Source organism: Xenopus laevis, chromosome 1L (genome assembly GCF_017654675.1).
Source record: "Xenopus laevis strain J_2021 chromosome 1L, Xenopus_laevis_v10.1, whole genome shotgun sequence".
Lineage (NCBI taxonomy): Eukaryota > Metazoa > Chordata > Amphibia > Anura > Pipidae > Xenopus > Xenopus laevis.
In genome coordinates, this window is record NC_054371.1 from 124991159 (window position 1) to 125108004 (window position 116846).

Here is a 116846-nt window from a genome sequence, read left to right on the forward strand (position 1 = left end):
GCAACTTCGGGCGATTTCGGAAAACGAATCGCCGTGTGTGATTAGCGCCGGCGACTTTTCATTTTATCCAGGCGCAGAGTGAGGGGAGGCATTCGGGGAGAAAAGTCGCTGCGATTAGTCGCCAGGCGACTAAATCTCCCCAAATCGCCCAGTGTGTCCCTACCCTTAGGGTTGCCCAGTTAGATAGCTGAAAAATCTGACCCAGTGAATGACTAACTTACATTTACACTTGTTTTCATAAGTCTTGGAACATTTCATGCCCCATATTTTTCAAGATGGATTTTCCATGTGGAAGTGCTCAGTTTATGACATAGTTATCACAGAGAATAAGGAGGTGTTTGCAAATGGCTGTTTTTAGTGCTTGTCACAGACATGTTAACAGTTCACTTTTATCAGTCTGTATCTTAGCTTTGAAGTTTCAGAATCTCAAAGACCACTAAAGCTTAAATGCAGTTGGAGGCAGGACATAAGCATTTGACTAAGTGCAAATGAGTGTTATGTGTATTTGGTCACAATGGTTTACTAGATGGAGGCAAAAAAACTTACATTAATTTTATATGATGTGCAAAGCAGGTTTGCCTATAATAGCAGCACTATTCTGAATTTCTCATGTTCTAGGATTTGTTAGAATGTAGATATTGATGTACATTCCATGTTTTTACATGAACGCGACTTGTGTGTTTGTGTACACGTGTGTTAGGTTAAGTTGTTTAGCCAGTCCCATTTACAGCAGTGTAGGCAACAGTTATTCCATCCAGCTTTAAATAACTCTTCTATTTGCAGGCACAGCTTTAACACAATTTATTGTATTTTTAATGAGTCCCTTTTGTTACTTGAGTTGTCCAATTATCGGTGACTGCAGTATTCTTATATAAACTTATAAACTTTTCTGCAAAATATATTTTTCAGTAATGCTATGATGGCAAGCAACACTCTGACATTATAGCAGCCCCACTATACACTCTAGGCCTCATGATGATATACTGGTATATAAAAAAGCCAAATAGTTGGTCAATATAAACACAAGAAAATCTCTTGTGGTAGCTTGTCTCGAAAATATCTTTGAATATGAAATAGACAGCAAGATTCTAAGGCAATTTGCAACTGATCTTCAATTTTATTTGCTGTTTTTTCCCCCCAAATACTTTTTACTTGGCATTCCAACTGCTATCTGATTTCTTAGGCTTAAACATCGTAGCAGCTAGGCATCAGTTTGTAAATCAGAATAGCAGATAATTAGATGAGGGCCTGAAATAAAAGGTAAGCAATTAAAAAAAAAATACATTGAACACAAACCATCTATGCGCTTTAGGTTGTTATTTTTTGCAACTTTTTCAGTTGGAGGCAGGACATAAGCAAGCATTTGACTAAGTGCAAATGAGTGTTATGTGTTGCTCCAAAATAACAGATATAACTCACCAGTTTACTAAACTGTAATCACTTTTCTATTTTTGATTTTCTGGCATATTATCATCTCCAAGTAATTTCAAGATTTACTGAAGTCTGGGGATATACCAACATCCAGTACAGACTTGCAGTCATTATTTTATAACAAATTTTAACAAATCATAACAAATTTCTGGTTTTATTGCTTTTTCAAATGTGTGAATATGCAAATTAGGTTGGATTTGGATTAAGTTCAATATTCGGCAAAATCTTTTGTGAAAGATTCAGAATTTTGCCAAAAAAACCCATGAATTCAGTGCATTGCCAGTTAGGCACCAAATTATCACCTTGCAATGCTAAATAAATCCAAAAATTGCTTAGCGGGTGGGAAGTAATATCGGTTTTAATATATATATTTGAGAAAGGCCCGGGATAGGGCTGAAACGTCAGGCTGAAGTTCTGGAATAAACAGCGCCGGATTTCAATGACGGGTGCCCCTAGGCAGCGCGGTCCGACCAGGCGGCCGCGGGGTCCTAGCGCCCACCTCCCCTTCCCAGCGCGCGGGCGAAAAAACGCCGGCGCAGCTGCTGTAATTGAATGGGGACACACACGTCCCCATAATGCGGCTGGGCGGCATGCCGCCCCTATTTTTTTGCCGCCCTAGGCCCAGGCCTATGTGGCCTTGCCGCAAATCCGGGCCTGGGAATAAAGATTAATTTTGTATTTCGTAAGCCCTGTGAGTGCAGATTCCAGAAACTTTATGGAGAGTGCTGGCAACCCTTGGACTTGTATATATATATATATATATATATGTATATATGTATATATGTATATATATATATATATATATATATATATATATATATATATAGGTGATGCAAGGATCAGCACACTCATTTGGACACAATGCTGTGTTGAAATAAAATACACTTTGCTTTTCTACAAATGAGTGTGCTGATCCTTGCATCACCTGTATCATTAATTTGATCCTGCACCTCAAACTCATACAAGTATCGAGTGCTGATACCCACAGGACGCATATATATATATATATATATATATATATATATATATTAGCCTAAAGAGAAAGCCAGGTCTCAGGTTCACAATTGCCCCTAAGTTTTCTATAGAATGTTGATAAAAATCTAATTATAGATGCAAGAAAATTGACCAATGAGAATTCTTCTGACCAAAGGCTTCACCACAGACCTTTGCATTTTAAATAGGCAATCTGGGAATCCTAATTGGCTCAATTTATTTGGATTTTCTACTATAAGCAGTAATTCTAATGGGCAGAAACACCATTGCTGCCATTGCTGTATACGTTATAACCTGAGTGCTTTGAATAATAGTATTCAGGCACAGCACACCAAAGAAACTACTGAATATGCTTTCCTCTATTTTGTGATTAGAGCACTGCCGCCTGCTTTCTCCTTCAGTCGCTCCTCTGTTTGTGCTGATAATTCTTTGTTCTCCAACATCTGCTTAAAGAGTGCCTGTGCCAGCGTGCTGCATATTCATGTGGCTAATGATATGATTGCTTAGGCTATCAGGGAGGCTTGATTGTGCTTTCCCTGTACTTACGCATTTAATTTGCATTCTAAATCAAAGCATGGAAAATAATAGTCAAAAACATGTTTTGCCCTACAGAAAATCCTTATAGGACAAAACAGAACCGTTTCCATTCTCTAACTAATTGTATAATTTGTATTTTGTTGTGTCCTTTTCATGTCTGTATGATGAAATATTTATTGTATATGTTTTACAAAATATATACCTGACATATACATTTTTCATGCAATGAAGACTTACAGTAATCAAAATTCTTAGTACTGGTACTTTTAAAGAAAACATCCAAATATAGTTTCAAAAGAAAAGAAAATTGAGGAAAAAAGTAAATAAAATTTTTTTTTTTATAAGTTGTCAGATTTGAAAGGTATACATATATTTGTGTGTGAAGGACCGAAGCTCCACTACTGTGTTGGAAATTCCACACAGAGTGTAAATGCCCTGTGGGAGAATGTGTTCCCACGGGTGTTACTGGCATTCCCTAGTCTATAAAATGGAAGTTACACTATCTGTCTTCCATCGTTCTTCCTCTTTGAACTGCACCTAGTAGAGAAGTTGAATGTTGCTGGGCCTCTTGTTGCAGGAGGCCTCAGTAGGAGACCAGAGACCTGAACCTTAAGGTATGGAGGACACCTTAGTGGAGGTTGGGAAAAGGGACCACATAAATTAAATGTTTGTACTAAGTGATAGTAACTACCATGGGATGTCCAAAAAGCATTAAATAGACAGGGTAAATTATTAAGAGCAGCCAGCTACGAAAATCAGTATGCGGTAGTTCCGAAGACAAAACACACCCGACTGTTAGTATGGGGTCCTCAACATTATTTTACCTGTGAGCAACACTGGAATGTAAAAACTGTTGAGGAGTAATAGTCTAATTTGTAGCCCCATGTGGACTGCTAGCCTGCATAAAACTTTGTTTGGAGTAACCGTATTTATTTATGCTGTCAAAACTTGACTTCAAACCAGGAATTTAAAGATGAGCACTTACTTTAGTGTCATAGTGAACAACATCAATGGGGGTGACGAGCAACACTGGTTGGGGATCACTGCTATAGTAGATAGGGCCCAGGGAAACCGGTAAATACTTTTGAGGCAGACTGAGATATTCCTGGTAAGCTAGGGACAGATACTTGCTGATCATGTAAAACTGCTGTAATATGATACTGAGGAATCTGCTATGAATGGTCAATGTACTAAGATAGGTACCATTGCTTATTTATGTTCTTCAAAAAGGTATTGTTCTTGTTTAAGAACCACTGGCACCACAATTTCTTCATAACATATATGTGTCAGTTATAGTTTAGCTTTGAGACTCATTAGGTTCAACATTTTTGGTGGCTTATAATAACCCTTTACTTTTATGATACAGGGTGTATCATGATATGTATGCTCTCTTAATTGGAGATGCATATCAGATTTTGTTTTTTGTCATTGGGGTGGTGAATTTAAAAAAGGGGGAGAGAAATGGTCCATGAAAACACTTCTATTTCTGGGTCACCGACCACAAGAGCATGTGTGATTTACTAAAATAAACACAAATATTGCCTCAATTCATTACAGGTAATTGTGTCTGAACACACTCCTTGCACTTCTGCATAGTTGTGCTAAGTACCTTTATGTCGGTCCAGTCTGCACTGATGAATCGTGCACCTATTCACCCTGTAAAACCCTGGAGCCAGTGGTATAACTATAGAGGAAGTAAACCCCGCAGTTGAAGGGGTAGCCAGACTGTGGGGTCTGCATCCTCAATTAAGATGTGAGTGGACAGGAAGGAAAGGGGGTGGGAGTAGGTAGAGGTTCCTGTGTGTGTGTGGGCCCCTCCAGAGGGGTTCCCGGCACTACTACTGGAGCTATGTGACTCTGATTGTGGCTGCAATTTCAGGATTCACATAGTGGGTTGCCTCAACAGACACAATAGAATTTTGCCATATATATATATATCATGCACAAATGGTGTTTTTTTTACTACAACTTATTCACAATGGTGTTTTGATGCATCAGGCACAGTTGTAACAAGTGGTTTGTCTGAGCTGGAATGGCTGTTTAGCTTGTACTCAACTCTCTAGTGGCTACTCCTTAGCCAAAATCTTGAGTAATACAATCAATGAACAGAGGAGCACTCCAATGCAGTATGTACAACTCTTTTTGAGCCTATGAGAAAAACACAACCATCTTAGAACTTTCCTGATAATTGACTGATTAAATATCAAAATAAAGTTTTACATTATCATAGAGCAGAAATATTGCTGCAACATCATCAAACCATTCAAATCATTATGAGTTTTTCTTGTTGCAGTCTGCCTTTTGATTAGCTTATGTCTATGGTTTTGCTTTGGGACAAAGTGGCTTTCATCTATTAATTATAGCATTTTAATAACTATACTTCTTGCAACAAGGTCTCCCAAGCATTTGTTCAGCACAAAGCTGAATCACTTTGGGTTTGTGTATACATTAGATTCTGATGGACTTCCCATGAATTATGGTGCACTGGCTGAAAGTGTAATGATATCTAATCAGCTTTTTATTGAAACATATATTGATTTCTAATACTTTATTTAAGAACATCTAAAATGCACTTATGAATACAATATATTTATTCCGAGCTATGCAATTTGCCACAATACATTCTCCCAAAGGCACCCTTGCTTGTTGCTACAGCCAGGTTTTAACTTATATTACTTCTGCATAGTGCTTAAAGGGATGCTATACCTTTATTTTTCTATTTCTTCCTTAACAGTTTTCTATCGGAAATTATTAAGAGCTGTTGCTTTGTAACTAATAGAACCAAACTAATTGTCAACTTGCTTATATAACACGGATCTGATCCAGGTCCTCTTCAATTCAGGGCTCCATGTAGAATTTATTCTATTATGAACAATGGATCTAGGGAAATTTTGTTAATTTTTCTGTGCCCTCAAGAAAATTGATGCTGCAATGTATGCTACGTTATGGTAACTCAACAGATAAATAAACAGATCCTTTGTGGTGTTTATACAAATGGCCTGTAGATGTCACTGTGCTCAGACTTATACTGTGCATACTTCCTGGTAGCTTAAAAGTGAAAGTTACTGTTGTATAATGGCTGCATGATTCTCTGCTAATAAAGCACTGTTATACTCTACTCATCCTCGGCTACCCAAAACATAACAGACTGACAACGAGATGGCTCTTGTACCTCTGCAGCAGCCTGCACCTTTTCTTCCAAACCCTGGTGAGCCTACCATACCTTTCAACTCCTTGATCCGTATGTTTGAAAATTACATTATTGCTGCTGACCAAGGGGAGATTTCTGCTGCTAGAAAGCGTGCTTTACTTATTTATAACAGATATAAAACCAGTACAATTTCCTGATACAGCATGGGAAAAACTTGATTGATATTGTCGGTCGTTTTACGATGCTCCTATGGACTGCAGATTTGCTATAACCTTGATAGACTATTACAGTAAATGGCCTGTCTTCAGCAGAGAAGGTAATCCTAAGGAGATAATATCAGACAACGGACCACAGTTTGTCCCATATGAGTTTGAATCCTTTCTGAGAGAGAGGAATATGGTGCATAGGAAATCTTCAGTGTATTACCCACAAGCAAATGGAGAAATTGAGCAATTCAACATAAGTCTGAAAGAAGCACTACAGACAGCAAATCTTACTGGGAAATCTTGGAAAGTATTTACAACAGAGTTCCTACATAACTACAGAGCAACGCGCCATGCAACAACCCAATCATCTCCAGCTGAATTATTACATGGCAGACAGATGCGCACTAAGTTACATGTTGCAGACATCAAACTTTCACAAAATACTGTGCCTACAAAATCATCTACTGCTGACATTGTGAAATGTACACATACACATATGAACTGTCTGATGGACGCATATGGAATGCAAGTCGTCTTGCTCCTGTTAGATATGACTTTGGAGAAGCTCCATTTGATGAAGGACATTTTCCTACTCCTGATGTCAACTGCAATAGGCCTGAAGAAAGTGAACCTATAAGGCGTACTGAAAGAATCAGAAAACTACCTGCATGGACCCAGGATTATGTGATGTGAATAATGTATAATATAATATATAATATAATATCCCCCCTACTATAGGGGGAATATGTGGTGTTTATACAAATGGCCTGTAGATGTCACTGTGTTCAGACTTATACTGTGCATACTTCCTGGTAGTTTAATAGTGAAAGTTACTGTTTTGTAATGGCTGCATGATTCTCTGCTGATAAAGTACTGTTATGCTCTACTCATCCTCGGCTACCCAAAACATAACATCCATGTATCTCTAATTTAATTAATGGCATTGAAACATCTATAAATATTTATGTACAGTATAGTATAGCTTACAAGGAAGGTGGGAAACAACACCTATGTAACCCCTGGTAAACAGATGGCATCTACAGTCTTTGCTGTAACTAGAATGTATCAGGATCCAATGCAAAATCTTTCAAATTGCACTTAAGGAGATGACTTGCCATTCTATTAGGGATATGTAAGGGGAAAACACAATAGCACATTGGGTCATGGAATCTTAATTTATTGTTTCCCTTTTGACATTGTCTAATGGAAATATTAAGAGTTAAATACATTGTTATTTGCTAATTCTTCTGTTCTTCTAATTCTTCTGTTCTTCTACAAATTTTTGTGTAAGCCTCCATTTTTCACTGGCTGTCTGGCCAGGAACACAGTGGTCAGTGAAACATGATCTGACATAACTGGGGCAGAATGGACAAAAATTAAAATGCAGGATAAACTCCAGGTTTGCTCTGTATTAGAGATTCTATAAAACTATGTAGTATTAAATAAGGTTCTTTAAATGTACAGTGACAATAAGAGGAGAGTCAAAAGGTTCATTACATGAAAATAGAAAGGATAGCACTACAATAAAAATAATATAAGAATCATAACATTTATTGCTGTGATGTTTCTTAGGAAAACTTGTGGAAATAAACACAGTCACTGCAAGTCTTCAATTTTCTCTATGTGAAAAGACTGAATAACAGTTCAGACAAGGATTTCCCCTAGAAGAAGGCTTTTGGGAAACAATGTGGACGGTTTGCTGTAACTCTTTATTTCTGATACAGAAATAAATGATGAAGTTAAAATTCCTTGCATGTGGTAGCCTTAACAAAGTTCTCATGTTAGTAATAAATACGTGGTAAATTAAAGGCATGGCTTTGCAGGATAAACCCCAACAAACACAGTTTAGAACAGCCACTGTCTAAAAGAAAAAGACAAAACAATTGGATATCTTTTCATGTTTACATTTTTTGTTTAAATAATGAGCACTCATTATGCATCTTTATGAGAATTTATATGATGCAGCTGTTTTTCTTCTCTTTTATTTTTTTCTAAGTGGAATTAATTAATCATATCATTAAATGCAATCTCTTTTTATATGCTAATTGGAAGTGAGAAAAATGCTGGGTTTATGATCAGAATCAGACATGCTTTCTAGTTTGTTTGTTCTAAATATAGTATAAAGGTACCCGGTGGTCTATCGGTCCCTGTTGGTCTGGTGGGGACACCAGCCACTTCATATGGGGACTCCCACAGGACCCAGGTGCATGTGTTAGTCTCACTCGCTTTGTTTTGTCACGCACACAGGCGCAGTGATGTTGCGGTGTGATGAAATTGTTGTGCGCGCACAAAACTCAAACATACGCTGGGCAGTAGAGACAGGCTGGAATAATAAAGTGAAGAGTGGGGCTTTTTGATGCTGTCCATGACAGTCTAATTAATTATCCTGCTCCAACCTCTTTAGATTCTTTTATGCATCTCACTATTCAAATTGATAGGAGACACAGAGAGAGGCGTCAGGAGAGAGTCACTCCTGCTATGTCCCATAGTCTTCCCTGGGTTTTGATTCCATATCTAAAACAATGGTTCCTAATCATGCTTAGGATGCAGTTAGACTAAACTCAGTTATCCCCTGAGGAAAAAGCACGTAGGCACACCAATGGCCTGTGTTTATATTGTGGGGCTAAGGCACCCCCAAGTGATTGTAGTTACTTACCTGAAACTTCTGACCGGTGCTCCTATCAGTAGAAAACTGCACCGGCCCTGGGTTATACCAGTGAGCACAGTCTTACTCTTCCCTTCACGCGGCTCCGCATGCGCAGTAGAACGAAAAGCTGAACTTTAACTATAAAGTCGGCTATTTTGTTCAATTGCGCATGTGTTTGCACAGGGAAATTTGAAGAAAATAGATGCCAGAAGAGGATCACTCCGTGCTTACTGGAATAACCCCGGGACAGTGCAGTTTTCTGCACCAGCCTGGGGTTTCAGGTAAGTCAATAAATCACTTGGGGGTGCCTGACAAAATGTCACTTTTCGATACAAAAAAAGTAGTTCCTTGTTTTTCTAGAAAGGATAATGACCATCACTCTAACTCCAAAATAAATATGCTAAAATTAAATAAAAGCTGCAAAGTATAATACCCTATTTCAACCAATTAGAAGTGTTTACTTGTTAACTGTTTAATTACATTATCCATTTTGATTGTTAATCAACCCTTGCAGACAGACCGTAGTGATTAGTGAATTGTTTTGCCAGGTTTTGCCCAAAAACACTCCCATTAACTTTAATGTGTTTTACAAATTTTTGCTGTTTTGTAAATTTTTGGCAACAAAAAAATGACACAGGTTTGCTCCTCACTAAGACAATAACAAAAAGATGTTCCTATTTCTGTGGTGGCACAGTGCAAGGCTAAATGTAAGAAGTGCCCAAGGCAGGCCCCCTTAACCTCAATGGACCTCCCTTATTGCTTCAATGAAATAATGAGAAGGGTGTGTTTGTGTGGCTCCAAAGCTAAACTAAGCTAAACTAGTGGGGAAGCAGAAGGGGTCCGAGCCTGCTGCCCCCTCATTGTTCCATAGGCACATGCCTCTTCTGTCTACCCCCAGTTCCGGTCCTCTGTCCACATAAGAATAAAAAAGTGAGTACAGGTCCCCCAGATTCCCCTCAAACATGAGCGATTTGGGCATCAAATACGAAGAATTCGTACAATTTGAGTTTTCGATTAATTTCATGGAGTCTTTTCCCGACCCGACTTTTTTGAGTTGTTTTATTGATAAATAAGATAAAATCATGGATGGGAGTTTGGTAGAGCTTGGTTTCATAAAAAGATACATTTGAGTTTTGATAAATAACCTCCTAGGTATTGAGAATCTGTACCCAAGTTGACCACAGTCCTATAGCAAAGAATATATGTGAATCCAAAGATGCTCCCAATAGCTCCCAATCTTCTTTTCTTTGCATTCCCATCACATGCCCTGTGCTACTGTCAATTACCAAAACCTAGTGCATATAGAATATAACTGTCACAATACAAGCCTGATTAGTAATTATTTCAGGTGCTTATTTCATGGAACCCCAGGATTTACATTAGCTTATATGATTATTTGAACTCCTATGCACAAACTTGAGGACCTGAATTATTCTTTATCACTGTTATAGAGATTCTTACATTTCAGGCTGGTTTCAGGCTGGTGCAGTAAATATATAAAATATGGCATTTCTACCCATATTAGTTTTTAGGGGTCAAAAAGTGTGCATAAACGAAGCAAGACGTTTCCTGAATATGACTAAAGAGTTAAAAAGTCTTTGATTGTTTATTGAAAGTTTTTAATAAAAGAATTAGTATCACTGATCCATTAAAGCTGATGCAAGCAATTAATAATGGATGAAATTTGAATAGGCAGAGAGCTTAGATTCTGGAATATTAAAAACGAGAATTTAAAGAAATTGTATTTTAAGCTTGGAATGCTTCCTTACAATCTGTAATTTAAAATTTAAAGAATTTTGGACCACCTTGAAGGCTACATTCAGTTATTAGTGTTGGGTGTGATGATAGTAGGGATGCACCGAATCCACTATTTTGGAATCGGCCGAAGCCCTGAATCCTTTGCGAAAGATTCGGCTGATTACCGAACCGAATCCGAACCCTTATTTGCAAATTAGGGGTGGGAAGGGGGAAACATTCTTTATTTAATTATTTTGTGACCAAAAAGTCACGCGATTTCCCTCCCGCCCCTAATTTGCATATGCAAATTAGGATTCGGATTCGGTTCGGCCAGGCAGAAGGATTTGGCCAAACCTGGATTTGGTGCATCCCTAGATGATAGGACAAGTTATACTAGTTATAAAAACAAATCTACTATAACCCAGTGAGTGGTTGGTTGATTCAAACAGTACTTCCAATAATTTTTTACTCATGCTTTAAATATGTAAAAATCCAAGTAATTAAAGGAGAACTAAAGCCTAAAAATAAATATGCCTAAAAATAATGTATTTTATATTCTGAACTTACTGTTCCACCCTGTAGTTTCAGCAGTCATATATGCAGTAATGAGCCAGGCCTTGTAAGTTGGCAGTACGAATTTGCCATCTTTGAACAGGCTAGGGCATCTTTTAAGTGTAAGTGAAACTGCACATGCTCAGTGTGCTCTGGACTGCTGCAGAAAAGTTACCCTTAAAGATTTTCCAGATAAGGGATCTTTTTGTACTGGATCACCATACCTTAAGTCTTCTAAAATCATTTACACAATAAATAAACCCAATAGAAAGAAATCATATTTAAAAATGTAAATTATTTGATCATAATGGACTTTATGTGAGATGGCTTTCTTGTAATTTGGAGCTTTGTGGATAACAAGTTTCTGGATATCAGATTCTATACCTATATCCTATATCTGTAATATTTCATTAGTTTCCCCAGATCAAACGCATCTAAGTCTGTGCAGTTTTTATTATAAAAAAATCATGGCACAGACTCTAAAATAGGGGAATATGTTAAACACAGACTTTAGCTACACAAGTACAAGTAAATGATAAAAAAAATTTAAAGAGTAAATATTTTGAATGTAATTGGTTAGCAAGGGCTCCTAAAGTCTCCTCAGGCTAGCTATGGATAGAGCATGGGTTACACACAGTTACTACTTGCCACCAGTAGTTCTTAAAATTAAGTTATTGACTTATTATAACTAAGTTGCATAGTTTGCAAAGTTTTTAAAAAAAAAAAAGAAATCCCAAATACATACAGTTTAAATAGATTGTGCCATACTTCTTTGAAATCAAGGATTCACCTCTGCTCCTAAAATTCAACCAACTTTTGCCACCTAGGCTAATACTCATTCACAAAATCTCTTACCCTCATTTGATACTGGAAATGAAAACTGTCTACCCTAGCTCTGATCTACACTTCTAAGAGAAATATCTACATGAATCCCCTTTCTTGTACAGTATATTTTTTAGGGAGGTCATATAGTGGTGTGACATATACCAAGTCAGTATATCCTAAGCCTTACTGCTACATCTACATTTAATTGTTGGTCTTCTAGGGGGTCAATTCTGGTAGGAGAGACTAAATTCCTGCAGTGGGCTGTGTACCCACTGCAAAAAAAATGCAGATAGATATGTCCAGACAAGGGTTGAATGACATCATGTCTGGCTTCTGATTAAGTAAGATCAGGTTTTGTGATGGGCAGTCAGTCAGGTAAGGAACAAGTAGTGCTTTATGACTATAAATATACATACATGCATACAACCCTTACCAGCAGGCCATCTGCCAGATCAGAATCAAACTAGTGAAACTGGCAATATTAATCAAGACTGTTACTAATAATGCTATTTTTGGGTGGAAGGTTTGGCAGATTTATTTTTAAATACTTTGGCACACAGGTATGGGATCTATCCAGGATTCATGGGATCTGCATTTTCTGCAAAGTGAAGCATTTGCCATCAACACAGATTGTTTTCTTAGTTATCATCAAGCACTAGGTATTGTCTCATTAGCAAATTGGTCAAAATGAGGAATATTTTGAAGATTTATGGATAATGTGTCTATGCATAATAGATCCCTTACCTCTATACAAATGGTATCTGTATCTGTTCATTAAAGGGTTGCACCTTTAAGTTATCTTTTGGGGGCAGATTTATAAAGGGTTGAATTTCGAGGGTTAAAAAACCCTTGAATTCGACCCTCGAAGTAAAATCCTTCCAATTCGAATATTGAATTCGAAGGATTTTAGCGCAAAAGGTTCGAACGATTCGAACGATTTTAAGCGATCGATCAAATGATTTTTATTCGATCATAAAAAGTGCCAAAAACCTATCTACAATGTCCCCATAGACTAACATTCAACTCGGTAGCTTTTATTTGGCGAAGTATTGAGTCGAAGGATTTTTTAACGAGATAGTACTTAGATTATCGAATGGTCGAACGATTTTTAGTTCGAATCGTTCAAATCATTCGATTCAATCGAATTCGAAAGAATTTGACCAATACGATGGTCGAAGTACCCCAAAAAATACTTTGAAATTCGAATATTTTTGCATTCGAACTATTCACTCGAGCTTAGTAAATCTGCCCCTTAGTATGTTGTATATTTGCCAATTCTAACCAACTTTTCAATTGGCCTTCATTTTTTCTTTTTTATAGTTTAGGAATTATTTGCCTTCTTCTTCTGACTCTTTCCAACTTTAAAATTGCAAATGGTCTCAGAATATCACTTGATACATCATACTAAAAGTTAACTCAAAGGTGGACAACCAATTTAAATGCCATCTAAATCATGGAATATTTGTCATGCTTTTCTTCAGTAATTGTACATTACATTAGTTAATCAAATGACCATACTCCAAACCTAGGCACGGGCCCTCCACTTCCTAGTGTCTATTGTAAATTCTGCCTTGTCTAGCTGCACACATTACATTTATATTAAGTGAACCAGATTTTCTATATCTTCACCCACCTAACTATAGTGCCCAAATGCACAGTTTAGTGTTAGAAAAAATATGATTTGATGGGGAAAAATGATATACGGTATGTGACAAATCTTTGGGCCTCATTGGTTTATATGGGGAAATGTTTTTAATTAACTGACAACTAAATTTCATTATTCATTCTTAATGTTCAGTGCCTTTTTTATATTCAGGCTAAAATTAATATTTCATTTTAAAAGTCAGCATGCGTAAAAAGAACCAGTTGGTGCTAAATGTTGTTTGTTCCTAAACAGGTGTTTTATGCTGTAAATTATTACTAGGCAGTCTAATTCCACAAAAGGAAGAGTTATAAGAAAACATCTGTTGTTCTATAGGCTTTTTCATGCTTCACAAATCATCATGCTGTAACTATCTACCATACTCGCACATTAACTTGAAAGCGAATACGAAGCTTCAGCTTTTTCCATATTAGACCACTGTGGTGCTGTGTACTAATTAAAGGCTTATTATGCACTTTCTAGAGAGACAGAAGCTACACACTAATGAATTTTACTTCCCTGAAACAGCAAATCAAACCGTAAATCTGAATAATTTAAAATACATCAGGTAAAACTATCCAAAAGATATTTATAAATCTGAATGAAGGATGGTTTCCATACAGCCATGGGCCCATTTTTTTAGTGTAGCACACCCATAGGTGGGACAGAAAAAGTTGTTTGAGTGGTGTATGAATAGGGCTATGCTGTTCACTGATGCTGATGTGTTGTGCCACTGACCCACTTGTACCTGAGCAACTCCCAATACGTTGAATGATCCTCTTTGCAATTAATGGATCCAACTCACAATGTGATTTTTATATAAATAAATGTCTTATTAACAAGGATACTTCAGTAATAACAGTATCAATCACTTCATGGCAGTTCAAATACAGTTAGGATCAAATCCCCCCCAGAGGTAATATAAGCAGAAATCTGGATGACTACATTCCTGAGAGTAGTGTTCCCTGGGATCCACTATTTGGGGTTTTGTATCTTGGCACCCTACCTGGTCCTCAACTTACCCACTGAAAATCCCTGCACTGGTGGCTGACACACCACAGGGTGCTAAACCCACTATTCCTCCTCATTGGAATGCTCACTACCTTGCTTAAGCCTCCCTCTCGCGCCTAGAGCGACTACACATTAATCTGACTAACACTAGCTAAGTCTTATCTAAATTAAACACAAACTAGAGCCCTAGTTCTGTAACAACCTCCCAGAAAGGCTATTTCCCAGGAAAGACCCTGAGCACATGGTGCTATATCCTTTTAAATCCGAGCCCACTGCTCTCTACTGGGCAACCCATGAACTCAACTGAATTACAATAGACCCAGGAAAAGGGACCATACTGCCTGGGTAACTGAAAGAACCACTTAGGTGTCCAAATTACAAAGGGGAGCCTGCACTTGGCGATGCCTATTCCTCAGGGTCTCTACATTAGACAGGGGACTATTATAGAGATATTATATAGATACAAATCCCATCATGTAATTTAGATACAAGAAAGACTAGAGAAAATAAAAAGTAGATATGGGAGCAAATGTTTAATTTTATTAATCACATAAAAATGCATCCTGTTTCCATGTCAAATTCGTGTCAAAAGACTTCATCAGATGAAGTGTCAAGTCTTTTGACACCAAAAGCGTTATATGTAAATCCCCTCCTGTATATTAATCATACCGGACTCCAGAATGTTCTGACTATAGCTCTGTAGTGGTAAAAGTGATTGATGTTCCTACTGATACTCTCCACTAGCCTGGACACAAACCCATTGCACAGCCGCATCACACATTTCTCATAGATTTACCATATGTCTGTAATCCCACGATTTGAGCTAACTGATCGGTCCAATTTAATTACTTTACAGTTACACCAATCTGTAGTTTAAATATGGCTTCAAAAGTGCCAGAAATTCTTTTAAAATTTTGTGCTCTTTCACTTAAAGGAGAAGGAATACCATTTTACACCTAGGGGCACCAAAAGTTAGGCACCCCAAGTGATTATTGAGCACCACGGAACGATCCTCTTCCTGTTGAATGAAATAGCCGGCTTTTTCGTTAAAGTTAGGCTTTTCGCTCTAATATTTTTTAGTGATGGGCGAATTTATTCAGGAGGCACAAATTTGCAGTGAATTCCCGCGATTTGCGAAAGCGGCGCAAAAATTTGCCGCCAAAAGAAAACAAAAACGAGACGCTGGCACCGTTTCGCTAATTTTTCGCAGTTATTCGGCAAAGCGAAATGCCACAGATTCACCCATCACTACTATTTTTCACTATTTTTTAATGGAGATTAACTCCCAGCAGTAAAATCCTTAATTTTCAAAGCCCTACAGCAGCAGCATATGACCTACTTCATATTCCAAAGCCCAAAAATTCCAGGAACAGTAGGTTTCCCCCAGGAAACCATACATTTTTGAAATTAACTTATGAAAATTCTGAAAAATCACCTCAATTTATATCTCCCACACATCATTAGGTACCAAGAAAAAACATCCTAAATATGAATACCAGGGGTCCACTGAACAGTTTGATGGCCATTGTGTATAGGATTACCAAAGTATCAGGCACTCGGAGAAGTTATAACTTGTCCCATAAATCACTTCAGCTACTAAAAAATCAAAACATTTACACAAAAAATATGTTTACCCCCAAAACCATATATTTTTGGAAAGCAGGGCCAGAACTAGGGGTAGGCAGAGTAGGTACGTGCCTCCTCTGTTGCCTACCCTATGTCCCTATGTTGCGCTTGGAAAGTACACACTCAGTTGAATCCAAAATGAGTAACCATATCTTTCTACTCCAAGCTACTGAGTTGTAGATTCTATGATCTGTGGCAATTAGAGTTTTAAACTGGAAGTTGCAAACTTTTAGATACATATTTTGTAAATGCTACTTGCTGATTGATTCGTATAGGTTACTGTACCTGGGAAAACTTAATGGGGCTGATTTACAAACATTGCACACATTTGTACCTGGGCAGTAGCTCATAGCAAACATAGGCTCATAGGCATGGATTAATGCCCTGGTGCATATGTGTCCAGTGTTGATAAAAGACCCCCTTTGTTTTATTCAGAAACCTAACAGAGTACAATATATATAGTTTTTCAGGTGACACACCTGAGTGAGTTTTAGCTATCGTTATCGTTGGGTGTTGGTATTATCCTAAGGTTTTAAAATGCTGGGGTACTCATACTGAAAAAGCTGCTCAGACGAGTGGTGAAACGTTTTCAAGAATACTCTGAGACTCTAGTAACTTTAGACACTACTAGACACTGAAGATCAAAATAAAAATATAATTAAATTGCAAAAGTTTAAGTGATTGAAATAGGTTGAGGGTTGTAATGCTACAATATTTGTATAGAAGGAGATTCTATGTTGACAAACCAATGGGATCTTTGGCATGGGTCCCCCACAGTTTAAACCATTCCTGCACCTTGCTTATGTGACCTCTTAGCGACATCAAATATCCTTATGATGATTAGTGTTTTATTCCTATATTCTATAGATGGTGATCTATTTAAAGCAAGTGAAGTGCAAACATTACTCGTTACTACTTTGCCGCTAAAAGTCAAGAGCGCTCGTCCCAAGAGCTCCCGTCCCAGACAAGTATAAAGTTATCAGTACTATAGTTGCCAGGGACGGGCAGGGTAATAAGGTCACATATTTCACAATATGATTAATCTCTGTGTAAGTCTGCTGGAAATTATGCTTTCTCTATTTAGGGTGATAGTTGATCTTTCATTTGTACTGAAGGTAGCTGATATGAAAAGGAAGAAGTTGCATCACTACAGGCATTTCTAAATGAAAAATTATGCTGAATCTGAACATTTCTAGCTTCCCCTCAAATCACCTTTCAAAGAAAGTACAGCTAACTCACTGATTTGTTATGCTGAAAAATCACATCACAGTGGTATTTGTCATCTGCCTAGTATTTCTTTTCCTTGGAAGAAAAAAAAACCCTTATCCTAAGTACCAGTTTTTGTATGCCTTTACTGGGACTAGCACAATGGGGATGTACCAAAGAGTTTTTGCTTGCGCTGCTTAAATAGTTCTTCAGCTTAAAGTAATTGTCTGAAGTTTGAACCCATCACAGAGGCATCAGACATCAAACCTATTAAGCAAAAGAAATATCAAAAGTCTTATAAGAAAATACAGTATATATACATTTGTTAACTCACTCTCATCTTTTCAAAATACTTTATCCAGCATACTATTGAAAATTACAGCTTCCATTTGCTTGCAGCTATGTGGAGGGGAGCTGAGACTAGCCTGAAAAATGCAAAAGCGGGCATTTTCAAGTAGATCTCCGATCAGTGTAGTGGCACACAGGAAGAACCTGTACTTTTCACTTCAGATACAGGAAGATTTGAGCTGATCTGCTTCTTGCCACCAAATTCAATTCTGCAGGGGAAAGAAACGTTCCATACACTTTATGTGCCTTTGGCCGTGGATTCATCCCAAACAGAAGGCATTACATTATTATTATTTTCTAGCTTAGAACACCTAAAAAGCAGGTTATTAACCCTTCTGATGTTTGATGACACTGAAATCTTAACAAGCAAATATTCACACGGACATCCTAGGCAACCTAGCCAGCCCCTTGTGTGAACAAGCACACACACACACACACACACTGATAGCATGGTGGAAGGAATGTCTGTGTTGTCAAACCAGTGGGATCTTTGGCCAGGGTCCATCACAGCCTAAACCATTCCTTCACCTAGGTTATGGAACCTCTTAGCGACATCAAATATCCTTATAATAATCAGTACATTATTCCTCTATTCTGTAGATGGTGATCTATTTAAAGCAGGAGGTTCTTTTGAATACAAGGATTCTCCATGTGTGCTGCTAGTCACCCCCCCCACAGCAGCTGCAGCGGGGGTTGATGACTAGTGAGCAGTGGGAGAAGAAGGGCCCAGACCAGGGCTAGGTGACACAAGAGGTTAACTCTTATTGCCATCCCACCCCCCACTCTTGCATTCTAGACATGTTCTTTTTGTGCCCACCCCTAGTTCAGGGCCTGCTCATTAATTTTAATATGTTATGCAAAAAAAGATAATTTACAAACACATATTTAGTGTGCAAGGTTCAATTGCTACCCCAAGTCATAAGCATCCAAGCTGTGTACTCAGTCCTGTGTTTCTATGGCCACCAACAATGACAAACTTATATGCGCATGTGAAACTCCACTCACTCACATGGGACCATGATCATTTAATATTTAATTATAAAAATAGGGAGGGGTTAAAAGCACCTGCTCGATTGCAATTCCATGAATACTGTATTGAGAGAGTTGTTTTTCTCTGGGTTAATTTGAGATCTGCTCCAAAGGGAATATTGCTATTCAGCTGCTGTTTGTTGTTCATTTAATACTGCTGGAACTTTAACAGCCCTTTATTGCTCAGATTGCTGTATACAATTGTTGAGTTTCTTCCAAGGGGAACAATACTGAAGGCAAAATAGCATTTCAGAACAAAATAGAGGCAGCCTGTGTTACATATTTGCATAGAATGCTTTGCCATATCACTACACAGGAGTGCTTATTGCCAATGACGAAAAATTACTGTTCTGTGAAATAATATAGGTTACAAACAGAAGCCCGCACTCTAGGCAACCCACCCGGCCAGCTCGCCCCATTTCCCCCGTCGCACATGCATTTGCGGTGATAATGCACAAGTTGAGTACCAGGTGAGTCTGGTCTAGGGGTAGGCAGAAGAGATAGCTGCCCAGCTCCCCCCCCCCAATCATTGCACCCTAGACAACTGCCTCTTCTGCCTATCCCTATTTCTGGCCCTGGTTACTCTGCTATCACTGTGCCTCTGGTAACTTGTGCTCACCATGTAAGTAGTGACACATTGTAAGGGAACATTTGTATAGAATAAATGTATTTTTATTGGCAGACAGTGATTTATGTGCACAATTCTTGAAATGCTCTAAAAGTCATGCTCAATTCAATAGCATTCATTTGCTTCTAATTGCCTGCAGGTAAAACACAATATGCTTACATATTTTGTAGCCTAGCTCTGGCAAAAGATTAAACTTGTCTTTTTGTGCCCGGCTGGAAGACGTCACAGCACCCCTGCCATCAGATATAGCCCGCATTCACTCTCAGCTCGCTGAAACGGCGTCCAAGACTGACGACTTAGAGAATCGTTTGCGACGCAACAATGTGAGGTTAGTTGGGCTGCCGGAGGGGGTGGAAGGGAGATCCCCAGAAGCCTTCATGGAGGGCTGGCTTAAAACCACCTTTGGCCTGGACCCCTTCTCCCCACTACTAACCATTGAAAGAGCCCACCGAGTGCCCACTCGACCGCTACCCCCAGGGGCCCCACCCAGACCGCTAATAATGCGCTTCCTTAACTATAAAGATCGTGACGCAGCACTGCTTGCTGCGCGGAAAAAGGGGCAAATCACACACGACGGTGCCAATGTATCGCTCTATCCTGACTATTCCATTGCGGTACAAAAACAACGGGCATCATTCCTGGGGGTAAAGAGACGTCTCCGTTCGGCAGGACTGGTGTACTCCATGCTGTTCCCTGCGAAGTTGCGCATAGTGGCGGGCAACGCCACCCATTTCTTTGCCACCTCTGCTGACGCGGATAAGTGGCTGGATGGCAGGGGCAGACGGGGCGCCCCCCCCAACGATCCGGGCGAAGGGAATGCTCAGTAACCCACACCTGGGCGGTGGCCGTGATCCCCCCCCAAGCCCAGCGATTTGTCTGTAGGCGTATTGCAGTTGTTCCACTCTCAGGCGGACGGGCCTCACTGCTTAATCGATGCAGTTCTAGTTATGTTGCCCCAGCTGGAATTACAATTGTTTTGCTGTTTGGAAGTGCGGTTTCTCCTATAACTGCTTTCCTTCTCTGAAACTTCAGTACTTTCTCCTGAGATTCCAATGGCCGATTGGCTCTATCGAGGAAGCCGTTGGGAACTCGGCTGACCTACTCTCCCGTTTGTTTATATCTGGATGCCTTCACACAGCAGCGGGGAGCCCTCTCTTTTGGGCGGCTCAGGACTTACACCACTTCGCTGAACTTCTTACTCCTCCTGCTAAAAGTTTAACGGTTTGCTTTCTATGTTTAGGGTACAGGTCTACCCAAGTTTGGGGGGTAGACAGGGTGTGCAGACACTGGCTCCTCAGCTGGTGACTGCTTGTTATTCTGTTCTAATTACAGGTCTGTTGTTACACATAACTATGCAATGCACTGCAGTCACATTTATGTTGCCTAATTTCTGTATGCAGCCTTTACTGTGGCTCCTTTTTACTGCTCCTGCTCCTGATGCTTATATAGACACACCTCCGACATGAGTTCCCCTACAATTATTTCTTGGAACACTAGGGGCCTAAATTCTAAATTTAAGCGTGCAGCACTGTTCGACTATATCAAGCGCTTTAACCCCTCAATTCTACTTCTCCAGGAGACACACTTAATGGGACAGAAAATCCTAGCTCTCAAAAAACGATGGGTGGCCCACGCCTACCACGCCACATACTCATGCTACTCCAGAGGTGTGTCTATATTGGTACGGAAGAACATACCGTTTGAGCTATTGTCCATTCGGACAGATCATTATGGTAGATACGTTGTTTTGCACTGTAATTTTTTCTATCAAGAATTGATATTGGTAAACCTATATGTACCACCCCCATTCTTTCTAACTCTGTTGGAGCATGTATTTACTGTATTGGCCAATTTTCCCTCTGTCCCTACATGCCTGCTAGGTGATTTCAATGCTACCCTGGATGCCCATAAAGACAGACTAGGACTCTCCTCTGCCCACTCTCCTTTACTGAATGACTGGGTAAACGACATGGGGCTCCTTGAGTTATGGAGATGGAAACACCCCAACACTTTACAATACTCGTGCCACTCAGCCACCCACAAAACACTTTCCAGAATAGATATGGCGGTGTGCACCCCAGATTTCCCTCAATTTGTCCAACAGGTGGAGTATTTACAAAGAGCCTTTTCAGACCACTCCCCCCTTGCGCTCACCCTACGTGAGGGCATGGGGAAAACACATAGATGTTGGCGCCTTAGTCCGCTTTGGCTCTCGAACCCAGAAGTGTTGGAACAAAGTCAGATAGAATATGCCAATTACTGGGATAGTAACAATGGTTCGGCCTCCACAGATACTCTCTGGGATGCCTCTAAGGCGGTGGCCCGAGGTACCCTGATTAATGCCATTTCATCAGCTAGGAACAGGGCTAAGCAAGAGGTTGCGGAGGCATCTACCAAATTTTCCCAAGCGGAAGCAGCGTATGCCTCTGACCCAACTGATGTCAACTATGTTGGGCTCACGCAGAGCCAGCAATCCCTGGAATTAGTCCAAACTAAGCTAACTCAGAAGAAACTCCTGTATTCTAACCAGAGAGTATTTGAACAAGCCGATAGAGCCGGCAAGCTCCTGGCGTATCTCTCCCATCCCCACCGCTCACCCACGGTAATCCCTAGACTAAAGGGCCCCAGGGGCGACCCCATAACCGATCCCTCTGATATTGCCAATGCCATGGGTGATTTCTACTCTGAACTCTATACCTCCCGCAACAATGCCACCCCCCAGCAGATACATCGTTATCTAGCGTCCCTGGAGTTCCCCACCCTATCGCCCCTAGAGGCCGCCTACTTAGATAGTCCAGTCACTAGACAAGAGGTGCAGGAAGCTATAGCGGGCCTCCCCTCCGGGAAGACCCCAGGTCCGGATGGACTCCCCCCTGCTTGGTACAAGGCACAAGGTGACACACTACTCAACAATCTCTGCAGTACACTTGCTGATGCAATGGAGACGGGCACACTACCTCAATCCTTTTACTCAGCCCTAATAACGCTTATACTTAAAGAAGGGAAGGACCCCGGAAAATGGGACTCCTATCGCCCTATTTCCCTCATTAATACGGACATGAAGGTGATAGCAAAGATTCTGGCCAAGCGATTAGCTAAGGTGATCACCTCGATAATACACCCAGACCAATCCGGCTTTATGCCCCAAAAATCCACTGCGATAAACCTAAGGCGGCTACATACACACCTTCAAATTGATCATGACAACAAAGGGTCGAGGGTGGTGGTATCAATCGATTCGGCCAAAGCATTTGACTCAGTGGAGTGGCAATATTTGTGGGCTACGATGTCTAAATTTGGCTTTGGCCCCAACTTCATCAAATGGGTTCGAATGCTGTATAAAACCCCCTCGGCCCAGGTTAGAGTCAACAACCTTAACTCGAGACCCTTTCCCTTATCTAGAGGTACACGACAAGGGTGTCCTCTGTCGCCCCTCCTCTTTGCTCTGGCTATAGAACCCCTAGCTATGAGAATTCGCCAATCTCCCAACATTCGGGGCTTCCGCTTAGGTCTCCGAGAGGAGAAGCTGGCTCTCTATGCCGATGACCTGTTGCTGTTTCTGGGCGATAGTGACGAGTCGCTAGAGTCAGCCCTTCACATTTTAGAAGAATTTCGGGGGTACTCCGGATTGGCTATAAATAGGGAGAAATCCGTGCTACTACCTCTTGACCCTATACCAGTTCATTCCGACACCATAAAGGGATTGAGGTGTGTGACCCGCTTCAAATACCTGGGCATTCATGTTACTAGGAACGTTGCAGACTTTGCTGGGAATAATCTTGACCCCATACTTAACCGTTTCAAGCAATCTCTCACCACATGGGCCAAACTGCCTGTCACTATGTGGGGATTAATGTGTATAAAATGATATACTTACCTAAATTTTTATATGCCCTATTGAACTCTCCGGTGTATGTCCCACTGTCGTTCTTTAAAAGGGTTAGGTCGGCATTGCTTCCGTTCTTATGGGCTAACAAGACACCCAGAATCTCATGGGAAGCTCTGACAGCCCCCACTACTAAGGGTGGCCTTGGTCTCCCCCACTTACAACTGTACTACTTAGCGGGGCAGTTATATCATATCCATGCATGGTTCCACCCCTCTGAAGACAACCCGAGCAGCTCACTACTGGGAACCCTAGTTGGCTCGCTGGAGGCACTTCGTAGTGCCCCCTATAGAAGGGTGAGCGATTACGATTCACTCCCTACTACCATCTCTACCCCCTGTAAAGTGTGGGGGATGGCGTGCAAACTTTTCAAGATGCAGACCCCCCTACGATCTCCCCACTTACCTCTATGGAGGAACTCAAATTTGCCACACTTGCGAGGTCTACAGGACTTCTCTTTCTGGCCCCAGAACCATATTCGATCCATGGGTGACCTACTGATAGACCTCACATTCCCCACCATGGACCAACTTATGGACCAGTTAACTGCTCAGCCAGCGTTACACTGGTTTCGATACTTGCAATTCAGGGAGGCCTTCAGAGCTCAATTCCTTACACTCCAAATTTCTTATGATGGCCCGAAATTTGAAGGGATATTATGGGACCCCCAAGCTGGGAAACTGATGTCTAGACTCTATCAGTCCCTACTTGCTAGTCTACCGCCCCCTTTCCTTAAAGCTCAGCAGAAATGGCACACTGTGATTCCTTCTCTGGACCCAGACATGTGGGATGAGGCCACAGACAATCTCTATGGCTTTTTAATATCTGTTAAAGATCGCCTTATTCAATTTAAACTCATACACCAGCTCTATCTCACCCCTGTTAAGCTTCAGAAGTTTGGGAGGGCCAATGAAGCACGCTGCCCCAAATGCAAATCCCCCAACGCCTCCTTTGCCCATCTTATATGGGAATGCCCGCACATCTCTAAGTACTGGGCGGATGTAATGAACCACCTGACTGGGTATTTAGACTTTCCCGGTACCTGTACGCCTGAAATTTGCCTACTAGGGGTCATTGAAGACCTTCTCCCCCTCATCAGGACCAGAATGCTTATCAAAACTGCACTATTTTATGCTAAAAAGGCCCTAGTACTGAAATGGATGGCCCCCCAATCTCCCACTGTACAGCAATGGCTCTCGCTGGTAGGAAAGTCATTGGTAAACATTAAATTGACGGATGAGGCGAGAGGATGTCCTTCCAAATTTGATAAGATATGGTCCCCCTGGCTAGACTCACACCCAGAACATGATCCTTAAAACGGACAGGCAGCTGTGTCGGGATGCCCCTTCAAGGCTATTGTTTGTTACCTGCAGTATTTTTCCGGTATGATACATGATGCTGATTTGTGCAACAGACTGTAATGTATATGTTTTCTGTGTTGTAATTGATCGTCCCTCCCCTTCCCTTTCTTTTGTCCCCCTTCCCCCCCTTCCTTTTTTTCTTTTTGGAAATCAATAAAATATATGCTTTAAAAAAAAAAAACTTGTCTTTTTGTGAATTGCTACTTAAAATCCTAAATTCTGTGAGTACTATCCAGAGGTCTCACCCCCCCCCCCCAATGTGTATCCTGGAAGGATAAGAGGAAAAATACTGCATGCATTTGAAATGCAGAAATGCCTGTTGTTACAATAAAGGGTGGCCCAGGCAATGTTAAAGGAACAGTAACACCAAAAAATGTAAGTGTTTTAAAGTAATGAAAATATCATGTACTGTTGCCCTGCACTGGTAAAACTGACCTGTTTGCTTCAGATACACTAATATAGTTCATATAAACAAGCTGCTGTGAAGCAATGGCAGAAATTGAAAAAAGGCTATACGGCACAGGTTAACTAATGGATAGCAGATAACACCATTAGACAGACAGAGCTTATTTGCTATCTGCTGTGTAACTTGAGCTTTTTCTCCTTTGAATGGCTACCCCCATTGCTACACAGCAGCTTATTTATATAATCTATAGTAGTGTTTCTTAAGCAAACACAGAAGTTTTACCAGTGCAGGGCAACACTGCATTATATTTTCATTACCTTAAAACACTTTTATTTTTTGACGTTACTGTTCCTTTAAAGACTCAGTCCCCCATCTGCAGGGGATTTTATAAATCAGGCATGAGCAACCTGCAGCTACAGCTTTCTAACCTATCCTAAAACAGAAGAAACAGAGTAATAATACTAGTCCTCATTTCTGTTCTGTGAAGTCAGTGGTTACTCAGAGATAAATAAAAGGGGTCAAATAAAATGGGGGGCGGGCCCAAATATGGTTCTTTTGCTTCACGTCTTTTCAAGTCCAGCCCTCTCAAAAATCATATTTGACTATATTGATCTGATGAGACCTAGCTCAGGCTGTATCTATTAAACTTACTCTTCTGGATGCTTTTTTGGCAACAGGTACATGTAGGAGTGATTTGTATATCTCCCATAATTCCTATCATTGTTTTGTTTAAAGGCAGTTATATGTTTAGCATGTGCCATGTGAATACTTTCTTTTTTAATAGGGCTCTTTGTATGGAACTCAAGTCAGGCACCTAGGAACAGAGTTGTCAATGAAGGCAATAAGTATTTATTATTTAAGTTAAGGAGTAACATTATGTGATACAACATAAAATTAAAATGTGTAATTACAAGGATAGCTGTAAGTCTATCTTGAAATAAACCATGTTCTCAGGGTGAAAAAATATTTAAGATACAGATGCTGGTGAAATAATATACTACGTCGGTGAAGGGAAATATGACACTTTCTGATGCATTTTTCTTTTGAGAGTTGCAAGTGGTGACTCGATACCAAGAGGAATGCTGGGAAGCACTCAGAGCTCAGGGACCTGGAATGAGGTCCCTGTCTGGAGCAGAGGGGTTGGGTTAAAGGAATAGGCCTGGCAGACTTCAATGGCAAACTGACTTGTGGCATGTAGGGGAAAAGTTCATCCCTAAGTCAGCAAATGGTAGTAACAAGAGGGTGCACATTATATACTCTTATGAAAATATCTTCCTAAAACAGAAATGGAGCCAAAACCATCAGGATAGCTCATTGAGTGCAGAAGCTTCTTGATAAACCATTGTTTGACAAGCAGAATTCATCCTCCTGCTGATATAATAAGTCACAGAGGAGTTCTATGAATAAATAAAGGCATAAGGCTGAAGGTAGATTGCTTTAATACAGGTCATGGGACTCCAAGGTGACTTTTAATATTCTCATATTTTGCACTGATGGGTACATTATACACAGTGAGTCATGTCACAAATTACATCATTAAGTACTGATTATGACTTCACTAAGCACTGTTTATAAGGAAATGATTTACAGGATATTCATGGCTCTTGTGTATTATAGTATGATTAAATATCTTTTCATAAGACTCATAAGTGAACTTTCGGCTATTCTATACCCCTTGTTTTGTTTATTATTAGATTCTATACAATATTGCTGTGGTCATTTTGTTCACCACATGGGTGAAGAAGATATCCCTGACCTGACAGCTTTGCATAATCTTGCATTAACTAGCAACTCTATCACTAGCAACATTCTAAAACATCATTTACCAGTTATATTCTCCCCCCTCCAGCTCTTTTATGCTGTCCTTCCTATGAACCCGACAGTATCAGACATATTTATCCATACAGTATAATTCCTGCTGAAAATGATTTCTGTTCTGTTGATTGGGGACTTAAATCTTTAACACATGTATACAAAATTCTGAGATTTATGTAAAACAAAACAAAACAAAACAAATAAAAAAAAAAAAAAAAAATATATATATATATAGATTTTGTAAGGCTCTTTTCATGACATTGTTTGCACATGGTCTATACTTATCATCACAACTTATGAATATACCATTATTGTAGCTAACATTTCTCAGATACTGTATGTAATTACCTTATTGTTATTGAATCTATAGTTATCAGGAATTATGATGACACAATAGTGCGATACTCATTTTTAAGCACCTTCTATTTCTCTGTCATTGCAGGTGTCATTGACAGCTTGGAAAAAAAATCCCTTGCCTTGAAATGTTATTGTTTATCTATAAATTTAGATATCTCTCCTTAGTTAGTGAAACAAATGAATGCTTCATATCAGTGAAACCTACTGCTGTGAGGACTGTGTCAGACTCATTGCCAAGTCTGCAGGGGCATGAATGCTGTTGACAGCTAAAGCTGAAAAACTTAAACACAGCATTTTGTTATTATACTCCATGGTCCAGGGTAGAATATATGAACTGTAGCATAGCACAACAAAAAGATGTTGGATCTAATGTGTAGGGGGAACAATAATTTGTTTCCCTTTCATCTTAGCATAAGAGATAGGGACACTTGAAATGGTGTGCTGCTGTTTAGATAAAACAGAATTACTGGGACCATCTTCAGGTTTGACCCATATCACTAATTTTTTATCTCTGCAAGAATCAGTCCCTTCAATATATTCAATTATATTTCCTTTTTATAATTAATATTAATGACAAATATATTCTTACATGTGAAAATATCCCTTTAATAAAAGGGGTTTATACAACCAGCTCAAAACTGCAACGAGACCCATTGATTACAAAAACCTAAATTAGTGAATCTTAAAAATAGTAATCCATTTGTTTATATATACTCTCTGTATACTCTCTGTGCTCTATATAGACTCAAGAGCTCCTATGCTCCCACCATTCTTTTAGTTTTCAGGGTGATCACAAATGAAAACAAGTATGTGTCAAAAAAAAAGTCTGGGTTTGGAGCAGTTCTAGTACCCTAGATGTGATTCCCCACCACAAATCCAGCATGGCTTATATCAGACACTTTTTATTCCTTAATTTGTGTACAGTAGCTTCCTATATGAAATAAGGATTCTAACTTGTGGTTAGTTACTTGTGTAGCCTCAGCAATCCTCTTTTTCCCCATTCATCATCCAATACAGATTGCCTAAATAGGTATTGGAAATTTGCTTGACGTAAAAGACAAAAAGTTTATTTGATACAAGCTTCAAGGATTCTGAACTCACAAAGAGTCAGAACCTCGAACAAAGAGATCACAGGGTTATTATAAACTTGTAAATAAAAGGAGATACTGGTGGGAGAGCATAGAAACTATTGCTCCACAACCCAGAAAAACAAAGAACTGCTTTTACAGCCAAACAGGTGGCTCTGCCCTCAAGGCCAGGGCAGTAGTGACCAAGGCTAGCCTGAGAACACAATCCACCCAAGTCAGGGGAGCCCATGGGAGACTCTGCATACACAGAATTTCTTTCTCTTTCAGTAGGATATTAAATGCCAGTAATTTGTGCTTTTCAATCTAACTATACTTTTTTTTAAATACATTCTCATTTAATTTACTTTGGTGATTAAATCCTTTACCAAAGCATCCATCTCAAGTAGACTTCCAGTGCTGAGATTGTCAACAAGAACCAAAGTCTAAAATATGGCTAGTAATTTATTTTATATTCTTAGTTTATTGTACCAGCCCAGATGTTCAGTGGCAGCAGTACAGTAATGAGCCATACCTTCAAAGTAATGAGCCATGCCTTTAAAGTTGTCCATCATGAATCTTTTAATTGATTATCTACTGTATATTGTGAGCTTAAGCTTACCAGCCTTAAGCTCAGATAACTGGCAGCAACCCAGAGCATGTGCTGTGAATCAGCAGAAATAAAGAAAAGGAGCTACTGGCGGCACATTCAGAGGCACATATCTTCTCTGCTAAAGGTCCAGGTGGCCTTGTTCTGGTACAGAAGCCCACACTATAAGAGGTAGCACTTCTAGTAGGCTATTATTTGTTGTGCCGTAGATCTCTTTTAAGTCTAAATAAAAGGTATGGTATTTATTATTGTAATCAGATGCTGAAACCAAACATTTTGGAACAAAAACTAGTCAAATTCTGTCTGATTAAGCTGGAATGAAAAAAAAAAGGTTTTGTTAACATGCTTCGATAAATTCAATGTGTTTAAATAAACCAAGCTGGAGGGATTTAAGGTGAATTAGATTTAATTAGATTGAAGCACAAACACTATATTTATGGATAGACATTTCTTATTAGGCACAGAAAAAAATAATATTCATATTAATATTAGTATTATTAGGATATATTTCTGTAGCGTGTACTTGAACATTTTCAGTATTCAAGATGTCTTTCCCACTCCTGCTTTGGATTTTCAAATTAGCTATCCTACATAATAGGAAAGAAAGTGGATAGACTACTTGTCACCGAATATTACAAGAATTCCAGTATGTGTATATATCCATAAATCCTTCATCAAGAAAGTTTCAAATTAACGGAAGGCTCCAATGGATTGCATTTTAAGCAAATAATTAAATTTTTTTTAAATGATTTCCTTTCTCTCTGTAATAATAAAACCGTAGCTTATGCTTGATGGTAACTAAGCTGCATGAATCAATATTGGTGGCAAAATAGTCCTATAGGATTTAAAACATTTTTAAGAGACTTGATAAAGGTCTCTTAAAGGAGATACAAATTACAGAGAGATCCTTTATCCAGAAAACCCCAGGTTCCAAGCATTATGTTGCAGCAAATCTGGAGAGTAAGGGGCAAAGTGCAACTCCCATTGATCTGGGCCCAGTAGAGTTGGCACCATGCATGCTGTCTCTGTTTCTAAGAGTGATTAGAAGCAAAGACAACATGCGTGACGTTTATAAAAATACACATTTCCATGGTGCAATGGTGATCAGTTTATAAGTATGTATGTATTCATACCAATAGGCTCATATCACATGTACAGTACCATCACCAACGTATGCACATTCCTCAAGCCATAGGTTCATCTTTATAATATAATATAGCCTTTCTGCAAAAAAAAGAGAACAAATGTAAAACAGAGGGGTTCACAAGATTAATGAAGACAGTAGAAGTCTCTATTATTATATATATCTATTATTAATTATTTCCCATTATAGCATGCGCTGCAGCTCTGGTAAATGCATTTGTACCTGTGCTAGCCTTATTTGGCCCCTGCACTAACGCTCACTGTTTTTTTTTCTCTGTTTCTTCCTTTAACTGTGTGCTAATACTGGGATCAGAAAATGCTGTTGAATATCTTTGAAAGTTGGAGATACATAAGAAGTTCACATCTTCAAAATAACAGTGTTGGCACTTTTTATGTAAATGATCCCATTCAGCAGAAGTGACGTCAGTGCACTGTACACGTGACGTCACTTTGGTGTTCTTCATCAGCCCCCTACACCTCAACCCCTCAGCTCCGTCACCGGATTTCCTATGGAAATCCATGGTGGAGGGTGGGGAGGGTTTAAAAACAAAAAACAAAATGAAAAAAATATGCAACCCGAAAACCGCCCCCAAAACCGTGCCGCCCAGTGGCGTAACTACCGGGGGAGCAGGGGTTGCAATTGGGCCAGGGCCCGCACCCCCGCAGGGCCCCCTGGCAGTCACGCGCCCACTGCAGCGGCTGCAGCGTCGCAAGGAAGAGGGTGGGGTCCGGCTGCACGACCCGCACCAGGGCCCGCCCCACCCTAGTTCCGTCTCTGGTGCCGCCCTAGGCACAGGCCCTCGGGGGCCTATATATAAATAAGGCCCTGTATGTATGTACTGTAAGTGGACATTTTGGTGGTCTGTAACCTATTAAATCTTAACATAATAGCCCTTTATATTTTACAAAGAACATAATTATTTGGATATGTAGCTAGAGATTCACCAATTCCAGAATACATATCTAGATTCATCAGAATATCTGTTTTTGCATGATTCAGAATCGACTACATCAGCCCAATCAAATTGAAACCAAGTCATGTGCTATAAAGCTTTTGTGTTATGAGTCTTTTATTTTTTTGTTGTATGTATAATCTTAGTCCATAAAGATTTGAATGCAGTATCATGCATTGGGTTCGGTACTGGGCTCTGATCAATACTTGTGCAGTTATCCTATGCAGTGCCGGTATCTGACGCCATAGGTGACTGACTCACAGTGGTAATTGAACACCCTGGTGAGTCTAAAGCAGTTAAAAATAGATTCTAATGATTCTTCTACTACTACAAAAAAATCAACAAACACTTAAAAATGCCCTAGTACTGTACTTTATCTGTTCTATATCATTTGTTTTGTGCCGGCTGACAACACCTTTATGTTACAAGACAGGGAAATTCCAAGAATGTAATTTTCCAAGGTTATCCCTTTCAAAAAAGCCCTCCAATCATTCTTCATTACTAATCCCTCTTGGATTGTCACGAATCTACCAATGCTCACTAGCTTTATCATCTGCCAATTATTTACCTACTTCTGCTGACTCAGAATTTTTTTCAACCTTTCACCTATTTTTCTGTAATCGGATTAAAACATCTGCTTGTACTGTTTCTTGCTGGTTATGAATCAAGTGAATCCTCTTGGTATGACTTTTAAATAAACAATATTTATTATATACTACATAATATTTAGGAATATAATTCCTACAAGTGTTATTTTACTAAGAGTACCTGTAAAGCAGGCGGTTACATACACATGGAATTTTTACTTCATTTTTTTATGATGTCTGTGTATCATGGGAACCACAATTCACTCTAAGGGAAAATCAAATAGACATCTAATAAAATACTGATTTCTTATCATCACAAAGCATTAAAAAGCTGTTGATGTGAATGTAATATTGATTCTGGATTCACAGTATGGTTCAATGGATAATTTATGTCATTAACTAAATGTAAATGGTAACTTAAACCATTTAAAAACAATATTATTAAATGAAGGAGCCATTGCATCTTGCTCCTGTTTAGTCTCATTGCACATTAACTCCACTTTTTCCATCCCATTTACCAGTTTAGTTGCACTTCTCTGCCTCTCTCTAGCTCATTAATACCCTTCTTAAAGGACATGTCAACCCCAAATATATGTTTTGCCTACACTGCATACTCAAGATGAGGTCTTACCAGGGACCTATAAAAAGGGAAAATTAATCCCTTCAGTTAATGCCTTTTTTACGCGAGACAGTACTTTATTTGCTTTAGTAGCCACAGAATGACAATCCTGGAATTAGACTTATCTAAAAAAATCCCCATATATTTTGCTCTAAAATACTACTGTTTAGTGTGTATAATTTGTATTTATATTATTTCTGCCAAAGTGCATAACTTTGCATTTATCAACATTGAACCTCATTGCTGACCAGTTTTCCAATTTAGTCAAATCACTCTGCAAAGTGGCAGCATCCTGCATGGAACATATAGTTCTGCACAATTTAGTATCATCTGCAAAAATAGAAACAGTACTTTCAATGCCCACCTCCAGGTCATTAATAAACAAGTTAAAAAACAAAGGAACAAGTACAGAGCCCTGCGGTACTCCTCTAATAACACTGGTCTAATTAGAAAATGTTCAATTTACAACCACTCTTTGTAATCTACTCTTCAGCCAGTTCTTTATCCAAATACAAGTACAATGTTCCAGGCCAACATTCCTTAATTTAACCATTAACCTTCTGTGTGGTAGGCTTTAGCAAAGTTTAAGTAGATAACATCCACTGCCATCAAGGTTCCTGCTCACCTCCTCATAAAAGGCAATTACATTAGTTTAGCAAGATCTGTTACTCATAAACCAATTAGTATTATGATTTGCAATGTAGTCAAGTATCTTATCCTTTAATACCTCTTCCAAAAGCTTTCCTACCACTGATGTCAAACTAACAGGCCTATATTTCAGGCTGTGAACGGGATTCCCTTTTGTATTAGCAATTCACCTGTCTCTTGGCACCATTCCAGACCTCAATAAATCCTGAAAAAGAGGTTTGGCAATTACAGAGCTAAGCTCGTTTAGAAGCCTGAGGTGAGTACCTTCCAGCCCCAGACATTTGTTTACCTTTACATGTTCTAGTCTTTTATGACTTTTCTCCCGCATGACCCATCCATCAATAGTTATATTATCGGAACTGTGTCTATTAATAGGAAAGTTGTCATTAGCTGGTTCCTCGGTTGTGTACACAGATAAAAAATAACAGTTCGGAATGTCCCTGCTCTCATCAACCAACTGACCTTTCTCTGATAATGTGTCAGCTTCTTGTATCATTTTTTAAACTATTTACTATTTACATATTTAAAAAATAATTTTGGATTCATTTTACTCTTTGCTACTATATTCCATCTCTACTTTAGCTATTCCCTTTCTATTTTAGCGTCTGATTTTTTGAATGGGCTATGAATATTTTGAAAAAAACTTCACCAGCAGGTAATGTATATACTAGTATGTGATCTATTAAAAAAATCTTATCAAATTGACTTATACATATTAATAAATATTTCCATTTTACATATTTAATAGGGAATTGTATGAATTTCGTGAACACCAACTAGATAAGTACCATAGGTAACTTGGAAGGACAATACTTCGGCACAGGGGATACAGTCTGTGGGCAATAGGGCATTACAACTCACATATAACAGGCATGTGTCAGCGTTTTGCCCTTTATAAAGGGATATATACACACCACAGTGTGTAAATATCAAAACATGATCTTTAGAAACCTCAAGGCATATATTATCTTCAGTCTTTGTAGCAAGTTACCACATACTATATCTAATAAGTAACAAGCAGCCCCCAATAAAGACATCACACCTTTTGGAAATTTCTAGATGCTACCCAGTGGCATAACTAGATATTACTGGGCCCCACAGAAAATTATTTTTCAGGCCCCCAAAATGTTTAGAGGTTGACTTGTTTTACCAATATTTAGTGAAACTGTACATGACAAGCGTTCACTGGTTACAATTTGCCCTTTAGTGAATCTGCCCCTAAGTGTCTGTAAAATGATGGCTGTTAACATCTATGCTGTCCACAAAATTTTTTGTAACTCCGCATGCCAGCAAAAAAATTGCAACACTAACAGCTGTATTAAGGCACGCCAATCACTTTGAACAAATTTGCTGCCAAACCTTTCCCACTTACAGATTATCTCAGCCCCCACAAGTCCTTGTTCTCCCTATTTCTTATCATGCACTATGCTGATATGTCTTTTTTTTGTTATTGTCATGTCAATCAAGAAATCTACACTACAACAGAAATAAGAACATCTGTGCATCATACAAGAGCCATTTTCCACCAGTAATGTGAAAGTTTACTGAACTGTGTTTTCCAGAATTTGTCTTCTTAGGAAAAAAAATCCAGTAAGACTTTTCCCATACCATGACAATATATCAAATATTGAAGGATTCCTTCGGGTCTCTCCCAAAGCACCGGCTGTTTTTTCTCTCTCTCTCTTCATTCATCATTCATTCTTTCTTTCTTTTTTTTCTTGCATCTGTCCTAATTGATCGAAAAAAACAATAAAGAAAACCTTTCAAACAGTGGTGTACCTAGATATTACTGGTCCCCACAGTAAATTATTTTTCAGGCCCCCAAAATGTTTAGAGGTTGACCTGTTTTACCAATATGAATTGAAACTGTATATGAATTAGAGCCTCATGGGGCCCCTATACCTTCGGGTCACCTGCAGCAGTAGGGTCTGCTTCCTCTATAGCAGGGATCCCCAACTTTTTTTTTACCCCTGAGCCACATTCAGATGTAAAAAGAGTTTGGGAGCAACACAAGCATGAAAAATGTTCCTGGGGTGTCGATTAAGGGCTGTGATTGGCTATTTGGTAGACCCTATGTTGACTGTCAATCTACAGGAGGCTCATTATGGTAGTGTACCTGGTTTTCATGCAACTAAACTTGCCTCCAAGCAAGTAATTAAAAAACAAGCACTTTGAGGGCATTGGGTGCAACATCCAAGGGGTCGGGGAGCAGCATTTTGCTCACGAGTCACTGGTTTGGGATCACTGCTCTATAGTAACGCTCCTGCTTTCAAAAAATATTGAAGCATTGGTTGTGGCACAAATTACCACCAGTAGACGTAAGGGCTTTGGGGGATGGGGTGGCCTTGACATTCATATATGAGGGAAGCTTCTTATAGAGAAAGCAAAAAGGTTTCTGACCAATTCTGCCAATTATGTCAACCTGCTTTTAGCTAAAGTGCTCTCTCTATGCCTATATAAAATATATCTACCAAAGGATCATTTACGGCTGATTTGAGCCTACTTGTGCCCTGGAAAATCGAAAAAGTACTCAGAGGAGAACTCAAAAAAGTTTGCTTCAATTCAGTTTTTGGATTTACATCCAACTTTTTGGTTCAGTGCAGAGGATCTCTGGTACCATCGCTATTTGCATCCCTCATTTCCCCAAATTTAATTGGTCACTTGGTTCAGCCCTAGAAAGTCTCTATGTGTTACTTTGTGGGCATATGTGGACTGCTCTTGCACATTTCAATTCAAGGAAGAGTCAAGCAACCAGTAAAGATGGAGACTTTGTAATAGCCAGAATATGAGAATGCTCATTTACCCTTATACACAGAACACCAATATGTTTAAACGTCAGAACAAAGTCTTGTGTGTTGTATCTCATCCTAGAGTTTAACTAGCTGTCTGAACTATCATTTTTGTGTGCCCTGCACTAATTCTATATTTGGTTTTTGTTACATGATAAATAATATTTTGTAAGTAGAACTGCAGGCAGTATTTTCATGTTGACTTTGTAAAATCCTTTCTGCGTTTCTATGTCATATAGACTCTTTCTGTAATCTCTTCTGAATACCTCTTGGCAATATAATAATGAGTCATCAGTCATTTGTACTTCAGACTCAGCATTAAAATAGCAGAGGAATTCCTGTGTGCCTTAAAATACTTCACAGGAAACCCTCTGTCAACCTGCTTTTAGCTAAAGTGCTCTCTCTATGCCTATATAAAATATATCTACCAAAGGATCATTTACGGCTGATTTGAGCCTACTTGTGCCCTGGAAAATCGAAAAAGTACTCAGAGGAGAACTCAAAAAAGTTTGCTTAAATTCAGTTTTTGGATTTACATCCAACTTTTTGGTTCAGTGCAGAGGATCTCTGGTACCATCGCTATTTGTATCCCTCATTTCCCCAAATTTAATTGGTCACTTGGTTCAGCCCTAGAAAGTCTCTATGTGTTACTTTGTGGGCATATGTGGACACCAATATGTTTAAACGTCAGAACAAAGTCTTGTGTGTTGTATCTCATCCTAGAGTTTAACTAGCTGGCTGAACTATCATTTTTGTGTGCCCTGCACTAATTCTATATTTGGTTTTTGTTACATGATAAATAATATTTTGTAAGTAGAACTGCAGGCAGTATTTTCATGTTGACTTTGTAAAATCCTTTCTGCGTTTCTATGTCATATAGACTCTTTCTGTAATCTCTTCTGAATACCTCTTGGCAATATAATAATGAGTCATCAGTCATTTGTACTTCAGACTCAGCATTAAAATAGCAGAGGAATTCCTGTGTGCCTTAAAATACTTCACAGGAAACCCTCTGTTAAGCAATCTTGCATGCTCACTAGTTTGGGTTTTAACAGCATGGAATGATATAAAAATATATTATAATTGTATAGGTTTAGTGATTATAGGGCAGATCTGTTCTTTGCACCTCTATTTTTTTTTTTAAAAAAAACATAGTCATTTGTTTGTGAATGACATCAAATTATTTTCTTGTGCACATATATATATCTTTTTGCATCCACGCCATGTAAGGCCACAGAATTGTCACTAATTTCCATGGCCATCCAGAGTGGTGTTTTGTTAAAAACAAAAAAACTTCAGAAACTGTATAGAAGGAGTGAAAGTCCACTGGGTAAGAATGATACTTAATATTATTAGTAAAATCTTTTGTAATAACTGAAATAATGTAAATAGAATTAATTACTGATATCACTTCACTGGCTATAATTAGATTTGCATTTAGTACATTGATACATTTTATATATACTATTTATTATTGTGGCCATATGCTGTGGCACAAAAAAATTTATTTATCTATTTATAGTAAATTATGCAGCTGGGTTAAATGAGCACCAAAAAACTTTCAATTCTCAAGAAATAACACTTCAACGGTTGTATAAATAACACAGTTATTGTATGACACTTTAGTAAACATGGGAGCAATGTGCGATGGGTATAGACATTTATTATTTTAGGTATTAAATTATATCGTTTAATGTAATTTAGGGCAGTATTGATGTACAGTATTAAGGAACATATTTACTATATGCTTTATGTGTGAAATACAAAGAAATACTGTCTTCCACATACAGGTGCAAGGCAAAAATGGGCCATCGATCTCCCTGTGGGATTTGCTTTCAACTGATAAATGTTCCAGCTGCTTTCTGGCTCAATTTTAGGCACCTGCTGAACTGTACTAAGGATGAAACCAGAAGCTAAGAACAAAGCATGTTTTGTGCAGGAAATCCAGCATTCCTGGCAGAGGTGTGAAAGGAGTCCGGATGGAATCATATCTGGAGGATCAACAAATTTATAACATTTTAAGTCTAACCTGGCACATTCCCAAAATAACGGATATGATACAAAAGAGAGAACAATAACAAAATTGATGGTGTGTTTACTAATAATCATACAGTATTCCCTAAGATCATAGAATATACATACCATAAAGTTTATTTATTATTGGTATCTATAAAAAAAATGCTAGATGGTGCAAAGTACACCCATAATAACACCAAGAAAATATTTGCGCCATGCTACATGTGTTTGGTATCAGTCTCTAAGCCAAAGACACTTCTGGGGGTGTTTAATAAAACTCAAATTTATCTCATTTTTTATTAAAACAAAGTCGACCTAACTCCCATGCACGAATTTATCAAGAAATCAGCTCGAAAAAGTCGGTGCGGGAAAAAGTTGCAGCAATTCTTTGTTGCCCGAAAACTCTGACTTTATTGGATTATCCAGAGTAGATTAAAAGGTCAATAAACAACTTCAGGGACATCTGCCATTGACTTCTACATGACCTTGGAGTATTTTCGGATTCAGATTTTTAGCAGCTTTTTTTGTTCCCCCTCCAGTTTTCCCCCTAAAAAACTCAACCACAAAAAATAGAGGCTTCATAAAAAGGCCCCTTAAAATATTGTAATTTCACTTTGTTCATGAGTAGAATATGGATGGCAAAGCCTTTAAACCTACACTCTTTGTTTATTACCACTAATGAGTGTATCATTATACACTAAGTACTGGATCATTATATATGTATATAATGTATATTTTTTCTCAACCAGAAAAAATCGAGGCTTTATAAATATGCCCCATATTGTAATGGAGCAACAAGTAAGTCTGGGTGCAGGGGAGCCCTGTACTCTGTTCCTGCCTGCAAATTACTTTGCAGCTACTGAATGGCACATGGAAAATACCCCCTCCCACGCACAACATTTATTGAGTGGTAGTTTTTCCACTATTTCCACACACCCAGTATAACAAATATTTGTGTCCAGATTATTTTTTTATGGTAATTTTGAGGGGTTGGAGAAACAAAGCATTAGAAAAACATGGACAATTTTTGCACTCTCTCCGTTACAATATAAGTAAATGTGGCCCAATTGTAACATTTCACGATGAGATCTATTAGTACCAAAATAACAAACGTGTTGGAGTTATGTTTTGGTTCCAATCAAATTAAAACTAAATGATAATAATGATAAAGCTAAAAATGATAGCATAGGGGTTGAAATTATTTCTTATCGTGACAGGTCCTCTTTACGGCTACTAAAAACCTTTACAACATTAAAAACGTACAGTTGGATTGTATTAAAATATAATTAAAATTAAAAATAGAACTCTATGGGAAAATGATATCCCCGAATTTCAGAGCTTTTTGGATACAGGTATGGGATCCATTATCCAGAAACCCGTCGTCCAGAAAGATCCAAATTACTGGAAGGCCATCTGCCATAAATTACATTTTAATCAAATAATTCAGATTTTTTTTAAAAAAATCATTTTTTTCTGTAATAATAAAACAGTACCTTGTACTTGATCCTAAGTGAGATATAATTAATCCTTATTGGATGCAAAACAATTCTACTGGGTTTAATTCAGCAGATTTCAGAAACTACATTTTAAATCTATACACAACACATATTTTCCCCTGAGATCTTACATAAGCAATGTAGCACATATCTGCATAACTGTAACAAATGAGCAGAAGCATACCTGTATGTGTATTTCTTCTTTCTGAAGTTTTGATACATTGCATCATTTTACAATAAAACACAGTTGCTGCATACAATAAAAAACACACACAAACTCCCAGTACTCTGATAAATTCCTGCTGTAAAAGCTCTTACACATGTAAGGGCTCATTTAGGTAGAATGAGGGTTGAAACTGTGCCTATTTTGACAGTTGCACCCAATTTTGTGCATATGGTGCAGCATTAGGGATGCACCAAATCCACTATTTTAGAATCCGTCCGAATCCTGAATCCTTTGCGAAAGATTCATCCGAATACTAAACCAAATCCAAACCCTAATGTTAATAAGAGAAAAAGAGGGAAAAAGAACTGTTCACACAGTGAGAGGTTACATTTTTTTGACTTTCTTTTTTGTATGAAGAAAACTCAAGTGATATTTTGTCTTTGGATTTGGTTCGGCCAGGAACAAATCCTGAACCGAATCCTGGATTGGGTGCATCTCTAATGACTAAGAGTTATGTACATTTAGGCATTGTGCATTTTTCTTGGCGAACTGTAACAAAGGGTAAAAGTAAATGTATGCCCCTTATAGGAGAAATATCTCTAATGCTAATTAAATCATTTATGCAGTAATGGAAGCAATGAAACAAGGAAAGACCAGAATTGGAAATATGGATAAGAAGGCAGGAAACTACTTGGTCAAAAATACACTGAAATACTGCCGACATCTGCATTTTAACATAGTTACAAAACACTTTCCAGACAGCTAGAATAGTTTTAATACATACACATTTATCAAAATGGAGAGATTTGTCAATTTGTTTTTGGGCTGTCAATTACAATTCAGTTCTATGAGGTGTTAGAGCTCACCAGCAGCACTGAGCTCTAACAGGCTTTTCAATTGTTAACCACTATTACAAATTGCAAGCAGGGGTTAAGGATTTTTAAAAAATCCTCCACAGTGGTACAAAAATTCCAGGATGGAAAAATTATTACATTGGAAACATTACATATTTTTTAGGGATCTGCAACCATCGTTTCTGCATCAAACATTGATATATGCCCCTAGGTTTTTCTAGAGGTGTTACAGGGATCTGCAACCATCGTTTCTGCATCAAACATTGATATATGCCCCTAGGTTTTTCTAGAGGTGTTACAGTGAAGTCTTTGTTAGGAAAATTGTACTACATACTGATGCAGTCACAGGTGTAACCTCTCATGATTATTGTACGTGGGGGATGCAGATTAGCTTTCATCATCAACCAACCATCAACCATAGCTTTTTATTCAGCAGCTCTCCAATTTGTAAAAAGCAATCTGCTTTCTAGGGTTCAAATTACCCTAGCAACCATGTGCTGATCTAACTAAGAGACTGGAATAGGAATATGAGAGGCCTGACTAGAAAGGTGACTAATAAAAGCAATAACAATACATGTATAGCATTAAAGAGTATTTGTTTTTTAGATGGGGTCAGGATTGGGGGTGGTACGATGGCACTTGGAGTTCCAGCTGGAGGGAGCAGTCCTGGATCGACAGGGGCTGTAGGACCCACTTGGTATATTACCAGTAACCATAACATAAAAAATACAAAACACTGTATTGCAAACAATAATTTCTTCCTGTATTTTTATTTTTGTTCCCATGGCACAACATGTAAATGTGTATTATATGTTAAACAAAAGCTAATTATACAAAAGAGAATGTCATATGGAAGCCAATGATATACAAGAGCATTTAAAAGTTAAGTGGCAGTTGGGAATGAAGTCTATTTTGTTTAAATGAGTTGAATAGACTCCTAAAACAACTTTGGGACCAGACATTCCCATTTCTGACTCTAGAGTATTTTCCTTCACAGTCCATGTACTGTATAAATGTCTTCCAGTCTTCTTCCTTACTTCTGCATGGAAACCCCACGATATGGTAACAGTTGGTTAAAGTTGGGAGACTTCCAAGATCTTTTTTTCATTTATCGTATTGTTAAAAATAATTTTCTGCTGCGTTTGTCTATTGCCAGCAGCTGAAATAGATAGAGAAATAAGTGGAGGAATTAGGTTTGCTCTCCTTGGAGGATAGCACAATATGAGGAAGCATCATGCTTTAATGAGATATAAAATGACTTCAGCAAACGGAGGTCTGCCGCTACACTTGTCAAAGATGCAGATGTTAAGATGGTTTAAATCCTCCACGGACAAGATTTATAAGGGAAACTATTTCTGATGTAGAGGTTCTTTCCATCCGAAGAATCCTTACACCAAAGAAGCTTTAAATTGAAAATGTAATTAGTTTGAAACAGTCTGCTGGTGAGTCAGAATTGTGTCTCTCTATATAAATGATAGTGGATTTGCTAAGAATGGAATTATACACCCTTTCCTTTTACACCAGACTTAGTTGCGCTATGGCGAAGGGATGTAACTACGCTAATTCACTAACTTGCAGATTTTACTGAACGTTACCTCTTGCGCCAGACTTGCCTTCGCCACCTCAGACCAGGCCAAGTGCAATAGAGTAGATAGGGCTTGCTTCAAAAAACGCTGGCGTCTTTTACTTTTTTAAGGGTGATAGGCTGAAAAAGATCGTAAATTTTTTTGGGGGTACCCTCCTTCCCCCCTACATTTCCTAACATATGGCACCTAAACTATACAGTGGGCACATGTATAGGGCAAAATAAAACTCTATTTTATTCTATGAAGCTTTCCCAGGCTTGTGTAGTGTAATGTATTTGCTGCTACATATACGTCCATTGTACTTTAACTTGGCGCCGTATGCAAATTAGTCATCGCTAGCGCAACTTCGATTTGCTTGACGAATTAACGGTAGCACAACTTCGCTATGTTTCGAGTGCAACTACGGATTTTAGTGAATTAGCTGCGCCATGGCGAAGTGCGGCAAAGTCAACGCTGGCGCAACTTCAGATGAAGTAAATTTGCCCCTATGCCTTCTTAAATAAGTTACTTTGCTTTTGGATAAGTCTATAAGCATTCTTCTATGTGGGTAATGATGCTGGGGTATATACACTGCAAGGTTGAACTTGATGGACTGTTTTCAACCCAAAGCAACTATGTAATTATGTGAATTGAAACTTACGTTTTCTAAAAAAATATATATAAAAAATACATGCACCATCCACTATGGAAAGCAGAGGGACTTCAAGTCACAGTGGAACAAGGTGGGGATGGGGTTGTATTACACTGTGAGCCTAAAGGGGGTGGAGAACTGGTTCGAGGAAACAGTGATATAATAATTCTGCCCCTAGGTGCAAAGTATTATAAAGCAATAATAGAAAAACACTCTGCTATAATCCTTAGAGAATAACATTTCTGCAAACAATTCTCAATTCAACATCATTGAACCATCCCAGTATTCAGGATACTCTGCTATAGTTAAACTACAATATATTGCAGCAGATTTCCCCCATAGACTTCATGCAGGATGATATTGACGGATATGGTCCTCTCCTGATGGGCCTGTCTAGGTCCTTGCTATGATCTAATCTGTGGCTCAGCTGATCAGCTGATCAGATAAGCATCCTATTAGAGACAAACTACTGCTAATTTGGCCTCACCAAAACTAGCTGATTACTGTTACGATATCATTAGAAAAAAAGTCATCCATATTACAATTTTTTTTAATGAAGACAACTATAGCATACCTCCTTCCAATCATAGGATTCTAGCTGTCTGTTTAGCATTAGTTTCTTTAAAGCCTGGGGATTTATTCAAATTCATTCACAAACCTATGAACAAGCACAAGCCAAAATAAACCATTTTTTTCCTGCTGACTGTCCCTTTAGGGTCTGGGTCAGACTTGAAGGACTATATGGGGTATATTTATCAAAGAGTGAAGTTAGAGATCACCACAGTCCACTAGTGTGAAATTCCGCCTCTCTCCGTTAATTTCTATGGGATTTTCTAAAGAGTATTTATCAATGGGTAAAAGTGAAAGTTCATCCTTTGATAAATATGCCTTTCAAAATCCCATAGAAATGAATGGAGAGTGGCAGAATTTCACACTAGAGGACTGTGGTGATCACTAACTTCACTTTTTGATAAATATGCCCCTATGGCTGAAGAATGCAGAATAGGTGTGGTGTTTTCTAGGCAACGCTCCCATCAAACAAGAAAAATACGTTCGTATAATCAGTATAAGGTTTTTTAAGAATGTATTCATTCAACATTCTGGGTCGATTCTTAATCACTTTTCCAGGGGGTCCAGTGGGATCCACAAGCTAGTGCAGAGAATGCAATTGCGGTGTCTACTTCCTCTATAGTTACGCCTGTGTTGTATTATATGAACATACAGTTAAAAAGGACTAATTCATGCCCCTGAGTGCTCATTTGCTGAGCATTTGCATCTAGCTTGCTGCATCTCACAGAAGTGCTGTTGGGTGAAAGGCAGCCCTGTACTTAGCACCTGTCATAGGCTTACCTAATGCTGCATAGGTGAATTTATTTAGGTAGATTTTACACAGTGAGAGGAACAACAGATTAAGAGATCCACGGCTCCCATTGTTGGTATATAAAGTAAACTTTGTTGCAATCTGAAACTGGTAAGTATCACTTAACCCATTCCAATTACCCCAAATGTGGAGGTGTCTCTTGAAGTACATACAGTAAAGTACAAAGTCTATTATGTATATGGATGCGAGGTCCACACTATTTATTCTTTAACCATGCATTGAACCAATATTGCAAACTGCATAACCCTCATCTTCCTTTAGAAGAGGTTTCTTTCAGGTGTAGATACTTGTCCTTTTATAGCTTAAAATGAAACTGTTAGCTTTGTATGATGAGGGGTGCATCCGAATTCCCACTGGCTCTGTATGAAGTGGATAAGCAATGGTTTTCTCTTTCTGCTATCTTCAGGTCTGTGAAATTCTTTTCAAGCCTTGCCAGAGATATAACCTTAATTTCAGCGGCTTCTTTGTTTCCTCTTTGTCAGTCCTTCAGCATAAATGCCAGCCATCCCCTCCCTTTTCTTCTTCACTGTGTGCATATTATGCTTGCTCATTTGCCACTAAGAGGCCCCAGATGCACTTTCTTTTAAAATTGTTTTGTAAAGCTTCAGAGTTCTTGCTAACCATGTTCATTCTGCAATTAAGCAGAACTCCTGGGTTGCCTGTTTTAGAAATAACTGAATTGTTTTAACTAGTTAGAAGGATAATGTGGCCTTATCTTGTAGTGCATGGAAATGGCTTTCTTCAGACTTGGATGTTAAGCTGAACAAGTCTTCCATAAGAAACCAGTATTAAAGTTTTAGTCAGTTTATTGTGTTCTAGGACGAGGAACATAGGAAGCTCAAGCTTATCTTTTGTCCAAATAATTGATTTTATTAGTCCCTTGTATATTACTAAATACAAGTTCTCAGCTTTTTCTAATGTTAGCCATGTTGGTTTCCAATAAAATGTATGATTGCATATTTGTTAGATTGTGGAGACTGTTGAATCTTATCATGAAAACTGTGCCCTGTTTACTGTATTTTATTTTATGAATGTATACGTTGTGTGCACAATCTACATGGAGATTATGTCCCTTCTTTAAGGTCCATGGAAAATTCTTCTACTTTAGGCCCTTGTCTATAAATGCATTGTTTGCAGCAGGTTTAGCAAAAACTCTATGGGGTAAATTTACTAAACAGCGAAAATTCGCCAGCGACGGCTTTGCAGCCAGCACAACACTTCGCCAGGTGTAAATTCGCTAGGACAACGGTAATTGACTAAAATGCAAAGTTGCGTCCAGGGCGCCGAACGCAGGCGAATTGAAGATGCACTAGCGTTGAATTCTGTCTAGCGCAACTACGTTAAAGATTTTGTTTGCATATTTGTTAGATTGTGGAGACTGTTGAATCTTATCATGAAAACTGTGCCCCTGTTTACTGTATTTTATTTTATGAAAGTATACGTTGTGTGCACAGTTAGGAGATAAACTGGTCAGGACAGGTTTCTGGTGTCATAGAGCAGATCTAGAACATTGCTTACAGGGATGATGCATTGAGAAAGACAACGCACTGAGAAATTCTTTACGGGCTGGGCCTTATAGATACATGAACTTAAAGCCCCATTACATGCAAATTTTAATTAACCTTGTGCTACATGTGATAACATAATGTTAACCCTAGAGACAAATATACGTATGAGACATGGATACATCTTTTGGTAGCCATTATGTAAACAGGCTTATAGCACAATATCTATAACACAATATGTTATAAAGAGATGGCACTGTAGCACTTTGATAATGTTACTAAAAGTGACGCCTAGTGATGGGCGAATTTGCGCCATTTCGCTTTGCGGGAAAATTAGTGAATTTCACGCGAAATTCGCGAAACGGCAAAATGGCACCAGCGTCTCGTTTTTGACGCCGGCGCCCGTTTTTGACGCCGGCGCCCGTTTTTGACGCCGGCACCCGTTTTTTGACGCCGGGCGAATTTTCGCGGGTTTATTCGTTGGCGGTGAATCAAGCAAATTCGCAGCGAATTCGTGCCTGGCAAATAAATTCGCCCATCACTAGTGACGCCCTACGTCAGCGAGTTTTGCTGTGACTGTATCTTTAAACATTGAGCAAAAGTCAACAAAGTATGCACAATGCTAGATAAATATATGTTGATATGTGTTTATCATATAGTATGAAGCACCTACTTCAAATATAAAGATATTAGAATGTATTACTTTCTACAAACACAGACACGCAAATACATTATATATATACTGCATACTTGTGCACCTGCATACTTATATGTTTTTATAAATGTAAAAGAACATGAGTACCCATATTTATATATATATGTTTTGTTACTGCAACATGCCCTCTAACATAAGAAATATATTTAAAGCATTTCTGCCACTGTAAAATAATTTTATGTGGCATAAAATGTGCAGTGTTAGATAACATAAAGAAATTTGAGGGGACATGTTTGATGATGCGGCAGTTTGACTCTCAAACAAAAGCAATAATGTTTCATCTGCATCAGTCAGTGCCTGGAGCATATTAGATGAATGAAGCTTGTTAATTCCGATTCTAATGCAGAACTCTGAACTACCTGAATGCAACCGAGATCTCCATCATACATAAAGGAATAGAGTTAAAAGAGCAGGGGCACTAAACTGGAAAATGTATGCTGAAATATTCATGGCTATTTAAGTAAAAGTCATCATCTTGATAGAGTCAAGTTGTATGCTTATGTGCAGTCCTCTTTTCAGCAAGCTATGCAAAGAAATTTCCCTGGTCTGCTGTTCTTCATCTTAGCAGTTTTATAACTTTCTGACAAGGAATGAGCATGCAAGCCCCTATCTTGCTAAAAAATGAAGGGGCAGGGTTGGGCTTGACCCGCAGGACACCGGGAGAAAACCCGGTGGGCCCCGCCAGCCCAGACCTGCTCCCTGTCACTGCTGCCCCCAACCTCCCCTTCATGACGGTTACGAGCATGCGCGGATTGTGTGTGTGTGGAGGGGGCCCCTGAGACAGCAGCCCCAGTAGACCCCAGGCCCCCCCCAGTCCGACCCTGGGCAGGGGGGACTTGCGAGTGTGTGGGGGCCCTGAGATGGCAGCCTCCAGTGTCCTGGACCCCCCAGTATGACGCTTTATATAGTAGAAAAATATTTTTAGGAGTTTGTTCTGAGTGGCAATAGGAATAAGTGGAGAATTGTCTTCTCTAAAGATGGCTATAGATGTGCAGATTATAGTCTATGGGGTATATTTATCATAGAGTGAAGTTAGAGATCGCCACAGCCCTCTAGATTGAAATTCAGCCACTCTTCATTCATTTCTATGGGATTTTGAAAGGCATATTTATCAAAGGATCCATTGATAAATACTCTTTAAAAAATCCCATAGAAATAAATGGAGAGTGGAGGAATTTCTCTCTAGAGGACTGTGGTGACCTTGAACTTCACTCTTTGATAAATATACCCTTATGTCTGAAGAACAATCAGCCATGCTAATCTTCCAACCTGCAACTAACCATTCAGATTAAATAAAGTAGTAAAGAGAACAAATCACATGATGCTTGGGCCATTAAGTGACAGAAAGCAATCGTATCAAAGTTATGTCCGACAAATAGTAATAGACAATCTCCCATTGATATTGTCAGATAGGCAATACATGCAAAGATCTTATATTTAGCCGATATAAATCTTTTAACCTGTCCGATCGACCGAACGACCAATCGGCATGGTATGAAAAATGTTGGGACACTCCACACACTGTCCGAAAATCTTATAAACAATGGTATCTTTGCTTCTATGGCCAGCTTAAGGCCTCAGGTTTAAATTACAGTACATCAGGGATAAGAAATCTGTTGCCTGTCACTATTGCTGAACTGCAAATGCCATTATACTTTGCTTGACAAGCTCAGCTGAATAACTGATTTACTTACATCTGAAACATGTAAATCAGGTAGAAAATGAAGGCCTCTAAACAAAATTGGCATGAACTGTATGTTATAAATGTTACTGTATACTGATGAATATATAGTTGCATAAGAGCACTATTTGTTATGCATGAAAACATACATACATAAAGGGCTCCCCTCCTTCCCCCCTACATTTCCTGACTCATGGCAACTTACCTAGAAAGTGGGCACATTTGTAGGGCAAAATAAAATTTTTATTTGATGATTTGAAGGTTTTCTAGGTATTTGTAGTGCTGATACGTATTCCTCCATTGAAATTTGAATTTCGCGCCGTATGCAAATTAGCCTTCGCTAGCGTAACTTCGCTTTACATAGCAAATCAACGCTAGCGCAACTTCGCAACCTTACGCTACCCCTGAGCGCAACTTCGGATTTTAGTGAATTTGCGGAGCGCTGGCGAAACTACGCCTGGCGAAGTGTGGCGAAGTGCGGCGAAGTTGCGCCTGGCGCAACTTCGCATCTTAGTGAATTTGCCCCATGAACTCTAAGTTTTAGTCAACAACTACATATGCATACCATTGTCCTTTTTTTGATCTACACAACTACTGAATAAGCAAAGGCTACTGATTGAATTCTATGAGGCCTACTTATCAACAGTCTCATTTTAGTGGTTTAAGAGGTTTTTGAAACCATAAATAAACTCACTTTCTCTATAACCACAAATGCCATGGAATTTATGAAAAGATCCGAATAAATAAAGTATGAACGAAAAAAAAAAATGCTGAACGATGTGCTAAAAGATTCAAATACCTCTAAAACTTCTAAACATTTGAGTTTTTCTAACACTTTCTATCAAAAAAAGAAAAAAAAAATGTGGATACCTCGAAAAGTCTGAATGGTTAAAAAAATGGTCTAGTGCAGTGATCCCCAACCAGTAGCTCGTGAGCAACATGTTGCTCTCCAACCCCTTGGATGTTGCTCCCAGTGGCCTCAAAGCAGATGCTTTTTTTGAATTACTGGCTTGGAGGCAAGTTTTAGTTGTATAAAAAACAGATTTACTGCCAACCAGAGCCTCAATGTAGGTTGACAATCCACATAGGGGCTACCAAATGGCCAATCACCGTCCTTATTTGGCACCCCAAAAACATTTTTCATGCTAGCGTTGCTCCCCAACTCCTTTCACTTCTGAATGTTGCTCATGGGTTCAAAATGTTGGGGATCCCTGGTCTAGTGGGATCAGTGCAGCTTCAACTTCTTATAGGACCTTGACTACTTGTACTTGGTGAAGTTTTGTTTTAATAAAATATAGAAAAAACATGTTTTTCGAGATTTGTGGAAAAAAATAGAAATTTGATTGTTGGTATATTGGCCATGTAACCATATTACATAAGCTTGTATGTCAGGCATCCAACTTCCAAGAAAGAAGGAGCCCTGACTTATAATGTTCCCCTTCCCTCCCTTTCCTTCCCCCTCTTCTGTTATGCACTCCCCAATAACAAGAGAGGGGCTACAATATTAGATGGAATTTCTCTGCGGTTTATTAATGCCATTTTGTAGAACATCTTGCAAAACATTACCTATGCTTTGTATTTTTTATGTTTTATATGAAAATTCCAAGATTTGCTTAGAATCTGTGTGGCTCAGTTGTCAACAATACCACTAATTATTATAGCCACTAGTTTGTATTATGTAAACACACACTTGTCAGCCAGTGTGACTACTGAACACACGGAAATGTGCACATGGGCAGTAGACCACAGCAACCGCTCAGTAATTGCCTTATATCAGGGGTGCCGAAAAGGTAGATCGGGATCTACCAGTAGACCTTTAGCTGGTGATCAGTAGATCTCAAGACACTGTCCACAAACAACTTGTCTAAATCACCCTCCTATTTTATGCTTTTTACTCAGATATTTATTATGTTAAGGTTACATAAGAAATAGTTAAATATAGCAACATGCTACAGAAACAGAATGCTAACAATATTTTATGGATGTAGATCACAATGGGACAACATCACTAAAAGTAGACCCCACATTAGTAAAGTATGGGCACTCCTGGCTTATATCAATCAGTGGCTGGTTGAAAAATGAAAGCAAAATTATGATTGGTTTATATGGGTTACTACCCTTGTGCAATCAGCCCAGTGTTTATAAATGAGCCCCATTTGTCATTATATGACATTTGTGTGCATGCAATGGCCACTGAGCTAGGCAACCAGTCACAAGGCTCAGCATTATGGCTCCCACAAAGGGGCCCATTTTCAAGTAATCTGCTTCAATGTATTGCCACATTGCATTCAAGCACTTGTTTGGCCATGGGCCAATTAAATGGTGTTATCTCAAGGGAAGCCGAAGTAGAAAATGACCCTGCCATTTCCAGGTCAACTGATGACCTCCCTCAAGTGCTAATGAGCAGAGGAAACTGACAGAATGTCTGTGATCAGAGGGGGCCCATTAGGTGATACGGAATAAGTTATGGAAGCATTACTTTAAAAAAGCAGGTTTAGAGACAGAGTTCTGCCTACTGCTGCCATAGAATGCCTGTTACGTGATTGTTAGTTATTCTCAGAACAGATAGCCCTTTTCTAGAATGCATGCACCAATAATATTGAGTATAATACAGTAATACCAATACTCCTCTCACACCTTATTGTTTATACACCAGTAAATAATTGAGGCTTTAATGAATGAAGTAGCAAAATCGCAGGTGAAGTAGTTTAAGATCACAGAACTTTAAGACATAAAGGCAGATTTACTAAAGGGCGAAGTGGCTAACGCTAGTGACTTTTCACCAGAAATCACATCCGCAGGGACATCACTAACAGGCGCAGATGACAATTCGCTAGCGAAAGAGACCGTCACCAGCATTCGTTAGCACTCTATCACCAGGCGGCTTTTCACTCAGGCGAATGGTCGTTACTTTGCAAATTCATTAAAGTGCGGATTTTACTGAACATTCTCCAGAGTTGACTTTGCCACCTCAGACCAGGCGAACTGCTAAAATTAAGCTAAATCTTCCTCAATATTCTGTCACTTACATCATATCCTATCTGCCGAAAATGCACTAAAGTTAAAAAAAGCTGGCGACTTTTCTTTTTTTAAAGCGGAATTGCCTGCAAGTCCTAACTTAAACTTTTTTCGGTTAACATTATTCCCCAGACATTTGAGGGCCATGGAACATTCATTTTACAGTGGGCTCATGTCTAGGGCATTATATGATCTCTTTTGTCTTTATTAAGGTTCCTTGGACATCTGTAATAAAAAGTGGCCACTTCAAGCATTTGCACCAACATCTCTAATAAAGACGTCCATGCAACTCTAATGTACCCGTCCTATTCAAATTGACTTAAATTTAAGATCACTAGAGAATTTTCGCTAGGCATAAACTAACACTAGTGAATCTTTGCTATGAAATGCTCGCACTGAAGAAGTATCACTATCGCAAAGGTACCAGCGTTCAACTCCCAGGACGCAACTTCGAATTTTAGCGAATTAGCGTAGTGGTAAGGAATTGGCGCCTGACGAAGTATGCGAATCGGTCGTTGCCTACTATTCGCCCTTTAGTAAAACTGACCTATAATCTCATCTAAACCTTACCTTTATAATATTTAAAGCTAGGTAAGAGAATTAAAACAGAACGTTATGTAATTCATAGGTTAACACTGGGCACTATAGCTTAAATACTGCAATATGTGTTGTAAAATGCTGAAAGCTTGTGGGGAGTAGCTGTCATCACTGCTGCTACCACTGGAGCTAAGAAGGAGCCAGCTGACTTTTGACAATCTGCCTCCAGATAATTGGAAAGCAAAACAGAGTGAACAAACAAAATTTGCCAAGCCATGGCTAAATGTGACTGTGCCAGCATATGGATTCAGGATAAAATGTATCCTCTAAAAATTTGCAGGCATGTTCATTTTTCCAAATTTTTTTTCCAACCCAATGTGAGCACAATCTTTTGCTAAGCTTGCCACTAAAAAGGACAATAAACCCTTTTACTTCTACCAGGCTGTGGACGTGATCTGGTTGTGGCCAGGAATGTGAGGGAATTGCCAAAACACATCCAAAAACAATGAGGTGTGTTGACATTTCTGGAGCTATTGTGTGTCTGGTCCAAAAGGTAGATATTTATATTAATCTCAACTTTTTTCAGAGATTACAACCTTCCTAATTGTTGTTTTTTATCTGTTGCTTACCGGAAATGCTGCCAGACACCCAAGGGGTTCCATCTAGCAATGCTGGATTTGCCACAGGGCACAGAAAGGGTAATTTTGACAGATGATTTAATGGGAATGTAAGAAAAGCTATTCACAAAAAAAAACCCATGCACAATCTGAACCATTTTTACTCTTTATCTACATTTGATATAAAATTTGTGAATTCTTTAAAAGTATTGGCGACTCGTCGCCAAATATTAAAAAAAAAAAGATGTGTGTATTTTATAGTTTGTGCCAGTGAACAGTGTATGCAATAAAGCTTCTTACGCCAGAATTCATGGGGGCTTATTCACTAAAGAGCAAAGTAGCCTTCCCTAGCGAAAATCCAGGGACATCGGCAATTAACTAACAGTCATAGAGGACAATTCGCTAGCGAAAGAGTACATTGCTAATAAAGCATCGTACCCTTTCGCCAGGCAAAGTTTTGGTCAGGGAACGATCATTACTCCGCAAATTCACAAGGGCAAATAACGTTTCCCCTTTCTCCAGAGTTTCCTTCACCAGGTTATACATGGCGAACTGATAAAATTAAGCTACATCTTCCTCAATCATATGTTAGTGACATCATATCCTGTATGCATACTTTAAAGTGGGATTGTATTTCAAAGTTGTAACTATGAAAATGTTTTGTTTTAACATTTTTTTAACTATTTGAGGGGCATGCCATATTTGTTTTAGGGTGGGTTCATGTCTAGGGCATTAGAGGATCTCTTTTGTCTTTAGACAAAAGCTCTTTGGTCATTAGAGGATCTAATTTTGCTTCCTTGAACATGTGTAATAATAAGTGGCCACTTTAAGCATTTGCACCAACATCTCTAATAAAGACGTCCATACGACTTTTATGTACCTGTCGAAGTTTCGATAGGCAGAAATGAACTCTAGCGAAAGTTCACTATAAAATGCTCGCACTGACAAATTTACTCTAGTGAAACTTCGCCAGCGTTTGGCTGGCGAGACGCAACTTCACATTATAGTGAATTAGCGTAGTGGTAGCGAATTTGCTTCTGATGAAGTGGAATGAAGTGTGGCGAAGCCTTTGCAGGTGAAAATTTGCCCTTTCGTGAATTTTTTTTTGTTGAGACCTAGATGTACAGTATAACAATGATCTCTGGTATATTTCCCCAAATGTCTTTCTAAATATGACTTTAGTTATTAATTTACTGGTAAAAAATGTCATAATAATCAAAAACTATGACAGTGTCTGGGACATTTGGCATTATTTGTATGCCAGTATTACAGCAATACAGCTTTTTTTGTTTTAGAAGGAAATAGATCTGTATCCAGCATCATGTTCTTCTATTCCTTTTATTCCAGAAATACCGTAGCTGATATTGCTGTTCAATATTTTCAAATAGAAAAGGAGGTTCCTTATTGCTTCTTATTTTTAGTGTTTTAGTCCACTCCCCTGCTCTCTCTGTACACCCCTCCCTTTCCTCACATATTCTTGCATTAGGAGATGAGTGTCTCACTTTCCATTCATGCACAGTTTTAACACATACAGTAGCTGACTGTTCTGGCATCCGAAAGAGCAGCATCCTTCTCCCTGTGGATTTCACTATAGGAATCACACCTGCTTCAGGGCTAATGTGTTCACAGATGATTAATCCTTCTTATGCCGGAGTTATTGTGATCTTTTTAAGAATTCCCTAGGAAGGAATAAGTGAGAGAGATAAGGAACCACCGGCTGCAGTCATCAGGGAACTGGTGAAAGCTTTCGCTGCTTAGGAATCTGTGCTCTACTTTTTTGTAACCTCTTTGCAAAGTTGTTCCGTGATTCTATTTGGGAAACAGGAACAAGAGCTGTCTATGTCCCGGTGGATAAAGTACAATTTGATGGTTTAAAGAGATGAGACCAGATGATATCAACCCTCGTACTGGACTGGTGGTGGCCTTGGTGAGCATCTTCCTGGTCTTTGGGTTTATGTTTACAGTGTCTGGTTTTAAAGGGGAAAGTCTGGGGCCGATTCCTCTTATTGCTATCGGACCTGCAATTTTTCTCCCAGGAGTGGCTGCCATTTCACTTGCCAGGAGAACGGATGGCTGTACAAAGTGGCCCTATAAAAAGTGGATCTGCTGTAAGAAAACAAAAGACAAAGAAGATATAGAGCTTTTGAAGACTCCCTCAGGCATGGAATCTGGCAAGGGGAGCTCTAATGAGCTGGATAAAAAGGGAGAGAAAAAAGAAAAAGATGAAGAAACGGAGTCCAACAAAGTTATCACCATAGAGGATGCAAGGACTCTTATCAAGGGAGTGGACCAACAGGAGGTGCTAAAATACCTGGATCAGTGCTATTCTTCTAATGCCTTGCCAGGTGGGGTAGACAGTACTTGTTCGGTATTTGATAAGACACGCTCAGCCGACAGGATTATTTACACTGCCACAGATGAGAAGGTCACTCTGGACCCCCGAGATAAAGAGGCTGCTGCCTTCACACACAAGCAGGACAGGTACTGCTGTTATGTACAAGCTACAGAGGTGAACTGGGACCAAGAGACAATTGTTTAACTTACTATAGATACATACCTATACTCACTATGGAAATGTTTGCACTGCATGAGAGATATGGTATCTAAAACAGATGTGATACTTACACTTGAAACCTTTTGCCCAAAGTATTCCTGCAGACCAGCATGTTTACGGTTATGAATCCCTTGCCTCTGTTTTTTTTATTCTCAAATTGTTCCTTCTGTGAATCCAGTGCCTTGCTGAGGAACAGCACATCTGAACAGACATGCATTAAATGATCATCAAATATATGAAATGTAACAAAAGACAAAGGCTATTTGTAGTGTACAGACAACCTGTTAATACACTGGAGGCTATTATATCATCATTATCTAACAACAGTTTATTTTAGAAATCACGTATGCCTACAATACTGAGTTGAACTTAAAAGCATCATAATCAAAAGGAAAATCAATAGGTTTCGGTTGAACTTTGCAGTTATTTTCTTAGGATGAAATACATATTTTCTTCCATATTTTTCATTTTCTGGGAAAAATACCTAGTAATACTAAGGACCACAAGAAAAAAAATGTGGTGTACATGCAAAAATGGTGACTCCTCTGATATACAATGCAAAGGTTTTTGGCTTTCACGAATTGTCTTAATTAAAGGAAAAAATGAATACCCATCCCTTCCTCCTAATATTAATATTACTGCCCCTCTCCCCTTTACTTATATGCAATATGCTAATTTCTTTAATAATGAACTTATACTACTAACATGTTTGTAAACTGGGCATTTTCCAGTAAAATATAATGCTTGCTTATACAAAACAATGGAGATTTGGGTCTGCTTGTTATTTCTCTACTATTACAACTTGACTGTTATAAATTGGTTGAAGTATTTTCACATATGATACTGACGGCACCTACAGTTATAGGAATGGTTTAACTCTATTCATTATTTCTAATAAGGTTTGCTTGCTTTGGCAATATTCTAGTTGCTGGCTTTCTGGAAGGTTTTTAAAATTAATTGTTTCTGGGTCATCTGACAATAAATACATTATTAATCAGTTGTTAAATATGATAAAGGCAAAGCCCAGACAGTAACAAGAAAAGCCCTTCACATTCAAATAACCTGCTGATTTGGAAGGGCAAACTTTTTGTTTATTACAATAAGCAATATTGAATGACGAGGCTGTTCAACATATGCCTTTTTATTGTGGCCTAGAATTTAAAAACATAAAAAAAATATTGGAAGTGGCAACCATGAATATTGGATTGATTAATTATGAGCAAAATATGAGCAATGTGATACAATATATCCTTAAGCATAGTAATTACCTGTTTGAAAGTTAAATGTAATTCTGTAAAGAGAAAACCTAAGTGAGTTGAATTATTACAAGGTTAATACTGTAACATTTCTGCTCTGCTGCTAAGTGAGATAAGGCTGCCTTTGAGTGAGACTAGACTCACAGTCCTCCTGGATCCATAGGAGAAACTGTGTTTGTGGCTTATGCAATTCTTCAGCTACAACTGATTTGTAAGTTACATGTGTGCAAAATATGCCTTTGATATGAAGGCAAGTGCATAGAGATAAAATGTATGTTCATGCTTTGATTTACAACGTTCATGCTTTTGATTTACAAACGTACAACTAATGTGTAGCTTCAGTGCTACGCAATATGTTGGCGCTATATAAATACATGCTAATAATAATAATAATAGCATCTACACAGATCAGGGTTTCCATAGTGGGGTTTGCTTAATGAAGTTCCAGCGCCCACATACAAATGCAGTAAGGAAACCATAGTTACTAAATAGCAGACACTATTTAGTGGGTGCCCACAATAAAGATGCAATTCTGAAAAAAAACGCTGAATTGTGGGTTAAAAGTGATCTGCATACAAATTTTGCACTTTGGCCTATCAACAAACAGTAAAAAGAATGGCTGTAAAATTATCCTGAAATGTAGATTCTCTTATTGGAACAAGTTCTCTAACAACTATATATTACATTGCAGATAACAAATCTCATAATAGAAGTACTACAGGTATGGGACCTGTTATCCAGTGAGCTTGGGACCTGGGGTTAAGGGGTCTTAAGGGGTTTAAGTTGGATCTCTATACTTAAGTCTACAAAAAATTATTCAAACATTCTTTTGCCTATAATAAGAATTCATTATATCTTATTTGGGAAGTGCAAGCTACTGTTTTATTATTACAGAGATAAAGGAAATATGTTTTAACATTTTGATTTATTTGATTAAAATGGAGTCTATAGGAGATGGCCTTCTCTTAGCTTTTCTGGATAACGGGTTTCCAGATAACAGATCCTATACCTGTACTACGAAATAATAACAATATCAAGACTAATAACTAGTACCCTCATCATGCTGATTCCTACAATGGGGTTTCCAGTCCAATAACAGTAATTATATAACCCATTATATCCCATTATATCAGTCACCAGAAGACATTGTTAGTTGCCAGTAATATTTTCTTAAAAAACTATACCCCCAAAAATTAACACTTGAGCAACAGATAGTTTACATCATATTAAGTGGCATATAACAGAATCTTACCAAACGGGAATATATATTTAAGTAAATCTTGCCCTTTTACATGTCTTGCCTTGAGCCACCATTTCGTGATGGTCTGTGTGCTATCTCAGAGATCACCTGACCAGAAATACTACAACTGTAACAGGAAGAAGTGTGGAAGCAAAAGACAGTGGGGCTCATTTATCAATACTGGGCAAATTTGCCCATGGGCAGTTACCTATAACAACCAATCCGTGATTAGCTTTTTAAAGCCAGCTGCAAGAAGAACAATGAATGCAGCAATCTGATTGGTTGCCATGGGTTACAGCCCATGGGCAAATTTGCCCAGTGTTGATAAATTACCCCCAGTCTGTTAATTGGCTCATGTGAACTAACAAGTATGTTTTGTTTGGTATGTTTGTGAGTACAGTGAATCATACGATCCCAGGGGGCGGCCCTTAGTTTTAAAATGCCAATTTCTATTTATGATTACCCAATGGCACATACTATTAGAAAGTATATTATTATGAAAATGGTTTATTTACATGAAGCAGGATTTTTACATATGAGCTGTTTATGCAATATCTTTTTATAGAGACCTACATTGTTTGGGGGTATAGTTTTCCTTTAATTGCATACAAGGCTACAGTAACTAGCTTAGAAGGGTTGTTCGCCTTTATATTAACTTTTAAAATGTTGTAGAGAGTGATATTCTGAGAGAAATTGCAATTTTACTTCATTTATTTATTTTAAATTTAGCTTTTTATGCACCAGTTCTCCAGTAAGGAATTTTAGCAGCTATCTGGTTGCTATGGTCAAAGTTAACTTATCAACAAGCAAGTTGTTTGAAAAAAGAGAGAGAAATATGAACAGAGGAGGGCCTAAATAGAAAGACAAGTAATAAAAAGTAACAATAACAATGAAAATGTAGCCTCAAAGAGCAATAGGTTTTTGGCTGCTGGGGTCAGCAGCCCCATTGAAAGCTGTAAAGCTGTAAAGAGTCAGAAGTTAAAGGCAAATAATTCAAGAACTATAAAAAAATGAAGACCAACTAAAAAGTTACTAAGAATAGACTATTCTATTAACTACTAAAAGTAAACCTGAAGGTGAACCACCCCTTTAAAGGGGCAGTATACCCTCTTGCTCAACGTGAGTGCAGCATATAGTGCTTGGTCAAATTCATTCAAACATCTTATAATTTCAGTAATGTAAGAATTTACATCAATAAAATATGTTTCCAAATATGTTACTTATAAATAATTGTATTATTACTTATAAATAATTGGAGTATTAAGATTCAAACTCACAGCCATTGCAAGATCTTTTCTACCATTTGGAAAAATTGTTATAAAATGCCTATGTAATCGGTAGTTTTGGATTGTTTTGTTCTCTCCTTGGTTATAGATAAGCAGGAGGAGTTTATCTGTGCACAGGGCTATAACTTTGTCCGGTGTTACCCTAGGCACTGGACCGGACCACCTCCCCTTTTGCCAATCACCAGATGAAGAGATACCACCCTTGTCTATGTTTAGCCAAGACATAACAAAGAGATTATATATATGTTTTCTTCATTAAAACAAAGCGAAAAGTATATATATTGCACAAGTTCTAGTCATTGAACTCATGTAGAACAAGGAGCTATGCTGCCTCTTTAAGACATATTGGTTCACATTTCAGTAAGACAAGTTTCTGGAAACCCCAGGCTCCAAGCATTACGGATAATAGATCCCACACCTGTATATAAAATGTGTACCTTTTAAAACTTGTATGGTTATTGCCATTCTAGAAAGTATTCAGAGTTCCAAAAAGGCTAATATTGTTTAAGAATTAAGAATTCATCTAACTAGTTATTGCTTGTCTTTTGAATTTACAGACAGGGCATAGGATTTAGATGCTAATGTTTTTCTTATTGTGCAAAGCTGGGGTCAAAATATAAAAAGTAAAAAAATATCGGGAGAACTATTATTTTACGAGAGTGAAACCAGTTTACACATAGCAAGGTAAGAAATACATCACAATTTTACATGATGTCTGACCTAAATAACATTATAATTTATAAATGACTAATCTGTGTAGTTATTCTTGCAACTAATACATTTGTAACCCAAAAATGGATCAATGTGTTTAGAAAGATCTGCCTATCTACATAAAATGGCTTTCTACAGTAGTAAACAGTTATTAAAATGTTCTAGGTTCTAGGCAATGTCTCAGTTTTCAGTTGATTTTCAGGAGAAAAGAAATTAAGAAACACATGCTGGTACATGTATAGGATCAATTATCCAGAAACCTGTTATTCAGAAAACTCCAGATTATGGATTATTATTCCAAATCTCTCATAGACTCTGTGCAAATAATTTAGACTTTTAAAAATTATTTCCCTTTTCTCTGAAATAATAAAACAGTACCTCATACTCGATCTTAACTAGGATGTAATTAATCGTTTCTGGAGGCAAAACATTCCTATTGGGTTTATTTAATGTTTAAAATCCAGGGTCCCGAACATCCTGGATAACAGATCCCATATGTGTACAATCCTGCCAAGGTATTGCTTGACCTTTTTTTACATGAACTACCTCTAAAACTTCTGCACTTTCCCTTCATCCTGCTACTCTAGTTCCTTCTCGCATGCTTGGCCTTGTGGGTACGCAGGGATTCCTGCCCTATGGAGCAGACAACCACTCCTACCAGATGCCCATAACAAGCCTATGTTTTTACAGTGTATTTTAATTGGATCTGTAATAGGATCTTCTACCACTGAATCTATCATCATTATCATCATGTATCTATCTATCTATCTATCTATCTATCTATCTCTCTCTCATCTATCTATCTATCTATCTATCTCTCATCTATCTATCTATCTATCTATCTATCTATCTATCTATCTCTTATCAATCTCTTATATATGTACATGTATTTTAATTGGACCTGTAATAGGATCTTCTACCACTGAATCTATCATCATTATCATCATGTATCCTATCTATCTATCTATCTATCTATCTATCTATCTATCTATCTATCTATCTATCTATCTATCTCTCTCTTATCTATCTATCTATCTATCTATCTATCTATCTCTTATCTATCTATCTATCTATCTATCTATCTATCTATCTATCTATCTATCTATCATCTATCTATCTATCTATCTATCTATCTCTTATCTATCTATCTATCTATCTATCTATCTCTTATCTATCTATCTATCTATCTATCTATCTATCTATCTATCTATCTATCTATCTATCTATTATCTATCTATCTATTATCTATCTATCTATCTATCTATCTATCTATCTATCTATCTATCTATCTATCTATCTATCTATCTATCATCTGTCTGTCTGTCTATCTATCTATCTATCTATCTCTCATCTATCTATCTATCTATCTATCTATCTATCTATCTATCTCTCATCTATCTATCTATCTATCTATCTATCTATCTCTCATCTATCTATCTATCTATCTCATCTATCATCATCTATCTATCTATTGTATCTAATTATTTGCAGGGTTGCTTGATTGTAAACAATGGGTTTATAGAAAGACTGCATTATAACCCACATTTTCATTATGTTCCCCTTAAAGCACTCATTTATTTCTCTACAAAATTAATCATCAATTCTGTTTATTTACAGTATTTATGTACAACATCAGCATGTATGTATGTTTCAGAATCAATTAACATATATATTTAAAGTCTTAATCTATGTAGCTAAAACAATTAAAAAAATATTAGTATATATAAAATCTATATACACTATCTATATATGGGTCTGTCTTGCTACCTTTCCGTCTAGCTAAAAAGCTACGGTGCTGCAGGCATTTACTTATGAGTTGCAGGATCTTGCCTTGTGGGGATCCAATGATTAAATACACTGTTCCAAAGCAAGAACATTCAAACAATTGAGTTAGGGAACCTGTGGTGGGAGACTTTGTTGGCAAGTAATAGTTTATGATTGATGCCTTTGGGGGCAAAAGAATCCTCTTCCTAGTAGGTGCTTGCTTACATTACACTAACTTTGTCGGAGCAGCTGCCTTTAGTCTGCACAAGTGATATACATCCACTCGGCTTTAATTGCTAATCATATTGATCATCTTAAAGCTAACTGTGCAGGTCGGCTGAACAGCAGAACATCTTGTATTATCTTATGACAAGTTATGACATAGTCCGAAAGTCACTGTAAAGTCATATTCTTTCACGTCTTGAGTATATTAGTGGACTGTGTAACCCAATCCATACAGGATACAAAGGCTCATCATTTCAACTCTGAGCCACCGTCCAAAGAGAGAAAATTATATTATTTTTAACTGATCTATGGCTGCAATACTGCAAATGTTTATGGTGCCTACAGCACAATTTAATGTATTTTAAATATGCTGAGCTGAAATTTTGTCAGCTAGCTCATATAATGATTTAAAAGCAATAGTTTGCTGATAAAAAACAGACTACCATAACTCAATAGATAAGTCTGGAATGCTTCCCCCAAGACTTCTATGAACATTGGTCTTGCCCTACTTTTGAAACCTTAGTGCTTACCTGGATGAAAAGGTTGTTTGTTTGTTTTTTAAATCTGGTGTATGTGTCCACACGCTGAACAATGTCTGTTTGATGTTTTACACAAAGGGGCCCGTTGATCAAGCTGTGTAAAATGTTTCACAACAAAAAAACTGTCTAAAAAGCATTGTACAATAAATAATATTTTTCAAGCTGTGCTGTTCTCCTTAGCACAGTCCATCACCATTTCTAAAATCAGCAGGCAGCATACACTGCAAAATTAAAAATGGTGATATTTATGAAAGTGGATTTAATTTTAGTCCAAAAATGTACACAATTTTTTACTTGAGCTCATAACTATTTCAACTCATCAAAGTCAGTGGGGCTCGAGGGAAAAAGTCATGCAATGCAGCTTTTTCATACCGGAATTTTACAATAGATTTTTCATTAAAGGAGAAGGAAAGTACAAATGTTAGGCACCCCCAGTGGCTGTAATTACCTGAAATCCCAGGCTGGTGCTCTTGTTAGCAGAAAACTGTAGTGGACTTAGGTACTTATTAGTGAGCCCCATGGAACAGCCTTCTTTCTGTTTCTTCTTTCTTCTTGCTGCTACCCATATGCAGTTGAGCGAAAAGTCAAACTTTAAAAGCCAACCTTTTTACTCTATTGTACATGCGTCGGCCAGGGGATAGTGCAGAAAGGAGAAGATCACTCCGTGGTGCTACACAGAAGTACTCTTGGCTGGTGCAAAATTCTGCTAACAGAACCACCAGCATGGGGTATATAGTGCATTCCGAACTCTATTTTTTACACAACTTGATATATGCCAATGAGTTACCAGCTTATTACTGATAAATAGTTCTTTATTTTTCAAAAAAACTGTTTAAGGGGCTGTATATTTGCTCTAATTAAAGGACCACTAAAGTCCGAGCATGACATTTATCCAGTTATAAATCTACTTATAGTGAATGCGTTAAGCCTGTCTTTAGTACAGCTCAAACAGTGGATAATCGAATGGCGACATACTGTGCCCTTCTGTCAGCATTGCATTTTAGACATGGTGCCATCTGTCTATTCCTTGCATTCTAAAGTAATCATTCTGTAGGTATATGGAAAGCATGTCTGTGCCACAATGATGTCTGTGTGTGATTCTTTAGATGCAACACAAGCCCCAGTGGGGACTTTGGAATGACTGCCATCTTGAAGGTGGCAGTAGCTTCAGGGTCTCCCTCTGTCAATAGAAGATTCAAAACAGGAGACAGGACGGACGCACTGCTGTCCAGCACAGCTATAGGTAAGTGCTTTGGACCATAACAAATGGTGTCAATACACACAACAACTGTATGTAAAATGTTGCATATTTATTTATAAATATAAAGGAAGCGTTAAAATGAATCTGGTATTGTTTACAATGCCTTTTATAGAGCATTTTATTCCAGATTTTCATAAAAGGCTAGTATTTTTGTTAGGAGTCTGCCGACACTCCTTTCTTCTCCAGTGGCGAATCCAAGATGGAGCTGCTCATGGTGTACATGTGCGTCACGGCATCAGTGTAATGACATTGCCATCATACTGCAGTTTAGTGACAAATTCAAAATGAAAGATACTGAAGTTCCTGGGTTCAATTCCTGAATATAGGTTCTACTTTTGCGTGTTCCTGGGTGCACTATAATTCCTTATTGACTGTTTTGTGGCTTTTGACCTTCCTGCTTTGACTCCTGATTATAGCTAACAGCTGCCTGACCTGATCTTTTTCCTGGATACGACCACGAACTTCCTTAACCCCTTGGATACTGTGAATCGGACTATTTCCTGTATACCAGCCTCCTCATTGGTACTGATTCCTTCTTTAAAGCCGCTAAGCCCTTTCAATTTTATAGTCACAACCATATGGAGTAGCAGGGTCGGACTGGATCACTGGGACCCACTGGGTTCCAAACCTGTGGGGCCCCATGCACTTGCGTGAACTCCGTGCACATGCGTGAACGTGCACAGCGTGAGTTGCCCCATATTTTCTTGGGGGGTCCAGCCAATCAGGGGAACAGGTCTGGGTTGGCAGGGGCCCATACAAGCTGGGGACCACCGGGTTTTTTCCCGGCCCAGTCCGACCCAGTCATTTTAATTTTTACAAATTTAAATTGTTCACTTGGCAATATTCTGAGCAATATTCAAGTGTGCTAATCAGTATATACCACATTAGCATCTATCCAATGAATTCTAAAAAAATTGGTAATTTGTAATGTTGAAGTAGTGTAAATATAAACAAGATGTACTTGGGATCAGCAACATAAAGGTTTATACAATTGATACTTGAAAATGAAGGCAATAAGAAATAATAACATTAACAAATTATACTCAGCAGTATCCCTTTAAACTGACAGGTGTAAGGCAAGTATATTAATAGATTCTCCAAGAAGATACAGTATATTTGCAGCTGTAGCCTTTATTCCTGAACCGGTCAGAACTCAGCACTGCTCACGGGCACAAACAGATGGCGATGCACTGCTCACACTCCTTCTCCAGCCCTGATAGCTGTAATTCGTTTCTATGTGTCAGTATAACTTTAAAGAATTGGATGTCAAAGTTGCTGATTCAACTATAGCTAGGGGCCAAAGATTGCACGGTGCTCTGGCATACGATAAATTAGCTTTAACACATTTAACCTGACAGAACAAAAGGCGCTATACAATGTACAACATTATATGTAACAAAGATATTTCCTTCATCAGTAATCATTCTTTGTCGTGTCCTGTTATGAAAAAAGCTCTGAAGTTTCCTCAAACCCCTTTGTTCAGCTCAAATGTGTGTATTATTTGGCTAATAGTGTCAAATACCCTTTATTTCTGTCACTTGCTTTCAACATAATTAAAATACTCACCAAAAATGATTGGGTGAGTAAACACATTTCAGTTTTACATTAATAACCATTCAATTACCTTTAACATATTAAGCCTTTAGGCTCTACTTTAAACAAATGTACACAGTATACACTTAGCTGCCATTAGCAAGCTTACTGTTGTTACACTTAAATAATAAATTTGACCTAAATCCAGTTTATTTCTAGCCAGTATGGGTAAAATATTTTACTTGCTCTAATAGTTCTGTTTTTTTCTGCATATCGCCTCTGTAATGTTCAATATCTTATCATCTTCTGTATAAACAAAACTCCATCCATAATATTGTGCTCAAAGAAACTTTATATAATACAGATTCACAATTTGCCCCAAAACTCTGGAAGAAAAATTACAGTTTTTATAAAAATATCATGCTTTTTATAAATTGTGCCAAATGTACATTCTTAAACAATGCAATGTAAAATGTTTTTGGAGCAGTTGATTTGCTTGTATTACGGCTCATTTAAACTGTCTTCTATTTACAGAATGTGTCTCTCCATTGCCAATTGGTTTTCATTTGGAAAACTGAACTTGAGTTACATCCTTATATTACAAAGTTAATGTTCAGTATCTTCTCCTCAAGGAAACCCTGTACATTACCTAGATTTGGCTAAACATGTACTGATAAAATTATACAAAACTATGTTTTGTGCATTTTCAGTGTATGTATGATATCTTCATTAAAAGGTAACTGACTCTTGATAAAACTGGGCCCTAATGTGTGTGTGTGAGTGTGATAGGGACCTAAGACTTTATACTCCACCTGGGCAGTGACTGATGTGAATGATGTATTATCTCTGTAAAGCGCTTGGCAATATGATGGCACTATATAAACAGGAAATAAATAGATAGATACAAATAAAACAACAGAGCTTTACAAATGTGACATTTATTTTATACTAAATTTTACAGCTTTTTATTTTCACATTTTATAGTTTACACACCTTTATAAACTATGCTCCTAAATAATATACCACCAATAATATTTAAGGCAGGGGTCCCCAAAGTTTGATCACAATCTACCAGTAGTTTTTTAACTTGTGACAAGTGGATTACAGCAACCTAACATTACTCACATACAGTTCCGCTGTATCACTCCTCTGTGTAATTAGCCTGAGCACTTATCACACGGTGTATTTAAGTGGTTTATTATTTTATGAATTAAGTGGATATTTAAGTGAAATTTGATGAATTTCATTGCCATTACACTTCCCCATAGCTGTTGATTACTCCACTGTTCCACAAACGACAAGGCACCAGTCTCACTGTGCCCTACATATTTGTAGTTCATGAGATTCTAAGTGCAAGCTTTTGAAGTACTTTTAGAAATCTTTAAGAGATCTTTAAAAATAACTAAATAAAGGAAAGCTTGGCAGTTTTTAGTAAACAAAGTTTGAATTTATCAAAATGTGCAGTTACCAACAATATACTGTATGGGTTTTCTGGAGAAAACAACAAAAAACAAATGCGAACTACCCCTTTAATTGTGTTGTCTCTACATGTATATATGGCATCAAAATGATCAGGTCAGTGGGAGATAAGAAATCTGTAAAATGCAAGCTTTGAGGTGAATTTCAGAAATGTCATAAAAACTTTAAAAAAAAAAAAGGTTACATTTGTCAAAATTGCTAAGTCACAAAAATATGTTTTCTTTGAGGGCAACATACTGTTTGGGGCTTTTACTATACATAAAAATGAAGCAGTCTATTGTTCTTGCAGTGGATGAAGTGCAAGCCATGACAAAACTGAATTCTCTATTTTCATTTTGGGGTCTCTACATGCCATATGCTTTTGGTATACTAGCATTATTTTCATAAGACCCATGGCATTAAAATCTAAGATGCTTTATATGTAGAATTAAGGACATGTGGAAGAGAAGTTGCAAAGAGTACAGCTCTGGGATGATTTTGAGAAATTTATTAAAAAATTTAATTTAGGAAAGCTTTGCAGCTTGGTAGTTTAGAGTCGAAAGACATGTTTAACCATTTTTATTTTATGGAAATGAGGACAAATATACATAGTTTTCTGTGCTAAACTTACTTTTAGGGGCATTTTGGCCATGCATTTTTTTGGATTTTGAAAATAGGTTATTGAACTGCTGTGGGTTTCTAATCTATACTAGAAACTGAACCTGACCACCAACTGTCAGGGTCGGACTGGGGGGCCCAGGGCCCTGCTACCTTGCGCTGCGCATGTTCCCATTTCCCAGAGGTGCTAACTTACTTCTACCCGCACTCACGCACAAACTTCTCTGGGGCAGGCTGGGAGAACATCGCTTCATGCCACGACCAGGAGGATACATCAGACGGCAGATGCAGAACATGCTGGATGGCGCCGTACACATATCCGGCCGGGTGACCTGTGTGAGTGAAGAGGGAGAGTGGATGGGCAGGCAACCGGGCGGGTGAGCCGAGAAGCAGTGGGCCAACTGTTACTCACGGACCGGCTGGCTCTGCAGCAGCATGCGCGCTGCACCACCAATGTAGTTAGAGGGCCTTGGGCCCACCATTGCCAAGGCCCACCGTGCTCTTACCCGGGGCCCGGCAGGCCAGTCCAACCCTGCAAAATGTGCAACCTTCCACCAAACGGCGCATGTGCAGCACAGCTCCTCTGATCGATTTGGCAGCAGCCAAGGGGGTTTCTTTATTTTATAGGCACTCAAGGGCTGCACCACGAAAATTGCTGTCTTAGGCATGGAGCCGCTAGTGCATATACATAAATACAACTCTGATCTATAGAGGTCAGGTATTGCCATAAAACAAATTTGGTATTGATGCTTGAAGTGGGGGACATGGAGCTTTCCAATATGTCATTTTTTTTCTGCTCTGTTTCTTTGTAGTGTAAGAAAATAGGTAATTTGTACATATGTATTTGCTCCATATGTAATTAAAAGCACAATCCCATTATCCCTTAGAACAAAATTAGATGTTTGCTTTTAATTCGAATAAGTAGAATTACACAAAAAGTGAAGCAGATTTAGAAACCTTAATTGTTAGATTGTTCTTTATAGTTTTTCTATATAAACTCAATGCTCCCCTAAAACTCACCAGGCAGTTTACACAAATAAAGTTGTACGTTTGGCTGGCAGTGAAAGGGTTAAATGCGACTCTATCTGCTTTTTGTCAGTGTAATGCAATGAACATATATTTTCTATGAATGTGTAACATTTGATGTAGTAGATCTAAAAGGAGACCCTGCATCCCTAGTATTATCCATTGATTTAAGGCATAAATATGAATGACCTTTAAAGGAGAACTAAACTCTAAAAATGACAATGGTTAAAAATGCCATATTTCACATACTGAACTTATTGCACCAGCCTAAAAAGCTTCAGCTTCTCAATAACAGCTATGATCCAGGACTTCAAACTTGTCACAGGGGGTCACCATCTTGGAAAGTATCTGCGACACTCACATGCTCAGTGGGCTCTGAGCAGCTGTTGAGAAGCTAAACTTAGGGGTCGTTGCAAAGTATCAAGCAGAAAATGAGGTTTGTCTGTAATATAAACTGATGCTGCAGGGCTAATTATTAAATTCCAATGGGACTTGTGTTGGTTTCTGAGCTGACATATAGTAATTATCTGTATTAATTACTAATCAGCCTTATATTGTGGCATTTCTATTCTGTATATACATATATTGTGAGTGGGTCCCTAAGCTCAGTAAGTGACAGCAGCACAGATCATGTGCAGTGAATCAGCAGAGATGAAAATGGGGAGCTACTGGGGCATCTTTAGAGACACAGATCTTGGACTGGTACAGAAGCCAAAAACATAAGGTACAACATTTCTAGCCTATATCTTTAGTTAGGCTTTAGCAACTGCAAATTGGTGACACCCACATTTTTTAAATGTTTAGTCATTAATGGGAAAGACCATGTAAATTCTCTCAAGTTTGTATAAAAATAACTCATCATTGGTTTAGTACTAAATCACATCAAAGGATTTTCAAAATAAAGTTATACATACTTTAACATAAACAGTATTCTGTCTTCCAAAATGCCAAATAATAATCATATGTTAAAGTTCCATTGTCATTCAGTGCTTTTTTGTTTTTTAAAACATAGCTTCCTAAAAAAACAGAAAGAGTTTTTGTTTTCTCCAATGTCACAAACTCTAATGTCACATATTCCAATTAATTTTACTCAAAGCCATAGTCAGATACCATGAAGTGCCATGGGCATCACCCTGTTACATAACATAGTGTAACATGCAAGAAAGAGTGCATGAATTTTTATTTGGCACAGTCTGTTACAATTGAAATTAAGTTAATAATGCGTCACTGGATAACACACCAGGTATCAAGCTGAATGACCCTCTCTCGTTTTCTTGTAGGGCTGTTGAAATATTTGGAATAACATTCTTTCTTGGGGTATTCTTCTTGCCTTCTAGCCAGTAGGTTGTCATATCCCCTTTCCCCTGTGTAATAATTTATAGTTTGTAGATAAAAATGCATTTCACAACCATTTTCTTAATTACTGTAGTCAAGTCACTGACATTTGTCTGGAATATTTTCATTGAAATTTCTTTTGTGCATAGACTTCTAGTAGGGCTATATATTTGTGGGCTTGAGATAGCTGTATGTGTAACATTAACAAGACTTTTAATAATATTGTTAAAATATATATTTGCACAGCAGTGTATAAAATCCATTAAAATCCCACTAGGTCTGAATAACTTTTCTATAATCTGGGGAAGTCTGTATACACAAAAACTGAAAACACCAAAAGAAGGACATTAAATAAGGAAATCCTTAATTAAATAAAATAAGCAAAATCCATTATTGCTGTTCAAAGGCACTTTAGTGGATCAAATGAGGGGATAATGAATCTAAGTAAGTGGGTCATTCTCGTTCTGCAGAAAACCAACATTCATCATACCTTGTGGAATGATTAATGGAAATGCAGAATTTGATATGGTGCACAAAACGTTACTGTCGATAACAAAGTGAAACATTGTGCTTGGCTATTTTTACCGAAAAGTGCATATAGCAAATTATGTTTTGAAATACCTTGACTTGTAATGTCCCACGGCACACAAGTATATAACCTCCAACCTGTTTTAGTAGGTCGTGAGTGCTAGAACTGCACTGTATCTTGAGGGCTGAAAAAGAGAGCAAAAAATACAATTGATGTTGCTCTTCCGGACACTCCTAAGCCTTCTGTAACATGGTAGGGTTAATTTACGGAGGTAGGGTTAAAACACTAGCACCTTGTCACCTCCGAGTTGCAGAAAGCTGTGCAAACAGTTGTATCTTGCTGTCCTTGTGGCTGCAAATTGAAGGGGTGACACATGGGAGGGACATGGGCCAGATATAATCATCTCCTCACATGCCTCTACCTTGTGCATTCATTCACTGCACCAAAAGCAGCCATATCCAAATGTATAATAAAATTGAGTAAAGATTTGTTTAGCTTACGTAAAAGATGGCTGAATAAAATAGAGCGGTCCACAAGCAAAGTGCAATCAAAAACATAACGTCTGCTTCAAAGACGACATTTTTCTATGTTTAACATGGAAGGGGCTGAGGCCTCTTCTGTTCTCAGCAGAGCACAAGTTACATACAAGAGCCTTCACTGTAGTACTGGAGCAAGGCTTCAACATTCATCTTTGCACATGCATTTTACTACTTCCCAATAACTTGAGCTTTAGGGTTCTTAAAAATTACTTTACCTGCTTTAATGTTAGAGCTTCCAAAAATACTCTCATTAACAGGTTACATGGACCTTTGTCTAAAATGGTACATAGTTGTGAATTCTCAAACGTTACTGGGGTGTCCCTTAGGGATCGGATCTCTCATCTCTCTCTTTCATAACTAGATATTGCCAATGGTACTGTCACTTTTGCTGTACTCAGTGGAACTTCTTGCTACTCGATATAGTTAAATAGTTACAAAGCATAGATGAAAAAAGTCCAACATCCATTAAGCTCAACCCCTCCAAACGAACCCCAGTGCACATGTATACAGACCTATATATACACTCCCATATAAACTATATATACCTATACTAACGTAGATCTTAAGATGACAGTAAACAATAGCCTTTGATATTATGCCAATCTTAAAGGCATTAATCCTGTCACTCCCAATAGTCACTGTGTAAATCTTGAAAGGAGTGTTGTCCCTCTCTTTCAGATTCATCATGTTGGAAGTTAAGTAGCAATTAGAATTCAGGGGATCTGATCTGGATGTTTTTACAACAAGCGATGGGATGCAGGGTTATTCACTTTACACAGTTTAATTCAGGGATTTCAAACTGCTGACTTCAAGCTGTGACTTCAGCTCCATCCTTTAGCAGCATACCACAGCCATGGCTGTTAGTGGATGCCAAGAGGTGAAATTAGGCATGTTTTTGAGGAGGAACACCCATGGAATTTCATTTATTTTGAGAAGTAAATAGGCACAGAATAGCACTATCGTTATATCGTATTTAGCACTATTTCATCTGCGCTGCACTAAAGGTTTCCTGGTTTTCCTGGCAAACCTAATGGTCACAGACTGGTTTTCCATTTCTTTTACATTTGGACAGAGTTTAAAATAGGAAACAATAACAGGAAATGTTTGCACAGTACATACTTTTGTGCATTAGTCACCTGAAACCTTCCAACTAAGGAGAAATCAATGAGATCATTAGCGACAAGCCTAAGAAGTTTGTTCCTTGGTATGACTGCTGCACATTCATGAGTTCTTGCTTTACATCAACTTTGTCAGCATCTTCTTCTCTCGTTCCCTTTCACTCATAAGGCGTTGTTTACTCATGACATGAAAACGAATGGTCAAATTTCTTTTGCAGCAAATATTTTCTGAACCTTTCCACTCAAAGAGGTGGTTCACCTTTGAGATAACTTTTATTATGTTATAGAACGGCCAATTCTAAGCAACTTTTCAATTGGTTTTCATTATTTATTTTTTATAGCCTTTTTCTTCTGACTCTTTGCAGCTTTCAAATGGGAGTCCCTGACGCCCTTCTAAAAAACAAAAGCTTTGTAAGGCTACAAATGTATTGTTATTGTTACTTTTTATTACTGATCCTTCTATTCAGACCCTCTCCTATTTATATTCCAGTCTCTTATTCAAATCAATGCATGGTTGCTAGGGTAAATTAGGCCCTAGTTACCAGAGACCATTTGGGAAAAGGACATTAAAAGCCTTCTTTAGTTAACTAGACAGATTGCACAAGCAAATTAGTTAGTGAGGCCCTATTGTCACCGGTTAGGAGTGCTGCATGTATTAGGTGCCCATTTATTTTAGATAAACCATTATTCAGTTTAACCAATACTGTGTGTGTGTTATTTCTGTATTCCTAGTGGTGCCACCCGTAGGTGCATTCCTGGATCCCACTAGGTTTAGGCACTGCGCTAGTAAGTACCAGGTACCCAGTCTCTCCCAATACCGCTGCTGAGTGGCTCAGGTTTGTCCTGTGTAAGCACCACACGTGGAGTGTTACACTGACAAGGGTGTCAAAAGTGTTACATTAACATAATGTGTATTGTGTACCATTGGTCCAGAGACAGATGACCACTTCCTGTCACACTTCAGTATTCAGTGCTGGGCAGAGGGTGGATCTTCATCTTTTGCCTTCCACTCCAGGAGAGAGTGAATGCTGCTGGGAGCTTGGAGCTTAGGTCCCACAATGTAAAGGCCCCAAGGGTGATTAGGCCCTGGTGAAGTTGGGGAAACAGAGACCCTGTGAATCAGGTGTAGTTGGGACAGGGTAGTTCTCTGTTAGAGCACTTTCTAGGAAAATAAGGCAGATAGAACTAGTGAGCAAGAGCAGCCTGTGCTCCAACTAGGAGGAATAGTAAGGGGGCTTGATAGGAATTTAGGGTTAGTGATTTCCCTGATCCAACATGTGTGGATCCAGGTCATGGTACAGAGATCCCAAGGGTGCATTTATCCGTGTGGTATGCTATCTCCCTAGGGATGTCGCAAGGTGCTGGCTCTGAAATGCTATGATGTTACCTGACATGTATGTGATAAACCTTAAAGGACTGTGAGTATGAAAACTCTGATTTGCACTTTAAAAGAATAATGCCTGTTGCTATGTGTTTTGTTGAAGAACCTTCTGGTGTCCAGATTCTTTTATTTAGTCACATAGCACAAGTGAGGTGTAGTTGCCCAACATCATTCCTTCAGCCTTTTCATGTAGCAAAGGTCCATCCTGTGGAGAGAGGGTTAAATATAACCAGTGTTCTGCCTGTTTTCCTAGCCAGACAAGATCTAGCCTAGCCTAGGTGGGGTTACATCAGTATGAGGGTTTTGTGCGTGTGCATAATGTATATACAGTACTAGGACACCCACAGTATATTGAACTGAATCATATTCTGGAGGAAGTTTTTGATAACATAGACCCAGCGCTAGACACAGAACATTTAATCTTTTTCTCTGCCTAGAGTTTAGCCTTGCTCTTTCTGCAGTCAATATCTACCTGCAAATGTGCACCATACACCTGAGGTCTAGTGAGGTATGATGAATTGCAAAGCAAAATGAAGCAAGTGCCCAAGACTAGGTCATTAGGACTATTAAGCAGCCCTAGTTCAAGCCAACTTACCTTCCAGGTTTCCGTTTATGTGCCCTCCTTTTGTTCAGAACAAAGTGCAAGATCTGTGCATTGCTCTAGAGTATTGGGTACCAGTATGCATGCACATAATATACAGTCCCTTGTGGGGCAGCATACAGCGAAAGTTTGCCAGGGCATCAGAGAAGCAGGAGGTGCACTGACTACAATAGAGGGCTGCAACTTGAACAGACAGCATTTCCAGGCACTGAAAAAAGCCACACATATAAGCACTTAAAGACTATGGGATAGATTTATCAAAGAGTGAAGTTAGAGATCTCCACAGTCTGCCGAGTGAAATACTGCCTCTCTCCATTCATTTCTATGGGATTTTGAAAGGCGTATTTATCAAATGATGAACTTTCACTATCACCCTTTGATAAATAACCCTTTAAAATCCCATAGAAATGAATGGAGACAGGCAGTATTTCACTCTGTGGACTGTGGAGATCTCTTTGATAAATATACCCCTAATACACAATCTCTTCTAGAAGGTTTGTCTAGGAGTTTATTCACAGTGTTAAGTTTATTCGGTTGTCTTTATGTAAATATAAGGAGTAGGTTAGCATAAAGAAAAGTTTTTAAAAAACCCTTCACCAGGAGTATAAAGACTACTACTGAAACAGGGGCATGCTAAAGCCATGTTTAGGCTGCTTGATATAGGTGACAAGTAAAGTCATACCTCCCAACATTTTGGAAGTAAAAAGAGGGACAAAAATTTTTTTTCTGCACGTCGTGCAGCAATTTTTTGGCCACACCCCTTTCTGTGACCACACCCCCTAATTACCATGTTTGTTTTACAAAATTTGGCAGGTCATGAAAGTTTGAAAATATTTCTCCTTATCTAAACTGTGTTTTTGTGTTTCAAAATTGTTACAAAGTATCATATTTGCACCTGTTAACTGTTCTGGGCTCTCTGCTAAAAGAGAAACTTTGTTTCTTTTTCTGGCTGCTCAGTGCAGAGAAAAGAGGGGACTTTCCAGTACAAATGAGGGACTGTGGGTTGAGTAGTCAAAAGAGGGACAGTTGGGAGGTATGGTAAAGTAAATATAATTTAAGCCAAGTTATCAATGGCCACTGTCTTGGATATGCAAGTTACTGGCTGCTGATTTTAGAGTATAACTAGACAAACAGTCCTGCAACCAAACTGAAACATAAAGTCAGGAATTCTTATTAATAAGATTATTCATCCTTCATTGGCTTTCTGGTGTCCAGAAAGTTAAAGATGTTGTGGATTTAAAATTAAAGATGTTGTAGAGCCCTGTAATATCTGGTTATACTACTGTCTTCTGATGCACAGAAAGTTAAGGATGTCATGGAGCCCAGTAATATCTAGTTTTACTAATGTCTCCAGATAGCCAGAAAGTTTCAGAGAGTTTACCAATGGGCCTAACCATTATTAAGTTATTGATCAATTATTCCCTTGGCCTCAGTCTACACCCTAACTACTCCTCTTATCCGCCCAGTCATGTCCTTAATCTGCTCCAGCACAACCAGCCCACTCCCTCTCCCCAGAGCCCTTTTGTAAATCTGCCACAGACTGCACTGCTTGACGATGGCACATAAAGGCAGAATAGAGTAGACAAGACTAAACCATTAACATTCAGGAGTAGGGGGTGACTGATTAGCAGGTAACACAAAACAACTGATTTACACATCACAGTCTCACATCAGTAGTGATGGGCGAATTTGCGCCGTTTCGATTTGCCGAAAAATTCACGAATTTCCCGCAAATTTCCCGAAACCGCGCCAATAATTTGCGAAACTGCGCCGGCGTCTCGTTTTTTTACGCCGACTCCCGTTTTTTTCTCCCGTGACAATTTTTTTTGGACGCTGGCGAACTTTCGTCAGCAAATTTTTGCGCCCGTTTCGCGAATTTATTAGATGGTGGCAAATCGCGCAAATTCGCCACGAATTCGCGACTGGCGAATAAATTCGCCCATCAATACACATCAGTACTTTGCGCACACAACACAACATTTGTTTTTGGTACAGGAAATTCCAGGAGCTTTACAATATCACTGTTTGTCATAAGGAAGGTCAACTGACAGAAAATACTATACTAATCACCAAGAAGCATTTTATTTATGCTCCATAATAGTCTCAGTTCCTGAAGGTCAGCTAAATGTGTACTTCTGGAATAGAATTTAATACATGATTGGATTTCATATTTCATAGGGTGAAATTATATATTGCTATAAATATAATTAAAACGAGAAAAAAGGACATATACTCTTTGTATAACAGTTATGTGTTCTCACACTCTACAGGTATAGGATCTATTATCTGGAAACCCATTATCCAGAAAGCTCAGAATTATGGAAAGGCCATCTCCCATCATAATCAAATAATGATTTCCTTTCTCTCTCTCTATAATAATAAAACAGTACTTTGTACTTGATACCAACTAAGATATAATTAGTCCTTATTGGAGGCAAAACAATCCTAATGGCTTGATTTCATGTTTAAATGATTTTCTAGTAGACATAAGGTATGGAGATCCATATTACAGAAAGATCCCTTATACAGAAAACCTCAGGTCCAAAGCATTCTAGATAACAGGTCCCATACCAGTATTCTTTATCAGTCCTCATGCACAACTACAAACCAAAATATAAAAAGGTTCTGTACCATGTTATATTTTGTACTTATTTTCTCTTCATAGTGTTCCCTATTTTAAAGCCTGACTGCTTCAGACATTTTTACACCTCCAAGGGTTTATAATCTCATATAGGGAATAACAAGTATAAAATGGAATTACACAGGCATAGCAGCATACAGGAACAAAGATGATTAGAGTCTCTGCAGGTACTTGCTTGCATTGTACAAGTCTGTAGGGAATTGTCAGTGTTAGTTAATTTTAAGAAATGGTGCTTTGTTTGGTTAATTTATTAATTCCATGAGATTTTTAACATGTGGATTTCTGTCTCCACAGCAGGCACTAAGTTTGATTGCAACTTGGAACAGGTAAATTATGATTTATCTAAACATTCCTGTTAATAGTGTACATTTAAAACCTGTTAGTATTGAACAAATGTGAAATTGATAGTGTCCCGGGAATATCTTATACAGGTATGGAATATGTTATCCGGGAACCTGTTATCCAGAAAGCTCTGAATTACAGAAAGGTTGTCTCCCACAGACTCCATTTTATCCAAATTTTAAAAAATTATTTCCTTTCTCTCTGTAATAATAAAACAGTAGCTTGTACTGGATTCAAACTAAGATATAATTAATAATTATTAAGCAAAACCAACCCGGGTTTATTTTAATGTTTACATGATTTTCTAGTAGACTTAAGGTATGAAGATCCAAATTACAGAAAGATCCATTATCCGGAATATAGTAATAGACCTTCACAAGAATGATAAATGAATGGACCATTTTGCCTTCTAAGTAATCTCCTACTGCCATCCATGTAAAACAGCAGGAATTCACCTGAATTTGTGACAAGATTAATTTATTCTCTAGTTTAAAGGGGTGGTTCACTTTCAATTCAGTCAGTCCCTATCCTATTCATATTCCAGTCTCTCATTAACACCACTGCTTGGTTGCTAAGGTAAACAAAACCCTAGCGACCAGATAACTGAACTGATAGCTGATAGCAAACTGGAGAGCTGCTGAAAAAAAAGCGAAATAACTGAAAAACCACAAAAAATAAAAATAAAAACCAATTGTCTCAGCATATCAATGTCTATATCATAGTGAGGGGCAGATTTATCAAGGGTCGAATTGAAAACTTGAATTTTTAAATTTGAATTTTGAGGTTATTTTAGACTAGGAAAAAGTCCAAAATTTGTACTGTCCCTTTAAGAATTCAAATTCAACTATTTGCCATCTAAAACCTACCGAATTGGTGTTTAAGCCTATGGGGGACCAATGTGGAGTCGTTTGGTTTACTTTCCTATTAAGATAACTTTCTCCCATTTTCTAATTTGTCAAAACTGCATCCTGGAATGAAGATGTGAATAATTACAGGCTGCTATGCACCTTTCATGACAATTCAGTTAACTGATGTCTCTGAAAGAACTACAGCAACCAGTGTCGGACTGGCCCATCGGGATACCAGGAAAACTCCGGTGGGCGAAGGTGTCAGTGGGCCCTCCTGCTTCTAAATATTTGGCTTATTTCATGGCCATTCCCTTTTTCTATGAGAATAAAGAGGCTAAATAGATGGAATAAAATGTTATAGTATGGAAAGAAAAGAGAATAGGAGAATAGAGGTTGACTAAGGAAAGGAAGAAAATAATACTAGAGTGGGCCCCTGGTCTAAAGGTGTTTGGGTGGACCCCTGGTGTCCCAGTCCGACACTGACAGCAACTGCAAAAATGCATAGACTGTGTATTACCTTCACTTGTTGATTCCATCCGTGATGCTGTGTTCACTGTATCTCCAAATAAACAGTACCTGGGCATTTTTGTACCAACAACTCCTGCTACAACTGGGCCTTAATAACAAAAAATAACAAAATGGTGCGTAATAAACATCTTAATAAACATAATTTTACATATTTATTCAGCAAAATAATGAAAACAACCATCTCCTATTAATGACTCTTTATTCTTGCAATTCCTAGTGATAGACAACAATTAAGCACTATTAGCAGATATATCTACCCCTTGTGACATGTCGGTACATGTATGGGATCCATTATCCAGAAACCCAGAAAGGTCTGAATTATGGAAAACTTGCCTCCCATAAAATTAATCCTTAGTGAATCAAAACAAGTCTATTAGGTTTATTTCATATTTACATGATTTTCTGGTAGAATAAGGGGCAGATTTATCAAGGGTCGAAGTGAAAATTTTAATTTTTGAATTCGAATTTTGAATTTGAATTTCCGATTTTTATTTTTATGGCCAAAACTGTCAAATTCGACTAGGGAATTGTTAAAATTCGATTCGATTCGCCAGAATCGCCGCTGCTGCAGACTTGCTGTTGTAGGCTATTGAGGCATGGCCTGGGATCAATTTGGAGTTGTTTGCAGCCTTCCTGAAAATCAAAAACATTTTTGGAGAAAAAACTCGAATCGAGTTTGATTCGAATTCGGTTCCGAGTTTGCCATTCGATCCCATTTACCAGAGTTTGAAAAATGAGATTTTTTTGAAAAATTCTGATTGGTCATTTTTTATTTGAATTTCGAGTTCATGGGAGTTTATGGGAGTTTTTACAAACTTCCATGAACTCTAAATCCGATCCTTGATAAATCTGCCCCTATGGGGCAGATTTATCAAGGTTTGAAGTGAAAAATTTAATTTTCGAATTAGAATTTCTAATTCGAATTTTTGAGTTTTTAATTTGCCACCTTAAACCTGCTGAATTGCTGTTTTAGCCTATAGAAAATGTCCTGGGTCAATTTGGAGTTGTTTGCAGCCTTCCTGATATTTGAGTTTTTTTCAAATTCAAATTCAAATATAATTCAATCCGAATTCGATTCGAGTTTGTGGGTCGATCCTATTCACCTGACTTCAATTTCGATTGGTCGAATTTCAAGTTCATGTGAGTTTTAAATAACTCCCATGATTTCGAAATTCGACCCTTGATAACTCTGCCTCTTTGTGTGGGGGAATATGTGAAGACTGAATAAATTCACTTATGATTATTTCTGAGTGCCTCCAGTGTTTCTAACTATTTTAATGGTCGAAGTATTTTAATTCGATGGTTGAATTTCGAAGTATTTTTTACTTCGAAATTCGACCCTTGATAATTCTGCCCCTAAATGAAGTTATACATACTGTACATACAGGATAGAAACTGGTTATTTGGCTTTCAGAAAAAGGTTAATAATATTAAAAATCAGTAAAATTCTGTTAGTTGGGTTTATAAATCTCTCTCTGAATAAAGTACCCCCTCTTGTAAAATATAAGGATATTATAAGTTACCGAGGAGTTTCATGACCAAATAAAAGTACGAGGCGAGTGTTTTTATACAGGTCATGGAACTCAGAGTAACTTCTAATATCCTCATATTTTGCAACTGGGGGTACTTTATTTATTACAATACACAAGTTTCAGTGAGTCATGTGACAGAAATGACATCAGAACTCACCGTTTATAACTGATGACATCAGAACTCACCGTTTATAAGGATATAATTTACAAGATATTCATGGCTTTTGTGTATTATATATATATATATATATATGTACATATATATATATATATATATATATATATATATATATTTTTTTTTTTCTACTAGTAAAATGTATCTCACCTGAATGAATTCCTCCTCGTATCTTTAGTTGTGTGTTTGGTTTATGTGGAATTCGGAATGTCTTACACACAGTAACAAGATCTAAAGCCATGCTGGCAATTTCGCTGACGTGCCGGATGCCATTTTCTTTAGGAACCCCAGAAACAACCATATCTTATGGCAAAATATGGAAAACAAGAAGACATAACCAAAAAAAAAAACCATAAACTAAATTAAATATATGTGCATAGTTACAATCAAAGGGGTTATTCATCCTTAAATACATTTTTGTATGCTGTAGAGAGTGATATTCAAAGACAATTTGCAATTGGTATTCATTTTTTTTTATTTGTGGTTTTTAAGTTATTTGTCTTTTTACTCAACATCTCTCCAGTTTGTAGTCTCAACAATCTGGTGGCTAGGGTCCACATTACCCTAGCAACTATGCAGTGATTTGAATAAGAGACTGGAATATGAATAGTAGAGGCTCTGAATAGAAAGATGAGTAATAAAAAGTAGCAATAACTATAAATGTATTGCTTTACAGAGCATTTCATTTTAGATGGGGTCAATTTGAAAGTTGAAAAGAGTCAGAATAAGAAGGCAAATAATTCAAAAACTATTAACAAATAAATAATGAAGATCAATTTAAATATTTCTTAGGATTTTATAACATACCAAAAGTTAATATATAGGTGAACCAGCCCTACACGAGTTCATATTTTTTTAAAATTGAAGAGACTCAGCTATTAATTGATCTTTCCACAGCATAGTTATGTTCAACCACTAACTGCCTCATAATACTTTTAGTAAGAAGTTATCAACTTTTGGCAACCTAGACATTTGCTGAGCATTGTTCATTTGGGTCAAGCCTCAAAGGCACCTTTTTTTTGCATACATAAATAACCATAACTTAAGCATCTCAACTGCATTTACGTTTGGTACTTTCACCTGTAACAGCTCTATGTCCTTTCTAAAGCCAGTTTCTAGTGGGATTTCTTTTCCTAACCATTCTTGCTATTTAGCACTACTAATGTAACCCTTAATTTGTTCTGATCTTTGTTTTAGAATCAGAAACTGATACATTTACTAAAATTATTCATTAAAATGCACACTTATTAAAAGGAAGACAACTCTGCAAATATATTAACTCTATTATGCCCAAAATAGAAACTGAAATTAATTTAATGGAGATTTTATGTGCCCTCACATTTATCAATAACCATTTGTGTGTTTTTTTTGTACTGTTTAATTTATTGTACATTTATTCAGCACCTAGTTTTGAATTATTAGTTGCTAAGCTAGTTCACGCTAGCAAACAGATCTGATTGATAAAACTGAAAATTAATACAAGACTGATTCAATATTAAGGGGGCAGATTTATTAAGGGTCGAATTGAAAATGCGAAATCCAATTTCTTTTATGGTCAAAACTGTCAAATTTGACTAGGGAGTTATCAAAACTTTGTTCAAGTTTTTTAAAAGATTCGAATTCGATTTTCAAGATTTTTCATACTCTGGCACTTTAAGAATTCAAATTCGACTATTCACCACCTAAAACCTGCCGAATTACTGTTTGATTCCTGGACCTTTCCCGTTGACTTAATTTGGTGATGTTTGCAGCCTTCCTGACATTCGAGTTTTTTTCAGAGAAAAAACTCGAATCTAATTTGATCAAATTCGAATCAAGATCTATTTGAATTTTCGGGTCGTTTAAATTTGTCCAAGTTGGAAAAATTCTATTTTAGTAATAAATTTAGACTACTCGAATTTCGAATTTATGGGAGTTTTAAAAAACTCACATGAATTCGAAATTCGACCCTTGATGAATGTGTCTCTACGTATAAGTAATAGAAAGCAACTATAAACAATAGAACTTTAGCCTCACAGGTCTTATGGTTGCCTATTATGGTTACATGGGTCAATGTATCCAGTTAAAGAGTATTTTAAACTTGAAGCTGGAAAGAGGCAAAACCGAAATGCAAATATGTAAAAAAAACTATACAAAATAAAATCCAATGAAAAAGTTGCTATTAACAGGAAATTGTAGAACATATTGAAAGGTAATGATAAATTACGGGTTTAAACTCACTAAATTAGATCTGAGGCTATCCATAAATGAATATGGATTATTTCTTGGTATGTTATATTAGCAGATTACATTTGTCATTTTAATGCTAAATCATATTCAAGAGAAGAGAGAAGAAGAGTGAGTTTATTGTCATTTCATCCATATACGTTTGTACAGTACACAGTGAAACGACACAACGTTCCTCTAGGACCATGGTGCTACACACAACATAGATGTACCGGACAACAGACAAAAAGTGCAAGTGCAAAAATATGCAACGCCTGCAAGACAAGACAGCATAGTGCAGGGACAGGACAAGACAGTCTACTATCTACACATTTTCTATACTTACAGGCATCACCAATTGTCTCCACTTTATATACATCGTGGTTGTCAATAATTTCATCAAAGGTGGTGTACAGCTTGTTCAGGAAATCTACCACTTGGTAAGGAGTGCTGCTACTGGATAACTGGGTAAACCCGACAATATCACTAGGGAAACATATCAGAGGTTTTGTGGTATGTTTTAGGATTATTCAGAAAATATTCTGCAGTGAATGCTAGCTACAAATATATTTTCAATATAATTTCAATCTTTTAAAGGTGCGTATTAGTTTTGCTTTTGATTATAGCAGTTCATTGTATTGCTGATGATTGCTCTTGGCCAGCTTCAGATTGAGCTGCTGGGAGTTTTACTTTATTTCTGCTTCTACTTTGGAGCTGAACAACAGTACTCAGTGAAGGCAGGTTCTCTTTTATTTTATCTCTATAGCGTTACTTTAGGCGTGAGATGGCTACAATATTAAGGAATGCTCTGGTAGTCAATAACCCCTTGCACACTTTATCCTTGCCAAACTTGCTTTAGTTAAATTTACATGGTTGAAGAAAATGGCTAAAATGGAGTTCCTGATAAAAAGGAGAGTTCCCCTGAAAGCTTGTGCTTCTACACTATGCAGAAATAAGTACAACTTCATTGTAAGTTATACATTCTGTTTAATATGTCATTGTATTAAACTTCTTATTCTGCATACTATTTGTTATCATATAGATTTTTATGGTTTATTGTGAAAACCAAATAAAATATTTCACATTTCAGAAATAAGTACAGCATTATTTCCTCTAATATCCTTACATTTACAATAGTAGGCTTATTTTATTTCTACAAATAAAATAATCTGCCTATCCAACATTAAGCACATGCCCTTTTCTGAACAACATCATGGCTAAGAGTGATTAAGGAACTATTAAATAAGAAACAAGACAGCTTTTGCATCATGCAGACAGGTGAAAAATAAATGTATTTTGATACACAGGTATCCCCCAAATTCCTGATTTGTTAGCTCAAAAGGTTACAGTGGGCTCACATATACTGTAGCTGAGTAACTTCCAAGCTGTTGGGCTGGCATTTCTTGTAGGGGGAGCTGGACCAGTTTCTGGGGTGCTCAGCCTGAAAACAATTAGATTTACAAAATTGTTTTCTTTGGGTGCATGCTCCTTTTCAAAAAGAATGCATCAGCCCAGGGATTTTTCTATAGATGGTGATGTTACTAATTCCCAGGGATTCCTTCTGTAGGCTTGAGCTTGCACATGCGGAATACAAAAAATAATTGGACATTTTACAATATCTTGCAGTCCAAGACCAAGCCTACGCAAGAGATCCCTGGGAATAGTAAAATGACAATGTGTCATTTGCTAAAAAAGGAGACCGGCCTAGTGAAAAAACTTTAGAAAGTAATGTAATAAATGGCCAAGTATGCTTGTAAAAAATAAACATATAATTTGTTGTTATGTGTTACTAGATATGGGCAAATTTAAGTCTTTTTATTTTATTACCCAGTTATAGTGATTTAATTCACCAAGGTACCCCCCAGTGAATTAGTCTTTCATTTAACACAAATGTCTAATAGAGTTGACTTTTGTTTTAGAACTTAGTTGCTCTTCTATATAATTTTTAAGCTTTGGCTAAATGGTTGATAAACCAATGGTTTCATATATTTGTTATGATGACCTATAGGAATCCCTGACCAAAAGTTCAAACCTCAAGGAGAACTTGAACCAATAGAGTTAAATAACTATTACTTTAGGGGTATTGGCAGGCAATAGGACATTATAATATATGCATGGCTAGGTTATAGCTAATGGGATAATGCAATTAAAAGACAACCCATTTATGTACAAGAGAAACTTGGATAATATTTTGGGAAACTTTTGTACTACTGACTGTGCAACATAAATGCACCTCCGCACTGCAGTCCTACTGATGGTATGAAGAATATATACATACAGTATAAATATCATCTTGCAAATAGGTCCAGCATACTTATAATAGATTTTAAAAAATTGTGCCCAATGTTTTCAGTCTTCATTAGGACCTTTCTCCTAATCAATTAAGAGAGTATTAGTCCTTTTTGCAAAAGTGCACATAATTGTGGCCAAGCATCTTGAGGAAGAGCATGGATAGACTGCAGACACTCTTATACCTTCTGGTATGCTGGCCTTCATCATTAAATTTTGGCCAACTTGACATGTTTGACAAACAAGTAAGGTAAACTAAGGTAATGTAGCTAGTTGATGTGGGCAGCAAATTAATCTGACGATTTTGTGTCGAAACATAAATCTCAATTTTGAGTTGTTTACAATAGCAGGTTAGTTAATCCAGTTCAGTTGGCCTGGCCCTCTCAAACACATGAGTTCAGCTGTCATTCTTTCATTATGCAAAACCTCTTCAATATTAGGTCTTTAGGTTTCTACTTTGATATCCGTACGGATCTGTAGGATTTTTTCTTCCCTAATCTCAAAAAGCTCCCACAGAGGCTTAAATTAATAAAATCACACATTATATTAAGAATAGAAATTGCACATTGTAATAAGACTTTTGCAGTCCTGACCTTGAGCTCACCCTCACAAAAGGAAAAGTGTCATATTATGATCAAATAATCATCATAGATAATGACATTTACGAATCTATTGTTCACATTTTCATGATACAGTGAATGATTACATTTTTATATTAAATACATTTAAGCATGAAAACCAATGTAATTACTTCTAGCCATAATTAGCAAGATCTCTTGAAATCCATTCTTTGTAAATAGATACCCATAATGTTGTTTATCAAGGCTTTACACCCATCTAAACCTTTCCTGTCAAACATAGGTGCAGGTTTAATGCACCTAATTCTATGCACCAGTCTTTGTAACTACCATTTGCCTTGTAAAAGGATTTATTTAAAGAGTTATCAATGTGTAGTTGGTTGGGTAAGATGCACCTTGTACGACAGCTTTGTCAGATGATCTACTTAGTGGATGGCTCTAGCATGAACTTTAGAAAATAATCGTAGCAGGGGATGCAGGTATATATGGCCCTGGCCTAGCCACACGCCAGTATAAATCTCAGAAAAGAAAGTATTGCCAATACCTGTATTTGATTTCAACGGGGTGCTCCCACTTTTATTCAAGGTGCTTCCAGACACTTAACAATGGATCAAACGTTTCGGGACCGCATGGCCCTTCCTCAGTGATCACTGAGGAAGGGCCATGCGGTCCCGAAACGTTTGATCCATTGTTAAGTGTCTGGAAGCACCTTGAATAAAAGTGGGAGCACCCCGTTGAAATCAAATACAGGTATTGGCAATACTTTCTTTTCTAGCATGAACTTTGGCAACATCCAGAAGCATAATTAGAGAATTTACAGGCATTTCTGCATCCTTCTACTTATTGCTGTTATTGCTTGGACCATTATAAAACATGTCAGATGCATTTTAGTTTGTTTTACAAACAAAATTAATTCCCCTTTAGAGATTATGCTTCAGATAATTTAGCAATGACTATGATCCCTTGAATAACATATACAACCAGTCAGGGAGGAAGCTGGGCAGGACAAGGGGTTGGCTTAGTGATTAATTTCACACCTCAGCATCCCATCCTGGTTGGCTCTTGTGTTTGAATCGGGTGGTTAAATCTTATGGATGAACCATGTAATTAAGTTACTTGGGTTGTGATTTCATGCTGTGTCAGCAACTAGGAATACATGGTTGCAATCCTCATTTCTCTCCGTTGACTACAAAGCAGCGGGATACTTTTTTCCTTAGTATAAAATAAGGTACCTGATTAAATTGATTCATTAAATACTATAGAAAGTAAGGCTATTATAATCACTATGAGATAGAACAGCTTGATTGTAAATCGAGAAATCATTTATTTACTCTTCCCCATTTGCTATATTTGTACATTTTATGTAGGCAATTACTAATCAGAATCCTCTTACTTGTCTCAAAATACAATCCATGAGCTATAATTACATTATTGTGACTTGCAATCATTTTATTTATTTTAGTGGTTTAATAAAGGCTATGTTTTAGCCACTTATACCAGGACAACATTTGCTTCTGTAAGAAGTGGGATGATGAAATGTACTGGTTTCTATCTACTGGTTTATTTCCCCCTTCTACATATACAGTAAGTAGAAGGCGCCTGTTCATGGAACAGATATTCTAGATAGTCTGCTCAAAGCACAGAGCTGTATGTGGCTCCTCTGTGTGTACTCAATGCCTGGCACTAATTCCCAAGTACATTATTGTAGATTTCAGGCACATGATTACATTAAAACCTCCAAAGATCTTTTTCAGACTATGTTAACCAAAAAGATTGACTGTTCATAGCTTATCTCAAACCTTTCTCAGCATACACTGCTGAGCTACACATAACTGCACTTCAGATGATACATTTACCAGCATTTATTCATGTGGCCCACACAAAATTCATACCTGAAAAATACGGTTGCACTGGCATAAGTCTGGGCTTGTGAAGGCTTACCCTGTCTCAAGTCATCTGCAACTTGTTTTGGTAGCATGCCTTAGGACATAAAAAAACAAGCCAGTTTTACATGTATATGTGTTTTTCAACTGCACAGTGTTCCAGACATAACTTTATATTGTTTGAACAATAGCTCTGCCTCTCGGGTTTCTCAGTGTGTGTGTGTGGTTAAGTGAACACAAAAGTTGTGTAAATTCATTTAAAGCATTTAAAATACTGCAGGGATATGTAGAATCTAAAAAGTAATGCACGGTACCAAAAAATCACGGGGAGGCAAAAGAAAATACAGAATGGGAAACAGGGGTAGATATCAGGAAACCAGTAGTGCCAGTGCCCTTTGTGTGCAGTTTCTGACTAATGACCCAGTACATGCACCAAATCAGGCACCTGGTCACCCTGTTTTTTTTTTGTTTGCTACCATTGCATTCGAGATTTGCCAGGTTCATCACTTTGGAGGGGAGGTATAACCACAGGCCAGTTGTACAGTATAAACTAACCAAAACTGTATTTGCCAGCTTAAGAATGAAATAACATTAGTAACAAAGGAAGAAAGCATTATAGAAGCATATGTTTCCTAAATCGAGCATATATATACCCCCAGAAGGGATATGTATAAGAAGTGATCAGCGCCTGTGGCAACAGAAATAAAAAACAGACATAGCGCAATATGTTCACAAATGTGGAATATCACTCCGTGCGTGCACTGGATGTTAAGTGGATGTGTTTTCCCCTTCTTTTTTAAATGACTATTAACGAGGGTATAAAGTGGCACTACAGGTGGACAGAAGAAAAGAAAAGTGCTTTTCCTGTGAAATAAAATATATTCCAAAGATGCAGATATATTGGAATATATGGAATATGGAATATATTTTATTTCACAGGAAAAGCACTTTTCTTTTCTTCTGTCCACCTGTAGTGCCACTTTATACCCTCGTTAATAGTCATTTAAAAAAGAAGGGGAAAACACATCCACTTAACATCCAGTGCACGCACGGGGTGATATTCCACATTTGTGAACATATTGCGCTATGTCTGTTTTTTATTTCTGTTGCCACAGGCGCTGATCACTTCTTATACATATCCCTTCTGGGGGTATATATATGCTCGATTTTGGATTCATATACAGTTGAGAGACTGTGGAAGGGTCGGCAAGAAATATTCTAAGAGACTGACATTTTTTATTGGGCTGCATTTTGTAAGCTATATATTGTTTTTACTATAGAAGCATATGTTGACAGATTTTAAAAAAAGCAAGGAAGCAAGGAAAACACCAATTTTCAAGCAGAAAAAAACTGATTCACTTCCATCTGCTCCATTGTACAAGTGCACTGACAGGCACCATGTCACGTTTCCATATCAATATCCACACCATGTCTGACACAAGTGAATGTCGTGCCTGTCACTGCACATACACAATGGAACAGATGGGAGCGAATCAGCTTTTTCCTGCCTGCATATACAGTAAATGTCTGTATATTAACAGGCTGGTGTGGGATTAGTCTTAAAATGGCCATACACTCTCGAATTTAATCTTTCAAAACAGGAAACAGGAAAAGTGCTGAATACCATACCAAAAAACTGACACAGTCTTCCATATTTTTTACTACCAATGCAATATTTCCCACAATTCCTGGTTAATTGCACTCACCATGGTGCAGATTTGGAGAAATTTTTCCCAAGACAAAAAGGATGGCGGACATGAAAAATACTAATATGAATACGTTTATTAATTTTACTTACTGTACAATAATCTGTCCGTCTTTTGTTTTTCATGCATTAAGTCCTGTGTACGTTCTGCCACCAGTTGTTCCAAATGTTTGCTGTATTTTTCCATCTAAACAGACACAAGTCATTTTTGTATTATGGAATTGCTTGATTGGTCACACATAACGATACTTAGTCAACAGAATAAATCAATAATGGCAAGATGCACACATTTAAAGGGCAAGCCACTGTTTTGCACAGAAAGTTGCAGTTATATTGAATTGAGTAATAAGCATGTTTCCAATAAATATTTAGCTCAACATGGAAAAAAAACTATAGTGCTCATCTAAGCATTTCAGTTTTATCCCACTGACTATTGATAATTAACCTTTGCAAACAATGGCCTGTGGGATATAGTATAAGCTGAAGGAACGTTCACTAAAAGTGCATTGTAGGTTAGAATGTTGCTTGCAAAGTGCACTGATAGAGGGAGTGCAAGTGGGACTGGCTTGTTATGGGAATACCTTGATGGCCTCCCAAGGCAAAATGTAGCATTCAGCAAACTGCTTCGATGCTAAGCACTATGTGACACAGAACTGTTATTATATTGCTTTGGAAGCAGGAAATACTGTAGAAGCGAATAAGAAGATTAAATTGGTTTTCCAAGGCACTGCCTTCCAAATGCCTGGTACAAAATATTTATCTCTGAATTATGCATAAGCACCTAAGGAAATTGTTTACTACATGACCTAAAAAAATCTACAAGAAAAATGCTATAGAAAAAAAGCAGAGGTGCAAATGATATGTTTCCTAGTGAAATCAAAACTGCATTGCATATACCTGTATGGTATTGATTATTCTGAAATGTATTAATCAGAAAGCTCTGAAATTACCGGAGAGAGTCCATTTTAAGACACATAATAATTTATTTTCTCTGCAACTATATAACAGTACCTTGTACTTTGTGGTAACTAAGCTATATATATATATATATATATATATATATATATATATATATATATATAATACACAAAAGCCATGAATATCTTGTAAATAATATCCTTATAAACGGTGAGTTCTGATGTCATTTCTGTCACATGACTCTTGAAATTTGTGTATTATAATAAATAATGTACCCCCTGTTGCAAAATATGAGGATATGAGAAGTTACCTCGGAGTTCCATGACCTTCAGCCTCATGTTTTTATATGGTCATGAAACTCCTCGGTAACTTATAATATCCTTATATTTTACAAGAGGGGGTGCTTTATTCACTATATATATATATATATATATATATATATATATATATATATCCTATTGAGTTTTTAAACCACAGTCTGCAACTTTTAGGGCAAGAGCTGTGCCCTTCGTCAAGCCATATTCAATATAACATAGCTTGACAAAGGGCATATGGCTTACCTGAAACATTAAAGACTGTGTTTTGATTAACTGTATACTTTAAAATATCCTTTTTGCATTGATCCAAGTGCCGCTTTTTTATTGGTGAGTGAATATAAAACAGCTATGATTAAGGGGATGAGCTGGTATTGCTTACAGCAGCAATGCACCCCAGGTTCCTAGCATTCTGATCTGTAATGCTTGGATCCTGGCATTTTCTGTATAAGAAATCTTTCTGTAATTTGGATCTCCATTCCTTGAGTCTACTGAAGAACATTTAATTATTAATAAACCCAATAGGCTTGTTTTGCTACTAATACGAATTCATGCAGCTTAGTTAACACCAAGTGCAAGGTTCTGTTTTATTATTACAGGAAATAGTTTAACACATTTCAAATATGTAGACTTTCAAATGCTTCGGAGAGCACATGATGTGACAGTTCTCCAATCAGATTACAAGTCTGCTCCTGGTTTAAAGTGGAAGTGCATTGATACTGTCAGAACTTAAATGGATTTGAATTTTAATATTTTGTTAGGAGGGTATGACGTCAGGTCAGGCAACACACAAGGGCATTATTCTGAAGGATGTTGTTTTGTAAGAGGGTGAGTAATGAAGTTAGAGTTTCTTTGGAATGGTAATAACAAACACCTAAGCATTTGGCAAGACTAAAATGTAGACAGATAATGCTTTACTATAGATTGGGAAACCAAGCTTCCAAAGAGCTGTGTTCTTAAAGGGGACCTGTCACCCTAAGAAATAATTTCAAATTATTTTCTATCATGTTTGTTGACCAAAATAAACTTTACTTACACTGTATTTATTATTTAAATTTTGTTTCCTTCTGTTTTGGAATTATACAATAACAGCAAGCAGGCAGCTGCCATTTTGTGGACAAGGTTATTAAGGGAAATTGTGTGTCACCCTAAAATCTTGTGTATGCACCAGAATGAGGGACCTAATGTCCATGTGCAGTGCCCTACACAAATATAGAGCCTGAGGAGGGAAGGGGGAATGTGAGGAGAGCTGTGACATCTAGGAAGTGCTGAATGGAAAGTGAAAGTAATTGACTGCCCCTCCTCTATGCCACGGGCATAGAGGCGGAGCAGGTAATATTTGATTGACAGTTTAGATATTTAAACACCTTTATAACAGGTATAGATGTTTTAATGAAAAAATCTTTTGGGGTTCCATATTTAATTTGGAAAGGACTTTCATTATGCAGTTTTTTATGTGTAGGTGACAGGTCCACTTTAATTAAAGTGGACCTGTCACCAAGAAATAAAAAGCTGTATAATAAAAGTCCTTTTCAAATTATACATGAAATCCAAATTTGTTTTTTATTAAAGCATTCATAGCTGTTGTAAGCTCATTTAAAAATCTCAGCTGTCAATCAAAAATTGCCTGCCCCTCCTCTATGCCTTAGCGAAGAGACGGGGCAGCCAATTACTTTCACTTTCCATTCAGCACTTCTTAGATGTCACTGCACATCCCACAGTCCCAGAGATGATGCAAGGCTTGCCTTAATAACAGTGTCCACAAAATGGCTCCTGCCTGCTTGCTAAAATTATTCATTCCCAGACGTAAGGAAACAATATTCAAATAATTTATATAGTGTAATTAAAGTTTATTTTGCTTGACTAATGTGATAAAATAGGATTTGTAATATTTTTTTCGGGTGACAGGTCCCCTTTAACTCATCCTTGCAACATAATATTTTGCCTGTTACCCACTTAATTGTTTCAGCAAATTTGTATATGCTGATGCTTTCTCTTATTATGGATTGTGTTTGTCCCATTACTATTTCTAATCCCAAATGTTACACTAAAAAAAACCAAGCTTATATGTTAGGTATTTAGATGGTACCCTACTCTCCTTTGTTGTCTTTCTCACATGCAAGCGATAAAATACCTCTATGCCTCAATTTGTCAGGGCTTATTCATTAAAATTATGATTGTTCAAAAAAAGCAAGCAGCGATTGTATTACTTACTAAATTTATTCAATGCACCATGCTTCCTGAAAGTTGCTTGCATTGGTGTGCTGGCTGGGCTTCTTTTGCACTACCCAAATGTGCAGCTGGCCCAAAACATAGAGGGGTAACTTAAAGGAACAGTTACATCATAAAATGAAAGTGTTTTAAAGTAATACATATATAATGCAGTATTGCCCTGCACTGGTAAAACTGGTGTGTTTGCTTCAGAAACACTACTATTGTTTATATAAATAAGCTGCTGTGTAGCAATGGGGGTCAGCCATTCAAAGGGGAAAAGGCTCAAGTTACACAGCAGATAGCAGATAAGCTCTGTAGGACATAATGGTGTTATCTGTTATCCACTATTTAACCTGTGCCATTGCTACACAAGTAGCTTGTTTATATGCACCATAGTAGTGTTTCTGAAGCATATAGATCAGTTTTACTAATGCAGGGCAATAGTACATGATATTTTAATTATGTTAAAAAACGTGAATTTTTGTTGTTGTTACTGTTCCTTTAACAAGCTTGTACATGGGGAATAACCCACTGCTATGAATCAAATATTTGCTTTCATTGTTCTATCTTCAGCTGGCTGAAATATGCTTAGAACTGATTGGTTTTCATAAGTTACTGTCCAGGTGCAAATTTGCATAGTGTTGATAAATGAGCCCCACAGATTTTAGTTTCACTGTATAGGGCCAGCACTATGTGTATTAGCAATGATAGTTTATGGTCAGTGGTGTTTTATTGAAATATATTCAGATGCAGATTAACAATTACCCTCACATATCATAAAACTCAGAGATTCTGAGCAGCAACCAATGTATAATGCACTGTTGTGAGCAGGATTTTTTTATGCAACTATTATTATAGCACATGAATGTTTTTATTTGCCAAAAAAGGTGCTATATATTTTTACACATATGCAACTGTGGATCTTAAGACAATTAGTATTCCATTGCTTGTGTACCTTGCTAGAAAATGCATCTATAATTACAGTGTATTTACTAAACAGAACTACTGAATACATACCAGAGTCATCATCAGATCCACAGGGCTGACTTTGTGAGGATTCATCTTGTACAGTTGTTTCTTCACCTGTTCAAATGTAGGCCTGTGCATAGGGTTTTGGCTTCTGCACCTCCTGATCAGCTGCAGTGGAAATCAGAGAAAGAGGAAATCCAGGACCTTTTCTGAGACAGAACAGTATCAGTACCAGCAAAGCACAGATAGTTTACAATCTCCATTTGTACTGCAGACTGTCTACATGGATATCAATGATACAGGTCACCTTGGATTAACTTAATACACTAACTGATCAAGGCATTAGAGCTGCTCTAACAAATGCTGCAACCTTCTGTGCATTCCAGTATATATAATGCAACAAGCACTGTATTATCACATCATCTAGTCTGGATTTCTTTTTGACCAGTTCAATGCATAGCATTGCTTGTTTAATATAGATCATTGGGCAGCACTGCATTCAAGATGGGATGAAAAGTGGAGCTACATAGGCTTTGATGTGAGCACAGTTCAGATGTGCAAGTTAAGAAGTGGCAGAGAACGCAGGCTGTAAAAGGCCCTGACCCTATTCCCCACCCCATGGGGTGCAGAGTGCAGCCAGCTTGATGGAAAAAGTACTGCCTGAAGGATTACAATGGAGTGTGCTCTTGTAGCCCCTAGTGCTCTTGCACTGCTACCCTTAACCTGTGTAAATGCCACTTCATACCTTCTAACACTTTCAAAAATGTTAACATAGAACCTAATCTTCAGCAATGGCCTGCTATGGAGAACCATACCCTCTCCTACTTTCAGTAGGCAGAAACCCTTCAATTCTAGAACTTGCCTTACAAATAGGACAATATGTGCACACTTACCTCTACATACTCAGTTGGGCAAGGACAACCATTGTCTGATTTTCCTTTTATTAACTCTGGTAAAGGTAAACAGCAATGCTCCGTCGAATCTGATTCATCCTTCTATGAAAAATACAAATACCCAATAACTAAGACAAACACTAGATTTAATGCACAGTCTCATTCTTAAAAATATTTCCTTATACCACTGTGTACTACAGTGAAACCTCAATTTTAAGTTTTCCCGCATTTTACATTTTTTTATTTGTGTCCCACCAATTTATAATGCATTTCAATAGGTGCATTTCCCTGATTTTAAAGGGGAACTCCGGCTTCCAAACCAACATTTGATAAAGAGGCCCACATAACACAGAAACCCCTAATAGATTCATCATAGTTACCTGTTTCTTCAAAAAGTATGAATAAATGGCATTTTCTATGCTGAAATCCAGCTGGTTAACAGTTCTTTTCTTTCTGCATCATTTGAAATCCTGTCAGGGAAGGAGGGACTAAACACTGATTTTACAAATAGTAACAACTTCTCCACAGCTTACAGACAGCATGCAGGAAATACATAACCCACAATGCATTGCACTGTGATGTTCCTTATTGAAATCACTTGAGCAGGGAATTGTGAGGTTTGGAGGATGAAGTCTAAGGACAGATGGCTGTTGATACAAAGTAACAGTAGTCAGCCAGCTCAGCAAAGTAGTCCGATAGATCAGCAGAATAGCAGGGGGCTAGGCTTAGGGAACTGTCAGAAACCATTGAAAATCATGAAACGTCTGCATATTTTTTAAATTATGTATATTGCAAGTTGCTCGAAAGCTTAAATTATGTTTTTGTGGAGTTCCCCTTTAAGTAATGTTTTCCTGGAGTTGACATCAACATTTTGTCCTGATGTACCCAAAAACTCCTTTTTTCATCTATGAATGTTATTATTTGTGAAATAAAGAGGTTTAAAATACTAACCAGAGGTATATTTTGCCATGGTTCTGCCTATAAATGGTCAATTCCAATTAGTCTGCCCCTTATACATTCCTGCACCAATCACTTATTGCTTTAGGTTGTGTATGTGACTGACAGAGGGGCTTTGCACATGCCCCCATAGTGTAACATTAACACTGCAATGCTTAACCCTTGTTATTAACACAGTAAAAATTGTATCTCAAAGTAAAACAGACTCCTGTGCTTATATCCTTTCAGTACTTGAAGAAAAAGTTACTTTCTTTTGTAACTTAAATGTTGTATTAAGTTTTCAGCATATAAAACAATAAAAAAAAATATAGTAGATAAACATCTGTCAAGTTGTAAGTATACAGCATTCCAAAGAGGAAAGAAAACATTAAGGAGAAGGGCTTATTTAGACGAGAAATAGAAACAATTATCAAAATGGGAGCTCTGGGAGCGATTGGTGCCGGACCCTGACTGATTCAGTCTGCGACCAAGACCAGGTAATAGTTGGTGTACCACATGGTGCTCAAGGTCAGGGGAGTATTAGAGAGGGCTGTGCTAGGAAGCAAACCTTGTAGTCCAGGGTTTGGGTACATACACGGTTAGGTAAATTCTCTTGGGTGGGTTTGTGTTTGGGGGGTCTCATCCTAGTGGGCTGGGGTCTTTAAAGCTTCAGTCTTGCAGCAGAAGCTCCTATGCTGACCATACTTCTGCAAAATGAGGCATTTTTAACACATTTCCCTGATTTTACATAATTTTCCCTGGTCCCCTGTAAAATGTAAAATGGGTGTTCTATTGTATTACGTTTGACTGGGCACCCAGTGGTAACTTCACAGGGCCTGCTTAGTAATGTTTATTTTCTGTGAATGTGTGTACCAATTTAAGCCAAGATTTTACAATATGAAACAATTACAAATGTCAGGGAATCAAGCCCTATGCTTTCCCACTTGGTGGGAGTCCACATGGTGGAAAGATTCATGCCTGTCCCCTTCCACCATATGGCTAAAGTTTAGTACAGGTATGGGACCTGTTATCCAGAATGCTCAGGACCAAGGGTTTTCCAGATAATGGATCTTTTCATATTTGAAACTTCATACTTTAAGTCTACTAGAAAAACACGTAAACATGAAGTAAACCCAATAGGCTGGTTTATAAATTATAATCTAGTTTTGTACAAGTTACTGTTTTATTAATACAGAGAAAAAGGAAATCATTTTGTAAAATTTGGATTTCGATAAAATGGGAGACGGCCTTTCCATAATTCTGAGCTTTCTGGATAACGGGTTTCTGGATAACGGGTTTCTGGATACCGGATCCCATACCTATAAATCCATGAATGGTAGGACATAAACAAAAAGCTAGATAACTTAAAAAGAATTTAAGGCCAGGCGTTGGAGTTAGTGCCCAGTGAGGCTTGGATTTGATAAAATATTTCACATAGTCTGTGGAATTTGGAGTTCATCTGTATGCTGAGCATGTTTATCTAGACTGTTCATGTGGTTAATGAATGATGACTCTTAGTACCTGAGTGATTTCTGGTGCTTATGATTCTCGATTCTGTGTATTGGTTTAATTATCGGAAAAATTATCTTTTTCTTCTTCAGCTTTTAATACATTATCCAAAAGCATAACTTTTTAAATGCCCCAGTACCCCTGGGTAGACTGGAGTATAGACTCTGTTACAGTTTAATATGAAATGTTTCTATTCCTGCACCATCACAGATAATTCAGGGTATCCTGGATCCTATATGTGGCATATTTGTGAGAGTAGTGAGTTACCCATAAAATATTCACCTGTTTTACTCACATTAGAAACTATATATCAAATAATAGTTCATTTTCTGCTCTGGGTTGAGTTCAACACATTAAGCTCAGAAGAAAAATATTTCACCATGAATATGTTGTAGTGCTGCAAGTACAATTCTTGTGTCTCGCATTTTTAATTAGATATACTATACTTAATTTGATAGCCTGTCAATATCTCATCTCTTCTTACGCCTGCTGACTTATCATGATTATGTATTATGTCTTGTTCTTCTGATCTTTTCATCAGCTAGAGGATACACACATCTCTATGTCAAATCCTCTTAAGCCCGTCACCTCAGATGCTTCCTCTGTGAGAGCATTTTTAACATTGGATAAGGATATTCTAGTCATCTATTATTAGCACCTCTCCGTACAAGGGGTTATGTGGTACATTCCTTTGTTATCCTTTCTGGCTGCCATCTTTAATCTCTCATCTTGTTAACATTGCAAATGTAAGAAGAAACTATTGTTTTCATTTTTTTATTCGTATTACATAGGAAACCCGCTTTTTGCATCCGCGATCATATAATTTTTACCATTTTTATTATTAATAATATTTTGGTAACCCCTTTATTAGTAGCTAGTTGTCCAGCACGCACTAAGGGGGGTATTTATCAAAATCCAAATTTATCTAATTTATACTCCGACCATATTTGCACGGGTTAATTCCCCTTATTTATCAATACATTTGCCCGAAAAATCTGAGTGCAGGAAAAAACTCTTGAAAACTCTTGAAAATCGTACAAAAGTTTGATTCGTACAAATTTTTTCGGATTTTCTGCCCTAAAACTGTTCAACACAGAACAAAGTCTTTTAAAAGTCCATATATAAGCCAGAGAATCCATTTGCTAGAAAAAATAAATTTAATAAATAAAGTAAATAAATAGTGCTACAAAATGTATCCAGTCTCTTTCCTCACCTTATCGAAAAAAATGATACATGTGTGCAAAGATAATGATCAACATGATAAAATATGTGTGTGTAACAATGTTTTGTAACTATGTTGTAATCCAGATAAAATAACCGTACAAAATTTCCATAAAATAGCAAAAGGCTGTCGTTAATAACCCGAGAAAGAGATTTATATTACTGCTACTAATTTTTTTTCTAGTAAATGGATTGTCTTGGCTTATATATGGATTTTTAAAAGACTTTGTTCCGTGTTGAACATAATGAGATGGACACACCTGAAGATTCTGATTATCCACTTGGTGGGAGGAGGGGTGTATTTAAAAGTTTTCACACTTTACACTGGGATTAGGGCTCTTACACACGGCCGTTCCGACCTGCGCTCCCCTGCGTTCCGTTTTTTGGCGTTCAGCCGCAGGGGAGCGCAGGAATAGACGCAAGTCATTATTTGAAATGGGCCTGTACTCACTCAGGCGCGTGTAGGCGCCGAACGCAGGTTCAGACGCAACATGCTGCATTTTTCCTGCGTTCGGCGCCTACACGCGCCTTAGTGAGTACAGGCCCATTTCAAATAATGACTTGCGTCTATTCCTGCGCTCCCCTGCGGCTGAACGCCAAAAAACGGAACGCAGGGGAGCGCAGGTCGGAACGGCCGTGTGTAAGAGCCCTTAGACTTGAGAAAGGGCTATTTGTAGTCAATAATAAAATGTTTTAGCAGTATCTGCTAAAGCTGCTATGAGTGCTCTCCTCTAACTGCTATTTCACGGATTAATATGGGATTGCGGTAATCCTTCACTGAGGATTGAAGCACTGACAAATTTACCCTAGCATCGGCAGAGCGGAAGAACAATATCCCTTTTGTTCTTAAAGAGCATTTGTTTTGTAGATGAGGTCAGTGACCCCTATTTGAAAGTTGGAAAGAGTGCGAAGAAGGCAAATAATTACAGAACTATAAAAAGAAAAAATGAAGACCAATCGAAACGTTGTTTATATTTAACCATTCTATAAAATACTAAAAGTTAACTTAAAGGAGAACTAAACCCTAAAAATGAATGTGGCTAAAATGCCATATTTTGTTGAGAAGCTAAGCTTAGGGGTTGTCGCAAGTTATCAAGCAGAAAATGAGGTTGGTTTGTAATAAAAGCTGATGCTACAGGGCTGATTATTAAATTATGATGCTAGTTGCACTGGTTTCTGTGCTGCAGGTCCAGACTGGCAATCTGTGAGTTCGAGCAAATGCCAGAGGGGCTGCTGTAAGATGCCATAGACAGTAACTGTGGAGTGGGCTGGTAGGGGACTGGTTGGGCCTCTGTGTACTTTAAATACCAGGGCTTGACTCCGAGTCCAGACCTGCTGTGCTGCCATGTAGTAATTATCAGTATTAATTACTAATCAACCTTATATTTGTGTCATTTATATTCTATGAGTACTGTATATTGTGAGTCGGTCCCTAAGATCAGTAAGTGACAACAGCACAGAGCATGTGCAGTGAATCAGCAGAAAAGAAGATGGGGAGCTACTGGGGACCACAGATCTTCCCTGCTAAAGGGATGTGGTTGCCTTGGGCTGGCACAGAAGCTCAAAACATAATGTACATTTCTAGCTTCTTCTTTAGTTAGGCTGTAGTTCTCCTTTAAAGGTGACCCATCCCTTTAATCTACCTTGTTACCCTGCCTCTACTTAAATCTGTTTGCCAGTATCTGTCCTGTCAGTTCCTGCTTCCTCAGTTCTTACATCAAATCTAGAGGCTAGCAGCTTTGATAATAATACAATGACTTGCTTGTCATTTTGTGCAAGGATATGCTGGACTATGTATAGTGTTTATGTATCTAAATGTTTACATTGTCCGTGGTTCACCTTTTAGTATGTTAAATAATGGTTAATTCTAAGCAACTTTTGGCTTTAATCTTTTTTAATTTCTTATTTTCACATCAGTGCATGGTTGCTAGGGTAATTTGGACCCCAGCAACCAGATTGGTTGAATTACAAACTGGAGAGCTGCTGAATAAAAAGCCAAATAACTAAGAAAACACAAATAAAAAATGAAAACCAATTGGAAATTGTCTCAGAATATCTCTCTCTACATCATACTAAAAGTTAACAACCCCTTTAAACGTTCATTAAAACATTTTTCTTAACAATTAATGCATTTTCAGAAGTTTAGAAATGAAGTTATATCTTACCGGAACTGGATCACTTCTTGTTGCAATTTCAAGTAAAATAATGGCATAACTACAAAACATAAATGTGTATAAATATCTGTTATAATAGAAAAAAACTTGATTTCAATTGTGATAGAGTGATGTGGGTGAGCCTGGGTGAAAACTATGCTTAGCGTGCAAGACCTAGGTGAAAAAATAGTTTTGCTGCTATAGTAAGGTCTAAGTTTCCCTGAGCAGCGATAACCCGATGATAACATTATTTTCTTTCTGTTTATGAAGGGGAAGTTATTCTTAAAATGTACTTTTGGTTTTTATTTTAGCTAATTTAGGCAACTTTGCAGTTGGACTTTTTAATATTCTGCGGGCTACGTACAGAGTTGGACTGGGGGGCCCTGGGCCCATCAGGACTGCTGTCTCAGGGCCCCCCTCCAGGCATCCACCTCTGCTGCAAAGCCCCCCTGGACCCACAACCCCAGCCGCAACCCACCTTCATCACCCCCCCCCCGAAGCCACCAAGAAGCTTACCTTTTTTTTTTATTGCTATGGACAGAGAGGGAGGTTGGGGGCAGGAACTAAGGACTAAGAGTGAGCAGAAACATTTTCTTTTGCGGTAGAAATCAAAATTATAGGACATATTTATCAAAAGAGTGAAACTAGAGCTCACCACTGTCCACCACAGAGAAATTCTGCTGCTCTCTATTAATTTCTTTGGTATTTCTATAAAACTATTTAGGGTGAACTTTCACTTTCGCCCATTGCTAAATAAGACTTTCGCTAAAGACACACAAGTCAGATATCAGTCTGCAGAGAAATGCAGGCCAAGATACTGCTCCTTCGTTGCTGCCCTACTGCCTGCTGTGCCTGCACCCAGAAACATTACTTACTCTGGGATACAATCAGATGTGGTTGGATTTTGATGCCGCACTGCAATATTTTACATCAAAATCCTTCACGTTTCCTTTAATAATTCCGAGTACAGACACAGCAGGCCAAGGCAGCAGCAGAGGATTGGATTCTCGGCCTGCTTTTCCACATGATCTGATTCGTGTGGCCCACTGGCCCTAGACGTAAAAATTTCCCTAGAAATGAACAGAGATCTGATGGACTGTGGGAGCTCTCTCCACCCGCCGGCTAGAATCTAAATCGATGGGGGATGGTACTCGGATCGCTTCATTTTCCAAGGTCGCCCCAAGTTTCCTTGTGAGGCAACTTCAGAAAACAAAGCGCACCAATTGCCATCCGTTGGCGATTTACATTCTAGCCGGAGGGAGGCAGTTCGGGGAGATTAGTCTCCCCGAAGTAGAGGAAATTTGTCGACGGGCGACTAATCTCCCCGAATCTGAGCATGTGTCTCTACCCTAAGAAACAAATGGTCTTTAAAGCTACAAATGTACTGAAACTGCTCATTTTGATTACTCATCTTTCTATTCAGATCATCTCCTAATCATATTCCAGTCCCTTTTTCAAATCAATGCATGGTTGCTAGGGTAAATTGGACCCTAACAATCATATTGTTGAAATTGCAAATTGGAAAGCCATTGAATAAAAAGCTAAATACCACAAATAATACAAAATGAAAACCAGTTTCAAGTTGTCTTAGAATTATCACTCTCTACTTCATACTAAAAGCTAACAAGGAACAACCCCTTTAAGAAAGGCAGAATGCTTCCTGTGGCATTCAAAGGAAAACTGATAAGGCAGTTATGTTAATCCAATGGTTTTACAGCCCCCAAAAACATGTTTGTTTCCTAAAACCATTATTGGGCACTCTAAAGTTTCCTAAATGCTCCAGTTGACTTATTTCCTAGAGTACAGTCCATAAATTACCTATACATGTCTGCTGCTGCTGATTTTTCTGGGCCAGACACAGCTTCATCTTCTGGAGGCATGTATACTTGCACCAAGCGCTCTTGATAAACATTAGTGTCAGCTTTGCGGTAGATATCCAGCCCATAATCTAAAGTAAAAAATTTGCACACCACTTATAATAGCTTTATCTTATCAATGGCTAAAATAGTGAAGAATTGAGCTCACCATTTTGCTGATACATAGGTGAAAATGTAATAGCATATGCAAAGTTGTAGCCACCTTTTACAACCAATCGGCAGTTAGCATTTAATTGTCTGCCATTTAATTGGTTGCTCTTGGATACAAAACCTGGAGCAAGCATTTTTTTTACATATATTTGCTCTTTATTATATTACACATTCTCAATGACTACATCTTACTCTTAAAAATTTCAAGTGAATTGGATACCAACAGTAATTGTATTACAGGTATGGGATCCATTATATGGAAACCCGTTATCCAGAAAGCTCCGATATACAAAAAGGCCATCTCACATAGACTCCATTTAATCCAAATAATTCAATTTTTAAAAAATGATTATCTTTTCCTTCTGTAATAATAAAATAGTACCTTGTGCTTGATCCAGACTAATATGTAATTCATCCTTATTGGAGGCAAAACCAGCCTATCGTGTTTATATAATGTTTGAATGATGTTCGAGTAGACTTAAAGTATGAAGATCCAAATTATTGGAAAGATCCGTTATCCGGAAAACCGCAGGTCCGGAGCATTCTGGAAAACAGGTCCCATACCTGCATAGTGCAATATCACAATTTTGTTTTTTTTTGTGTGTGTGTGTATCTTATCAAGTATACCTATGCTTTGTTTTTAACTGAGAGCCTAGAAAAAGAAATAAATTGGCAATCAGAACATCAAATATATGCCTCCTTGGGTAGAGGGTGATGGTAATTTTACCCCCCCCCAGTTTTGAATTTCAGCCCATAATGTGGCAAAGAGGGTCGCTACTATAAACTCTTGATCTGCTTAAGTCTTTTTTTCGCCTTTTCCTTTGTCTTCTGTCCTTCCTGCACAAATCTTCAAACCCACAAGGGACATTGTGCAAATAGCTGCAGGCTTGTGGAGTTAGCTTTGAGCACTTGATTCAAGAGTGGCAGGTTGGAAGCAATGTAGGTGCCCCACCACCCACTTGTGCAACATTCAGAGTGGCAGGAGGTACAGCATGAAGTAAGGACAGGGCTAAGCTGCAGGCAAATGTTTTTGTATTTGCTCCATATGCCCTCTGCTCTCCTAGAATAGAGGGGAAAGAGCTGTATACTCATCTGAATGCAGTGGTGCCTACAAAAAGCAGTGCTGTATTCAGAGGAAGCCCTTTGGAATGCCGTGCAGGCTAGGAAGTATTGGGGGCCACAAGGAGTAGCAGAGCCCTTTAATTAACACCTGCCTATGCTGTCTGCCTCTCATGTGGGTTTAAAAGTTACCTTTGCTTAGGCTGCACATGTATCTGTGCATGAGAACCATAGCACTCTTGCACTTTAATCCAGGGCAATAATAAATGATCCCCCAAACATGAATTTAGTCTGAGCACAAATTATAATTTGAAAACTTTTCTCTGTTCTTTAGTAACCTCACACACTATTTGCTATTATTAGCCGACAATCCTGCATCTAATTATATTTTTTGTCATGTTTGCATAACGCTGAATAGCAGGAATTGCTGAAGAATGAAATTCATTTAGTCTCCCTTTTTTCTTTTCTTTTGACTTTATTTGATCTCTACTGTATTCATTGCTGTACCCACCTTTTTTGACATCTGTACTGAAACGGCCTTGCAGCTTTCATTGTTTCACTAGGGCATTATAGTTATAAGCATTCCATTTTCTAATTCAAATCAAAACAAATGAAAAGGCAATAAAGGGGATCTAAACACTGTTGCTTAACAACATTTTAGTTGTATTTGGACTACTAATCCCATCATACTTCCTAATTCCAGCACTCTAGTTCAGCAACATCAGGGCTGCATGCTTAAAGCAGCTTTTCCCCAGCTCTCCAATGTAAATTCCACCTACAATGTAAAAATCTAGTTCCATGTTCTATGTTTTTGCAGCTGAAGTTGGAAGCATCTAGCAATGTTGCATTACAGTGTAAAACAATGAAGCTAAAATGACACAGCAATCTCCATATGTAGCATTTCCAATTCAGCATATGCCCCCCATGATTCCAGCATCATTGCAGTTGCCAGGGGGAGTCTCAAAATTGACACAGGTGCACTTGCAGTTTGATCCGAATTGAATGCAGTTTTAATGAATATTTTCTATGCTAGCTTGGCATAATTTCTATGAGATTGATGTGCGGCTCTATTCTATTCTGCTTGCTCCAGAATTCCTCTGCAACAATTGATGCAACTCTGCAAACCGGAACAAGACACAGGAGGAAGCAGCGGTGCTGAGCACAATTACATGCAACTGACTACAGCCAATCGCAGCTGCACTTGCACTTGTGAATTACCCTTTATAATCTTTCACCAGCCTGTCATTTAAACATACAGCACAAAGAAAGAACTGTCAGTAGATGATATCATGTCTGTCCGGTTGCACTCTAAGAATATACCTACATAATTTAGAATCCAGAGGGATTTCCAGCAGTTGGATATTTTATTTCCTGTCGAAAATGTTTTCTACAGGAAAGTCACAGCAAATACAAATATCATAGTAAACTAGTGCAAAAAAGAAAGATTTACAAAGTAGACAGCGTTCTCCCCTACCTGTAATTTTGCAAACCCAACGATCATCAATGACACAGTTAGAAGATTTTAGACGAGAATGGTGTATTCTATGCTGGTGCAGGTAAGCCATGCCTTGTGCAATATCATAAGCAAAGGAAAATCTAAAAGAATGCAATGTAAATCTTTCTTACTTTTTTCAGAATAAAGGTATACAACAAATATAAAAATATATTAAAATATTAGTAAACTAGACCTCAGATAAAGCATCTGCCAAGGATAATTTGTTTTAGATTTGTGAATCCAGTGAACTGGTAATATTACATATATACTCAGTGAGTTGCAGGTATTTTGGTGCATGATTCAATGATTTAACCATAAATAAAAAGTAATTTATGAACAGATTCAGGGTGCAAATTACAAACAACTGGTGAAATCCAACATGCTTATTGCATTTGATGCTCTGTCCCGCACAGGAATAAATTGTACAGCTACAAACTACTCACCTGAAGCCCCAATTTAGAGGTATGTCTTCACTAATAAGTACATCATTCAAGCTCCCCTTTGGGCAATATTCTGTAATGAGAGCAACATTGGGCACTTCTATGCAGCCTCCAATAAATTTACAGAGGTTTGGGTGGTCAAGGTCTCTGTAGCAATTAAAATAAACATGTAGTTCAACTAAGCACATTTCATAATTACAAAGAATGTACAGTAAATATAAAGATCACAAAACAGAATCATGTCACAAAATTCCTAAGTTTGAGCTGCACAATATAATGATATGTAAGGGGTGGATTTATCAAGGGTCGAATTTCGAAGTAGAAAATACTTTGAAAAGCGACCATCGAATTGGATTACTTCGACTTCGAATGTCGAAGTCGAAGTTTTTTTTTATCGAATTTGACCGTTTTCAAAGTTTTTAACTTCGAAAATTCACTTGTTAATCTGCCCCTAAGAGTTAGTTTAATGCAGTGCTCCTATATAAACTTAGAAGCTGTCTTTAGCTGTATGAACTATCTGACAGTGGCAGAACAAGAAATGAACAGGCCCTTTTACCGAGCCTTTGGGAAAAAATTATTTTTAAACACACATATACTGAATTGTTCATCAGTACAAATAATTTTATCCAGACCCTTTTGGTCATCCAGCAGCTTGTGATTCCGCAGTGTCTATTATTATGGCATTTTTATTTGTTGGATTGTGCACAGCTGAGTGTGTTATGAAATCAAGCATTTTCTTGGCAGAGCCAACATTTAGTGCATTTGCCTGTTTGCTCCATTTGCATCTCTCTTGTCAAATTCCCGCTGTGCTAGGGGACAATTATGCAGGGTTTCAAAGGCAATCTTCTCCTGTTGTACTCTTATACCGTATATAATATATTTGAAAGAGTTCATTATTCAGACAGAACCTGCAACGTTATGATGAGGGGGCTAAAATACATCACCAAAAAGCCTACCATTTTATGTTATATACCACAAAAGCTTTATTAAAGGGAACATTTACTCCTTTTTTACATGAGCTAATTCAGTAAGGCTTAGGTAAAAAAAGTGTTTAAACACTATCTGAACTCTCAGTTTAATAGTCTGAGATAATTTGCAAGTGGTCTTTATTTTTTATGGTTTTTGAATTATTTATCTTTTAAGCAGCCATCCAGTCTGGAATTTCAGCAGCTTTCTGGTTGCTGTGGTCCAATTTACCCTAGCAACCAGACAGTGGTCTGAATGAAATGGGAAGATGAATAGGAGAGGCCCAGAGCAGATCAATAAGTACTAGAAAGTAACAATAACAATAAAATTGTTGTCTTGCAGAGCAATAGTTTTTGGCTGCCATTTGAAAGCTGGAAAGAGGCAGTTTAATCAGCTGACCATCTGAAATGTTGCTACAAATAGTACACTTATAGAGTCATATTGAAAGTTAACTTCAAGCTGAACTACTCCTTTAAATTGAGATATTAATGGTCAGTGAAGAACTAAAGAATAATGAATGTTCATCAAAGGTTTATAGTGTTATGTAAGAGAAATGTGTTTTTTTAAAAGTATATAGTTTAATCACTTAAACCATAAATTCAATAGTTAACAGCATTTATAGCTGGTCTGTAACATAATTACACTGTGCCTGAAAATGTCCTATATGATGCTCTTTCATTTTAGAAGCTGGTATTAGGCAGGGTGTATAACAGTTAACAATATAACTGTGTATTGAAATAGATACCTGATCTGTTTTACTTCCCTGCGAATGGTTTTAGAAAGGGTGAAGGTCTTCTTCTGGATTTTCTTAATGGCCACTATTCTGCCATCACTAAAAACAAACAAAAAAAAACTGTTAAGGCCTGACATTTGCCCTTTACTCATCTTTCATTCTCAATTAACTTTCATGGCCAATTAATTTGGTTTTCCAGCTATTGAGGCATTCAGGATTTCCGGGGCCATGTGCTGATATTTAAGACTTGTTTACTGAATAAGTCTAATAGGACATGGATAATTTTCTCTGCTAGTGTAGATATGCCAGAAGAAAAGCCAATCCGCTGCCTTCACTGAATAGATCTCTATGCTGAAATCTGCTCTGTGTGTGCTGATCATGTGCCAATTAGTACACATGCATAGAGGTGATGGAAAACAGCTGATCATCTTTTCTACCACTGGAAAAATCAATGTGCCATTAGCAATAAGACCATGGCATTTGGCCCAGCTAAAATCTTCTTTATCCATTTTGGTTTCTATTTTCTTGGTAACACTGGCACACAGTTCTTTTTATGGAGAACAAAAGAAGATGATCAACTATTACTAGTTATTGTAGGCAGTTCCTCCATAAAGAAGAACAAAACATGCGTGTGCTAGAGCCCTGGCATGGTTGTTAGCTCTCCCACTTCTTTCCTGGTTGATTTGCCTTTTTCTTTTTACTACACCCATGTTTGTAAATAATGTACATGTTAGTATATCGTGAGGTGCACTTTAAATGAGTTATCATATACATTAAATATAAATAAAGGTGAAAATAATCGTTCATCAGTGCAGTCTGTATTATATCACATTCAACTGAATTACTACTAGATGTAATATAAAGAAGACAAAGATTTATGAAAACCCACTATCTTCCAGTAAGAGTGAAGAAATGCTTTCTTGAAGTGCCAACAGGTGCTGTGCAAGAGCTCAAAGCGGTGGTACAACTAGCATTTGAATCACTGACAGCGCGGACAGTGCTCCCTGTTGCATTTCGAGCCATGAAGTTATCTATAGTAAAAGACAGAAGATAATGCAATCAGCTACATCAAAGCTTTGATTAAATAAAACATAAAGAGAGAGGTGACATAGCTATATGTTTTTGGGCCATCAGCAAAATCTTTTTTCGGGCCCCTCGAATAATTCTCCAAACATAATTTTCTCAAACAGATAATGTAAATGCAGACTAGTCAGGTCCCCACTAGACACTCTACATTCCTGTGCCATCAGCAACAGGGTTCCCTAGATTTTAAATTTACAAATACAAGACTTTCTAGTCTCATGTTTCAATTTATGTGTGTTCAATTGTTTTTAATTATTTTGCTTCTGTCTATCATGCAATAGGTTGGCACTTCATAAAGAAATGATATACTATAGAATGGCTAATGGCTAGAATGCTGAGAACTTGTGTCTCAGAAGTTCACCTACTACTGTTTCACTACTATGTGGAGATACTAGCACCTAATGAAAATCTTAAATATTTTTCATAAAAATATTGATCTAAGCACCTTTGACTCCATCATTAACTTTCCATATACAGGGGAAAAAAACAATTGATGCACCCACATTTAACATTTAAAACATCATTCACCATTAAGTTAACTTTCAGTATGTTATAGAATGGCTAATTCTAAGCAACAGGTCTTCATTTTCTTTTTTTTAGTTTCTGGATTATTTGCCTTCTTCTTCTGACTATTTGCCTTCTTCTTCTTTCCAGCTTTCAACTGGGGGTCACTGACCCCATCTAAAAACAAATGCTCTGTAAAGCTACAAATTTATTGCTACTTTTTATTGCTGATCTTTGTAATGAGGCCCTCTCCTATTCTTATTCCAGTCTCTTATTCAAATCAGTGCATGGCTGCTAGGGTAATTTGGACCCTAGCAACCAGACTGATGAAATTGTGAACTGGAGAGCTGCTGAATAAAAAGCTTAATAACTCAAAAACCACAAATTAAACCAATTGCTATGTGTTTTAGAATATCATTCTCTAAATCAGTGATCCCCAACCAGTAGCTCGTGAGCAACATGTTGCTCTCCAACATCTTGGATGTTACTCCCAGTGGCCTCAAAGCAGAAGTTTATTTTTGAATTCCAGGCTTGGAGACAAGTTTTGGTTGTATAAAAACCAGGTGCACTGCCAAACAGAGCCTCAATGTAGGTTGACATAGGGGCTACCAAATGGCCAATCACAGCACTTATTTGGCAGCCCAAGAACATTTTTCATGCTAATGTTAACCCCAACTCCTTTTACTTCTGAATGTTGCTCATGGGTTCAAAAGGTTGGCGATCCCTGCTCTACATCATACTAAAAGTTAATTTAAAGGTGAACAATCCCTTTAATTTTCCATCTTCATAGCATTTCAAATAGATTTCATAAATCATTTAGTAAGTTATGATCCCATAACTGAAATTTAAATACAACTTTGGCAAACATAAAAACTATATTTCAATATAATTGTAAAATAAATACATGCAAGTGATCATTTTAGATCTGCAGTGTTAGAAATGCTTTGTTTCTTGATCACAAAAGCCAAGAAAGAACGGAGTCAGTTATGATTAATTGTTGCTATGCTGCTTACAAAGGCCTAGATTTATCAAGCAATGAAAGAACTCTCTGTGGAGACGATAACAAATTCTCTTTGTTGTTGAATATGTTGTATATGTTTCTTGTGGTTTGATTTACTTAAAACTTTAACCTCCAAATTACTTTTTAGTTTGTATTTAAAAGGTACATCAACTTTACAAATAGTTTTGCATTTTGTACACTGCAAATCATTTTTTAACCATTTGTCATATATATATTTATTTAAATAATTTGAGGGAGACATACCAAAGGTCGAATAGGGATTTTGAACATTTTGGCATTTTTCCAAGTAATTTGAATATGATCACATTTATTAATCTTTCCTTACATTCTGGCTTTTCACCAGAATTATTACTGGGGTTATAACAGAAGCTATTTATCCTCCAGCAAGACTTAAGTGCCCACATTGCGTTGCATACAATACCTCTTCCCAAACCTGTTAAACAGCTGGCTTGTGCTACATTGGGTTAAAAGTCAGAAACAGCATTGTGGAAAATATCAAAAGACAAACAAATACTGCTTTCAGCAGCAAATACATTTACAAATAATGTTAAAACCACAGACAATTTGTAATAAATATTGGAAAGTTATTTACAATTACATTTTCTTTCATTAGGGTAAATATATTAATTTAATTTTACAGCACCCATAACATTTCCAAGACCTTTACAAAAAGTCCAACCGAATATTTGTGACTTTTGTTAAATAGTTATTAGGAGCAGAAGCTGCACTTTCTAGCCATATACACTGTGTGGTACCTAAAAGTAAACAAAGACTGTTGCTCAATGCTTCCAGTATCCATTGTAATCTGGTCAAAGTACTACCTATTGCGATTGCACAAATTTCCCTGCAGTCAGTTGAACAAAAATCCTATTCATTAAAGGTATTTGCATTTAAAAGCGCTCCTTGCATTTCAATATTTATGTGCCTCCTGTTCTGAATCGAGTATAGTTGTGTCTATTGACACATGTGAACCTGAAGCTACCACCACTGTCAAACCAGGTGGTAAATCCATAGTTTCTACAGTGGCTAGAGCTATTGCAAAAATGAAAATTCAATATATGTTTCACTCACACTGAAATAAGAAACTTTCTAAATACAATCAATTAAATATTCTGCATCGTTTCTGAAATAAAGTTCATCTTCACTATCCCTCTCTCAGCATCTGTTTCTCTTCATTCTGTCGGGAGTCAGCTATTCACTGACAGTTAGATCCTAGCAGATGAATTAGAGCTCACGCAAATAAGGGATTCCAATACAAACAAAATCTAACAAAATAACGGCCTTTTGCACAAATCCTACATGTAGAGAGACATGATGTCTGGGGATTTTAATAGAGTGAGCTCTAATATACCTGGCAAAAGATATATTGGATGTAACTGTTCATGAATATCTGACACCCAACTCCTGCATGAAGACAGAAAGAAGAGAAACTTGATTATTCATAAACGCTACAGATATTTTCATTTATTATATTTAGAAAACTTCTTATTTCAGTGTGCTGAAGATTATATTAAACTTTAATACTGGAAACTACGCCAACTGGACTAAGAATATTTTAGCGCAATTATGTTTGGTGCATTTCCCAACTGCAACACTGAGGGGGTTACTTACAAAACCACAAGTTTTTCTGGTCTGGGTTTTCTGGGCGAAAACTTGAATTTTATCGTGATTTATTATACCCCAAAGCTGCAAAAACTCAGTATCCGAAAATTGGCCATCTCAAACCTGCCACGATCATGAAGAAATCATGTAGAAATCAATAGGATATGTCCCTTTTACATTTTGAAGATATCATGGTTTGCGCTGGGTTTCATCCTACAATCAGAAAAATTTGGGGTCTTCAGGCCAATAACCCAAAAAAATCTTGTTTTTTCCTGACTCAACTTTTTCAAGTTATTTTATTGATAAATAAGAAACAGTGGATGGAAGTTCGGTCAAGCTTGGTTTAGTAAAAATATGAGATAAGAGTTATTTTAGTAAATAACCCCCTGAAATTCTGGAAAAAGAGATGCATGTGGGAAAAAATGGGGATTGTGCTTTAATTGCACTCTCCTCATATTTCTAAACTCCTACTATGTTTGAGTGCTTTTACTAAATAAACCATACTATTTGAAAGAAACCCAGGAGTCCAAGTTATATTTTTCATGGTAAAATAATTTTGTCTTCAAAGATTTTAGGGCATATTTACTGAAGTATGAAAGTTCAAAGAATGAATGTTCACCTCAGTTCATCAGGTATAGTTCTCAACACAACTCATATTTTAACTATGGAAATACGCTATTGCAAGAGAAATGCAGTGAAGTGCAGAATACATTTTCTCAAAACAAGACAGTGTATTTTCCTCATGTAACTAAAGTGGTGAAAATGAATAATGAATTATTAAATTCCAGAGAACTTATGTCATACAAAAATTTTTGTATGTGCGATATCAGCATGTGGTAGATGCCATAGATATATGATGTAGTAGTAGTTCACTAGCCTGAAACTGAAGAATTTTCTCATACCAAAAATGAATTCTTGTTTTCTTAATAAGTTAAATTATCCACTGGAGAAATTTCATAGTTACATAGTTAAATTGGGTTGAAAAAGGACAAAGTCCATCAAGTTCAACCCCTCCAAATGAAAACCCAGCATCCATACACACACACCCCTCTCTACTTTTAATTAAATTCTATATACCCATACCTATACTAACTATAGAGCTTAGTATCACAATAGCCTTTGATATTATGTCTGTCCAAAAAATCATCTAAGCCATTCTTAAAGGCATTAACTGAATCAGCCATCACAACATCACCTGGCAGTGCATTCCACAACCTCACTGTCCTGACTGCGAAGAACCCCCTACGTTGCTTCAAATGAAAGTTCTTTTCTTCTAGTCTAAAGGGGTGGCCTCTGGTACGGTGATCCACTTTATGGGTAAAAAGGTCCCCTGCTATTTGTCTATAATGTCCTCTAATGTACTTGTAAAGTGTAATCATGTCCCCTTGCAAGCGCCTTTTTTCCAGAGAAAACAACCCCAACCTTGACAGTCTACCCTCATAATTTAAGTCTTCCGTCCCTCTAACCAATTTAGTTGCACATCTCTGCACTCTCTCCAGCTCACCATTTCACCTGGTAAAAAGATGTCAGTGTTTGCCAATGGAAAATTAATTCACCAAAACATGTGATACTTGGTGAAAATACTCCAAATTTCAACTTTTGCCCAAATATTCCCCATTTGTAACTTAAGGAAGAGCGATCGAAATAATGCTGAATTTAAATACCCTCCATTGTACACAACACCTATACAGTAGCATAGGCATAGTAAAGCTCAATGTGAAGGCCCCAGTTTGACAGCATGAATTAGTCAGATAGGTTAATGAATTTACAGAAGGCATGTTGTACATCAGCAGTCATGAAATTGTAACCAAAGCTGTTTGAACCACTCTGTTATTTTTATTCAGTTTTAAGAATATCTTTTTAGTTGATAGAAAAGTATAAGCATTGCTTTCATACCTTGTTTAATTTGATTAAAGTCAATGATCCAGCTTTCATCCCAAAACATCTTCTGCCTTTGGTACTGAAACACCTAGACAATAAGTGATAAAAATAATTAGTAAATAGAAAAAAATAAATATTCAGCTTGCCATATAATTGATTATTGCTTCAAATGTCCTTAACTCATAGCTAAACCCTAGTCCACTATTAAAAAAACAAATACAGAAAGAAATGAGATAGTCCAACAACGTATGGGTAACAATTTATTCCTTACCTCATGGGACATCGAAGTTGAGACCACATTAGGCCACCTGTGGCATGTCTCAACCCATCAAATTTAGGGTTTAACTGTATATAGGCATTAAAGTTAGGTTTTATAACTATTTTCAGTAAGAAATACAAGTGAATCTTGTTTCCAAATTGGTCAAGTAAACAAAGATTGAAAAAAGCTTTGTTACCTCTACACTGGACTACCTAATTTTTTTCTGTATGTGAAGTATTTTGGTATACCTGATCTGTGTAATTGAGTGGTAATTGTGGTACTTTGCACCAGAAATAAATAATAAAATTCAAAATGGGAAGGGGTTGATGTGCATATTTCTAATTATATAGCATTGACATTATCATGGACAAATTCCTTCATTTACATACTCATGGGACTAAATATATCTCTAAATGTATCTCTATGCTGACAGAGCTGTCTATCCTTATTTTTCTTAGTATTCTCTTATATCCCTCTTAGGGTGATATTTATCAAAGGTTGAGTTTGTGAGGTCTGTGAGGTTTTTTGTACTTTTTTAAAACTCACAACTCAATGCTTATTTATGAAAAAACCCGAATGTAAAAAACTCAACAGAATACAATCAGGGAGAAAAACTTGAATACTCAAACTAATCTAGTTATCGGAGGAAAAACCTCAAATACCTTGAAAATCATGAAGGCTAAAAACATCTTCAAATAGTTCAAGGGACCTCTGCCATTGACTTACATGACCTCAACAGGTTTTAGCTGAAGTATTTTTGGTTTTGGAACTTTTGCAGGGCATAATAAATCTTGAAAACTTTTAGTTTTTTTATCCTGAAAAATCAGTTTTTCCTGAAACTACCATTTAAAAACTAGCATTTTTGGGAAAAACACAACTCAACCTTTAATAAATAACCCCTTAAACTTGTCACTACAGCATTCATTAGAATATACAGTATTTTTTTTTTGCATCTTGCCCTCTGAATCTCCTATTAAATCTGTCTTTTGCCCAAGAGAATAGATGAACCTGGAAATAATTCCATGGAGTTGTGCAATATTAGGAAATAATTTATAATCAGTCTTGTATCAAAAATTTTATATTGAATGTCCGTACTTAAGACCAGGTAACTAACAGCAGCCCAGAGCATATATTAGGAATCAGCAGAAAAAATAATCACAAAAAAATCACAATCTCTACTAAAGACTTGTGGTGGCTTTGGGTTGGGACAGAATCCCAAAACAGAAGATGTAGAATTTCTAGCCTAACGATAACCTATGGTATCTTAAAAATCAGAAAAGGTATACATTTACCACCGCTGCCAAAATGAATCCTGCAATAATCAGTGCCACAGGTACAGCAATCGCCATTCTAATATCAGATTGGAAGGGGCATTCGCCGCAGTCGACTGGGCACGTTGCACAGACTTCTTCTTCTTCACATATACCATTGCCGCACACTGTAAAGCCATAACATACTCTTAGCTGATTTGCATTTAAAGGACAAGGAAAGTTAAACTAAAGAATTAGAACATATTAGAACATAGAAATGTTGTACATTATGTCTTAGGCTTTTGTACCAGCCCCAGGCAACCAAAGCCCTTTAGCACAAAAGATCTGTCTCCAACGATGCCCCAGTAGCTCCCCATCTTCTTTTCTGCTGATTCACTGCACATGCTCTGTGCTGCTTTCACTTACTGAGCTTAGGGACCCACTCACAATATACAATACACATATAATATAAATGTCATAGTATTAGGTTAATTGGTAATTAATATGGATAATTACTACATGGCAGCACAGTAGCATCAGAATTTAATAATCAGCCTTGTAACATCATCTTATATTACAGGCCAACCTCATTTTCTGCTTATAAATTTGCAACGACCCCTAAGCTTAGCTTCTCAACATCTGCTCAGAGCCCACAGAGCATGTGAGTGTCACAGATACTTTTCAAGACGGTGACCCCCTGTGACAAGTTTGAAGTCCTGGATCATTGCTGCTATTGACAAGCTGAAACTTTAGGCTGGTGCAATAAGGTCAGTATATAAAACATGGCATTTTTAGCCCTATTCATTTTTAGGGTTTAGTTCTCCTTTAAATTTCATAACAAAAAAGTAATCATAAGCTTGCAGTTGTGTAGGGCAGGTGCCATCCTATTCTCAACAGTATTAATACAGTAATAGTTCACCAGAATCATATGTCCCTGCAGCCTTAAAGGAGAAGGAAAGCTACGGAGGCATTTTATTGCCAATAGATTAGCTGCAATAGTGCAAGCCAGAATGCTATATTTATTCTGTAGAATGTTTTACCATACCTGAGTAAAAAGCTCTAGAAACTCTCTGTTTGTTTAGGATAGGAGCTGCAGCATTAATGTGGTGTGACATCACTTCCTGCCTGAGTCTCTCCCTGCTCTGGGCTCAGATTACAGTAGAGAAGGGAGGGGTGGGGGGAGAGGAGCAAACTGAGCATGCTCACGCCCAGGGCAATGAGGTTTAAGCTGAAGGCAGGAAGTCTGATACAGAAGCCCATGAGTACACAATAGAAGGAAAGAAATGCAGTGTTTCTTTTGACAGGGGACTCAGAGCAACATTATTTGGGGGTTTACTGGTATATTTACATGGACCTTTCTGATAAGGCTTACTTAGATTTAACCTTTCCTTCTCCTTTAAATCTTATAGCAAGAAGCATGTGGAGAATCCATACAATTTCAATTTTGTTACATACATTATACATCAATCCCTCCCTAATAACTGAATTTGTAATTCCAGGTAGCTGTAATTCCATTCTAATTGGTGACTTCATTTTAATTAGCTGTTTAGCATCTTAAAATATAATATTACGTGAGCATACTCATAACTGAACAATAATAATAGCAATGTTGCCCATACATACATTTGGATAAGGTATTCATATTGAACTAACATTTATCAATATACAATTCTTCTCCAAACCACTTACTTCATTCGGGTGCATTCAACTCCTCAGGCTACTTCTAAAACAGTCACCATATTCGATTTCCAACAGGGAGGAAGAACACCAGTACATTCGGCAATGCTTTAAAATCATTTATTCAGCAGGCATTCTGCTGAATAAATGATTTAAAAGCAATGCCAAATGTATTCCTATTGAACTAAACTGAGCTTTCCTGATTACCTGGCAATGTTTTTTTTTTTAATTTTGGGGTGATGTCTATGTAACAGGCAAAAAAAACTTTAATACTGCCAGTGGAATTCTGCTATGTGTTCCTTTTACTTGATTGTAACTAAAACCCATAAATCCACATTTATGGCAAAGCAACCCTACTGGGTGTATTTAATTTTTATTTTTTTTTGTAACAGACTTATGTATGGTTATCCTAATTACAAAAAGATCCCTTATCAAGAACATTTCAGTTTCAAAGCATTCCAGATAATAGATACCTGTGTGACAAACCCGTCCCACATATGCTTTATTGTTTTATATATTTTTGTTATTATACATTTCTTGTGATCAATTACAGAGTTGCAATGCTTGATGCTTGATAGTAGTTACTTTACTCTGCTAGGTCCTTGGGGGTGCTCTAATTATGTTATATTCTGGTCAACTCCTGTGCCTGTTCCTGATGATTCCTAATCCCGGGTATGTATGATGGATGATGACTGCCTGACTCTTGTGATACCTCACTGCTTGATTTTGTGTGCTCTGTTGGACCCCACCAACCCTGACAGCAAAGTAGTTAATGTCTGTATAATTTTATATATGAACACAAATCCATTTGGACATAAGAAATACTGAGTAGATGATAGTAACTTTATTTGCTGAAAAAAAATTATAAATTGTGAATTACCTATTGCTGTTACGACCAAGGTTTTAGCCTCCAGAGCCACCTGCATGTTACCAACCCTTATATGAGCAATAAGGGAAGTCATACCAACATGAACCAATACAACCTGGTAAAAGCAAATAGTAATGTTTTACAAAAGGAAACATATATATAGCTATATATTTTTAAAGGTGCATTATATAAAAGAAACATATGTTCCTCAGATGTGCTCTGTCCAAGAACACTAAGATACTGTATCACACAATACTGTTGCTTGGTAGCATACAAGATGTATCAAACTGCTGAATCGGCTGTCTCCTCTTTTTGCTGTTATGCAATAGAACAATGGGATCTCTATGGATGGAGGTGAAAATCAAATACTAAATTAAGTTTAAAGACAAAAGACTGGCAAGATATAAAGGGAGCGGAAACAAAAGCCAAAGCTGGGGTAGGCAGAAGACTAAAGGAAAGTGAAGGAAAAAGCAAAGGGGCAAAAAAGCTAAAAATACTGTAAATGAGGACAAAAATGGAACTTACTAAAAAGAGGGATAGTGAAGTGCAAAAGGAATAGGGAAAGAAATGCTCAAGAAGGAGGCTGTGGAAATCCTGGTTTGGGACACAAAACAGTTGGGTAAAGGGAGTGGTTATTGGAAATTAGGGAAATACAGTATACATCGAAACATAAGCAAAAGAAGATGGGAGCAAGAAAAGTGGAGACGAACAACAAAAGAGCAATGTGTATCAAGGGGATCCAGGTTAATCCTTCACACAAAAAAAAAAAATATATATACTGTATATATATAGATAGATATATATATATATGGACTTCAGCTAAAGAAGCTTGGATATTACTGATTCATATGAACAGCCTATAAGAAATACAAGCAGATTACCTTAGCTGTCCAGTTGATTTGTGTCATTTTGCCAGCAGTGGATATTGTATGCGTGAATATCTGGCCATCATCTGGTATCCATGGTCCACATATACCACCTTTGGCCTTTATAATAAAATAATATTTTATTCAAAGGTCATTTTGGTGCCAAAATAGTTGTACAGTTCTAAATAGTTCCCATAATACAAATTCAAACACTTCTTCAGTAGATTACCCTTCATGAAACTCCTAACCACATGTGATTTTACCATAACTGAGGAGAA

General features: G+C 37.6%; 3 protein-coding genes across 3 annotated transcripts; 1 reads left to right on the forward strand and 2 right to left on the reverse strand.

Annotated features, from left to right (window-relative positions):
- The first annotated feature begins 53511 nt into the window (after positions 1-53511).
- tmem215.L (transmembrane protein 215 L homeolog) lies at positions 53512-55322 on the forward strand. The gene has a single exon (XM_018226511.2). The coding sequence runs from the start codon at positions 53890-53892 to the stop codon at positions 54547-54549; it is 660 nt and encodes a 219-aa protein (XP_018082000.1). The 5' UTR covers positions 53512-53889; the 3' UTR covers positions 54550-55322.
- Positions 55323-68176: 12854 nt separating this feature from the next.
- On the reverse strand, positions 68177-103512 carry LOC121393820 (atrial natriuretic peptide receptor 2-like). Its single transcript, XM_041563421.1, has 12 exons — positions 103398-103512; positions 100656-100785; positions 98850-98898; positions 93019-93120; positions 92174-92293; positions 87804-87897; positions 86015-86102; positions 81602-81741; positions 79201-79353; positions 77333-77431; positions 69438-69529; positions 68177-68845 (listed from the first exon to the last, which is right to left on the reverse strand). Exons 1-12 carry the CDS (start codon positions 103486-103488, stop codon positions 68690-68692), a joined length of 1314 nt encoding a protein of 437 aa, XP_041419355.1. The 5' UTR covers positions 103489-103512; the 3' UTR covers positions 68177-68689.
- Positions 103513-103857: 345 nt separating this feature from the next.
- Positions 103858-111931, reverse strand: LOC121400707 (atrial natriuretic peptide receptor 2-like). Its single transcript, XM_041584540.1, has 5 exons — positions 111920-111931; positions 111664-111736; positions 106447-106588; positions 105570-105656; positions 103858-104005 (listed from the first exon to the last, which is right to left on the reverse strand). The coding sequence occupies exons 1-5, from the start codon at positions 111929-111931 to the stop codon at positions 103858-103860; spliced, it is 462 nt and encodes a 153-aa protein (XP_041440474.1).
- Positions 111932-116846: the final 4915 nt, after the last annotated feature.

Coding starts and splice junctions, on each gene's coding strand:
- LOC121400707 (XM_041584540.1), bottom strand. Junction 106,589..111,663: donor CTTTAATCAAATTAAACAAG/GTATGAAAGCAA, acceptor CTTTTACTATAG/ATAACTTCATGGCTCGAAAT. Junction 105,657..106,446: donor TTCACTCTTACTGGAAGATA/GTGGGTTTTCAT, acceptor GTTTGTTTTTAG/TGATGGCAGAATAGTGGCCA.
- tmem215.L (XM_018226511.2), top strand. CDS start 53,890: ATGAGACCAGATGATATCAACCCTCGTACTGGACTGGTGGTGGCCTTG.
- LOC121393820 (XM_041563421.1), bottom strand. CDS start 103,488: ATGGCTTACCTGCACCAGCATAGAATACACCATTCTCGTCTAAAATCT. Junction 100,786..103,397: donor TTGGGTTTGCAAAATTACAG/GTAGGGGAGAAC, acceptor TTTTTACTTTAG/ATTATGGGCTGGATATCTAC. Junction 93,121..98,849: donor CAAGAAGTGATCCAGTTCCG/GTAAGATATAAC, acceptor TATTTTTCATAG/AAGGATGAATCAGATTCGAC.